Below are 121896 nucleotides of genomic sequence, written 5' to 3' on the forward strand. Positions count from 1 at the left end.
CTGGAATTTGAGTACTTAAACTTGGTCTTTGCACTGAAGAAATTGGTGGAAACTATGCTAAGGAACAGAGTTAATTGCATGAGTAAATATGTGAAAATGTCACCACTGATCCTTTAGAGATCTCTGAAGGATTCACTGTGTGTATGGCTAAAGGATGATCTAGCTGGTATTTTTTTAAATGTTTGTTTTTGAAAGAAAAACATTCAATAATAATAATAAAATAAACATGATCAACAAACAATCATAGAATTTTCTATCTACACAAAATTCATCGACCTCAACATCACTGACAATCTTTGTTAAAACAATGAATTTTCAGTGGGAGCCTGCAGGAACCTCAGAGTTTAGGATCAGGGTTATTACTACTTTTTTCAAGGTATAGAATTCCCTCATTAGGTGCATTGAAAACTAGAGCTCCTTCGCAAAGGATTAATGCTTCACATAACTATTACTAAGCTTTCACTGCTGCGGTTCAGGATAGCCGCAAAGTGCTAGTATCAATCTTCCCCGCGCAGCTCTGCCCATCTGCAGCATTTGGCACAAATTCTCAAGTTCGGCAGACTCGAGCTTTCCAGGGAGCAGCCGCCGCTCCTGTGTTCCCTCTGCAGTGACTACTGGAAGCCAAAAGCATTTAAGCAAAGCTAGATAAAATCAGCAGTGCCCAATATGGGTTCTTTCTGGTTTCCTGCAAGTAAACAGACATGTTTACAAGGGGCTGTACATTCACATCAATCATAAGGTGACTTTGTTTACAGTAGAGGAATTTCCTGCAGGCTTTTGCTGTCCTGGTTTCTTTCTCTTTGTATTTACTTTTGTTCAAATGCAATTTAAAAAAAAAGCCATAGGTACTCCAGCTCAATTCAAAACGTGACACACTGAAATCTGAAGCAGGCTATAATTCATGCCCAGATTTAGTTGTTCTTTTTCTTGTTTGTTTGTTTAAGCTAACACATGCCTCTGCATTAAAAAGCCACTTTTCTCTACCCATCCAATTCATCTACACCTGGCAAGAGAGCAGCTCTGATTTGTTTCCCCATAAAGAGTTGCTTTTCTCATCAAGCCCATAAAACAGCAGAAGCCCACCTGACATAGAGATTGAGCTTTTACTTCAGGCATCTAAGAGACAGATCCCTCAGAGGAATTAAAGTAAAAATGTTTTGGAATGCAACTGAAAGTCTGGCATTAATATCAGCTGAGCAGCCAGGATTAAGGAGTTCTGCTGCCATGAATCAGAGTCAATCATTTCTCCACCCCTTGACTGAATAAAAATTCACTTCACTCCAGCCTTCACTGCCTCATAAGCTGTTAGTTCTCCATTCTGCTGCACGACGTGGCCATGCACAAGGTCACTCTGGTTTATTATACCTGAGCATTAACACGGTCAGAGGAAGTGCCAGGCAAAGGCTCTTCTTTAACACACAAACTTTAGAAGGCAAGGCACACATAACCCACAAAGGCTACAAAAGACAGAAGAACAAGAATGGGAAGTGCAGAGCTAGAGATCTGCCAAGAGGAAAGTAGATCACTTTTTCTGAATGCCCTTCCAGGTAAGAAAGGCTCAGCTGCAGAAACAGGAGCAGGGCCCATATGATATAACACTTCAGGAGTTTTCTTCCGGTAATTTCCAATGCACAAGCCATGACTCAGTGTGAAAGTCAGCCTAGTACAGGCTCTCTTTGTTAGCATCTGTTATCAAGAATGTCAGCTAATCAATACATATTTATTGCCAGATACCTACAGGGCTCAAAGAGACACTATTTCTGACATTATATTCCATGTTCTTCTTACAACTCATATTCCTGGAAGCAGTTTTCTTTCACCTTGTGTGGCATTGTTACTCATCTTCACTGATGCTTATCTAGCTCCATAAATCTGCAAATGCCCGTCCAAAGAGCCGTGTCCCCCTGGACACTATCAGGCTCAAGCAGCTAACCCCCACCTCCCCATTGCTTCATTCTGCCAGAGAGGCACCACAGCTGGGTTGGGATTCAGCACTTCACGGTGGCGAGCACCCCCATAGTTGACTTGCACTGTCCCCACAGAGCAGTTTCCCCGCTGGAGGCAATGAGAGGGAACAGCTGGGACTTGGCAATACACAACAAACAAATGTTCCCAATCCTGTAATCCAATTTACAAAGCAGCACTTCGTACCATATTTGTGCATCACAGGTGAATAGAGCCATAAGCCATATCTGTTAGCAGCCCTTGCTGCAATCACAGACTTCTACAGCGCTATTTGGCACACTGGAGAATACAGGTCAGCAAGCCTGGAACTGCCTCTTGGAAAATTCCCAGCCTCTCTTCTTGCTTTTGCAGAGAGACACTTCTTCTCCCTTCCCAGGTATCTGTGTGTTTTTCTCTCCCATACACTGGCCAAGCCCTCGGTTCCTCAGTGCTTTGTGCTTTTGAGGAATCCCAGCTGCATACACACAGGGTAGAGATTAACCAGCAAGTGGTGCTAAGACCCAGGTGCTTTTCTGTGCTGCTTCCCAGGAGGATGTGTAGCACAGAGAACCAACTGGGAAGCCTTGTAGTATCCTCCTACCCTTGACCTCTTTGCCTTTGGCAAGTCTCTCATCTCTCAGAATCCTGTCCTGCACCTTAGCTATTGACTGTCTGAAACAGCATGGTTAAGGCATAAACTCCAAGCTTATGTCTCAGCTTTTCTTTTCAGTTCCTTTGAGATTATGGCCAAGTCACAGTCTTTGTGAACCTGTGTCTCAGCCTGAACGTGGCAGTTCCACCTTCTGCATAGAAAAACATATAGTGTCGTGACACCACAGTGGGAACAGGAGGAGGCAGCCCCAAAATTTTTTCAAAGATGTCCATCCCCAGTATACAAGCTACAGAAAGCAAGGTCTGTTTCATCCCACATGCTAGTAAAACCAAGCCCACACTGAGCTGTGCCACTTTTCATTAATGCACTGCACTCAATAAATGACAATGTATTGGTGTATGGGCCAGGGTGAATCCAAACTTGCAAAACATATGCAGCAGAATAAGTACCAAGTATATCCAGGTTACTGTTTGAAGAGAATGAAATGAAGGTAAAATTCATCTACTCTCATTTCCAATCAACTGAATAAGGCAATAACAATTAAAGGCGGGGACACACTGCCAACAGTACCACGCACACTTTGGGAAACACATCGATATAAACAGTATCTTGGAATAACATGTTTAAGAGAATTAATTTAATTCTGAATACTGTCTTGCCTCAGGACCAGTTTCTATTTGTCCCAAGACATGTTGAAACAATAAAGAACATTTTCTTACCAAGCCCCTGCAAAAAAATTTCTCTTAAGGCTTTAAAAAACTGGCAAAAAGCCTTCTGCAACAAAAATGGAAATCTTGTCGCATAATCATCACACTGCCTCAAAAAGTACATATGGATACCAGTAACTTAGAAAAACGTACATGTTTAAACTGAGATCCTTTTCTGGTAAAGACAAGATGTCCCTTTAGCTTTAGAAAGGGACAACACCAAGCAAAACTTCTCAGAGTAAAGAGCAAACAGATTATTTCTGTAAGTACTTAGACACTATACATTGATATAGCATGTGCTGTACTTGACAGGTACGTTGTGATATGTTTATTTAGCTGCAGGACAATGAGATTCTGGGGCTTCTAGGTGCTAATACAACCTGAAAGATCATCAGGTATTTTGAAGGTTTAGAAATAACCAGGGCATTACAATAAGCACACAAAGTTTGGCATTTGCCTTGCATTAAACGACCTAACAGGTCATCTAAATATACCTGAATGTACATAAAACTCAGGTGAGCTGTTCAAAATGGGGAGGCTGGTCAAAATGAGGAGCTACTTTGAATCACAGATGGCTGCAGCTTTGAATTCTTTGAAGGAAAGTGGTTGAAGTATAAGAGCCACACTTCTTCTATGAATCTCTTCAGAGCAGTGTCTTCCATACAGAAGACACTAAAAGAGGAGAAACACATCCCTAGTAGCCCATATGTCCTGATATTCTGGATGGAAGCACTAGGTGGTAACCTGACATTCATCAGACTTCAGAAGGAAAAATGTGAGCTTGAACAAGTTCTTTTTTAAACGACTGTTTTTCTGTGGAGGAGACCATAAAAGCTGTTTAGCAATATACAGGGACATTATAGAACAGCATAGGATAAAAGGACTTGCAATTAATCTCTTTGCTAGCGTCTGCCACAGCTAGCTCAGGGCCAGCCAGCACTAGGAGGAAGAGGAGGAGGAGGAGGAGGAAAGGGAATTTCAGTGTATCCAACAAAGACCCTGGAATTATCACCATCCTGAGGCATCACTGGTGCAGACTAGGCTCACTGCAGGAAAAAAAGCAGTAGGAAATAACTCATCTTCATCAGGTACACAAGTCCTGCACTAAAAGCACAGCAAAAGGACCTCATTTGAAGCCTCCTGCAGGCACCCTGCATGCAAAGAGGAGGTAGTTTATCTATCCTATAGACATGTACAGTGTGCACTAGGGATTGGGGTAACAGGGAAGAAAAATGACCGAACCCAGAGCAATGTAGTCACTGGGGAATGGCTTCCTCATCTTTGCACCCCATGTGAGGATAAATGAAGTCTGTTCCTCCTTTTATGAATAAGTGACCTAGTGAGCTTTGGTTACTTATTTCATCAGAAAAGGCACAACCAGGGCCAGGAAAATAAATGAGCTACAGCTGGGCATGTTCTTCATGTCCAAAGCACAGTGGGCAGCAGTAGACACCTAAGTGCTTGATCTTTCTCATCCCTGTAAAAAAAGGGTTTCTACAACTTTTTAAGAAAAGCAGAAGAATCCTCAGTGTTCTGGTTCCTTGGTGTTGTTCACGGTGAATATTTGCGTAGCAAATCCTGCATACCTGAAATTTCCTTACCCAGCCTGTGTGCACGCTCACACCTGACAGCAGTTGTGCTGTATTTGCTGCCACAGAGATTGCTTGGCAAACATCAGAGATCCAGCAGCAAACTCAGCTATCATTCTGTTGTGAGGAAACTAATCGATTCACCTTTTTTTTCCCTTAAACTAATGCAAAAATTATTCAAATGTATTTCCTTTCCCCACCCTGCTAGTGATTTAAGGTTCTGACAAGCTTCACAGATTTCCCATCCCTGCCCATCCAGTAAAACCATTAGTCTAATGCACTGATGCATGTGGTACAACTATTTGTGCCATCTTTCTGCATGAAATCAGAAGAGTGTTTCAGTATGTGATTAAGGCCCTGTGAGCAAAATGCCAAAGCTAAGCACATGCCCAAGCATACTGCTGAGCTGGCTGTGCCAGTGAAACAAGATTTTCACCTGTCAGACTTTGAATGAGGATCTTTACTCCCTGCACCAATGGGCAAAGTCTTTGGCTTTGGAGTCTGATGACTGTTGCACCATTAATCTATTGGTAACTCCTAAGGGCTGGTGTGCCCCTGTCTCAAGGCACTAGGGCAGAGCAGTGCTGATGAACATAAAAGAGTAGCTGAGCAGCTAGGGACAAAACTCAAAGGTTCAAGCCACAGGATGAAACATTACTCATGCACTGTGCTGCCAACTGCTCCTGAGATCCCCTCCAAAGCTCTGCTTACCCTGTATGACTAAGCAAGTCTGGGATTGGAACTGATGTCTCTGGGCCTCACATGCAATTCTCTAGGTGTCCAGGTGGCATGCCCTAGGGAGAGCACATACCTGCAAATACACTGTCCTGGGTGCAAACCAAACCAGAAAGTGGATCTCCACTAGAAAGTGAAAAACATCCTGATGTTAAACAGTGCCTTAAAAAAGGTTCTCTTCATGCAAAGCCATGTGCCATCCAAAATCAACCCAACTGTCTTTCATTTTGATCTTTACCAGGAATTATTAACACCTCTCCAGGAGAAAATCCACCTCCTGTATTCTGTTTCCAGCTGGCTCCAATTCAATCATGTTCTGAATGTCTCACTAGATTCTTCTAACATTTTATAAGGTGGCAGTTTAAATTCCTGTAATCTATGGCCCCAACTATGGCTATTAAAATACAGCATGAAAAACAAGATTTGGGGGCAGGGGAGCCAAACTTTGAAAAAACAGCCTCTAAATATGACTGCAGCTTCAGAAATGAGAGTTTGCAAATGTCCAGGGTTTGGGCTGCTCTCGTGTAAACCAGATCACTTAGACACCGAAACTCCTGATCTGGTCACACCTTTTGAACTTTGAAAGAGGTAGGGAGAAGCAAAACATGTAGAGCTGTGCAAAGCCTCCATTTGCAACACTGCCAGTGTACATTTATCTTGAATATGTCTCAAGCAGGAGAAAATCTAATGGAACGCCCTCCTGCATCTGCTCTGCTCAGAAAATGGTAAAAAGTAGCACAACTTCTCTTTATAAATACAAACTAAAAAGGCTTTTGCCCCGAGAAAATATAGGATTCTTCACTCTGTAAATGCTGGTTTCTAATAGTAATTAGTCAGCTAAAGGATGAGGGTCTGATGCAAGAATCATTAGATGAAATCTGGTGCTCTTTTTTATGTAGGTGGTGGCCAAGATGACCAGCTGGCTGGTGACTTACCTCTCCTCTCCTCTTCCTAAGCATCTCAACAAATGGGTTTTTAAACAGCTCTAGGTTTATAAATTAACAAACCTTGTCTCAGTTCATAATCTCTAGAAGCTGGAGAGAAGTGAGAAGAGGGGGAAAGTTTAAGTCTGGATGAAGACCCAAGTATTACGTACTGAGTGTAATACAACAGAACTGAGTGAAGAAATAGATTAAGCTAATAATGAACTAATAATTAATAACAGATCTGTCATACCCTAAGCAACAACGTATTATCTACCAGCAATGTCAGTCTGAAATGTTATGTATACAAACCCCTTCAGCACATCAGAGTTTGATTTCTTCACTTGTTGTCATGTTCAAACACAGTTGTCCCTGAGACTATCTTGTCCCAAAGGAAACCACAATTTATAAGTGCAAGTCATTAATATCCTGATGGATATAATTATTCTCAGCAGCATTTGGCATTACAGCCAAGGTCATTTTTTCACTAGCTAGTAAGGGATCCTTAGTGACCTGTAAGTGCAAGTCTATTACAAACCCGCAGGTCTTACATGAGCTAACAGCACATATCATCTCCAACCTTTTAGGGTAAGTGTGAAGATGCCTCTTAGATCAGATCCTCAAGATAGCCTGGGGATACTGATGCATTCAGGTTTGAAATTCATGCCAAAACAACCCCAAATAAAAATGCTGTGAAAAAACCCAGTCTCAGGGTGTCTAGTTGGGAAATGAGAGCGTCAAAATAATTTGAGTTATTTTGTTGGGAATATAGCCTTCAGAAATCACAAGCTCATTTAAGGTATGCGTGTGGGACTCAACAGAACACTCTTAATTATCAAACAGTAGAGAACGGGCAAACGGTTCATGTAAGATGAACCTCAGAGCATATCTCCTTTTTTTTGTTGTTGTTGGGAGTAACATGATACAGTGGTCTTAAAGGACACATTTCCCATGAGTGTCTTGGATTGCACCTTCATACTCTAGTGCATGGCTATTGCATGAGTAGTATTGTATGTGCAGCTCTACCCATCTGGGTGCAAAATCTGCACTTGCTATATTTGGAGGCAGAGTAGAAAGCCAGTTGGTATCTCCTTTCCTTCTCTCCACAAGATGCCCCTTTATAGCCCAGCAACCACCAAGTATTAGACCATAGCTTTAACCACTCACTCATCTTGACTCAAGTGTTTGTAAGGCTTCCCATCAGTCCATTTTCCTGTATTTCACACCTCCAGCATTTGAGCTCCCATTAAACTGAACCAAGGAGACACTCAAACATTACAGATCATCTCAGGATACATTATATTTAGAAATCAGCCTCAGGCTACAACAGTTCTGGGGATTCTTATCTCCCTTCAGACCCAAGTGTATAACGTATCACCCACAAATCACTTCAATTACAAATTAATATTGCATAGTCCCCAAAAGCCACAGACAAGAACGGGGTTTCCACTGAGTCAAAAAAAACAAAACAAAACTCAGGAAACGGAAGATATGGCCGTAACCACATTTAAAATCCAATCACGAGTTGTTCTGGTCAGTGGAAAGCTGTTTTTACAAATAATTATTTTGCTCCCCCATACATTTTATGGTTGGTTACTAGCCTTTATTTCACAAAATACTTTTCTCATGCACTGGCTTCAAGGTTACCCTACTCCGGTCTAACATGAACTGGCAAAAGGTAAACGTGAGCTGCCTACAAGATAAATCTAGAGAGGAACACACTCCATTGCATCTGTTCACTTCATATGAACAACTGCTGCAATCCAGTATTTCTGTTCCAACATATTTATGTGTTTCATAGATCAGTGGTAAGCGATTAAGCAAAGCAGTTCCAACACTGCAAAGAGCTCACCAGCTGAACCGTGCGTGTGTGGGACGATCAGCTGCCAGTCTGAATCCACATGGATTTTGTTACCTGTTGCCCCTGTGCAACACAGTAATCAATATTAAGGGATTACCCTCTAAGAACATGAGTGGGGTTCAGTTTTCTCTAAGTGACCCAAGTACATGCTCAACGTGTTTGTATGAGGAGAACAAGTGAAAGATCCATTAGACAATAAAGCAGCACAAGCCCACGTTCCTGTGGGCTGAAGTCAAGGGCACATTTTCAAGCTCTGAGTAGGCTAAAGAAACCTGATGCTATCTGAAACAGTCCTCAGTCGCTGTGTGCCGTCTGGTTAGAAAATTCTCATTATCTTCTTATCCTGCTTCGTACCTTGCTGGGTTTTTGCAGTATCTCAATAATAAAAAAGCTAAGTAGCATCCCAGAAAGAGAAACTGAAGTGCCACACAATGTTTTCTTTATGAAACGCTTCACGTGAATGCCTCCAATAACTTTTTCATAGAAGTTAAGGATATTCATGGGGAGAGGCACAGCAGAATCAATCTGTGTCTGGAAAAGTTGATATGCTCCTTATTTTTTGTAACCTGAAGCCGTTGCCTTATTTTTTTTCTCCCCTTTCTTTTTTTTTTTAATTACTGGTACATGTTTGCGACCTGACCCAAAATGATGTTAGAAGGAATCCTGCTGTGGCTTTGCTGATTCTTTGAACAGGTCATTTGACAGCAATAAACACCTAAGCTGATAGCAGAGCATAGGGCAATTTCAAATCATAAAGCAGCAAAATCAGATGAGTGCTGAAAAAGAAATACCTAATGTAAGTGCATGTGGTGATCTACTACTGCAGTGCAACACCAGGTGCTCTGATAACTCCTTCTGGCCAAGGGGGTTAGAGTGCTTTGAAAACACTCATGAGCTAAACACTGCAGCAGCCCGTGGAAGCAGAGAGGTGCCGTTCATTCCACTCTGCAGCCAAGTAGAGCCGACACTGCTCCCACCCCTGTGGGGCTGGGGACTCTGATCCCAGCAGGACCACAGGATGCTCAGCCAGGAAGACACTGACAGCACTGGGACTGAACCCACAACTCCCAGCCCTTTCCCCAACCAGGAACACAGTCCTTCCTCCAAGATGGAAGAAGAAAATAGACAAAGGTATGCTGACAGGCTGATCTGAAGGCAAATGCCATGCTAAATTTTCACGTTAGACAGTGGTGATAAAGACAACTATTCCTGTATTGAATGCATGAGAAGATTAAAAACGCATTTTCTTTTAATAAGTATTTAAAGCATAGCAACTTAATGCCAAACACAAGCACTCAATTTTATGATTTAGTCCCAAAACCCACAAGATTAGTATTAAGATAGCATAACTTGGTAGGTTGTTGTTTTCTTTTAAATTTCTGAGCCTTGAGTCCTGTTTTCCAGGTTTTTTTTTTCTATGACAAAGAGGACTAGAAACTGCCTTGGTTTTTGAAAACTAAGATTCTCCTTTAATTACATCCATGGTTTTAGGAAATACACCAAATAGCATATAACTTGGCATTCTTGCCATATTTTATGTTCAAAGCACTTTTCAAACCTCAGTTAATGAATCCTGCAAGCACTGGTATATATGGAGGCAGTCAAAAACTATTGCTTTGAGCAGCACTTGGGACCCTGACAAGGCTTATTGGAGGATCAGGCCCTAAAGCAAGCTGTCTCAGGGTCATTGAAGGACTCATAACTAGAATCATAGCTTTGGATTCCTCCTGTCCTGAAAGCACACTTCTTATTAGAGATATTAGCACTGAAACTCATTGACTCTAGAGCATCTGTTTATATAGCCTAGGTAGTTTTTCCTTTTTTTATGTTTCTCTATGATTCTATGATCTAGCCAACCCTGCAATAATAAAGCAGCATACATCAATAAAAACAATGGAAAAAAAAAAAAAGGTTTTAAAATTGAAACAACACACACCTCTGTAAGACCTGGAAAGCAGCAAAGCACAAAATGGCAGCTCATGTTTCCACACTTGCCTTTTTCCCCCATCCACTCACCCAAAATTTTAACAGGAGTGTTTATCTGGAAAAAGAAAAATGTAAAGCTAATGGATAAGAGATGCACACTGGGGATTCAGAGGGTTCTGGTCTGGGGACAGGGAAGGTCTCATTGCACCTGGAGAGCCCTTTTTCCTTTCACTGCTAAATCCCACTCTTGGGTGTCCCTTCTGGAAGGCTTTCTGAGGTTGGCAGTGTTTGCACTGCTTTGAAATGCAAGTCTCCCCCGCTTTGTTTGTTTTTGAAATGCTTTGAAAAGGAGGAGCAGACGTCCTTGGCTACTAAAGCTGAGCTTTCCCAAAACACAAGCTGCTGCTCTTTGTTTGCTTCTCGTTAATTAGCTGTGTGTCTAATTAGTGACAGGTTCCCTTTGGCTTTCCTGAAACCAAAGCCGCTCCATGTCAGGAGAGGTCCATCAGGGGACTTGTCAGTGCCCGAATGGTTTCCAGCTGCTCGGCGCCCCTCCGCACAAGCACACGTGCACGCACGCTGACACTTACCCACTTCAGCCGACTGACTGGTGATAGCCCTGCCAATGGAGATACAAGTCACTTGATCTGCACTGACCCCCGATTTCAGCCAGATCCCATCTGTAATATCCTAATTCACATTGCATCCTAATTCACCATAGAGACAGATCCACAGCAGACTAGAAAACAGAGTCTTGGCTTCTAATCCTCGGCTCTAGTCCACTTTCTCTTCCCAGTGTTTTGCTCTGACACCTTGGTCCAGATTCACCTCTGAGTTACTGTAGCCCAATAACACTAATTTCACCCAAGAGTGAAAACTACTTTTCAGCTGCACAGAGCATCGCTCAGCTTTCATGGCACTCACCACAGGATACTGTTATTGCAGTTTGTTTATTTAAACCAAGGTGAGCTTAGCCTGTTACCAGCTTTAAATTCACCTTTTTGGGGACTCAGTGAAAAATCCCTTCAGCTGTACATGCTGGTGTGTAAAGAGGAAGGACACAGACTTGCACAGTCCCAGGGGACTGCTGAGACTCTTCCTCCCCCATGCACACGCTTCCTGGTCTTCTCTGCTCACTTCCCCCCTATGGGTTTCCATCAGCAGGTCCCTAAAGAGAGAGGAGCTTATTTAATTCCCTACTGATGTCAGATCCTGTTGGTGCCAGAATGATTGATGGGCAAGTCCCATGACTGACGGGAAGATGCGCTTTCAATTAGCGGTGTGGGCTGTTTCCCTCTCTCTGCCCTCGCTCCTCACAGTCCCTTTGGGGCAGTGCTCTCATTGCAGGGTTTCTCTTTGTACCGGAGTTCTGTATTCCCCACCATCTCTTATATCAGCAGCGCCACTAAAAAACAACAACCAACCAAACAAGAAAAAAATGGCTTATTTTAAACTGTGTAAAGCTGAACATGGAACTATCTGTCTTGGCCATAAAACAACCCCAAACCCCATCAACCTTGTCCCACCAGAGAAGACATTTATCCCAAGAAAGCCACAAGGTTCACAGCATTTGATTCAAAACATTTCTGAAGCCCAGGGCCTGCGGCACCTGGCAGATCACAGCTACAGGGAGACACAGAACCAGGAGAAAAAGCATAATCCTTACATGGTTTTGGCTCCTATTTTGCAGTAAATGCTGTAAGACTGGACTACACACACAAATTAAATGCCAAATCAAAACACCTAAACTAAAAAGCTTTTGCAACACCAATAAAATCAAGACAACTTCCAGCATTTAAAATGGTGATGGTTAAACAAAAGCACCCTTTTACTTTTCTATACAGTCCTGTGTTAAACTGTGATTAAAAAATTCACTCACAGGATCCCGGTGTAGAGCGTTAAACCATGTATTAGTGAATCCATGAAGTCTCTTCCACAGCCAGCATCCAAAGGACAATCTCCTTTGACAGTATCACATCCTGGGAAGTATTTATCTTGTAAAAGGCACTTTCTATAGCAGAATCCGACACTCAGGAGTGAAACACAATTTTCACAAAGGTAATATGCTAATTTTTCTTTCCAGGTTGCACTAGAAGTAATACCGTTTCCTGGAAATATTTTCCTGCACCAAGATTTTCCATGAAGAAGAAACAGTACAATCTAAACATTGACTACAGCCCAGAAGACTGAAACCACTTTCCTGTGTCAGAGTTTTAGCAATAGCCAGATGTGAATGAGCAGCAGGTGCCAACAGAAAACATCAGCTCTGAGCTCACATGCTCTTCACCGGCCAAATCCAAAGCATGAAGCTCAGTTATTTAACTTTCCACAGTACAGGCAATCTAGTCAATGACAACTATGTGGAGATGAAAGAAATCAGGGCAGTAATGAAGAACTGGACCATTCTGGGACAATCAACTCCAGAAACAAAACCAGCAAGCTAAGAGTTGAAGAGACACATAGACAGACTTTGCTAGTGGCATACTGAAGATATGAATACATAAGACCTGCTCTCCTGATCAAACAAAGCTGTTTTGAGGAACATATATGAAATGAAATCATGGCCAGAGAAACCTACCTTAATGTAAATCACCTGTGATTCATTCTCTGTGCCTCATCCCTTCATCCAAACACATTCTTGGTTTGATCCACAACCAGTAGATCTATATAGACCACATTACAGAACTCACTACTCCTAACCCACCAGCTTTATACATTTCCAGAAGCAATGTTGCCTTCTGGAGTATATGAAAGCATCTTCAATTCAGTTTTGGAAAAGCACACCTAGAGATGCCCAGCATTTATATATAATCAATGAATTTAAGATAAACATTTATGTACTGGCTGGTACAAAGATTATTTACACAAATTAAATAGTGTTCCAGTATCAATAGCAATTCAATACAGTTACAAATTTGTCTGTCATTTCCAACACTGAGCCAAACCTTCCTTGTTTTAATCAGCCACATAACTCAAAGTCAGTTACATTATACTTCTATGGTTTGAGGAATAACACTCTAGAACACTGGAAAGAAATAGCTTCTAATAGAGATCCTTTCCCACATTTCCATGTAGAAAAAGAAACCTCCAAGGAATGGCTCTGTTGTAGCCTTCCAGCCTCTTTTACTTTTCTAGTTCAAGCTAGAAAATGCCACAGTACATAGAAATGAATGAAAAAGAAATCAAACACCTGACAGATTTGGTTTGGGATTTAGGTGACATGCATGAGCAGATGCGTAAGACTTTCCTGTATGACTCATTGCTCATCCTTGATCATCCACAATTAAGAAAGCAACAGATGGAATTAAAATGGAACAGAAATCCACAAAAGAACAAAAGCTGGGACATCAGTCAGCCTGACCCCAACCTCAGTTACAACACATGAACCTGGAATAAGTCTGCTAAAATCAGTGCCATTCTTCCAGAATTACATACATGAAACTGAGATTAGATGGTACTTCTGACAATAAATCAGGAGGCGTGCAATATCATCACTAGTTTCACTGCAGCTGGTGTACTGAAACACATGCCTCTCTGACAGGGAGGTGCTATAAAACAACTGAAGCCTGACAGTCAGAACTGGTTTGGACTCCGAAGGTTGGACTGCTTCATTTAGATCACACACGGAGGGATGGCAAGGTTGTCTATACACCGCCTGCTGAGCAATTTGAAATGAAAAGGGAATATGGCTTCACTCTCCACTGTTCATCTGTTGGGAAAATAATTTGCAGAAAAAAAGAAAATGTATTTCTTTTCAGCTTTCTATCAAATTCCCCTGCAACTACACATGCTTTAAATCTAGTGTAAAGATGAGACCAGGGAGAAGGGAAATAAGGTTATCTTTGCAGAAGCAGCTTAATTATGTTTAACTTGGAGCCAGAGCCTACATTAAAAAGGTCATATAACAAGAAGTTCAGCAGGCCATGAGGGAAGTAGGAGCTTCAGATGTAACAAAACCAAGGAAAAAGGTATGTCTTTTCAGATGCCACATGCTTTTAAAACCACGGCAAAAAGCTACAAGGAATGCCATTAGTGCCAGTCAGTGCAGCATGTCTGGCTTCAAAGCTGCCAGTGCAGGACAGCGTGTGTTTTTCCCCTTGTGTCTGTAGACAAGAGCAGTAAACAGTCCTAGCAGAGCTGTGATGGTCAGATTTGAGGCAGAGTTTGAAAAAGCCAAGTGAAGGTTAAGTAGGAAGTGCTCATACAGCCAGTGGTAACTCTTAAGTTGGCTCTCCTGATCTAATGGAAATTCACACACAAAAATGCAGAAGAGCTGCACCCTGATCTGGGAACGTGTTCTCTGTAAAACACCTCCAGACTACCTGAAGTACTGAGCAAAGGAAAAGCAGAAGGTTCTGATCCAGGCACTGACTCTGTCAACATTTGCTTAGGCCACCAGCAGCAGAGATGAGCAGGGGACAGTCGTGTCTGTGTGTTCGAGCCCTGTGGGCAGGCGATGAGAGTCAAAGAATCCTTTCGTGGGAACAGCCCCTGGAGCCATCACCCCAGGCTGGCCGGAGTGAGCAAGCGGAGGGAAGATCCAGCTGGAGGAGGTTTCTATCCGAACTGCACAGAAACCTGCCCCAGAGCAGGACGTTCCTTTTTTCCCCTCTGCTCGCCGGTGGAAGCAGCAGAGCAAGCGCATCCCGAGGCCTCTCTCCGGGTGGCTGGTGCCCTCTGCCGACCAGCGGGACACACCTGACGGGAGCGAGCAGGGGAGAGAAAAAGACCCCGGGCATCTGCCAGCCTGTGTCGGAAGGACTCAAACACAATGCACAGCTCAGCCGTGGCGTAGGAAACTCCTTCCCCCTCCCTAGTCTGACCAGGTACCCCATGCAGCCACACATCTGCAAAGGGACGATGAAATCATGCACACCGGATGACTGTGAGTGCCATTCTGAACCTCAGCATCCCTGCCACTCCCAGCCTCTCTCCAGTCACCAAGGGCACGTCTCAGCCACAGGCATTTTGAAAATCACCAGCATCTGTGGGTTTGTTTTCAATGAACAGCCCCTTCAGCACTTACCGGGGTGTATCAGCCCCTATATTCTTGCACTACAATGGGGCAGGGGAAGAGCAGCACAGCCCAGGAGCACTCTGTTTGTTCGGAGTGAAAGAGGGGATTATCTGACTGGGACTAAACAAGTGCCCTGAAAGTTCAAGTGATGTCCAGAGACAGATGAAAACAAGCTATACTGCGGCCACTCTGATGACATGAGATAAAGAGGCTGATGGCTTAAAGAAAAGGGCTCATTGCACAGGATAAATGAAGGGTAAATTGCTCTTTTTATTTCCTGTTCATGTCAGCTGGTGATGAATTAGGAATACAGATCCCTGCTGAAGAACTCCAGTGAGCTGGCCAGCAGGCTGAGAGTTCGGGAGGTTCAGCTCCGCAGGGACCCATTGGGCTGCCTTGTCCAGCAGCATCTTGCTGCTGCTGAAGGGGATGAAGAGAGCAGAAGTGGGGCTCTTTGCTAAAGGTGTGCCAGCCTTTGAACTCCAGACCTTTCCTCTGCTTGCTCTGGCCTGGCTGACCTCAACATTTCTTTTCACCATTCAGACAAAATTTAAGTTACAAAATTGGTTCTCATTTCCAACAAGGCCCCTTTCTAAAGGGGCTCATGCAAAAAGCAACATAAAGTAGTTCAAACCAGACAAACAGACAAGGCACAACTTTATCATGGGGCTGCAGTACAAATACTAGGCGCAAAGGGTATGAGGCACTTGCAAGATGTGCCTTCCTTCGGGACAGAACTTCCCAAAACAAAGGGGGTTTGATCTACAGTGCTCAGTACCAGTCTTGTGCAAGACAAATAAAGAAATCCCCAAACTATTCCTCTGAGGCCCAGAAATGAGATCACACATCCTACAGACGGAAAAGCTTACTGAGATTATACTCAGATTTTAAGACGGGTTCATGCATCCAAAGCTTTTCTGCTTTTCCTGGCTGTATCAGCTTATCTGAAAAAGGATATTGCCTCTCCCTAGAAACCCAGCCTTTCTTGCCAAGCTTTAGGATAGCATTATGTAGAAGGAGAGAGATGGGCTAGCTGATCCGTTTTAGTGCCACTGGGATGCGAGGACATTGGGATATTTATCACTCAACAAGTTCACTTTCATTTCCATACATGTGACACATGACTGCTGCATCCTGTTCAGTTGGGATTTACTGAACTAGCCATGCAAGGAGTGACTGAGTGCTAGGTATGATTTCATGGTACCTGCTCCATGCAAGCCTGGGAAGGAAAGGAAGCTTTGCAGTTCATCTGACAGCATCTTTAGACCCTTTGCCCTCCCTGGTACAAACCAGGCTAAAGAGGCCTTCCCAGAGCAAGGAAGGGTCTCCCTGTGAAGGGCATAGTGGCTGCATGGTACTATTTATGATACACGCATGCTGTAAATAGCTGAAAGGAAAGAGAGTGGCATTTGTGTTTGTGGGAGAGCCAGCCTAGCAAGAGAAGTTGCTGTAACGTTACACTGGGCCTATCAGGGATTTTATAGGATAGAAACACTGCACTCTAAGCACAGCTTCAGTGGGGACAGCACATGGACTTCACACCCCACCAGCTCAGAACAACAAGCAGAGCTGCTGGCATCCTTTCAGCTCCAGCTTGTCCCCATACCCAACAGCTCAGGAGCAGCCAGAGCAGGCTCAGGGCACCTGCACTAGGAGGTTGTACAAAATGTCACAGCCACAACACTGTTTCTCACACAGAAAAGGGTGAACCAGCCCCTCCAGGTTGATCTGCCACTCCCCAGCTTACAACAGGTTTAGTCCTTGGCCACCCACAGCAATGTTATCTCTTCTTCATTTGTTAGGGTAGCACTGGGCTGAAGAAGCCCTTTCCCAGACCTGTCTTGGAGCCAGCTGATCTGGGTAAGAGCCCTCCATCCTTGCCTGACTCAGTGCACGCACTCTGCACATCAACATGCATCTTTCACTGCATCCCACACATCAGATGCCAAAGAGGAGAGCTGGCCTTGGCATTTTCTCTGCAGGCCCAGGAGGTGCACACTGCAAAGCAACTGCTTTCAGGCTATGGGAACAACCCTATCAGGTCTCCATTAGAGAAGGCGATGACAGTCGCACTTATACAGGTGACTAGGTTTCACCCACAAGAGTCAGGCAGGAGGATGCTTTAATGAAGGGCACACCATGAAAAAGCACCTTCTCTTGGTTAACCTCTGCCCCCTGGTCCTTGCCACCCACAGTGAGCTAAGGATGCTCCTTCAGCCAGAGCAACCAGTTCTGGTGGCAAGAGCTTAGCTTGCTGTCACAGAGCAAGGGCCAGAGCTTGCAACAAATTATGCTTCATACAAGCGCTTTCCTGAGGGTTTTCCCTTTAGTGGCACTGCAGCACCTCCCCTTCCCAGGTGCCCTCTCCTGAATTGGACCTCAATTAACTCACAGCCTCAGGCTATAAATCAAGTCAATAAAAAGGGCTGTAAAACAAACACGAACAGGTCTTCCCCTTTCCATTCAAAGGTACTGATGTGGCAAAGCCTTTTTCCAAGCAGAGCTTAGACACCCTGTGCTTCAGTGGCCTCACAAGAGGGGATCCAATGTGCTCAGGTATTAATACAGGTGACCTGGTCACTGGGATGCAGGTAACACTAAGAAGCGCCCCTGGCTTGGAGGTCAGCCTCAGGTTACTTCTCCAGAGTTTCCGTGGGGTGGACAGGTCTAATTTCCAGCTCACAAGAGCTGGAATTGAAAATTTTAGAGATGGAGGTTAAATAAGCAATGTTGGTTTTTTTTATTATAAGGTCTGGCCTACCAGAACATGAAGGCATAAATTTCACCCAGCAGAACCACCTGACACCTCAAATAAGGAAGAAAAGTAGAACTTCAGCCTCTGAGCCAAAATCTGCTCTAAGGGATGCCCATGGGGTCAGCAAAGTTGGCTGTGTGACACTGTCAACACAAAGGACTAAATTCTGCTGTCAAAGCAGCAGCCATGAGAACTGTGACCTTTTCTAAAAACTTTCAGAGGAAGAGAACAGAGGGCCTATAAACCATTGTTCTTTGTAGAGTCTGTAGCTTCTAGCAGAAAATAGGGCCACAGCATGCTAGGTGCTGTAAGCTGAAGTGAGAGAAACACCCTGCTCTGAAGCAGTGAAATCTCTGTAGGCAAGGGGAAAAAAAGATAAAGCGAGAAGAGCAGAGCTTTAGCCTAGTTCTTCTGGTCCACTCATGGCCCTGTATTCTCCCACTGGCAATGGAGCAGAATACTCCCTCCAAAAGCTGTCAGGAACAATCTTTCAAAGATGACCCAACTCAGGGAAAGTTCTGCCTCCACCTCCTGCAGAGTTCAACCAGCTCTCCACGCTGCCCAGCAGCGCAGCATCCTCACTCATCCGGTCTACAGAAAAGAAACCAGCTTTACTACCCCAAACCACTGTAATTTCCCTCCATGGTCCAGAGCTCACATCAAACTTTTTTATAGCCTTTAGAGCTATATGGAACCTTGAAATATATTGTCTACCTTCCTGGGTCAATAACACCAAAACATCAGTAACTCCTGAAATCACTGTACTACCTCACCCTTCGGACATCTTCCATCTCCCTTGTAGCTCAAAATCCAGCCCTATGGAGCATCTAGCTCATAAGCAGACCATTTACTAGAAGCTGGATACCCAGCATATTATCATGAAGGAATAGATGAGGCAACTGCAGCCCGTTTTCATTAGCAGAGGGTCCAAAGCCTTTTCAGCAGAACTGAGCAGCTCCTTGCACTAAGGAGTGAGCACATGTGCACACATCTGTAGTGGAACAAGAAGGGTTAAAGACCTTGGGTCTATCCTTTTGTGGCCACTCCTTCCGTGTTGATTGTAGGTTTGCAAATAAACGCTCATTCAGAGAAGCAGGTGAGACATCTTTAGAGTCATGAGATGGATCAGAAGATATTGAAAAAAAGAGTTCAAGAGAGGACGGAAAAAGCTGAAAGGGACTGAAATCTTCCTTCAAGTCTTTGTGCCTTCTCTGTAAATGGGGAGCTACGACAATGCTCCTGTAGTTTGTCTAGTTAATTATAGAACAATACAAGGAGGAGGGCTGTGATGGATTGGTGATTTACAAGATAGGGGTGTGAGAGCCAGAGAATGGTAATTACACGAGCGCTTCCACACTGCCTATACAACTGACTGTTTGACTAACCGAAAGAATCCCTCCTATCTGCCTTCCCCTTGCCGATAAGAGCCGAATGCCACACAGGCCGGGGTAAACAGCACAGCTTGGCTTTACTCAATCTCGAGGGGATGCTTGTTGTCCTTCCCCCGTCCCGGTCCTAGGGAGGCACCTACGGAGAAGGTGAAGCACTAGCAACTGCTCACCTTGGCTGCAGGGAGTGGATGCCCAGGGCAGAGATAAGAATCACTGAAGCAAGGCCACAGGCGAGGGGACAATAGTGAGGCTTGGGCCACAGAGACATCCATCATATAGGAAACAAAGCTGTTGTCAGCAGGAACGGCTGCATCCTCCAGGCATGTCAGTTGTCGAGTGAGTAGGATGACAGGCTCATCAAGGACTGACGAAGCCTCCAGGGAGATGCCAAGAGAAGAAAGACCATACAGCCACTCTACTCCACACCAGTGCCAGGAAAGACCATGCTGCTGCATTGATTCCTTCCAGGTAAAGAAAGTGGAAATCTCTTGATATCAATGTTGTTTTTTTCTTAATTGAAAGATTTCTTCAGAAGATGAGGATGCAGGACTTCTTGGCACAAGGGAGTACCATAGCTGTACAAATTAAAGCCTTTTATATATCCTGACCAAAAATCCAAGCTCAAAGTATTCAGGGATTTTTTTTTCCCCTTTTTTTCTCAGTGGTGTGAGCCTTTTCCTAATTAGAGTGTTGTAATGCTGAGCACATACAAGAAATCCCACCTGCCTTACAGCCCATCCTATCTCTTCCAGCACTGTGACCGGCAGCTAAGTGATACAAGCTTTGCTCCAGCTACCCTATTACAAAATGGAAGAACATAGCAGGACAGACTGTTTGACAGAAAGGTGGCAAGAAAAGAGAACTATAAGGTGGTACCCATGCTAGTCTTCACTCTCCTTCACAATTTATGCACGTCTCAAACCATTACTTAAGGCTTACCTCAGAAATAGCTTTTTTAAAAAGCCCCTTCAGTGGCTACTCTTATTTCAGACTAACATAGCTCAGGCTGACGCCTTGGCCCCCTGAAGTCTAATTGCCCCATATAGACAAGCCATCACATTAGTAGCTTCTTATATGTGTAGTTCCACCAAATCATCCACCTTGAAGGAACAAGCAAATTTTCCATAGGTCTGCCTTTCCGAGTTCCATACTGACCAGAAAACAGGAATGAAACACATGATTCTGATCATTTCAGAAGCTCCAAAAGCAGTTTGATTCAGAGAATGGGCAAGAATTGGAAGGGGAAGAAGGGAAACATGTCCTGTTTGAAGTGTAAGGTCTCGTTTTTTTTATTAAGCCATCTTAGCCACTCTTAACACATGCATGTGAAATGTCAGGCCAGGGCAATGTGCAAAGTAGTTCATAATGTAGATATTAGAAGTTAAGGCATCCCAGAGCTTGGAAAATGCTGAATCTAGCAACATGGTCTGAGCTCATTATAAAGAAAGGTTAAACTGGGGATGAGTGTCTGAACTCAAGACTCACAAATACCAGGGCTTACAGTGGGGTACATCTTGAATTACAAGCTGCTCTCTCTCCATTCTTTCTTCTCATTGCAGCTCCTGGGACTTTCCTTCTCTGTATCATGTTTGGTGACTTTTTGCTTATTTTTCTGCAGTTGGGAGAGATGCCACAAACCTGGAGCTGGGCCCTTCCACCCATTAATCAAAAGCTACAAGTGCTCTGCAGGGAGACAAAACCTCTATGTGTTTTCTCTGATATTTCTAGAGCACGGCATGGAGGGCAGGGGGGCTGGGCCAAGGACCCCTAGTTAGATTAACATTTTATTCAGAGACCTATTAATCAAAGTCAGAAGTGGCGTGAAGCGGCACCAAGGGAGAAAAATAGCTGGACAATCAAGGCTCTTTCAAAAAAAAAAAAAACAACCAACCAACACACCACCCCTCTCAGCTTGTCCCGATTTACTACAACTCACTCACAGTACTAGATGGGAGAGGGGGGATTTGCAGCCTCTATGCAAACAGGAGTGGACCATACAGGTAAATTCTGGCTTTCTTCACATTAAGCAAACAACTCTCTGTATCCTGCCCTGAGCACCAGTCAAAAAGGTCCCTATCTTTCTTTCTCCAGAGCATAACATGCTTTCATGCAAGCTTATACTTTTTAATTATTATTTTTGGAAGACAGCACAATTAGATTTCTTTTTCTTACAAGGAAAGACAGGCTCAGTTAACGGGAACGGGTCTGGCCAGCGTTCTGCTTGATTAAGGCCTTTTGGAAGGGAGTATTTTGCCCCACAGAGGAGGCAATAAATGGCCTTATACAACATGATACTGAAGGGAGTCAGGCATTTATGCATCAGGAGACTGAACAACTCAGTGTTTGTTCCCTCCGGCACCAGCACTAACCCATCATGAGATGAAGCACAGTGACACAGGTGGTATGAGCCTGGAAACACACAGATGCACTGGGCACAGTGCAAAAGGGGTATTTTGTTCTGAGATAAAGATCAGCCAGGAAAGAATTCAACAATTGTCTCTACAGTTTGCCCCAAGAACTCAGCCGCTGAAGCCCAGCATGTTTCAGTGAGAGTTCAGTCAATGTTTGAGCTTCATCTCCACAGGCTCTTTGGAGAAGGGTATCTCCAGGACCTCTGAAACCTCAAGGTACAGAAGGGAATTGGGTCCCATGGCCCAAAAAGGTAACAGCATTGAAAACATTTTTCTGCGGGGGTTTCACCAGTAATACCACATAAATTAAACAGAGCCCAGAGCAAAAGCTTGTGCTTTCCTCTGAAAGTGGGACAAACCTACTGGAAGAAAGAGGACAAGGGCTAAGCAGGAGAGCAATGCTATGACCAGTCACACCAAGCAGTTCCTAGGACAATGGCAGCTGCCTTGTACAAAGTCAGTTTTGCTGCAAGGAAGGAAAGACTTGGCCCTTTCTCAGAAGAGATCGGGGAAAACTGCATGTGTGCAACTTCTGCCCAGGAAGAGCTGAAGGATCTCCAGTGGCTCTGGGTTGGTTTTCTCCCATGGTAAGTTCCTGGCAGCTGTTGACAGCAGGAAGACTGGGGTGAACCTTCTCTCTTCCCCAGGCATCCACATCCTCCAATCCCAAAATGCAAGTATATGGAGGAATAAACATATTTTTCCTGTACAGGTACATGAGATGCCAGGCAAAGAGGGGCTTGTGGAATGCACAGCTCAATGGATCTGGTTTCCCAGAAAGACCGGCCTGGCCTTAGCAGAAGGTTAATTAACTCTGGCAGCTCAGGGCTGGAAAATGTCCATTTCATGCACTGGAGTGCCTGTCCACGGGTGAAGAGGGGGCCAAGCAAACCATAGGGGCAAAGGTCCATCTGCAGACATCTATGAAAAGCTTGGCTGGGCTTGTGCCTGGGTCCTGTGGGAGGAACACAAGAAAAATTTAGCCAATTGCTACAGCCAGAGCAGGGTCTTGCGGGTGCAAGGGGAGAACAACAAAACCACAAAAGAGCTAGAAAAATACAGCCATGCCAGGCGTAGGTGGAGATGCTTTATCTTATGGGACAGGCGTGCACTCTGCCTGCCCTTCTCTGAGCATCGCAAGTGCCTTTGTATCTCAGCCTCCAGGAAAAATAACTGAGGCTTTGAAGGGTCTTGAAGACACATCCCTCAGTGAGCGTTGTGGTTCACAAGCAGGGGAGCTAAGAAAATCACTGTGGCATAACAGAGAGAAATCAAGTGACTCCAAGGCCATGCAGATCTGAGGAAAGCAGGATTTGGCCTTTCTTATACAATGAGAGAAGACATTGTCCTATATTTCTGTGCACACTTGAGTAAAGTGTGTTTGGGACCGGAGACAGCTGTTCCTACCGCTAGTTCTGCACATTGCCAGACTGTGGGATGCATATCATGCTCAACAAGACCTAAGGTAGAGAGATCTCTTTCCAGTGCAGCAACTCCCAGCTGCACCATGCTCCAAAAAATGCCCTTGTTCTCTGCCATTCCTGTAACACCCACAATTCGAATATTTTGAGAAGACTGATGGCAACATTTTACAAGACTTCTGTGAGGTGGCAGCAGTTGCTCACCTAAGCAGAGGGCCAGCAGACAGACACTGACCCCAAGACCCTGGTGTCAGCCTGTAACGCCAGCTCTTCCAGCCTCAGACTTACTGAAACCTACAGCAAACTTGATTAACTTAACCATGAAGAACAGGGGAACATGGTCCCTCTTCTGCAGTGTGAAAACTGAGATGAAAATAAGAGCTACATGCAGGACAGCCACCTTGGGCTGCACACGCTTCCCTACCACTTCTCAGGAAGCTGGTGTGAGACGCAGGGGTGTTCAATCTCAGCTTTGCTCTGTGAGAGCGAGCATGTCCCAAAAATGCTTCAGTTTCTCCATCTTTGCAATGGGTGTAGCAATTAGTGTCCAGCTTAGAAAAGCCCTCTGAAATTTGTTGATAAGAAATATCTATGAGACAAATGTTTTTATTTTGCTAAGTATGTTCTCTGCGCTTCCTAAAACAGCAGGTTTACCACAAGGTAGGTAAAATGTTGACCGGTGACTGGAGCTATTTTAAAGTGCCCCATCATCCAAGAGGTAACAGACCAAATCCTCTATGCTGTGTTAAGATGGAATAAACAGCAGCTGGGGAACTTACAAATCTGCTCAGGGAAGCCTCTGTGCAACAAAAGGAGGTTGAGACATTAACACAGCATATCTGTGATTCCTTGGCTTGCTGCTCAAGATTAGTATCGTAGCCTTAAATATTTGAGGGAAATACTAAACCTAAGCAAAGTAAAGTAAGGTTTGAACAAAATTGTTTGCAAAGAATAGGGAGGAAAAAGAGAAGGAATAGAGGCCACTGGGCATTGGACAAGCCAAGAAAAATATTTTGAGAGCGCCATGCCACTTAGTGTAATCAAATGTATTTCAAAAGCAAAGAAATAGTTTTTCGGAAGTTATTGCACAGCCAAGCTGTAGGCAGGAGGTATATCCTTGTCCCTGCTTTGAACCACAGATACATCCTCTCTTGCCCAGCATTTTTCACTTACTAATGTCAAAGCACTTACAGATGTTCAAACTTAGCATACTTCTGAGATTAACTTTCTAGATTAAATTTCTTGATAACTCTACTCAATAAAACAGACTTCAGCTTTTTTCTTCTGTTCACAAAGTCCCAGCAAAAGTTGCTTTGCTGTGAAGCTACAGGATTCCTCACGGCAGTCCACAAGTTCTACTGTTTTCCTTTCCATTGCAAGCATAAGTGCAGCAGGTCTAATATATTTAATGTTTTATTTTATGTAGAGCTTGGCACACACTGTCATGGCTGCAGCAACTCCAACAGAAGAGCCTCCCTTTCCTGCTGTGTTGGACTCTGAACCAGGCTAGATTAGCCAGAAAGGTAGGAGGGCAGGGCAGGAGGAGCAAAAAGCCATCATCAAGACAGGCAAATCCTGGCATTCCTCTCTGAGCCTGTAACCAGATCCTCCCTCCTCTGTTATTCTTGCCACTCATTCTCCATCTGCAGGAATTGCTGAGGATACAAGTAGACCAGCTTAGTAGGCAACAACTGCTTCAGCATATGTAAATAGTCAGTGATCAGCCCAGATCGAGCTCCTTCTTGCCAGGAAACTGCCCATCAGGTCTAGCCCATTTTTCTGCCCACTCCTGGTTGGTTTTCTTGGTCGTGTGCATAGACTTCATCCTGAGGGATGTCTGCGGTCAGCTTGCTTTGAGCATCAGTAGCACTGATGCTGAACTCCGCAGTGAGGTAGTGTTTTCCAGGCAGCTCACAACAGTGAGTGAACAGCCAGCTCCCACACACCTGCAAGGGACCTCTCCAACCTCTCTATCTGCCACCCTGGGCAGCTAGTGAGGACACCCCAGCCATGTTGCTCTTCTGCAGCCCTGGTGAACTCCCTGTCACATCAGTCCAACCCTGCAACTGCCAGGTGGAGAACAGCCCATCTCATTCAATATGGGGAACACTGCCAATGAATCCACTCATGGCCCAAGGATTCAGAAGTTCTCCAGAGAAGGGTACAAATTAGTGCCCATGCTGTAGTAAGTTCTCATTTACAACATGTAGTCATTAAAGCCACAGCACAGTTTACACAAGGCTCCTGCTGGCTCTAACAGCAGGAAAGAGAGCATTTCCACACAATGTCTTGGCTTTACATACTTCTTGTCTTGGGCACAGGCATCCATCTCTGTACCAGCCTACCTCAGTACTGAGTTACCTTACACCCTGCTGGTGCCAATGTTGGCGGATGCAGGGACCTGGCAGGATGCAGCTGTTAACTGTGCAGCACCCGAGCTCAGCATCCCATTCCACCCACTTCCCCAACCAGCCATGACAGCACAGTCCAAGGAGATGTCAGCCCAGCATCTCTGGGGCTGCAGGCTGCTCGCAGTGGGCAGGGGACCCAAGGCCTCTGACTTCCCTAATGCCAGGACATCCTCGTGCTGGATCAGCCATCGGGATCCCCACTTGCTCCCTTCCTTTCCATGCAAGAGGCTGCCTCCTGCCCTACCCTCCTACCCCAGCAAAAACTCCTGTTTTATATGCACTCCAGCTGCTTCCCGCCAGAGGAGATGTTCCCTTTCTGACTGACATTTCCTTTGAAATAAGAGGAACACAGCAGGCGCTGGACACCCAGTGTGTCAACACATGTAGCTCAACACCTCCAGGGGTCCTGGGACCCCTTCCAAGTTCTGCTGGATCGCTGTCATTAATAAACTCTCAGCCTCTGAGCAACAAAAGTCTTCTTCCTTTCAGGGGAGAAACCCCAAAAGCTGTCAGTGCTGCTCCGCTTCCATCAGCTGGATCCACTTGCACAGCAAAGGAAAAACAAAGCTGTAATTTTGGCAGGATCCATCCCCTTGCAGGAAAATTTGTACCACAGAAGCTTGGCTCCAGATAGGACCAACCTCCTTAACAGCAGCAGCCCACTAGGCCATGAAGTCACTGGGAGCCCTACTAACAAAGATCATTTACCCATCCTCCTCTTTTTGTTCCTCTGCTGTCTCACCACACACAAGGAAAGACACTCCAGCAAACAGACCCACTTCACTCTGCAAGATACAAAGTAAGTGGAAACCATTCTGTGAATTATTATTTTATTATGAAACCTCCAACTTGGCAAGACCAAGGAACAGTGGGTATAAGTATTTATTTTTAAAACATGGATTTTTTAAAAAAAGTATATATATAAGTCAGTGGACTTGTTCAGATGTGTGTTTTCCAGTCCACAAATACTGAAGGTCCAATTTTTGGATTAGAGGCATTTTTCATTTAGAAAGTGAAGCGGGTTGCTAGTAGGAAGGATGATGAGCATGAAGATGAACCAAGTTGTATGCCTTGGGTTTCAGCTGAATCATTTCCAAGATAGACTCTTTTCCCCCTACCTAAGATGGGAAATTTCTGAGATAATTTCCCATCCCACATGGATTTCACAATTTCCCATCCCTGGGAATGCAGAGTGCCTAGCACACGGGGCCCCACAGACATCTACAGATAAAGGCAAGGCAAGGTAGGAATGCTGGAAACTTACAGACAGGGATTGAAATTACATGCTAATTTCTCCACAGCTAATTAACCACTGGAACAAGTTTAGGGGATACAGTGCCCAACTTTCCCCCCAATTTCCTCTCATTCTAACAGGACTTAGGTACTTGTGGTGGTTTTAGAAATACTTGCCTTACTTTACCTAACTAATGTCACACTACCAAGGCATGCACCGTCAAGTGCCCTTGCCCCACAGCTGTGCCTTCCTGCAGTGGATCTCATCAAATAAGAGATTCATCTTGGCAGTTTGTGTGCACAGCCTAGCACATTTCTACACACTCCCAAGGCTTCTTCAGTGAACCCTGGCTTTATGAAGTCAAAGGCAGAACACAGCAGAGCTAGGATTTCACTCCTTGTTTCCATTGCCTTCAAGTTACAAGTTTTCAGCGGTTGCATCTCCACATCATTTTTCCCCCCGCACGTCTAGAAAAGAAACTAGGGCACCAGTTTATTGCAACACACAGCCATGCACCCAAAGGGTGACTTGTCCCAGAGTGTGAACACCACCACATAGTTCAAACCACACTGCACTTAATGCAGAGCTTTCAGATGCACACACGAAAATATATCTTGTTATATATTTTCAAATTACAGACAACACATGTTTCTTTTTCTCCATCCTTGCCTTATGTGAGCACATCTCGTTTTCTTCTATCTGCCTCACACTGTCACATGGAAACAGATAATATTACAGTCCTTTCTTTGCTTAGGCCAAGAACCAGCAATGGATAGCTATAAACCACTCTACCTGAAACACTGTAGAAAATTGCAGGGGAATTTGCATGCTGAATTTCAGGCACAGCACTTCATTTAGGGGTAGGCACCGCAGAAATGACAGCATTGCTTCTTGTACTTTTGCAAATCTCAGACAAGGGGGAAAAGCAGCAAAAGAATCATTAACAACACCATTCTTGACAGATAGTGGCAGTGGGGGTGAGAGTAGAGGAAGTGATTGAGAACAACAACATCTTGATGAAAGCCTGCACTGGATTGTCAAATTAATCAGGTTGATGGTTTTGGTGCAGCTTGGCTGGCAAAGAACCAAGCATGGGAAAGTAACAAGCTATATTTTATGTACAACTTGAGAAATGCTGACAGCACTGGGAAGGGTGGGAAAGAGCAGGTACCAACAGAATAGGCAGCAGCTGACAGCAGAGCCGAGGATGAGGCAAGAAGGATGATGCCAGCTTTGGTTTGAAGTGAACAGCCAGCCCAGGGTGGAGACTTTGGACTGGACCTGGCGAGAAGCATTACAAGGCAGAAAAGCATGTAGAGCTGCACAAGGAAGCTGCCCTCCGCTTCGTAGGTGTAATGTCAACAATCCTGCCACAGCACATAGGGATTTATGGAGACTAAATACAAAGCCCCACTGTCATTTTGTCTCATGTCCCTACGGAACAAAGATTTTATACTTTACCTCCCTTCTCTCTCCCTGCAGGAATCCAGGCAGCTGATCTAATATGAAGATTCACCTGAGAAAGGTACAAAACAGCCTGGGGAAAAGCCTTCATTTCACCAGCAGGTTCATTCACAGAGAGCACAACACAGCACATAAGGGGGCCATTGTTTCTGGAATAAAATCTGCATTTGAGCTCTCTTCTTTGGCCATGATCAATGGGAGCGAATTAAAGTCTCATCCTGGGAAAAAAAATAGCTTGCTAACACTATGTTGAAAGATCAGGTAATGGAGATGCTGAGCAAGTGTGGGCACCTGCACCATCTCTTGGTGAGCTTGAGAATGTCGGAGGTAAAAGCCCCTGGTGGAAAAAGCTTGCCAAACACAGGCACAGCCCTTATGTTACCCCATGAGAGACAATCAAGTTAAGGGCTGTGATTCCTAACAAGAGATGCTGCTGTTTCACAGTACTTCAATACAGATTTTGGCTCCCCACAGCTCCTGCCCAGTGCAGGGGTATTTAAGTTCCCTGGGTGCTTACATGCTTGCCTGTTCAGCCTCTGAATTTTCCAACCCACAGATGCACAGTGATGATGGGCAAGCTCTTCCCCCACCTGCCAAGGGGTGGATTTCAGGCCTCCAAAGCTCATCGGTCTAAACACCCCACAGAGAACTAATACTATTCCCATTATAGCCGTAGCAACATTTTGCCCAGCTTCCCCTCCTCTCAGTTTCAGCCTGATGTTTTGGAACACCAACAACAAAAGGACTAGTTAAACTAGTAGTTATAGGTTCAAAAAGCCACATCTGCTGCTTGGCCAACTAAGTTTGAAGCACCATTGTCAGTCTCTCTGGGCACACACACATAACACTTGCCTTCATTCTCTCTCAGGCCCACATGGCACGTCTATTTCACTAGTCAAAGCAAACAGGAGATTAAAAGCTATTTGCTGCCCTCTTCCGAGCAAACCCAGTTCCCTGTCAGTATGGGTAACAGCTCTGGAGACAGACTTCAATGAGCAGAGCTGCGTTTCCATGCAAAATTGATGACTCGTACGGCATCAAACAGCTGTGACAGGACAGGCTAGAAATGATCATCAGTTATTACAGATGAGGGTGTCAGATCAGTGCTACAGAGCCTGAATCATTTTGCATACATAGAGAGCATTCTTGGCATTTTGGTTTCGTAACTCTCAGGTTAATGCTGCTGTGTGGGAATATAAATAAATACCTCCCAACATATTTTGATAAACTAGGAGATGCCACACTTTTGCAGGACTTTCCTCCATATAATCTCCAAATGTTGCATAGAATTGGCCTGTCTCAGTGATCAAGCCCTACAGTGGATCAGAACAAGGTGTTCTTTATGTGATATTTTCATCCCGCATATGAGGGTGCAGAAACTATGAAAGCCTATTTAAACCAACAGAGGTAAATTCCCAGGTATCACATGTAAACAAGCACCTGCAGCTTCCCGCTTTGAAGCCACTGTGCAGCCTTGGACAGCCCTCCGCTTCAGAAAGAAAACCAGTTCTCTCTTCAGCAGCACAACAGAGCAGGAAAGCATCCGAGTCGTGCAGCTTTCTGAGCCAGGAGAAGCCAAGACATGCAGGCTCTAGATTTATGGATTAGACATGCTGCCGTGGCATACAAATCACTCTGCGCAATTCATTATCACATTGCTATGGCTGGTCACATTCTCCACAGGTGCAAATGATGCCAAAAAGGCTTTTTACCTTTCATGTGCTAAGACTTAATGATGCAGAGTCAGGACCCCTCCTGCCTCCCCAGGGAAGTGAAACCAGAGTCAGCAGTTGTTGTGTGTTTGTGGGCACACCGAGTCCTGAAGGTTTTCCAGCAGCCCCCAGCAGTGCTGACAGGCAGGCAGCTGAGCCATCACAGGCTTGGGATCTTGCCTACTCCCAGCCCAGCCCTTCCCAGCAGCCGAGCCTGCGCCTGTCGCACTGTCAGTACCTGCCCATGTGCACTATCAACATCCTCCAACCCAGCTAAATTCAGCTAAAAATCTGCAGGCAAAACCAGGGATTCATTCTGCCACACTAGCACACTTTGAAATAGCATTGGGGGAGCAAAGGGCCTTTCACATCCTTTGCATGTATCAGTAAAGGAAATGGACTTCAACAACAGGCATAAACCAGGTAAAACAACAGTATAATTGATCTAAAGAAGTGAGAAGGAAGGGGTGAAGGGAAGACAGTAGGTTGAGCTACTTCCTTAGACATCTGCAACTTGATTTGGGGAAAAGGACACTGGGGGAGAAAAATCCAGAAAACAGGCTTTGTATTCCTATGGAAAGCTTGTTCCTTAGGGAAAAAAGAAACAAAGAAACAAAAACCGCCCAAACAAAAACCCAACCAAACCAAAAAGCCCCAGTACTTCAAATACAGGGATTTGAAGTGTCAGGTGTCCTCATGGAGCGTTAGTCTTTGCATCCCCACAGAGCAGGCTCCTCTGGAGAAGCCCCTTGGAGGCCACGACCACTGGTGATACCGCAGGGATATCGCAGCCCCTGCTCAGAGGTGCATCAGCTCAAATTCGGGTCATTGTTGGAGGGACATGGGGCAGAGACGGCAGAGGGAGGAAAGAGCCCCCTGAGGCAGAGCCAGGTCTCACTTACCTCCCTTCAGGCTGGCCCAGGCACATGCAGCACGGCGAGTGAACTGAAGCCTTCGACGCCATCGGCCACAGCGCACGTCGGCGCTCCCTCAGCACAGCGCAGGACCTCACCTTCCCGCCTCGGCCTCCATCTGCACAACCTCCACCCAGGCACCAGGGGCTTATTCCACTGCAGCACGTCACACTTTTTGGGCAGCAGGGAATGCTGAGGTGAAGCAATCTGAGGCAGAGAAGCCCCAGGACCCGCTTTTTCTGCTCAGGCAGCCCCTGAACACCCCTCCCGGCCTTGGCCACCAGGCGGGGGCTCGTCTTGCGGATAAGCTCAGCTTTTATGTGGAGAACTTGAACCTCCGTGCACTGGGGCTGAGGGCACAGGGGCCGTTCACCTGCAGCCAGCAGGGCCGTTGCCCCACAGGTGTGCTTGCAACAGGAAACACCCTTTGCTTTCCAGCCCGCATCATATAAAATAAGCAGCAGCTGAGGAGAACAACAAGGAACTCCACATTCAGACTGACCCACTGTGGCAGCTGCGAACTGTCAAGTTTAACCCTATGGAGCACTTCTGGTAACACATCCATTTGCCTTCAGTATTCATTCTGCTTATCTCTAAGCTCAAGCATCAGGGAGGGTGACAGAGTGCGAGACACCTAGTGCAGAATTGAAAAACAAGCCTTTTACATCATCATGCATCATTATTTTATTTCAATTTTGCTTCATTCAAAAAATAATTAAGAGACATAACCAACAGTAGGCACATCGGTGGGTATTGCAGTTTGAGTCTCTCTTGTGCCAGGTGCTGTACAAGCATCGCCAGAAAGAGCCTCTGGTCTCAACAACTCTTGGCTTCAGGGTGAATTTCTCATGAACATTCAAGGCCCCAGGTTGACTCAGGACATGCTGAAGTCAGTATTAAAACTACCAGTAGATTAAAAGGAATGAAGATAGGGTAAGTGGGTAGGTTTTCAAACATCCTTCTCCCCCTACCAGAAGAACATTGGAAATGATCCATCAGGCAACAAGAAACATCCTTTCCCTTACCCTGATAAGAAACTGAGTCAGGAGAAGATTAAGTCACTTGTTCAAGTGTTACTAAGGCAACCTGTGGTAGCATTAAGGAAACTGTATTTGTCCATTGTCCTAGTCCAGTACCTGAACTGTTCACTGCCTGTCTCTGCCCTCACCTGACCCAATGCAACCAGAAGCATCATGGAAAGTACGGCTGAAACACTCGAGCATAGAAGGGATCAAGCACTGTAGCCCCTATGAGTTTATAAGCTGTTTGAGTCAGTTCTGATTGCTGTAGTTTATGGTTTCCTTAGTCTACCAAACCAGAACCATGCCCAGCTCAGCAAAGCAATAGAAGTTTAAAGCAATAAAAAACACAAGGATCAGGTCTTTGGAAATACAGCAAGTGTCTGATCAGTTCAAGTTCTGCTTTGGACTGCAGTCAGGATCAGATGCTGCACTAAATTGCCCCCTCTGGATATCACAAACCACATATCCTTGGCACAGCATCACCCACGGGGAAGGAGGGTCTTCAGTCTTGTGACGTTAATCACTGTTGTAGGGACTTCTTGAAGAAGATACCCAAGTGTCTGCTTGCAGGTCTAGATCTCGGGTGGCACTGCGGACTTCAGCAGTCATTCTCCGAAATTTCTGCAAGTAGACAATGATGAAGATAACCAAGATACCCTGGAGGAAAAGGAGGATGAAGAGGCATAACTGAGAGAGGAGAGCCAGGTTGCAATACCAGTACTGGCATGTGGAGATGATCTCATCTTCTGTCAGGTAGGCAATGACCCGGTCCTGCAGGTGAGCTGGGGAGCTGCATCTCACATCCCTGTATAAGGTTCGGTTCTGCTGCCACTGGAGCCACGAGCGCAAGTAGAGGATGTCACAGTTGCATTCCCAAGGGTTGCCTTGCAGGTAGACTACCTGGAGGCTCTTCAGGTTGTCAAAGAGCCCACTGGGAATAGAGGTGAGCCTGTTGTAACCAAGGTGGATAATTTCAGCTGAAGGACGGAAAGCAGCTGGTAGTTTTGCTACAGTTAGGCCTTTTGACGTGCAGTCGATAATACTGGTGGCACACTTGCATGGCACAGGGCATGTGGGTATCACAAGTGGGAGGAAGCCAAGGAGGGACAAGAAGAGAATTCCACTCTTCATCTTGAGCAGCAAACACCCCCCTGGTGAAACTGGATAAGGTGGAGTTCAGGCAAGTAGACACCACGCACTCTAGGACTGACACCACAGCCCAGGTCTTTTGTTGGCTTGTTCTGAGGATGAGTTTCCAAAGCTGGGTAAATTCGGTGTCCTACAAGAGCTCTGAAAAAAACAGAGTTAAGAGAGGTGTGCAAATTCTTGATCTCTCATTACAGGAGAAGGAATGTCCCTGGTCTGCCAACCCTGGATTTGAGGAAGGATATGAACAGATGGCTACTGGGAGGCTCAGATGCAGCCATCAAATTTTCACTAGTACTCAGAAGTATGCAAGAGCTGCTTGAATTTTCAGCATTACTGGAGGCACATTATTAGGGTAGCTAAGAAAATTTATGTAAAGGAATCAAAAATTAGAATATGAAACTGCTCGTGCCTTATCATAGCTGTGAATTACATCTGTAAACAAAGCTTTGTTTGTGCAAACTGCAAGAGGAGATTCAGAAATAAACTTACTGTTACCACAAGTAAAAAATAGCCTTTCTAGTTTTGAAAACAAGTGATAAACAGTCCTTGGCCAACCCTTGGGGGTTGCTGACCACCAGGGTTGTAGGTCAGCAGAGTTTTCCACACTAGACATAGTTCCAGAAGGTGAATAATCATCAGGTGAATAATTTCCTTCTGGAGCTGTGATCATGCTGGGAGACTTGAGTCAATGAGCTGACTTTGTACTTCAGTCTCATACCACTGCTGAACATGAGCTGCTAGAACTTCTTTAGAACAAATACACACATCTATAACAAGGCAGTGCTTTTCTGCGCAATCCATCAGCCAAATAAAAATAAAAATTAAAAAAACAAAAACCACCACAACAACAAAAAAAACCCAAATCAACAAACAACAACAACAAAACAAACAACCAAACCAAACAACCAAACCCAGAAGGTAGCTTTGTTGACTTACCAGAGTAGTTCAATCCTTGATTTCTTGCTGGCTTTACAAGAGACCTTACAGGCAGTCCAGCCAGTGCAGGAGTGTTTGCAGCTGCATAGCTGAGCTCCCGGATAATCCCCTTGCAGCTGGCTGCCAAGATAAGGGTCAAGCTCATCCCAGGGACACCTCCCACATGAGGCCTTCCTGTAAGTTTGCTGCATGTCACTGGAAGATGAGGCTTCATTGAGCAAGTCTTCCAAGAAATGGGAGCTGACACTGCTCACAAGAACATGTTTGCTGGGAGAGATGCTGACAGTACTGGTAACTGTGATTCTGGGCCACCATGCTCAGTCCAACAGAAACACTGCAAAGTCTCAGTTGCAAAGTAGTAACTCAAAACGCATTTCAACCTGGAAGGTGATGTTACTGCTTTGTACTGCACTCCCTGAGCACTTTGGCCTTTGGTTTCCCATCTCACCAGGAAGATTCTCTTTTGGTACAGTAGTGAGAGCTCACACTTTGCAGCGTGCTGACCCTGACGTTTCCCTTGAAACAGTAAAAAAATCTACTCCTAATTAGCAGTGGAAGATCTGCTGAAAGAAATGGACTTGCAGTGACCACACTGGTGTCAACAGCTGAGCCAAGGAGAAAGATGTTCCATGCACTTGCATCCTCCCATGGTTGTTATAGAGGTAAAATATAACTCTTGGTGTTTCACTGTCTACATCAAAATAAACTAGTTAGATTCACAGGAAGGATGACAAACTGGGAAAGACAGTGTTCTGAGGGATCGCTCTTTTAATAGCTAAGTGAGCTGGCAGCTCTTAACAAGTGCTACTTGCAGTTACTGAGAAAGACTGACCACATCCTGTATTCAGAAGTCGCATTACATGAACACTTGAACAGATAAGTCCAAGGGTCAAAACTACATTTAGGTGGAATCTTGTCTTCTCAAGGCCATTGCGCCTTCACAGACATTTTTCTGCCATCAGCCTGACCCAAGGCATTGGCTACGTTTCTTAGGGTAAGGCCACCAGAATTCCATTGCAAAACTGTTGCCCCATTGGGCCCAACTCTCCATTACCCTAGTACTGAGCACATTGTACCGAGCAGAAATCATGAGCACCCTGAATGTGCTGATGTTAACATAATTTAGGGTGTAAACAACAGTAGAAATAGGCCCTAAGCAAGGGAAAATCTCTAATGCTCTAAATGAATCAATTAAGCTCTAAGTTTCTAGTAAACTGGAGATCATTCCACTTGTTTCACTGTCGCAGGGAGGCAAAGTGGGAAAGAGATCTTAGGCTAACAAATGAACACAGTTTTTCCTGCAGCACCTGCACTTGGGAGCAGCTTGGTTATTGCAGGGTAAGTTTGCTCAGCAAACTTACCTTGTTTCATGCATCTGCTGCTACATTTATTGCCAGGCAGGTGCTCAGGTCAGGTGTGGCATGGAGCTGATCTAGAGCCAGACCCAACCTGGCTTTGCATGAAGCACGGACTCTGCAATGCTGCTTTAACCACTCACAAAATGGATTTCCTGGGACTGGATCCTGCCCAGCTGTCCATTGCTGGTTCAGACACCGCTCCTAGGGGAAGCTTAACGATAGAAGATCATCTCATCCAGCTTCTGACATAAACACAGGCCAGAAATCCCATGCAAGAAGCCCTGACTGGAGCCCGCTTTGATGGAATTGGATAAAAAGAGAAACAGTCAGTTTTGCTATCCCGTGCCCATATCACCAACGCTGCTCAAGGGGACTGAAAATTAAACAGAAAGAGGTTGCTTTTTTTGAATGTATTTATTTCACTGATCAATTCAGGTAGTAAACATTATTAATAATAATAACAATAATCATTTAATAAAATGGATATGTTTTTAAAGGTTTCAGTTTTCTTTGTTCACAATGACAAAATGTTCAAACAGAAATTTACAAAAAAATATATATTGTAAGAACCCAACAGATGGACAGGAAACAAAGAGCCTAGGAATGGAGCAGGGGGTGAGGAAGTCACATGGCAGGAGCAAGCCAGCATTAAAGCACGGGGGGGCGGGTTGTGAGGAGGAGCAGGGAACGCCATTGCAGAGCACGAAGAATAGTGGGACTCCCTCCTTCTCTGGGAGAAGCATGCAGGGAGGCAGCAAGGACTGCACGGGCAGGACCAGCACAGCAGCGGGACACAAGGAGTCCATGCCACAGCTCCCTCCCCAGTCAGGTACAAGGTCCCAGACACGATACCAACAGCCCCAGCTGCAGCCTGGGACAGCTCTGCAGAATGGGAGCCACCCCTGCAGTGACTCAGAGGGGCAAAGCTTGGCAGTGGTGTGGGAATGTGCCTGAGGGCGCAGGGGTCGCATGTGAGGCTGTGGAGGGTTGTGTGAGGGGGGGGTGTTAAATTACTTTCCTACCCACACTTCTCACTGCCCGAGCAAAACAGCCAAGCTACACTTGTTCAGGAGTCTCTGCCTACTGTGCAGCTCAATGCAGCAGTACAAAACATTCCTATGTTAATAAACAGATGCCACTTTCCAGGACAGAGTCTGAATCCATGGTGTCCCCCAAAGCCAACCTCTAATCCCTTTCCAGGCAGCCCCTAAACTCTGTTGCTCTGAGCAGCAAACCTTCTACACAGGAATCTGATTTCAGCAGTACCACTGTCCCTCAGTAGAAGCTGTCTCTAGTGCCTCCTGTGCATTTTTTTCCCAAGTGCAACTTGAACCATCTTTGCCAGCTGGCAGCCGAAGGCTTCAGCCCTCTGTAGAGTACAGACTTGTGACTATTGACTTGATGTGGGAGCCATGTGTGCTGAGCTGATGGAGACTTCCTCACCCAGAGGGACAGGGGCAGAGTCACCCTCGGCAATCCCACCTGCCTGTGACCAGAGTACCCTGTGCTCTCACCTTCACACAGCCCAGGATAAAAGCTGTCAGCTCCTCCGTGGCCATGCTAAAGGGTAAGGGCCTCCTTTATCTTCTATAAATGAACGTGTTTGAAAGAGGGACACCTCTACCTAGAAAGGGCTCATTCGCCATAGAACGTCCTCCTCACAGACAAGTGTAAGAAAAGAGAGAGGACAGGTTCTGCAAGCTGTTTCCCATTATGCTAGCACGGATAAAGCTGAGAACTCAGCAGTCCTCCTGCTTCAGACAGCAGCAAACCAGCTCCAGAGAACCAGGAGGAAGCTCCTGTTTCAGGCTACTCCACTGCTCATATAAGCACATTGCACAAAAAAAGGTTCTATTTCCTCCTTGGTCCTGCATGTTATTGAAGATGAGCTGAACCCTTTCCCTCTCCTAGGCTGGCACTGCCACTGTCACTCATAAACCCAACACAGGAGAGAATGAAAGAAGAAAACCAAAGCATTGTTGGACATGGCTCTTGCCCAGCTTGCATATTTCTGCAAGGGGCTTCCACCCTCGCTTTGTCCTTCCGCACCACCAGTGTCTCTCCCCTGCCCCTTGCAGCCCATTTTCTGGCTAAGCAGAGGCTCTGTACAGTGAATAACCGAAACCAGCCAACCTATTTACCACTTGGACAAGCTCTGATCAGGAATCTAAAGCCCCACCAGGGGAATCAGACAAACACAGCACCTAATAACAGAATAAAGGGCTTGGCTATTCCTGGCCAACACTGCTTCCTACCCAGGGAGCTCTACTGGGGAGAGCCACAGATGGAGGAGAAGATACAAAGGGGGAAAGGGGACAGAGGAATTGGGCCAGGAGCCAGAGGAGCAGAAGGGACCAGCCCATGGCAACACTCCCTGGATCGGAGAGAAGAGACAATTGTCTCTCCCTCCAACAGCCCTGATTCCCCGTGAGCGCGGCAGTGTTGCTGGTGAGGCCCGCCCTGCCAGGCATCACAACCCGCGGCTCTGCTCTGGCTGGACTAAAGTTAAAAATACCGCAGGAAGCAAGAACAGGACAGAAGCTGCTGCCCAGAGTGCTCTTATCTCCACCCAGCAGATCCACCAGTCTTCCCAGCATTGAGACAGGAAAAGCCTCGGACGGGGGAAGGGGGAGAAGGGCTGAGTCCCAAGGGAAGGGCAGGGGAGCAAGTGCCAAATCTGCTGTCCATGCAGGGACAATCCTGCACCTGCCAGGCTGAGCCAACACCTGCCTAGACAGGCAGCTGCACATCTCCAGTACAGGCCTACAAAAACTGCCCCTTTCCCCAGGAGAAGCTCAGAGCCAGCAAAGCAGTTGTGGGACCGCAAAGTCTGGGGGTAGGGCAAAGCTCTGCATTTGGGGTTGGATTTCAGCCCTCAGGTTTTTACTCCCTCCAAAGCAGTCCCAGCCAAGCACTCTGGCTGCCATGGTGCTTTTCAGAGCAGACACTGGAGACACTGCAACTGGATGATCAGAGCTAAACCATGAGATACCCTCACTCAGCTACTGCAAGGCCCTGGGGTTCTCCTACCAACACCTCCAGCCTGCTGTGGGAGGAAAGCATGGCTGTGAAGGTGCTCACTCCCATCATCTCCTTGCAGGCAACAGTCGGCAACTCATGCTTTCTGCCAGAAAGACATAACTGAGAGCATTAAAAGCCGTCTTCTTCCAGCTGACCTCAAGAGACTCAGTCCCTTGCTGTTCAGTGTAAATATCCTGGAGTTTCTTGACAGAAAAAAAAAACCCCAACCAATTAAATAAAAGCACTTCAGAAAAACTCAAGCAGGAAACCAGGCAACCATCAGGACCCCTGAGCAGGTCAGTGCACAGAGAAAGCCGCAGCGCCAGCTCTCTGTGCCAGAGCTGGCCCCAGGCTGAGGAGCCCGAGCAGCACAGGTCACGCTCACCGGAGGGTACGGCTGCCTTTACAACACTGGTGCTGGTCCCAGACAAGGGGAACGGCGAGGGGAGCACAGCACTTCAGTTGGGAGTAAACAGTTACGTGCATTGACACAGATAGTCTTCAAGTTCGTACATCAGAGAAACCAGGACTTTAAATACCAGAGCATTCCCTAACAACAGATTAGTACATGGGAAAGGGAGATCTTTTTCTTTTCTGTTTTTCTTTTCTAGGATGCCTTAGAGACTTCCCAGGCTATTTTCTTTTAAAAAAAAAAAAAAAAAAGAAAAAAGAAAAGAAAGAATAATTAATAAAAAAGAAATACACATCAGTAAACTGTTAAGTGAACAGCCTCCTCCACAATCCAGCTGACCGCAAAGCCAGCATTGCTGCTAATAAATTAGAGGGTGCGGGTGCAGCTCTTGCCCACAAGTCTCTATACAACAGGAAACCTTTTCTAAACGTCCACAGCTCTTGCCAGGCCTCAGATGGTCACTGGGGAATTCCCTCTGCCCTCCGAGTACCTTCCTCTCACTGATCCTGCATCTGCTGCTGCATCTTCTGCAGCATCTCTTGCATCCGCCGTAACTGCATGAGACAGAGAAGAAATAGTCAAAAAAGTGATCCGTGTGTCCTCCCCACCAGCAGCCTGTGATGGTGGGAGGCAGGAGCGGGAAGCCCCAGGACAGCCTCTATGGGGCCATCTGGGAGAAACTCCTCAGATTCCAGCTCTAACACCAAGGAGGCCCAGGCAGAAAAGGGGTCTCACCTCCTCATCCTTCATTTTGATCAGCTTCTCTGTCTCAGTGTCTGGTGTTGGGAGAGGCAGGATGGGAATCGGGCTTTCTATCCTGTTGTCCTGAGTCAGCTTGCTGGAGAGACAGAGAGGGAAGAAGTGCAGTCAGTTGTGGTTCAGGCTGGCTGGCTTTAGTGTCACCATGGCTGTCACTCACGATAGCAGACCTGTCAGCAAGATGGCATCATGCACCCAGCCAGGTGGAGGGGCTGTGGGGCAATCTAGCCCAGAGGTGTGGGATGCGCTTGCATACAGAATGAAACAGAAGTCAGTAAAAGTTTTCAAAAGAGAAGCCTGTGGTTAGCTAACAGAGAAAACCCAAAGCAGGCTTGCAAATGTTTCTGCCCACCTTTTGTAACTGCAATGGCAAGCTTAGCAGACACATGTACAGGCAATTTATCCAGTCTACTTCGGCTCACCTGTCCATATGCTTACATATATACACAGCATCAACACAAACTATCAGCATCCCTAAGGTACCACACGCTCACCATGGTTCTTTTTTTTTCCAGGAAGATAAAACCCAGGGAGCACTTCAATTGCTGCAAGTCTGATGACTAAGCCGGCCCTCATAGTCAGGAGGTGAGAGACATTTGACACAACAGGCACAGCAGCATTGCAGTGAGGACTGGAGGTGCACATAAGTGCAGGCAGGGGACAGAGAAAAGAGGTGACTTTCTTCCAAAAGTCAGAGCTCTTCATAGGTGAGAAGGTGGTGGTAGCGGTATCCAAAGTCACCTGGGCTGAAACTGGGAATTCAAGATGCCACTTGCAGTTATTCACCACTTGGAGTCACCACTGGCTTGTTATTGAGTCAATTCCAGCCCTGGAGCTTGGGATCTCCTCCCAAAACATCTCTCTAGACAACGACCCTTATCCCATTGCGAGAAGTGGCCACAGCGTTTTCTGAGACTTGTTCACTGGAGTTAGCCATGGTATGAGAAATGGTACCAAACTTCAGCTTTGCTTAAGCTGAACAATTGCTTTTTCATCGTGTTCTTCTTTTAATAGATACATAGCCTACCTAAAGAGCAGCTGTGACACTTCTCACAGATCTCTAGCATTTCACATAGTTATTTTGGGACTCCATATCCTCGCTGTTGAAAAAGACAGGCTCGTCTGCTATGCAAAAGTACTCAGATACATGTGTGAACAGAATGTGCCACACACTGCACACACGCAGGACCGCTCCCTGGTAAAGTACAGCCACTTCTGCTCTGCAACGTGGCAGCACAGTGCTACCCAGCCAGCCCAGGGGAGGGTTTACAGCAGATGAGCCAAGACCTACTTAAACCTACAATTTTTCACCAGTATTTCAGTCATGGAAGGGACAATGGAAAAAATAAAAGGTTCCAAATGAGAAACCCATGAGCATTCTTCTGTTTTCTGATAATTGTGACTAAAACCACAGAGAATCAGATGCAATGGGAAGACAATGCAGAGAAATCTTTGGAGATGTATTAAGAGCCTTGCTAATTGCCTGAGCTCTGTTGTTTGAGAAACAGCAGCATCCCAAGGGTCGTGCTGTCATTTGGACAGAACTGCAGGCTGCAGAATGCCTTCCTCTTTGCAATGCACACAGCTACTACCCACCACAGAAAGGGTTTATCCTTGGCTTCATGAAGGCTGGATATATTTCACCCAGTGCTAGGAACAGCAATTCAAAAGAATTTCCAGGCCTATTTCCCAAGACCTGCATGGGGAATGCTCAGACAGGAGGATGGATTCTCAGAAGCAACCCCTCCATGCGTTCAGACTGTAGGAGACATGCTTGGATTTGCTATTTTACTTCCCAGTGCCATTCCACAGGCTGCAGCCCAGCATGTCCCCAGCAGACACACAGCCTCCTGACTGATGAGCCATTCTGACAGCAACCTCCCATTCACAGAGATAAAGACATTCCTGCTGCCTCTGGTTAAAACAGTGGGGACCCACCTGGTCATTTGCTGGATGCACTGAGCTCGGTAGTTCTCATAGTGGACATCACAAGTGACATCCTTCAGGTCATGCATGTGTGTCCGGATCAGCATGTTCCGCAGCTTCACAAAGTCGCAGTGTGCCTGGTTTTCCACTGTGGAAGCAACAACAGGAGAGTACCTGGATGCCACATCTCACCAGCCCTGTCCAGGAAGCCCCTTTCCCACCTTCAGGCTAGACTAAAATATGCCACAGGTCTCCTTCCTCATCCTCCTCTCGCTCCCTCCCACCACTGCCTGGGGGTCACCCCTGGCCCTGGCCTTGCTGATGCTCCATGCTTCTAGACACTGAGGCCAGGCTGCTGAAGTCACTGTGTTCACAGGACTTTTTCTGAGAAAGAGGATTAATTAAGCATGTGCAGCAGAGTCTTGAAAGAGGATGCTGCTCTGGGGTACATGGGATGTCATTGCTATAACCACAGTGAGTATAGCCAGTGCTGGAGGCAAACTGCTCATGTCCTCAGAACTTAGGACTGATCGAAAGGCCCCTGAAGGCAAAATCAGACCCTAAGGGGCAAAGCTGGGAGCTTTGGAGAGCTGAAAAAGCTGCTGTTAGCACGGGGAACCAGGCTCCAGACAGCACAGTAGGACCCTGCGTGGAAGGGCTGTGCTCAGTAGCAGTGTGCTTGCCATGGTGATCTCCGTTTACCTTTCTGCAGGGCTGGGGAAAGCTGGCTGTGTCAGCCCCAGGGTTTCACAAAGTTGATCCCACTGCCAAATGCCAGCACCCCGACAGGCACAGCCTCCTCCAGAGCCAGCTAGAGGGCAGAGCCAGCAGCTGGGCAGCCCCAAGCAGCCGGTACCAGCCGATGGATGCACACACAGGCATTGGAGATCTAAAGCCGCAACACCTTAAAGCAATGTGCCAGCATGAGGGAGTCAGCAACAGCAGCAAAAGCCATTCCAGGGTTATTCTGCTTATGGGCTTTATGAAATTTCTCCCTTTAGAAAGGAAGATAGAGACAAACACATTGTGCATCAGGATAGGCTCCAGCACGTACAGGAGCAGCAGCAGAGAAAGAGGGAGTGCAGGAGGGTTTAAGATTCAGTTTAGCTGAAGGCCCCTTGCTCACAGTGCCTGTTCTCAGGCACTGCGCTTACCTTCCACAATGCCCCAGGGGTAGAGCCGTCCACGGACACGCTGGCCTTTCGCCTCCACCACAGTGTTACTGCCGATGACGGCAAAGGGAGCGCTCTCCTGGAATGAGAGGCATTGCTGAGTCCAGCTCAGCCTGGGGCTGCCCTCGGATCCCTCCTCCAAGGGCCAAGCTCAAGTGGAACAGAGCAGGAGGAGGAAGGTGCTGGTAGGAAAGGCACGGGGGCATCCACGTGTGCCACAGCACACCACAACACAGTTGCAGAGAAAAGCCTAAGGCATGGGATCTGCCAGCAGCCTAATTCCCAGCCTGACCTTCTGAGCTGTCCTGAGGGAGGCTGTGTCTCTGCAGGTGCCTGCATCCCTTCTTTGAGGGGAAGCTCTACAAGGAAGCCAGAGCAGAGAGGCTGAGACACCAAGCAAATGAGACGATGTTGAGGCAGGGATGTACAGGCTGTGCTCCTCTCCGCTCAGAGTGGAGTCAAAGCCCATTGCATGTCTCTGACAGGAGAAACAAGGCCATACTGCATGCATACACAGGGCTGGCTCTGCTTGAGAGAGGGTCAAGCCTGGCCTGCTGGGGTCTCCAGCCAGGTCTGTATGATCATGTTGTCTCCCTCCATGCAACTAATGTATCACAGTTGTGCCTCATCACTCGCAAAGTGCTCCTCCTTGCTGATGGCATCACTCAGAAATAGGTGCTTACAAATGCTGTACAACCCAGACTCCATCTTAAACATACAGGCTGCAGTAGACTGAGGAAAGACTGACACTGCCTGGTGAGAGAGCAGACATGCCATGTCTTTATGCCACACTTGACTTCATGGCACCAGCAAGGACAGCAGCACCTTCTCCAGGCCATCTACCATGTGAGCCAACATAGGCTGTCCCCTGGGTATCAGCAGCACAGGCCTTTGGCACACACAGGGCAGCTCTGGCTCCTGAAGCAACTGCCAAATCCATGAGCTCAATTTGCCAGTCCCCTGCTGAGCAGGTTCCTTACCTTCAGCTCTCTGTCTTGCTGCTTGAACTCCTCATCTTCATCAGAGTCGCACTCAGGAAATTGGTACACTTTAATGCCAAATTTGTCGATCTCTTCCCGGATCTGTGTCCATGCAAGACAAACACAAAAGAATGCCACACTGAACAATACAGAAATGCTGGGTTTATTCCATGTTCGTGCTACCACGGGTTTGCTATAGCCTATGGACAGTGAAAGGATTTGATGATTCTTCTAGAGCTGGCCTCTCTGCAGACACCACCTCCTCGCTCACAGTAGAGCACTGCTGCAGTTATATTTGCAGGTAATGTGAAGATACATATATACACACATACATGCTATATACCTATATATATATATATTTAACATATATATCCCCTCCCTCCTCAGCCCAACCCTGCCAGCACATCAGGGATACTCCTGTAGAGAAAGAGCATCTCACCCTCTCTTTTAGCTTCCGGATCTCAGAGGGGATCAGACAGTCAGCTTTGGCAATCAGGGGCACAATGTTGACCTTCTCATGCAGAGCCTTCATGAACTCAACATCCACTGGCCTGAGCCTGCAGCAGAGACATGGAGGTACATGGTTAGCAAGGACAAACTGGGCAGATCCCCCACCAACCCAGCACGAAGGGAAAAGGACAGCACTGTCACAAGAGCATGGGGCAGCACTGGGACAGCCCTCAACCGGGGCTGTGTCTTCAGGAAACCTGTCTCAGATTTTAGCTGCTGAATGTCTCACACAGGCACACGGTATTTGCTCCCTCCAGCTGCCCTGTGCTGCAGGCAGACAACACGATCCCCCCGCTGCTCCAGGTGAGGCTGGCACATGAGCCAGCAAGGGGCACAGACAGAGGACAGCTTAAAACTCCCTTTCCTACCCATCAGTCAGGCTTAGCTAGATAGAAGATATAAATCTATGTGGCATTATTTCTCCTGAATTCCAAAACAGGCTGCAGGCCTGAGGGAGAACAGCTCTGCCCTATCACAGACAGTGTCACACCAGAGAGGGAGGTGGTATGATGCTCAGCTGAGGGAGAGCATCCAGACAGAACTTCTCATGTGCCAACAGCCCTACCATGCCCTGGCCCCAGAGCGGGGACTCTCACCCATGCCCGAAGGGCGAGATGAAGTAGAGGCAGCAATGCACTCGGTTGTCCTGGATGTTCTTACGGTTCAGGCCACTCTCATCACGAAAATACTGCTCAAACTGCTGGTCAATGTAGTCGGTGATGGGCTTCCAGCTGGGAAGGGTAATTCAATCAAAACAAGATCACACGTTTAACAGGTCAGTGTCTCCTAGGGACTATGAAGCAGCATCATCCCATTCCCACTGCCAGATCCCCTTCCTGTGAAGCATCCACAGAAAACAGACGTGGCCAAGGACTGGGAAGAAGGCAGCAGTGGCCTGCTCACCACTCAGTGTTGTTAACAGCATCTCCAAAGCCTGGTGTGTCCACTATGGTCAGCTTCAGCTTGACACCCTTCTCCTCAATGTCCACCGTGTGCTTCACAATCTCCACAGTCTGGCTGATTCTCTCTTTGAACAAGAACACATGAGTTAAAGCTAGGCAGTAAAGCTGGGGATTCCTGCTCACATCCATCACAAGCTGGCTCCCTCCTTATCACTGAGCACAGGGAGTAACATGTTTTTCAAAAAACCCTGATTACCCTCTAAGGAGCCTCAAGGCAGTGGTACTGTGGGAGGACACCAGCAGGCAGACTCAAGAAGATACACAGACCTCTGAAGTGCTTGTAGCCCTGAACATTTTCTCCACTCATTTGGTAAGAGGAATCACTTCCACACTACAGCACTCAAGAGCAAAAGACAAATCTCAGCATCTCAACCCAACAAGATAGCATTGCTCTGCAGCCTCATCTTCCCTTCACAGGACAGAAGAGCCCCACAGCCAAAGCCTTCTTGCTCAAATACTAGTACCTCTGCAGCCAAAGGAGAGCAGAGCAACAAACAGGGCTGGAACGTGGCCAAGCTCGTAGCTGCTGCTGAAGCAAGGAACCAAAGTACTAGTCCCTAGGACAGTCTAGATCCACAGGCACAAGAACTGTTCACTCCCCTTTATCCCCAACTTACCCTCTGCATTGAGGAGCTTTCTGTCTTTGTAGAGGTCTGTCAGGAACAGGCTATTGACCAGCGTGGATTTGCCCAGACCCGACTCTCCTGATTGACAGAATGCAAAGGAGAGGAGGAAAAAGCAAGCAACATGACCCACTAATTGACTTACAAATGAAACTCTGAACAAGGCTTTGAATCCTGAGTCAGAGGAAATGAGAGAGATGAGCTGTCAGATGCTGTTTATGGGCATCATATTTTTCCAGCAGTGGGAGGACTTTTGCTGTAAGATGTCTCAATCCTTACATAAATGTGATCTCCCAGCTCCTCCACCCTCCTTCCCCTTTCTTTCCCTGGCTGGCCCTGCCTTCACCATGCAGACCAGCTGCCCTGTTGGAGGAGAAGCTACACTTGGTGCTGGCTTGAGAGGGCTACAAGTGGTCAGGGATGGCCCGTTTCTCCTGAGGGAACTGTCTGACTTAAGGGAAGTGAGGAGAGCTGGTCCCCTACACCCACCCACTATATGGCCCAGCCACCTGCATCCATGGGCAGTCTCACCTGCGACCATCAGGGTGAAGTCGAAACCTTTCTTGACGGATTTCCGGTGGACCTGGTTGGGCAGAGTGGCAAAGCCCACGTACTGCTTCTCATGGTCCTGCAGGGCAGAGGTGGATGGGAGCAGGTCAGGGTATGCCAGCCCTCCTGCTTGAGCCCCACACAGTGACACAGAGTTGACTCAAGAAGCCCCTAAGGCAGAGCCAGGGGGTGGAGGAGAGGCTGGTCCCTGCCCTGGCAGTGCTGTAGGGCAGGGCACACCGTTCCTTGAGGCTCAGGGACTTCTGCCCTTCCCGCAGGTGGGCATGGAGGCCACGTCCTCCCAGCCACAGCCCTGCTCGGCTGCTCCCACCAGCCTCCCAGCATGGAGAGCACAAGGGAAAAGGCACATCCCACCACTCCCACCAGAGAGCACATCTGGGGCTGCTACTGATACACAACCTTCCTCACTCTGCTTCTCCTGCACTGTTGCAGGGTCCCTTCACAGCAGAGTCACCAAATGTCACCTGTCCCCTGGTCTTTCAGACCAATTTCTGCATCCCTCCCTCCAGAGGCACGTGTGGTACGTGATGGCCAGCTCTCCGTAACCAACACGCCTGGGTTTATGGTGTCCCAAGCCATGTCTAGAGGAAGGCACGGTGGCTTGGCTTCTGTTTGACCTCAGACAGGATTATTTCCTGCTGTGTCACAGCCACTCCTGGCTAAGCAAGAGGAAATCCTGAGTAATCTCTAGTGTTATTCTGAAGAGACAGAAGTTCAAGGAGCACAGGAAGCGGGAAGATGCAAAAGAATTGAGAACACAGGCGAGATGCTTTTGGTGAGGGTTTACATATGGTATTGCTGGATGCTTGTGCAGGGTACATCCCAAAAGGCAAACATGGTTCATAACTGTGTGCCACACAGCTGACTCGCTCCATCCATCCACCCATTGAGCACCCCAGGCCTTCACAGCCCACACCCCCACAGCAGCACATCCCCTCGCCAGGCCCCATCACAGAGGGAGTGTGGGCATGGACCCTGGTAAACAACTCCCTTCTCACATACTCTTCAAGCTAGACCCAAGGGGAAGCAGCCGTTCACAAATGCCTGAGCTAGAGACATCATAAGACTCATCTTTCCAACATTACTTAAAATAAACATACCCCTGGGATTCACACCACAGGCAAATCCAGAGAGGCAGGAGTTTGTCAAAACCAGCCCCAGCTCCCACCCAGCCACAGATGCCTTCAGCTATATGGCTGTCCTCACCCCACAGCTCTCTGGCACTGGTTCTCCAGGCACAGCACAGAAAACCTGTGTTCCTAAGTTTAACTATCTCCATTCCTGAGGCACACGCTCAAAGAAAAGTTCAGTGTGTCAAGCTTAGGGCAATGCTGACTTGCACCTATTTCCACGCTGCAGGTGGGCCATGCAGCTCCTAAGCAGCCTCTGGCTGCATGTCCACCCATGTGAGCATCTTTGGGCATCCTCAGCCACAGTGCAAGGACCAGTGTTGCTCAGTGAGGGGCACAAATATACAACATCCTTCCCCTTGCACTTCTCATACAGCCAAGTTGTGTGTCAGAGCAGGAAAAGACCCACCTGGATCTTCACCAGACTGGAAAGACAACGAGCACCTGCTCTCTCAGCTGAATTGATATGCAAAATAGTACTAGTAATGTGCTAATAAAACCATACCTGAGGCTCAGGGCGTGTTTCTCTTACATTCTTTGGTTTTTAACCTAGATGACTAAAGGCTGACAATGAAGACACTAGGGAACTGAGCTCTGGTGCAACTCCACTTACTTCAGCCAGGTGTAACTGGCTAAACCTGATCTCTCGTTTCTGCTCAGCCCAACCAAGAAACCTCTGGTACCTTTGGTTACCTCTGCATAGCCCGGTGGAATCGTAACATTTAAAATTAGCAATTCCCAGCTGGCGCAGGACACTGCCCTTTACCCAAGAATCATGGAGTCATTTCCCTTGCACTAAGGGAGGTCAGAGCTGAGCGCGATACCAAGAGCAGAGCTTCCCTCGCAGTGGGACGCAGCCAGAGGCACGGGGAAAAGCTCTGTCCCCAGCCATGCCTCCCTCCAATGGGCCACAGATGCTATCTACAGAGTGACTGTGTACAGGATGGGGGGCGCTGAAGAGGGTGTAGAGGACTGCAAGGGCTACTAAGGGATGCAGGTGGCTTTCTGGGTTGTGAAAAGCTAAAATCCATTATTTAGATGAGAGACTTGGACCGAGGGAATTCCTGGAGGCACCACAGCCCCCTCCTATGTGCTCCTGACCCTTGTGAGCCAGCTCCCATCAAGCTGACACAGGCTGGGACAGCCTGTCGCTGCACTTTGCTTCCCTGGCCAGCCCCAGCTGTCAGGAACGGGCCCCGGGCAGCAGAGCCAGCGGCACTCCGGCGTGAGGAGCCCTTCTCCCCGTCGCCTCCTCCACGTGACGCCTTTGTTGCCCCCAGCATTCCACTCACACGTGCCTGGGAACGCGCCCACACATGGCAGCAGAGGACACCAACAGATGTGGCCGATCTTTGGGGCCCTGTTACAAGCCAAAGCACTCCATGCCAAGCAAAACATGTCTGACTTCTCCCTCAGCACACGCTCGCTGGTTCACTGGACATCACAGCAACACATCATGACCTCACATGCTTCACCACCCAGCCGAGGTGGCCAAGGCCCCCTGGCAGGCAGTGCTCTCCCTGGGAGTTCAAGCCAACGAACAAAGCACTGGTGGATTCACATCCTCTTCCTGTTGGGGGCAGAAACATTTGGGATCTGTTGCACAGGGGAGAAGCCATCCCTGGTATGGAGGTGTCCGCAGGGCTGTCTGCACCTCCAAGCCAAGGTACACAGCATGGCCTTCATCGTTCCTGCCATCCCTCCCTCCCTCCTCACCTGCTTGGTGGACACACTGTTTAAACCAATACAGACCCTGTGTGAATTCACCCTTCAGCCTGAGGATAAATGGAGCCTTGCTGGGTATATTCCAAAGGGCTAAAATCAAGCACCATGGGACCACAGAAAATTTGAAGAATAGCCTCTACCCCAGGTCTGGAGCAAATCCCAGAAATTCTCGACCTTCTGCTGGGATCTTGGTGCCTCCAGTTCTTTGCGGGGGGCTCTCTTGGTGTTGCTGCCTCCAGGGCAGCCCTTCCTCCAGTCGCTCCCCTCTGGCCAGGCACAGCCGCCACATCTGCGTCCGCACGAACGAGCACAGCCCAGCCCCAGAGGAGAAGCAGACCCTTTGCTTCCTTTCATTGCCAGGAAGCTGCATAAATTCATAACGCAAGCAGCCCCTGGGGCATCTCCCATGTACATCTGTTTCCTCAGGCCTGGTGCTGAGCATGGGAGTCTCAGCAAAACCACTAGCCCACCAGCATTTGCTGCTGCAGAAAGAAAAGAGGCTGGTGAGAGACAGTGTTAACATGATAACACAAACCAGACTGCGTCTGAGCACATACGCAGCTCTTACTCCTGCCCCGAGCCCCCCCACGGACACACACGCCATTCAGTCGGGAATCACTGCATCAAATAACCGCACAAAAATATGTCGTGCATCTCCCAGCTGTCCATCGTGCCCCTTGGCTCTGCTCCTGCAGGGGCTGCTCCCCTCCTCCTGTCCCCATCCTCTCTCCCTTACCAGTGTCTTTCCACTCCTCTGCTCCTCAGAGGTCTCATCTTGTGCTGCACACGTCTGCTCGGGCACCATCCTCCCCCTCCTGTCCCCGCTGCTCCCCGGCTTGCACAGCGCTATAAATACATCCCCGTACCTTCAGCTTGGCCGGGTGGCTTCGCTGTGCCTGCGTTCGGGGAGAAAGCAGCCGCTCCACTAACCGCTCCTGAATAATGATTGAATCCATAACCGCGACCGGCAGGACGGACAGCCACCGCGGGCCAAGAAAAAAAAACCCAACCCATGTGTTCCCTCCCAGCCTTCGCTAAATCCATGCGGCAGCCCCCCCGCCTACGCATGCACACACACGCAGGGCTGGCTCAGCTCGCCTCGCAGCCCGGCAAGGCAAGGAGAGAGGTGAGGAGAGCGGAGAGGCGATGGCTCCCACGGCAGCTGCCCGGGATTTCCTGCCTGCACTCGTGCCGTGCCGCGGGAGGAGCCTGCCGGCAAGGACAGCACAAAAGCCACCGCGGCTGCGGGCCAGGGGACATGTCTCTTGTCTCTCACTCTGCCAGCATCCCGCGGAGAGGCTGCGCACGTACCGGATGCTGTCCCAGCCATGAGTCTGACTCCTTTTGTCAGATGGGCTTATTCAGCTGGAGGGTTTCTTAGACATCCTGACTGATGCAGCCAAGACAAAGGTTTGCTGCAAGGAAATCTGCTCTCAGCAAAAACGTGCTGCTTCTGGTCGTGCATGCGAAGGTCTAAAGGGTCTGAAAAACACCCCAAAAGCCGAGTCCAAACTTAAGCCCCAGATCCTAGCCCTGGTTGACGTGGATCTGCCTCCACGTGGTGCAGGTCCATCTGTTGTCTAGTCCAGGCGATACTGCAGCCTCATCTCTGAATCCAATTGGAATAGCAGCTGATGTATTCTGGACCATACAGCAACCTTTTCAGCTTTGAAGACATTTCAAAATAAATAAGTGTAATACGTGTATTTGTTAAGCACAAGTACCCAGCCCAGCAACGGCCTAGCATGCACAGAAAAATCATTTAAATCTCAAGGTTGGATTCTGAACCTACATATAAGACCTGCTTTCCCGCTTTTCTGTGCTGCCATAGAAACTGAACAGGAATTTATTTGAAACAGACAAAAGCTGATAATCTCTTATAATCATATGATTCCAGAAACTAGGGGGTTAATATCACACCGCCTATAATAAAGTCACACAAGATGGCAACACTGGTGGTGCTGGAGGAACCTGCCACTTGCCACACAGGTTCCCGAGCAGCTTTCTGCTCACAAACAGGGAAGGACGCAGACTGCAGCCACACTCCCACCTCACCCCCAGCCAGAGCTCCTGCTGCTTTTCTGGGAACCACAGGTCTCTGGCAGCAGCTCCAGACAGCACCTGATATGCAAGGTCTGCCCTGGTCACCTCAGGCCACCACCCAGGGCCTCCACCATGCACCCCAAGCATGGCTGACACCAGGTTCTGTTATAAGGTACCAAGTTACTGCAAGGGTTCCAGTGGCCTATTGGTGGCAGCTGTGAGACTGGAAAGATCTTAGAAACACACCACATGCTGATAAAAAAAGGAAAGAAGAAGGAAAAAGAACAGTGTTCTACCTATGCTGCCATCCTGCAGGCTGAGGGAAGGCGATCTCAGGAGTTGCAAGCACAAGGTCCTAAAGGCTGAGAAAAATAAATGGAGGAGAGCTGGGAAACAATCCCAGAGCAGGAAAACTCCTGCCATATTACATGCACAAAGCCTTTTTCCAAACCACCCTGCTCTGCCAGCAGCATCCTTAAATTACACCCCCTGGGTTTTGTTCCCAATCGTCTCTGCCTGTAACAGTCAAGCAGAGGGTCTGGACTGAGCCCCAGGTGTGACAAGAATTGGCAACTCTCAGAACACATCCCTGTTTGGCAGCTCTGCCCCTGCTTTGCAGTGTTGCTCCATTCCTCAGGGAGACAATAATCCTATAACATCCTCCCAGCCCATCAGCAGGTCAAGCCATGCTCATGACACTGGTTTTTTTTTCCTCTGAGATTCACAATCCCTAATCCCTGCTTTCCCCACTGGAGGACTTCACCACTGTGGTCTGCAGCTTGTGCATGACCAAGGAGCAATGAAGGTACCACACTGTCTGCACTGGGCAGCCCAAAGATGCATCCAAACTTACTTGGGATAACACAGAGGTTTCACCAGTCCTTCCACACCATAAACCACAATCGCTGCAAGCAAATCCTGTCCAATCTCCATGAATACTCATGGCTTAGTAAATCCTTGACTGGGGACCACAGGCCACATGGCCAACAACCACAAGCATCTTCAATGGGTACATAGAGACATGCTGTGTCCCCACAAGCCCACTGTACCAAATCAGAGCATTCTTCCGAACTTGGATCACAGATGAAGTCAACAATGGTTTGGTCGCAACAAAACCACAGTGTTGATCATGGCCCCAAGAGCAGTGCTGACAGTGCAGAGAGGAACAAGGAGCCGCTGTCTCCTGAGCGCCTTGAGCTCTCACACATCACACTCGCTCTCAGGACTGGCAGCCAGGGAGGAACTCCAGTCAGGAGGCCATGCCTGGGAATGCAGAGAGTGGTTTAAGAAAAGAAACCCAGAAGAGCAGGTCTTGGCTACAGAGAGCATCTTAAGACTGCCTGGACAACTCTATAGCTCTCAAAGTGTTGAAGGAGGGTCAACTGGTCCTATACTTCGCTTCCTCTGCCTCTCCTACAGTTGCTCATCTTGGCTCCTCTCCTACCCAGAATCATCAAACCAGAAATGACAGGCCACAGAGAGGACACATTTGTGTCCAGCAGATGTGCCACATGACACACCCAGAGCCACTGGCTCAGGTTGGTCTGTGTGCAAACTTTCCAAAGACAGCCACGCCAACCTTATTTTGCCCCTGTCCTTCCTGATTGTCCCGCTCCCTTTCCACGCAGTCCCTGGAAATGCCTAGAGTAAACCCCAGCCTCTATGACACCCTTGAAAGAGGAAAAATAGCACACAGGACATCTCACATCTGGTGTGCAGCAGAGCAATGCACATCTTTGCCCTTTCAAGACCTAGAATGAAACCAAAGTGTTTCTTCCCCTGGCTTGTGAACCACAGGCAGCTCTAACCTCCTCTCCAGGCAGGCGGCAGCAGCAGCTCGGGGTGAAGCTGGCAGCAGAATGCAGAGCTCTGACTGCCAGAGAGGAGCGCTGCTCGGTCCCCACCGGCTGATCACTCAGCTAGGGAAAGGTAGGCTCGGGGTGCACCAAGCCAACTCCACCGCAAAGACCAGCCCTTCTTGTCAAACTGTGACAGCAGAAGAGGAGGACAAAAAAAATAATCAATGACCACTGTCTGGCACAGCCCGGTCCCTCTGTGTTAAGCACTTGCTTACTAACAATGGAGCCAGGGCAGAGCCAAACTGCACACCCATCCTTCTGCAATGTCCCTCTCCTTTGGCTTGTAAAAGCCAGCGTGGGGCGACCACAGCCTCAAGGGCTGCTCCTGGCAGCGACGCAGCACGTGTGGGAAGAGCTGTGGCTGTGCACTAGCAGTGATGGAGCAATGTCCTACTTCTTTTGTTAGAGGGAACTTCTAGCCTGCAGCACTGAAGATGGGCTCTGGGAAGAGGAGAGAAAACACATTATTTCAGGTATTTAGATGTAATCTCACAGAACATGAAATTCAGCACTGGGCAGCTGGCTGAAGCGTAGAAATGCTCCTCAAGAGTAGCCCATCAGCCTTGTAAGAGCAGGCAGGGGTGAACCCCCACACTGCACTCCACACCGCCAGCCCAGGGAACACAGAACAAGGAGCCAGGCTTCACCAACAGCACTAACTGAAGGCAGACACAGGGCTGTGCTATTGCACAGTCATCGGATGTGGAAGTGATACACCCATTTAAAAAAAAAAAACATAGAGTGCTCAGGACGTGGCAGGAAAATCTTCAGCCTGGTCCTGACAGACACTCTCGAGCAGCACAGAGCCAGGCAATAGGGTCCTGTCAGGGAGGCACCCGGCTGGCCTGACCTGCGTAGAGGGTGGTGAAACTTGGTACATCCATGCCTCAGCAAGGTCAGTACAGTCACGTCATGACAACATTTATGTTTTTTCCTCTGAAGTGGACAAAGCTATTTTCGGAATTCCCGATAGAAGGGAAATTCGGTTCCTGGCTGTTTTCTACCAGGACAGGAGGAGCAGTTCCAGAGGTGCTTGTTCAAGTCAAACAGCAGCAGCAGCAGGCAGCAAACCTGGCACGGGGCAGGAGGCCCGGCCCCAGCTTGGACCAGGGCAGCGGAGGCTGAGGAGCACCCCTGCGGGTGTGCAGCTGGGAACCTCCATGGCTCAGTTCCCACCTTCTCCTCCTGCTGCCTCTGCTCCCACTGCATGGGAACTCAGTGTTGACTCCAGACATGTGAATCTCATGGGTGTCACAAGGTTTGGACTCTGCTGCTCTGTCACCAGGAGAGCTACACATTCACCCTGAGGCTCCTGCTGACTTGACCCAAGAGAAAATGCCTTGCTAAATTCTCGTGATTAATTTAGCCTTGAACTGTTACACAAGGCTCTAGGTAAGTGGTTACTGTGAGCATCAGAGCCCTGGCACTTCAGTCAGGCTTCATCCTTTGATACTCAGAGAAAAGCAAGAAACCATACCAGCACTGCAGGAGTCCCAAAGCACAGGATTAATCTCCTGTACATACAGTGCCACAAGCACAATCAGCACAGCAACCAGATGTCTTGCCTTTTCTTTTACCTACCCCACAGGTCAAGTTTCAATTTCCGCTCAAGGATCACTGCTGCTTTGCCACATAATCCCTCCAGAAATCAATCAAATTCCGTTTTAAAGGTATTTGTGTCCCCTGCTTCCACGTGAAGTGCCTCACGCTTCCCAAGAGGCGCCATGTGACGCACCCGATGCCTCCACTTACAGCTCTGAAAAAGGATCAACGGCCATAAATTGCCTCCCACTTGTTTAAACTCGTGACTGCCTCTGGAGCAAGTTCACAGCTCTTGTCACACCCAGCTCCTCTGCCTATCATTTAGGATAATCTGCAAAACGTAACAAATAGGGCAGATGTAGAACTGGCTGGAACTTTTCCATTAGACGCTTGGCTGCTCTCCTCTCTGCAGATGCACAGGAGGAGCCACTTCCAGCCAGACCCTCTCGGTGCGGTACCGACGAGTTCCACGCGAGGGAGAAGCCGTGCCGCAGAAGAGCAGGTCCTGTGGGGCACAGGGCTCAGCTCTGAACTGTGAGCTCCCACCCCAGCTCCCCTGAGCAGGGACAGACAGAAATAAATTTGCAGATCAAACATGCAACACTCATTGCTTCCGCCACATGTAGGGTCATAGGCACTGACATCTCTAACTGCAAACATGTTCAAAACATTAGCGAGCAAGAGGTTTCCAAATTTAGCCTGTTCAGGAGAAACCAGGTGGTGCAGGAAGGCCTGTAGAAGTCTCTCAGCGCTACTGCTACTCATCTTTCCCTCTGCTTCATCCTCCAGTTCTGCAGCACAAATCAGGCTTAAATTGATTCCCTCCCTGTCATCTCAAAGCCACAGCTGGGAAAAGCAGAGAGAGGCAGAGCATAGCCCTGCCAGCCTCAGGAAGCCGGGAACAGCAACGCTTCGGAGTTGAACATGTACACATTGCTTCATGGCATGGAAGCTGGCTGGACTGGGAGGTGTTCGGATGGAGAGGATGGAAAATAATGGAGATTTAACCTCAGAAATGGAAGGGCCCTGCTTCTCCAGCTTTCAGGTTCTCCATCCAAATGACAAGAGCATCAGCAGTTTTGGAAGCTATTGATGCACATTAACTTCCGTGAACAGCAAAAGGCTGGGGACAGGATCCTACAGAAGGTCCACTTTAAAGTTACAGGTAGTGGTCCCAATCCTGCGATCCTTACTCACCGAGTAGTCCCATGAAATAGAGACGACTGCTCACGTGAGTAAGGGATGCAGGATCAGGCCTGTCTACCAAAGAGGCTGGATCCTGACCTGAAGAGGACATCATGGCCTCTGAGCAGCCTGAGACACTCACACCTGGTCCAGCAGGGCTAATCCAAGGGCATCGCTGGGGAAGACAGTCCAGGCTGGGGCACCACACCTGCAAACAGCGCACCGAGCGGGGACCACGGAGAGCAAGGCAGTGGACAAATAAGGCTGGAAAAGGGATGCTCCACCCAAGCAGGGATGCTCCTGGTTCACCCCCAGTACACCCATCTCATGGATAGTCCCAGCTGTGCAAGGAGGTTTTTCTTAATCCTGCTGTCCTCCCAGCAGGCTCCTGAAAACAATAGTGGGAGAACACGAGCCAACTGTCTTGGGGCTGCTCCCGACCTCTGTTTGGGTCTCTGAGCTACAATTAACATAACTTTAGGAGTAGCTGATGCCCACAAGAGAGGAGAATGAGCCCACTCTTAGCTCAGTAGATCATTTTTAATTCCATTAGTTAAGGAGAAAAAAAGGCAGCTCTCTAAAGCAACCTTCAGCCCTGGGAGGCACGCAAGGAGAGCAAAGCCAGCCCCAGCCCGGGTGATGAATAACCCCAAAGAGCTCTGCAGACTGCACCCCTCAAGGACAGACAGACTGCTGCTTTTCATGACTAGGAGGATGAGGCATCTTCTCCTTTCCAGGGGGTCTCCTCCAGGTCTCCCCACAGAGCTCAGACCCCCAGGCTCCATTCTCTCACCCTCCCTCCCTGTCCCTGTGCAGACACTCTGCAGTAACACTGAGCACAGCCCTGGAGCACGCTCGCTGAGACGGCAGAGGCTCGCAGGGGCCTCCACCTTCCTTCCCTCACCCTCAGGATTGCACCACCAGCCCAGCTGACGGAGAAGAGCCTGCTGGAAGGTACCAGGCATTTACCCTCCTCCCTGTGCATCTGCATGGCTCTACTCACCCTCCTCTTCCACCGAGAGGAGATGCAGCCATACCCGGCTGCAAAGTGCCACCCCTCAGAGCCTGGCAGTATCAAACACAGCTATATGGCTTCCAGTCTCACCCACCTCCCCATGACGTGTGCTCAACCATCTGCCACCCCAGAGGGGACCCCCGGGAGCCCATTTCCCAGCCCCACCATACAACCAGTCTGCGCAAACCTCTCTGCCCACATCAGCCCGCCCAGGGCTGGGCCCTGCATCATGACTAGTGTCTGTCTTTGCAGATGGATAATTAGATTCCCTTTCCATTTCCTTTTTCCTCCTGATGGTTCCTCCGGCTGGCAGTTCCCCCGCAGCTCTGTACGATCCAGCAGCATTAGTCAGAGGGAAATTCTGCTCCTTTCCTCCCTTGGATGTTGCTCTTGGTTCAATACAAACAGCAGAATGAGCTGCACAACAGTTTGAGTATTTCGCTGCAGAAGCATTTGTCCTTTTCAGTCTGGCAAACACGGCTCTCCCTCCCACACCTGCACCCTGCCCCTTCTCCCCAAATGACACAGAAAATGTGTGTGATGAAAATTAATGTGATGTTGTTGCCAATTGGAAGCAATTAGCTAATCAGCACACCTCAATTTATGAGCTGTGGTGCAAAACACTCCTTTCAGGTAGTGCCTAAAAAAGCACACCCGATTATCAGCAACGGTGAGAGATGCTCTCAGAAAAAGATCATAACACTCTCCTGCAGGAAACCTGAGGAAGAAATGGAAGAACAATGAAACTGGAGTAAATCAACACAAAAGCTGCATCACAGGAGCATATGCTCACATGAAGTATCTGCAGAGATGCTCACTGAGCCTGTAGGATATCTGTCCTTCTCCCCTGCCACCAAGCAGTGGCTCTCTGGGAAGCAGTGCTGATCCCTGAAGCCATGATGGTTGCAAAAGCATCCCCAGGACCTGCAGAGATGCAGACACACCATTTCCACCTGACAGAGGACAGTAGAGGAGGAGTTGGTCCTGCTGGGCCACCAACATGGCTGTGGCACTGGCCATGCAGATGTAAAGCCTGGCAGTTTGCTGCACGAAAGAAGAAAAAGTAAGGACTGCAAGGCAGCAAAGGGCAGGGGCAGTCCCACACACTTCAAAGGCTATCAATGTGTTTTACAGCCCAAGGCTGGTGCAGCTGAGGTTAACGGAGAGAAGCTGGGGACCAGGATTATTCCCCAGTTCCCTGTGGCTGTGCAGCCATCCAGTGTCCACACCAGCTCCTTGCACCCTGCCAGTGCAGACACCAAAGCCATGTCTGGGAGGATGCTGTCAGAATAATAAAGAAGGGAATAAAGAGATGCTCTCCAACACCTTTCTCTTCCCTTCTCCCCCATTTATTTGCTCCAGCAAACACCAAGCCTGGTTGCACCTTTGCTGCGCAAGTCACCACTTCTCTGTGCCCTGCAGCACAACTGGAGACCCACATTTTTATTAAATGCTATGATGATGAGAGAAAACTTCAAGTCACTGAATATCTAAATCAAATTGTGCTGTCAAAGGGAATGCAAACAAAGCTTCTTTCAAGCTTAAGAATAGTCAGTAACTGCTGAGCGTTGCTTCTCCTCATCAGAAATGCTGACCTGTAGAGAAATAGAGCAAAAGACCCTTTTGGATGGAGAAGTATCTGGCTCAGAGTCTTAGCAGAGATCGTCCTGAATACGAGAGCTACCCATGCCCTTCCATAATGCAGGTGTGAGGTCCAGAGCTCACAATAAGGACGCCCATAAGGATTATTTACCAAGACTGACGGACTCTGATATGTCCTGATGGCTCTGTGGTACCCAGAGGAACACTCTGTCTGAAGCTGTTACAGGAAACACTGCAGCTCACTGGGCTGGGAGGCTGCTCAGCAATCCCACTGCTCTGCAACAGAGAGGGGCTAACTGGCACCCCAGCACAGAGCCAGGAGCCAGCGTGCCCCATCAGCACAGCAGCCTCGGTGTTCTTCAGTGCGGCCCCAAACTTCATTAGCAGTTTTCCAACAGCGAGATATTCCTACTAACCGCTGAGATGACGCCATCTGTTTCCACTTACGTGCTGGCTTGCAGGAGCAGCTACAGAGCAAAGAACTCCAGAGAGATTTTGCTGTCCTGAGCACAGAGGGACTAAACTGTAACCAATTGGGACAGACACATAGTCTGAATTCACTCTCCCCAGAGCAACCCAGTACTCCCTTCTGTGCAAAGTACACACCTGGGAGGCACAGCAGCCCTCCCACTTGGGTTGTGCTACCAAGCTCCATCATACACCCACCCACAGGCCATTTCCCTGAGGCACAGAGAGCTCCCAGCAGACAGCACAGCTGCACTTACTGCTCTGCATGGCACCACAGCAGCAAAGGGTTGACTAAGCTGTTCCCCCATCTCTTGGTCTGCCCTCTACCAAGTCAAAAAGCATCTGCCACTGATAAGCCAGGATCCCAGAATTAACAGCTACCAGGCCCTCTTTCTTTCCATATCAGGGTCCCACGGAGATCACGCTGGGCAAAGCAATCCTTACCTAGGCTCCTTTTTCATGTATGCATTTGTATGTATGCGCTGCTTGAAGCAACCATGTACCCACCTCCCCCAAAACTGGGCAGGATGTGCCAGCAGTCCAAGCCCACACAAAAGCATGGAGCAGACAACAGGGATAGAAACTGTAGTGTGTGGTATGGGAGTGACTAGTCGGCTTCTGAAAACAGAAGCAGGAGGAGGGAAGGGAGGAAAACGGGGGACACCCTGTGCAGGGAGGGCTAAGGAAGTATTTGCCCTGTCTGTCAGCTGAACTGCAGGACTCTGCTGCCTTGTTTTACCAGTCACACCTGTCTCAGGAGGGTAAATGGTTCTCTTGCTCAACAGGAGATTTCATGCTTTGAAACAGGTTGCTTAATTCTTAGAAATTTGAGTTCAGCAACTACCCTTTTCCTGTGGTTGCTGCTTCCTCTCTGAGTACACAGTGTTTTTCAGAGCCAGAAGAGACGTCATGCTCATCCCAACCTGTCCCCAGGCCCTGCAATGCCCCTTAGCACCCCCCACCTTTGGAAGAGCTGGTGTCTGGTGCATTTGCAACTGTGGCAGAACATGCACTGAACTCTCCTTTCCTTCTCAACGAATCTTTGTAGTCTTGCTTGGAGAGAGCTGAACGGAGCTTTCCATGGAGAACAGTGCTCTTGGGTCAGAAAGGATGAAATACCAGGACATACCATGAATAAAATGCCGCAGCAGCACACTTCCTGTGACACTGAAGTAGCAGCAACCAGATGGACAAAACTGCCACAAAATCAAAAGCCTAGAGCACCCTACACAACTTCATGCAGGCGATCCTTCCCAATACAATCTTGTCCTACTGCCCCAACCCTGTCACCAGCTTCTCAGCCCGTCTGTGGTTTCGCATACCCCACCACCAACCACACCGCTCTGGAGAGGGTGGCACTCCAACACCCAGCAGGCACAGCCGCCCTCAGCTCCGCACCAATACTGCACCCAGAGGTGGGAGAGGAACCCCAGGGGACAGACCTCAAGCAGTCCCACTCAGCCCTGAACTCTTCCAAGATATACTTCTCAAAGCCCCAGACACAGTGATGTTGCCATCCTGATCCATTACAGCCCTGTCCCAGTCACCCTGAAGCCATTCCTGGGGACTTGCCGCATCGCAAGGCACACACAGAGCCCGCACGCATGCAGAGCTCATGGCTGCTGGACACCAGCACTTGAGAGGTCGGGGAGTCCTGTCTCCTGCAGCTATTCAGCACACCGTGGCAAGCAGGACCTGCTGCAGAGACCTCCCACAGCGAAGGGAGAACTGGTGAGTGTGCCGCCAGCTGCCGGTTAGCCCTGAACCAGCGGCAGGGCTGGGCACAGAGCCCTGCATTAGCATCCCATCTCCCAAGCTGACAAATCTCCTGCTGAAGGCAGCGCCTGGTACAAAGGCTCATTTGTTCCCGACACACGAGCCCATTCCAGGCTGCTGCTCGGACACATCTTCTTTATTGTGCCCTCCTGACTTGGGCAGCAGGCTCAATGGCCCCTTTCTGGGGTGCTGCAGGGGGCTGCCAAGGACCTGAGCCCTGCCAAGCCACGAGCACTGGCACTGCGTGTCCTTCACGGCTGGCAGCAGCACAAGGCTCCCTTGGGTTCCGCTGACCCAAACCCCTCCTCACAGACATGGCAGAGCTCCTCTGTCACCCAGCCAGCCACAGTCACCTGCCACTGCACTCTAGTGTCATGCACACAGCTGTGGGATGCCCAGCAGAGGGAACAAAAGGGACATTTTTGGAGCAAAATTCCTGCTTTTGGATTGTTCCATCACATACAGGCATGGAGACAACTCTGAGGCAGGAAGGAGGAAAATGGGACCATAAACTCTTGTCCTCACCATGATAAAGTCATGATGGGATCTGTTTCCAGTCCATGCTTCCAGTGCAACAGGGAAGGGGGGCAGGAGGGCTGGGGGACATCTCTTTGTAGATCCTATGAATGATTAAAATCTCCCTATTTAACAGTGGTGGGAGGGGATTTATCTCCAAGCAAGAGTCTTGATACCATCTGGGATGAGGCCAACGGAAAAGTGAATTCCCCCTGTGAACTTATCCCCCCTCCAATACTGCCAACCCAGCTTCAGGGAGTTTCCTCCACAGACACAGGGACATGAGAAAATACTGCTTTTATTTTCCCACTCATAGCCCGCCACAGCCCAGCATCTCTTCAGCTTGAGCTCGAGCCAGAAGACAACGAGGCTCAAGGGGAAGTGGCTGGACTCCCCCACACAGCTTGTGACACGGCACTTGGAAGCTGTCCTTCTGTCCTTACTGGAGCACACAGTCATTTACTGAAGTTCAGAGCTGCGCCTGGTAGCCCAGCTCCAGTAGTCAGGGTGGAGCTGAGCTTGCTGGACACCGGCAAAGTCCCAGGACTCCAGGCTCTAACTGTGCAAGAGAAAATCTTGGCCATCTCAGAGCAGCAGACATCAAGGCAGGAGGAAGAAGGGCCCTTTGCCATGTCAGGAAGGAGAATTTTCTGGTAGTTTCTGCAATCAGCTTCTGCCTGCGCTCTCCTGAGCTCCCCACCACTACCGAGGACCTGGAGCTGACACCCCAGCTGGCTCCCAGCCCACGCTCCAGATCCTCAGCGCTCCCACTGACATCTCCACTCCTAGAAAGCAAAGCCTCCAGGAGGGCTCTGATCCCCTTTTCCCCGATCCACAGGGCCCTCAGAAAAATCCCAGCAGAGACTCTTCCACCCACAGCAGACATCAGACATCACCAAGCAGCCTTAAATTTTGGTAACTCGGGTGAGATGCCAGGACCTCACAGGAGGCCTCAGGGTGACATCTCACCACCCATACACGCCAAGAGCACTCTGCTGAGCCGCAGGCACAGACAGGGCTTTCCCAGAGCCTCAGCCCCTCGCCTGCATCATTCAACGAGTGGCGTAAGCTGTAGCCGTGGCTCCAAATGCTGCTCCACCTCGGAGCTGGAGACAGATGAGGTCACCTCCAGTCTGAAATCACTTCCGTTCTCAAGCTGCTCTCAAGACTGTGCCACAGACTGAAAAGAGTGGGATGGGTGGGGAGGGAAACCTAAATCAACAGAGCATGTTCCTCATTAAGAGCTCAACACTTCATTAATCTCTACCTCCCCATTGGCTGCCATCTGAACCCTCCACCCTCCCTCCTTCCCCTACAAGAACTGCTTTGAATTAAGAACAGCATATGGCACAAGCTTCACAGGACTATGCCCCAACCTCCAGCTCCCCCACTCCAACCCAAGCAGAGCACTGGGGAGAAACCACAGCTTGTGCTGCCAGACCAGCTCAGCCGCGTCGCTCTGCCTCGTGCCCGGCTCCAGCCGCTGGCCCACCAGCACCTGCACTGCAGCAGCACAGCTCTTTCTCCCCATGCACAAGGTGTTGGAAATGGTTTGTGCTGGCAACTGATGCTATCCATGCAGCACTGAGCACCAACAAAACAACCCTGTGGCCTCTCCAGCACAGCCACACAGTCCACTGTCCAGGTGACCACACTGGCCAAAGCAGCAGCAGCATTCTCCTACTTAGATCAGGTGGTACTTAATCAAACACCTGAGGAACCAGGCTGAGCAAGGAGGATGGAAATTCAGGTCACCAGCACAGGGCCACCCTAAGGAAAAGAGACTTGCAACGGCCACACTTGGTGAGGAGAAAACGGACAAGTTTAGCGGCATCATTTTAAAAACACATTGACCACAGATGAATCAGCGTCTCATTCTTGGAAGCACTAAACTGACCACAGTATCCAACAGCGCCTCAAGCAGTAACGGCCAAGACACATCACTGTCACACAGTTCCCTCCTACACGGTTGTGGTTTTTTCCTCTCACTCCAGACTTTGCTTTACACAGGAAAGCTTATGGGTCTGTTTCAGAATTCCCAGTCTCATTGCAATGGCAGCTATTGGATGGGGCCATTTTGTCAGCAAATACGGCTACTGCAACTCATATGCTGTTTGGACGCAGTTCAACTGCAGCCCATGTACATGGCCTTGGCCTCATGTGTGCCACAGCAACCCTGGGCATGACACCTTCCCTCACACCTGTAACTTGGTAAGATGCCAGCAGAAGTCATCAGCATAGTGATGACCCAGTGGGGAAGCCGATGTCCAACAGACAGGTTGCCTTGTTGGGAAGATGAGGAGCAGCACCTGCCAGCTCCCAACAGGAAAGCTCCAACAGCCAGGAGCTGAGCAGGGTGTTGTCACACCCCAGCGCCCCGAGGAGCACCACAAGGAAGGAGCAGGTCTGAAGTCGAACATTTGGACTAAGGGGACTCCTGAGGCTCCATCACCCCTGGGAAGCTTCATTTGTGGTGTGAGTGACTCACAGAGGAGTGAAGCCACTTCTTCAAAGTAGCTCTTGCATATCCGTAAAAATCATGGCCTCCAGACAGAAATGTAGAGGGGTTATGTTGTGGGCTAGATTCTGCCACCCCCAAAACAGCAGTGGTGAGAACATCACTACGAACACCCCTGGCTGGGCCAGCAATGCCTGCCAGCCCCTCGAGGATCCTGGGCTGGAGGGCATTCAGAAAGGGTTGTGCTCTTCACCCTGCACCCAGACACCCTGCATAGCTTTGAGCCATGTTCTCCCTCCCAAGGAAAATGCCACCAATGCTGTTTGCAGGAGACTCCTGCTTGCTATAAGCTTCACACTTTCCCAGTGCTCAGCTGCTCCCTGTGTGCAGGAATGGACAGCCATTGTGCCTGCAAACAATGAATAATCCTGCAAGTGAGAGCAGCCATGCACTAATGCTCCTACAGAGTTTTCCTACATATTGTTGTTTTTCTGGGTTTTTGTTTGCTTTTCATTTTTAAATTGCTCAATTTACAGGTAAAAGCCATTCAGACTGAAAGCAAAGGCTTCACTTGAGTGCAGCTTAATAAGAATTAGACTGTACTGTACTTGAGGAACTAACAGATGCAAAACCACATCCTATATTTTCCAAAGCTATAGGCTGGAAAGATGTACTGAGGGACTGTTGAATATTGTAGACAGCAAGATCTGAGGATATTAAAGAGATGCTGTGAAATCAGTAGAATATTAAGAGCAACAGAAAGTAACCTAATTGAAGAAAAAAACCAAACACCACTCTTCCCAGGCAAACCGGCTTCCTCTATGCAACGGAATTCCACAGACGTAAGGACATCAATGCCCTGGCAGAATTAGAGATGACGAAGGTTGTATTTTCCTATTCCAGTAATACTTCGATTTAACTATATAAACTGTTCCTGTGGGAGCAGATCCTATTTCACTGCTTACACAAGAGCCTTAGAAATGGATTTTAAAAGGGAAAGCACCCACTTCAAACTGCAGGGAGCCCAGTCAATACCCATGTTCTTGCTATAGCAAGTAAAGAAGAGGATATAGAGGACAACTTTCAAAAGAAATAAGGTAGGATGACATGTTAAGACCACTAACCCACAATGGAGCATCTTTGCCAAACAAAGTCCCTAAAAAGAAGCAGCATTGTAAAAGTTTCAGTTCCAATAAAGAAACCTAGATTTTAGATGGGTCTATCACTCCTGAGCGTGGCCATGATTCTTTTAGAGCCATTTTCACAGAGCTACTGCTCTTACTGATTTTTTGAGACAAAGATGAAAGGGCCATTCAGAGCAGCCTGAAGCCTACCTCCTGCAGTATTTTTCCAGTTATTTTCCTTCGCCAACCCCTTTCCTGGACCTAATCCGTGGACCGCAGCACATGAAAGGCAGCTCTAACCCTAACACCAGGTGTGTAAATTCCTCTGCAGCATCCTGCGCACAGGACAGCGCAAAAGCTCATGCTACAGAGCAACTGAAATCAGAGAGAGCGATGGTGGGGGGGGAGAACAGTGGCAAAGCTGCTCACCAGAGCCAAATGTATGAAAATATAGGAGGTGCCCAGCTCCTCTCAGTTTCAAAGGACTCGGGCACTTTTCATCCATATTTAAAACAAACTGGCTCTTGGTTTGGATTATTGCAAACTGCTTTAAAAACATGCCTTTAAAAATAACTATATTGTACAATGGCCCTGTGGAAAAGCTGATGTTTCATCCTATTGCCTTTTATCCCCACACCACCAACCCTGACCAGAGGAACGTGTCAGCTCCTGAGTTAGTCCAGAACATGCCGACAATCTCAGAGGAGCTGCAAATTGGATCGTCTAATTTGGGGCAGGGGCAGCGCACAGCTCTGGGCTGGCACAATGCAAAACTGCAGGGCCAAGAGAAGATTTCACAGATACCACCACCATGCACACACCCAGTATCCCCACCATTCTGCCATGTGGCCCCATTGAGCTTCGCACTAGGAACAAGAACATCAGAGCAGCTGTTATGATCTTCCAAAGAAGGTACAGGGGGTTTTACAACCCAGCTCTGCCATTCGGCAAATTTCACCAGTGATAATTAATATAAGATACTGTGGCCAGACCAGGCAACCCAGTTTGACCAGGACAGAGCCAGGATGGAATTTTCTACCCAATTTGAGAGAAGCATTTCCACTCTCATAAAAAAAATCACAGCCTTAGGAACAAATGTTAGCATCCAACTGGATTGCAGGAGACAAGAGAACAAAGCCCTAAATCTCACAGAGGGTCATGAAGGCCACACATTTGGAATCATATTGTTCCACTGCTCCTCAAATCCTTTGCACCTTAAGGTAACAATTTCCCTCCCCTCAAAAACTGAGTGAGGAAGCAGTCACAAGACGTTAGTGCCCCAAGCTGAAAAGCTAATGTCACTGCATCAGGGACACAGCCCAATCACAGAGAACAAACTGTGTTCTTGATAACATCTGTTCTCTGCAGGTAACTTTGCTGTGACACTGGTCTTGCTGCTATTTCAGTCTTGATTTCCACTATAAAGTTCATCTCAGAGTCATCAATATGATCCCTACTTGCCCTCCAGCAAAACTGTCAACAGCAACTCATTAATAAAGTTCTGATCTGAAGGAACAGATAATTGTAAATTCCTCACTCTTGTGGATTTTTGTAATGGTTTTGCTGATTCAACCGACTTCTTTCTGGGCTCCACCTGAAAATAATAAAAATGGTAAAGTGTGCAAGATATAAGATGGGAAATGCTAACACAGCAGGTGCTGGATGAGCAGAGTTCATGAAAATGTCACCTTTGAAATGATTATAATGGATTTCTGGCAGTCAGAGAAAGGAAGCTGGACTAAAGAAGATATTAGACAAGACAGAAAGTCATTTGACTGTAAACACTGTGGTTGTTGGACACACAAGGCACAGCAATACCCAATGTTAGAAAGAACTCGGAAGCAATGGAGTGGAAAAATTGCATTTGCTGGATTGTGCTTCCCCACAAGGCAACCCAGAGGAAACGGAAACAGCCATGTAGGTAAGAAGGGAGAGCGGCGCAGGACAAGGAACGCTCAGCTCAGTCGGTAGGTTAGCGCAGAGCCAGCACCCCCGTGCAACGTCAGCACAAGTGACAGCCACAGCCGGCCCGGAGTGACTTGTCATTCACAGCCCTTTAAGGAGAACGGGGTGCAAAATCAGGTTAGGTACCCACAGGAGGCTCTTGGGACCCGCAGCACAGCATGAAGCCAAACCGTTATATTTTTTAAGAATTCAAGGGTAGCCATCTCCAAGCAAATCCCAGAACCGATGTCACATGCAGAACAAGGAGGAATTTTCTTCAGCTTGCCAGGTCACATCTCTTGAGATTTATTTTCTGGGATTTATTCTCTGGTCATGTTTTGCTGTGGGATTTCCCCTCACTGCACCTCGCAGGTCTGTCAGGAACATGCCGTCAGGAACATGCCATCCTCTCACAGCCATGCTCCATGTCACACCGTTCTGTCCAGACTCGGCAGCCCTACTCCAAGTCACCAACCCAAACAAAAGCAGCCTAACCCAGAGACGAGGCTCTGCCCCCAACACAGCCGTCTGCCTGGCTCACAATTGCCTCACATGCCCTCTGACTACGGAAAATCAAGGGGTTTTTCCCTTATCTCCAGCCTCAGGGGAAAAAAAGAACTGTAATGTGAAGATTTGTAACCTGCAGTGCCAGGGACGGGGCAAGGATGGAGGAAGCCTGGTTTAATAATGTGCACAAAGGGAACGTGCTCCCTCACCCGCACACCTCTGGAATGGACTATTCCCACTCTACCTGATCAAATCAACAGCATCAGGCCAAATTCATGTCCAAGCTATAAGAAATTTTGATGTGACTCTTTCCTGATGTAATTTTGCCATAGGTGGGGAAATCAGTTTTCAGGCTCATTTTGAAACCATTGCCTTGCGAATACAAAGCAAGAACTGCTTTCCTCCACCAGAGAAAACACACGCTGGTGTAGTACTGCAGGGTGCTAGCCAAAAGGTGGGTGGATGCCCTAATTATTTTATTTTTTAAAAAATAAGAAAGAAAAATTGTTATTTGTCATAAAGGGAAAGCCTTAATCCCCTAGGGGACAGGTTCTGGGTGCCCAATACACACAGATTCACTGGAGCCACAAATTATTATAGCTCAGCCCTCAGGCATACGGTGTCTGAAGAGGCAAGAGCAGAGGTCTCACCTAGACATTTCCTAGACATCCATTGTCATTAATGTCATCACAGATGAGATCTGAGCCCTCCAAGTCACCCACATCTGTGCTGTGAGCTCTGCCTCGCAGGGACACACGTCAGTACCAAACATACCTGAGTGCAAGATGAGCAGAGGAACAGCACACATGAAGGAGCATCCACACACTTTGCAAAGAAACAGAAGATGGCTCATTAAGCTTTCAGACTAACAAGCCCCATGATACGCCTCGTTAGCAACCCCATGCACATACTGCACTGCTGCTACATGAAGGGCAGCTCCAATAACACCATCACTTGTTTACCAAGAGAACAATTCTACTATTGACTGACACCTGCCTGTGACAGTGTGACCACGGGAGGAGCAGGGAGATGTTCAGATGACACTGGCCGTTCAATCAAGGCAGCAAAACGCCTGGCACTGGCCGGAGCCTCCGAGCAGCTGCTAAGGACCAGCCCTACCACCTCAAACAGAAAGGCTTTCACTGACATTAATGAGGGCTGCTGAAAATAATGCCATCACACAGCTACGAGATGGCATGCAGCCTTTCTGTTCAAGGACCAGCAGGCTGAACAGAGCAGGCACTGAGGAGAAGGAACGCTGGGCTCCATCCAGTCACTTCTGGTTTATTTAAATTGCTGTGAAGTCAAATGCCGTGAACCTGGTGTGAGCTGAGTGTGGTGGGGCAGGACAGATGAGGCTTATCCGAGTGAAAAAAGGACACTCCTGCTGCACGGTGATGGTCGGAGCATCCCAAACAGATCAACGTGACAGTACTGGAGCACACACAGAAAACATGTCTCTAGTCTCTGTGGGCCTAGTCTGAGCTGCTGAAGTGCCAGCCCTGGGGCTGCCAGCAGACTAGAAGAGATCCAGAGCATTTGGGTGCTCAGTGGACCTGGAGTCCTTCCCAAGCATGTGCCTGGATTAAACACCAAGTCCTGTTAAATAACTGTCCTGTCTGATATCCGCTTGCTTCAAAAATACATGCACTGTCAAGGGCTCCTTCTAAGGGAAGGAGAGCTCTTTAAAGTAGGTGGAGGAGCAACAAAGGTATTAATCTCAGGAGCGAGACACGAGCGGTTTCCCTTGTGTGTGCTCCAGCTCAGGGATCCAGAGCGCTGCTCCGGCTGCGTCGCAGAAATCTATGCAGAGTCAAGACGGTAAGTGCAGCTGCTGGGAGATGCGAGATCATCTCAGACAGCATCTCTCTTGCTGTCGCGATGACACACTCTTGCTCATCTCGGCACTGTGCAATCACAGCAGCAAGGCTTTGCTGCAGGCCAGCTGCATCGTTTGCAGTTTAACCCCACTGCCTTGATTCAGCCCACCGCCTCCAAAACTGGGTAAACACACACCAGCTCCTGAAGGCTGTGATGCTTCTTCCATCGCTGTCTGATCCCAGCTGGCACCAGCTCCTCTGAGCAGCAGGATCCTCTGAGAATTTGTAGAATCCTAAAAGTCATAAACAGCCCTGACATTTTTTACAGCAGACCTTGGGCAGAGGGAAATTACTATTGGTCCAGCTGGACATTTCCAATACTGCTAATCAACATTTCCAGGACTTCATATCACCTAATACCCAAGGCAGAGACTGAGGAGAGCTTTAAAATAAAAAGAAAGCCCAGCCGCGGTGACCGTGTATATAGGACTGGCAGACAGCAGATGTCTTTGTGACTCATACTTCACCTGAATATATAATTAATGTAGCATGTAATTTATTTGAAAAGTGGATGTAAGACTGCAGAATCTAAAGAGATTTCATGTGTGTACGTATCACAGCAAGAATGAGCTCAGTGCAGCAGGCAGGATTAGAATAGTTCCCACACTAAGGAAATAGCCAGGAGACATTACAAAAGGCTAAAAGCAAAGCGACTTGCCTGGGAAGTCATCTTAAAAATAATTGCAATACAAAGCAAAGCAGTAAAAGGGCTGGCCCGTGCTCTCATGTGTGTTCACACAGCTCCAAGCACCAGGGGTCTGCGAGGAAAAATGAAACATCATCACTGGAGCCCAGACCACATCTGTACCACCACGGGCTTTGCCTCGCAGAAAGCAGAAGGAAGACGTTAAGCCCTCAGAGCCTCTTTTCCCACAAGCTGAGTGGATTTTTTTCCCCTCCCTTGCTTCTGCACTGAGAATGTCCAGAGGCCAGCGGGACAGGCTTGGTCCCCATGGCCAGTGTCCAGGAGCTAGCACTCAGGATCCCGCGGTTTATTTGCTCAGCCTGCACTCCCTGCTCCTGGTTTTCCCTGCCAGGAGTCACTCTGGGAGAACAGCACCAGCTGCCCCGGGCGAGGTCCGGCAGAGACAGGCCATCCCAGCTCCACATACACACACCCTGCACACGCTTGATAACGCGCTTCAAAACAGACGGGGCACTCCCAGTGTTCCCAGGAAGAGCAAAGAGCTGAGCTGAACAAAGCTGGCAAGTAAAGACCTCAGCTCCGCTGCTCCTTGGCTCCGAGCAGTCGCACGCTACGGCCACCGCAGTGGCACACGGGGACAGGGCAGCCACGGCGCGGCTCCTCCCTCCCCATCAGCCAACACTTGGGTCCTGATGGCCAAAACTGCTGTCAGCTGCTGCCACCGCGCAGAAAATCAGGACAAAGTGACACGGTGAGTAAAGAACTGGAGTTAACTTCTACTAAGGGCTTCCCACCTCTGGCTGACTTAACACTACACTGGCTGCCACCCCAGAGAGGCCCAAGCTGGTGTGAAGCACAGCCCGAGATGCTCGAGCTCACTGCACTTCTCAGGGTCAGCCTGAGCATCCCTGAGCCCTCCCTGCCACGGCACAGGGCTGGTGCAATCTGAAGGCTGTGCATCTGCATCCAGAGACGTTTGTGCTCTCTCGAGCATCCCCTGCACACACTGCTAGAGCCCTCTTTGAGAGCTGAACTGCAGCCTCAGCTTCTCTTTTTTTTGACTTTGGGAGCGGACGTTTTGTACTAAAGCCAGAAACTAAACCCTCCTCGTCCTCTTGGCATCACACCCTTGCAGATGCCTGTGCAGGGTTTCACTTCCTCTTCAGCTCTTGGCCAACACTTGGCCAAGTTTTGCTCATCAGCAAGCCAGTCCCTGCAGCCTTCCAGCATGTTCTTCTCCAAGCCACATCCAGCACATGGCTGCCATGACACTGCTGGGGGTACCAGCCCCATGGGTAAAGTCTGGGAATGACAGACCATGGGACAGCACAGCAGTTTAGAGCTGAATGTTAACAGGCCATAATAGATGTCAATTAATGCACTGGAAATACACAGACAATAGAGAAGGAATTAAGAACATTAACCCATTCAGCCCTTAAAACAGAAAGGACTCCTACTTGAGTTGGGAGCAACAGATCTCTTCCACTCTCTGCAGCCCAGCCCCTGTAGCATTGCACATACAAACACTTCCTCTTCCCGTGCTTTGTGCCACCTTCCTCTACTCATTTTCAACAGTGTTTCTGGGATACCAAGTGGTGGACGAACAACAGCACACACAATGGATGAGAAACACGTGTTCTGGGATCTGACTCCAGCTTTTCTGATGCACCACACACAAATCCAGCTCCCGAACACCCTTGTGGGAACAAGACGACTGCAAACCTCTTCACAGCTCCAGGGACAGTTCTCTGGGAGAAAAGGAATGTGTAACAGCAGACAAACATTTTTCCCTGCGCTTCGAGGCTAACCACACTGTAGACATACACACGCGCACACACACAGACAAAATCCAGCCCATGTGGGAATTGTTCCAGCATGCTATGAAACAACATGCACAGGCTTCACAAAAATCTGAAGTCACATAGTTTATTAGAGATGCCATATGTTTCTTTCATCAATATTAGAGTGTGGTTTCTCTGTCTCTGGGAAATCTTTGCCTTGAGCAAGAAGGTGACAAAGGCTTAGTGTTGGTCAGGCAAGAAAGCTGTGCAGGTAAGCAAAGAAGGTGCCCTCCAGTTTGTGCTCTGCTATCCAGGAAAAAAGTAACACAGAAGCCATTTGAACTGGAAGAGGAAAAGTGGGAGAGGAACTCTCTTGGCCAAGCAAGAGTGTTCTCTCAGCAAGAAATGCTTCAAGTATGAAGGATGGAGCAGAGCTCTCCAGGCTTGCTTTCAGCACACGTGAGCAGCAGCTGCAGCGCGGGCAGAGGAGCCGCCGCTGCGAGCAGTGGGGTGTCCCAGAACTGTCAGGGAAAGCCCTTGGACTCAACGCTTAAAATGAATTTAGCAAAGCTCTGAGGATACAGAGCAGGGACTCAGCCTGGCCTGGCACGGGAAGCAACCAGCTGGCTGAAGGTGCAATTTCCCCTGGATGTCCAATATGTCTATTTTATTGGGTATTTAATGAACAGCAACTGAGACTGGAACTGAGGGTGGACAATAAGGGTTCCAGAAGACACTGAACTCCACCAGCTGTTTCTCCCTCTAGACTTGCCTTTCTTCAGCTTTTGCAGGGAACTGCCATAGCATTTATTGCTAGAACAATCAAACAAAGAACAGCATCACTGTGAAGCCAGTATCATTTTTGAGATTATTAAGCAGATGTGAGAAACTCCTTGACTTCGCAGACTAAAGGTATCCAGGGGCTGGGTTTGTCCTTCATTCAGACGGCAGCAACATTTTCAGCTCTGCAGCTGTGAGCTCTTTTGTAATGCCCCAGCAGCTGAGCAAGTGTCACAAGCACCTCTTAGGGTTAAATGAAGGTTGCTCCTACTTCCTCAGCATCAGCAAGGATCAGGCCACAACATCTGTCACTCTTACACATTTGGCTAACACGCCCACAACGGTCCTGCGCAATTCACACGAGAGCAGCAGAATTTTGGACTCATACACGAGTAGCGGAGCAGTTTGTGGAAATTCAAGTGACAAAAATCCCCATGCAGGAAACACTTCTCCTTTTCATAAACTGCAGATTGCTGCTTGCACTGAGAGGGCCCAACCTCTTCCCCTGCCCTGCACTAACGACCATTTTATCCATTTGGAGCATAAATAATTGAAGAGAGACATCAGCAGCAGCAGACAGCAGATTCTGTGCCCAGCTCTCCAGCAGTTGTTTCACCATGCAGCCCATGTGCTGACCTCCTTTTACAGCCCTTTTCCAAGGCGGCAAGCAGGAAAAAATGGGAGGAAAAAGAAAAAAGGCAAAGTACCCAGGATGGACTTCCCTCCCCAGCCCAGAACAGCCCGTCTGTGCGACACAGGGACCTCCTGCCGCAGGACTGTTTGCACAGATGCAGAGCACAAGGACAGGCAGGGCTGAACCTCCTGACCTGCTGCAGTTCCACCCAGCTCCTGACACTGTTCTGAGCAATGAGCCCTTGCCCAGCTTAGAGGGCAAGGGACCAGGGTTGTCTTTTGAAATGGGCCAAAAAAAATGAATGAACTACAGAGAGCTTTTTACAGAGAAGTAAAAGCTTCCACTCCTATGATACGTCTGGCCAAGATACACTAGGACATCAGAAAAACAAGCAGAGATGTGCTGCTTCAAGAGTGTTTCCAGTATTTACCTCCAGATGCTGTGACTAATTCGCTACTCCCTTTCTGGCAGACGCATCTTGGTAGCCAGGATGCAAGACCAGGGTTGGAAAACACAGAGGTTGGAAGAAACATTAACGTGGGGAGTCAAAGAGAAACAGCCTCACCCAGGGTGATCTATGACACAGTGAGAGACTATCCAGCTGTGGTGAAATATCCCACTCGCCAGCTGCAAATACAATTTTGCTTTCCCCTAGTGAAAAAAAACCTCACCACAACCACCCTGTCTGAATTGATACAGAGCACAACAGACAGCACGGGAGCACAGATCCATCCTGCCACTGCCAGTGACTCAAAGAACCAGGACTATAAAGTAATTGGTTTAACTCTGAGTGGTACTCTGTTTGCCTTCCAAGTTTCATGCTTTTCTGCACAAGCATAAGCGCAAGAAAGAACTTTCCCCTAGTCACAACATTACAAGAAGTGTTAACCTAAGGAAAATAGATGAAAGAAGGCAACACTATCAACATTTAACGCAGGTATGAATCCTCCAAGCTGCTCCAGCACACTTTGAGGGGATTCTGTAAGGACCTGATCTTTGTTGTACAGTTTGCAAGGGAACCTGTTTATACTTTTCATCACATATTTCACAAAACAATCTATTTTCATCACATAGGTGTCTACACAGAAATCATGGGTCACACTAAGGTCATCCTCAACCAGCTCAAGACACAGGAATCCCCACTCCTTCCTCCTCTTAATCTGCTCTTTGTCATCAGGAGTCATCATCAGTGTGTCAAGGGCAGCATCTAGAAATACCTCGGGTACCTCTGCACCATGCATAGCACAGCCTTTTCAGTGGGTTAAACATTTCTCTTTAGTCCATCTGGGCTTATCTCTCCACATGCACAGGATGGAAGACATCTCTGCTCTTGTCATATCTACTGTTCCAGGAAATATCTGCTTCTTTCTTTTTTTTCTAAGAAGGAAGCAAAGGAGTTTCAATTGAGTTTTTAAGATATAAACCCCAGATTCTCAAAAAGCAAGACACAAATGTAATGAATTCAGGAGTTCTCCATACCTAGAATCATGCTGAAACCATTCCCCCAGCCAAACTACCTTTCGCACAGCATCTTCTCTACACACAGTACCCCCCCATTTCTATTTTTACTGACAAGCAGACCACCTCAAAACGTGCTTACATAGAAAAAAGGACCAAGCTTAATGCAAAAGGCACAGCCCTGTAATTTCAAACCCACTGAAAGAACTGGATCCACCAGGTAGTCTCTGCTCCCACACCCAAACAGCTTTGCAAGTTGATTGGGCGGGGAGAGATCAACTTGGGATGGAGAGGTTCCCATCCTCTCGATTTAAAAAGAAACGATGACTTCAAAGAACATTAGAGACACGGGCCTGAGCGAGCAGGAGCCAGCTTCAGAGCCACGGCATGTAACACCCCAAACAAACACATGCCAACAACAGGAGCTAGGAGGCATGTTCTGCAGGAGTGTGCCAGGAGACTCCAGTTTAACCAGGTATCTGGGAGGTTTCACCTGTACTCCTCCCACAGCAACACCTCAGGCTTTGGCAGAGCATCCATCTGCCGCACTTGCCCTGTTTGGTTCTCAAGTCAATACTCTTTTGACAAATTGCTCTGTTTTCCTTACACAGGGCACACTCTTCCGTACATGGGACATTAGTCATTGCTTCTTTTGCCTACTGAGCTTCACCACGAGAATCCCTCTCAGCCCTCCAGTGGTATATACATTGCCAGGAGAGAAACCATCCCTCTTTGAGAGGTGCTGAACCAAGGTATAATGAGACTAAGGAGCTTTGTCTAACCAGGTGACCTGCTGCAGAGCATCAAACAAGAAACTGGTTCCCCCAGTCCGGGGTCTTAAACCACAGCCCTTCACATTGTAAAGCTGGATGCTCTGCACACAGACACTGGTATCAAACCTTCACTGACTTCAACGGGGCACGAGTTCCACACCAAATACACCAAGTAGATCATTCCTTGGAAATCAGAGACGTGGAGAATCTACCGTTATTTTTTCTTCATAAATGGTGCCAATTAGGAGTTCAACCTGCAAATCAGAGTTTCCTGGACCCAGACAGTGCATCAGCCCTGACTAGGCTATACGGGTAGATGAAGACATTCTTTGAAACTACATTGTTCCATTTTTTGGCCTCCACAAGCCACCAATATTATTAAGATTTTAGTGAAGGCTACTCTACCTACATGCAATCTATTGTAGTGCCCTCTTAGAAGCTCATTTCATTTCTCAATTATTCATAAAACATAGCTTTTACGATAAATTTTGAAAAATTGGTTCAAGCAAGAATTAAAGCTTTAGTAAACCTTTTAAATTGTTACCTGCTGCCAGATGAGGGTGGATTGGAATAAGGCAGCACGGGAGGAAAATCCCCGATCTCAAAGGATGCTAAAGAAAGACCATTTGTGTTTTTGTATATTCACTTTCATTTTAACAGATTGCTTTGTATTCACAGCTTGGTTTCCCTCCACCATCCACAAGTAGCATGGCTGGCACAAATTCATAATGAACCGTGCTCTGTCATGCAAGACCCACTCTACACTCTCAGCATAAGATCCACGGACACACACACATTGCCAAAGACCCTCCTTTGCCCCAGCAGAGCATTACGCTCTCCTGCTGACACGAGCTCTTTGGGGCACAGACTCCAGCCCACTTTTGCCTATGAGGTGTGACAAGGGCCTTTGGGAATTATGGTAATATCTACAACAGACTACTCTGATCTTCACCTTGCTTCTTCCCTTGGGGAATGAGCAGAAACAAGCCTTATACGTAACATGCTTCCCACTTTATTTTAAAACAAATTAACTAAAGAACAGCATGTTTTCAGGGTGTTCACAGCTAACACTGAGTTTTCTACAGTTTCAGAACACTTTCTGGATTGTTTCCCTCCAGAAATAAAACAAAAATTAACATCAATACTCACAAATAACTACAAAATGCTAGCAAAACTAAGTAGCTTAGGAAAAATGCACCTAAAGACCCCATTATCTTATTACTCCTGGATTTACTTTGTTCCTTTCATCACTGCAATTAGCGGCTAAAAAAATTGCACAGGTGTCTTTTCACAGTGCCCAAGTCTGCACTACAGAAGGAAACACCTTCTCCTGCACTGACCAGGTGAATGCTCCAGCTGCTACAAAATTAGTTTGCTTGTCTGTGGTCCAGAACAGCTGTGCAGTACCACTGTCTACGCTAGTAAGGTGTTTCCTGCCTAAGGAATTACAGCCCCAAACAGAGAAAGACTGGACCCAAAGGCAAGCGTTGTGAATGGGTGCACTATCTCCCGCTGCAGGGACCCATTGCACTGCCTTGCTGTGTTAACCATCGCCTCATCCCCACCTTTGTGAGACAGAAGACCTCCTCCATATACAGCAGACATTGCCTACATCATGATGATGGGTGCTAAGGAACACATGAAATCCTGCTGGTAACATCTTACCTAGACATTCAAGCTCAGCAGGGGAGGATTCCTCTTCTTGTCAAACACCCTAAATCCCTCTAAATACCAAAAGCGAACAAAAAAGCCTGTCGATGTCATCCGATTGCATCACACCCCCCCCACCTCCAGGACTGAAAGGCACATCTCTAAATAGCTATTAGCTTTGCAAAGCAAAACAGACGTTCCCCAACGCCCAAATGCTGGCGGCTGGCGAGGTGCTGACCTGCCACAGCAGCCAGGGACCGGGGCTGTGCCTGCGCATCTGTGCTGCGGAGGGAAGGGCGAGCGATGGGAGACGTGCTCCTCATACTGAAATGCCTTCGCCAGCCCCTGCGCTGCCTTTCTCCACCCGAACCTACTCGACACACCCAAAGGCACCGAAAAAAGGAGAAAGCCAACCCAAAACCCATGGACGCGAAGCAACCAAAATGCCTATTTCCCGGGTGGATCCAGTCTAAAAAGGGGCCAGCACGCCAACCCCCAGGCTGAAACGCCGCTGTGCCCAGGTAGCAGGACACCCCTCACTGCCGCAGCACCACGGGAAAGCACAGAGCCAGCAGGGCCGGGGCTGCAGCGGCCGCAGACCCACCTACCTGCTTCTCGTCTGCAGGGCGGATCGGCGAGGGCGGGATGCCCGCGGCAGGAGCCGGCAGCGAGGAGAGAAAAGAAGAGAGAGTGAGGGGTGCGCGGTGCGCTGGGCCGCGGGGCGGAGCGGCCGCGCGTCCCCGCAGCCTCACCTGGGTTGACCAGCTTGCTCTTGTACCGCATGCCGGTGCTCATGGTGCCGGCGGCGGCCCGGCCCTCCCGGGAGCGACAACGGCGCCGTGTGCGAGTGTGAGTGTGTGAGCGTGTGTGCGGCGAGGGCCGCCCGGCGCCGCCAATCCCGGGAGCCCGCCCCGCCCCGGCCCCGCCCTCCCTGCCCGCCGGGCGACAGCCGGGCCGGGGGCGGCAGCGCCGACCCCCCGCTACCGCAGCGCCCGCCGGCCGGAGCGGCCCCGCTGCGCCGCCCGGACCGCACGGCCAGGGCCCGGGGGACGGACACGGCAGCTCCCCGAATCGCGGCTGTGTCCACCCACCTGGAAACACCGCACTAGGAAGCACTCCCTGCTCTGGGATAGAAACACAACACCCAGAAGAAGGAATACACCGTTTAAAAAAAATAAAGCAAACACAAACGGAATAAATAGGAAATGTGTTTCCAGATTTAGCATCTCAAAATACAGTGGGAAGCCCTGAATCATACTGCAACTGTACTGTGCAAAGAAGGCATGTGTGCTCCCATTTCCATTAAAGCATTTTAAAGATGTGATACAGAAAGTTATTTTAGGTAAAAGCTGTCAGTACAACTGCGTAAGGAAAGGCAGCAGAGAACTCAAATGAATTCTAAACACTCCAAAAACAGTATAGCACATGATTTAAGCACAGCTTATAGGAACCTCAGCTCAACAGTCAGGGAGCAAGCAGAGGGGCATGTGAAGCGTCAGGATACCCAGCACCTTCCACAGCTGCAGGGAGGGGGTCATGTCTTCTACATTTCAAGGACAGGTAAATTATCAGACTTGAAACTCTCCTGAACACAGGACAGGATAAGCCTGGCATGGTGACAGGTGCACAAATGCCAGGACAACCCCCTGCCTTGGCACAAAACTGACACTGATGCCACAGTACTAATTTTTCAAATTATTGTAGTCACCACAGCACTTATCTTGCCATTTCTTCCACCATCTCATTCAAAACATGCCTCATACTAAAACGAGAAGACACTTCCAAAACCACAGGTTGGCAATCCCAGGCACGTGTGTTTTAAAAAACCCATTAACTCATCCTGAGTTCACTTTTAGCCATTGATTCAAAGCATCAGAAAAGATATAAATCAGGTAACTGTCAGCATATTTGCTTGTTTTTAAATGCTAGAGCACCACAGACCATTACAGACTACACCATAATTAAAGGCACCAACAAGCAAATCATGAGCTGTTTTATCACCTGCTACAGTGTTTTAAATCTCATGCTCCTGATCCTGTAGAATTGTCATTAAAATAGTTACATGTGGGCACCTCGGCCCAGTGCAGGGAAGTGTGAGCCTTGAGAAGTCTGGGATGGGATCCAGAGAAAGGACTTGTCTTCCATGGCCCCAGTACCGCTGAATGACAGGCACGGAAATGCAACATCAGAAATGAGACTCCAGCCAGGCTCCTCTATCAGTAGCTTCACAGTAGCAAAGACTTGGCTTAACAACTATATGTTCCCCCATTAAGCTGTCAAGTATTTTAACAAAACCGAGTTCAAACGTAACTGAAGATTATAATAACATCAAACAACAAAGAAGTGGTAGAAGGCATAAAAATGAAGCGTACGTTGAAAGGAAAGCACTCAGTATCAGCAGTACTGCAAGCCCTCCTTGGACAATTATTAAAATAGATCTCAGGTTTTGAGGCAAAGTGCTCCAGCTGGAATCCACAAGCCCAAAGAAGGCAGAGACAATCAATAATCAGTATCTGCTAGTAAAAATCTGCTCACCGAGGCTTCATACACAAGAATTGTGACAGTGACTTCAGGTGCTCTGCTTTGAAAAGAGGGAGAGGGAAAAAAAGCTCTGATTTTAATAAAATTAAAAACTAGGTGCTTTTGAAAGCCTGCTTCCCCATTGTCCTGGTTTGCTCCGAAAGATGAACCTTTCATGTTACCTTTGTTCACAGAGCTAATCCAGCATGTACTAATGAATGTACCCAAGTCCTGGTTCTCAGGAGGGGTGTGGCTGTCCTGACTTTCACAAGCACTAAAGGACAGCACATCATTTTCAGAAGGTTACAAAATATGATGGAAAATTCTGGAAGAAACACAACAAGGAAGGTGCACACAATGGCACACAATCCATGAGAAAATGTTTATGGTTAAATCTCTCACCTCAGCCCTCTTGACAGACATCCTTACAATTAAAACCTTCATAAAACTTGAAGATACTTTGGATGAACACAAATCTGTCACTTCATTTCTTCTTTCAACTTCATTACAGCCGCCACTGAGATAACAATGTCATGTCCATTTGATGCAGTTCAACTCCAAACACAAGCCAAATATGCACCCCTGTGATGCACATTGTTTGTTAATCCTACAAATTTGGGGTAATCATTCCACGAAAGACACCCTAACTTAATACAGAAGACTAAGTGTCTCAATCCCATATTTGCAAAATAATTTAAGCTTATGCATATATAATACATGCAAGACTACAAAAGCATGCAGAAGAGAGCTATGCACTCGGTAATAACATAAAGGAAACAGCAACATTCATGAATTTATAAACTAAGATATGCAATCAGATTTTCAAAGGTATTTACACATGTAAAAGATGTTGGTAGGCGCCTAATGAACTCTACAAAACAAAAAAATAAGTGAATGCAAAGTCTTGCTACATAACTTCCCGTTAAAACACTTTCAAAGTTGTTTTGATATGAAATCAAAGCAGTTTGTATGTAGCCGAATTCTAGAAAACACCTTCATTCCTGAGGGTAAATGTCAAAATTCCTTTGAATATGCACTGTGCATGATGTCATTACAACATTTCATAGATTAGCTTAAAATAGCCAAAATCCCAGAAAACAACAAAAACTACCCCAAAATTCAACATTTTCCACATTCGTACAATTTATTACAAAACTTCAATGAAAATTAGTGTTGTGGTATATAAAAAGTTCAGTACATGCCATCGCTCAGCTGACAGATAAAAATGCCTGTGACAGAAATTCTTGCAATCAATACTCGAGACCTGAAGACAAATCTTCAGAGCATCCACAGAAGTTGTTGGCGTGCGTAGTGTTTATGATACGTTAAGGCACGATGATTTAGAAAAGTCAGCTTTCTTGCATCACTGGTGAATCATCAGTGGTTTGTACATTGTCTCATACATCACACAAATATACATCACCAGAGATGAAGCTTCAAAAGCAACCAAAGCACAGAGAAAGTTATGAAAAACTCATACGATACACAATGATTTAAAATGGCAAGTGAAAGTTATGATACTGTGCAAACACACGTATGTTTACTGTAAACAGGCCACAATGTCTTTTACTATTAATTATGAAACTGTTCAGAATAACGTAGCAGATACATGATTAACTCCTTAAACCCACCACAATTACTAGTCCAAACAGTGTACTCTATCAGTTCTGGTATAAAAGGTATAGGAAGGATAATAAAACCACATTTATAAGTATGAAGACAGTGTTACCAAAAGAATCAAAAAAGATACATTAGAACTTGATTAACATTGAAGATATAAAACGAGCCGTTTTACAACACGATCTTCAGACTTTGTTTTAACGCAGGTCTTGATCTGCGGCATCCAGCTTTTGCATTTGAACGTTACCATGCGGTCAAAGAAAACAGAGCACCCATCCACTTAGAGAACCGTATACTGCTGCGAACAGAAGTGGAAAACAGAGAGCATTAGAAAGGACAAACTCTCAGCAGTGTCAGAGCGTTTGGGGCGGCCTGAGCCCCTCTGAGCAAAGCAGCATCATCCAGAAACAGCATTTCAGGGACCTCCACTAGATTGGCTGAGTCAGAGGCAGTTTGGCCCCAAATATTTACCACGAATGTCTAATACAAGCACATAAATTAGAATCTATTTTTACCTATGTAATTTCTGAAACATCCACAGCCCCCTCCATCTGCAAGGATACAAGAAATGTGTTACAGCTCATCTCAACACTAACACATGCAAAAAACCAACCTCAGTCAGCCTGTTACTGCTGGTGAGGAAGCCGAAAACTGCTTATCTACATTGAGCTAAAAGCAAGCAGGGAGTTTGATGTTGTGCACGAACACACTTATGACATTGCTTAGGTAAAACAGAAAAGCAAATAGATTTTTTCCAAGCATTTTTACAGCAGCATTCATATGGTCAAAAGAAGGGATACCAGTCTGTAATTCCAAAATAAGTACCAGTTTTGGATGTCTCTGTTTGCCATTCGAACAGGCTGCTACACAGAAAGCAGAACTCCAGCTTTCCCTGGAAAATGGACCCTGCTTAAGCAGCTGTGTCAGATTTGGAACTTGGGAGACGCCTTGAATTCTCCAGTCCCAAAACTACTCATTCCCAATAGGAAAAAATAGCTTAATCTAAACATTCATCTGGATGGAAAAGATAAATATCCTAGAAAACACTGTCGTGTCAACTCACTTGTCAAGTCCAGTGAAGCACTCAGATTACAGCTGCTGATTACAGGGGGGATAAGGAGCAGGGAAAGCTGACAACAGGGTCCTTTGCTCTGCATCATCCTCACAGCTGCTCAATACACAATTACTTAACATTTTAAGGAGGCCATCAAGTCCCATAACAAGCAAGCCAGCATTAAGGCTTTAAAGCCAGAGTCCATACATTGCTAACCAAATTGTGCTATACTGCTACTTCTGAGTACAAAAAAACCCTAAATGTCTGCCATTGCCTGCCTAACTGAGAGAAGATCCCTCAAGAGAAAAGCATATCCAATGTTTCAGACCCACAAAAAGACTGGAATTTCCAATAAACACAAAGATTTGGGTTTATAAGCACAGCTGTGCGCTGATGTTACCAATATTAGCAACACAATATCCACATTTTATATGCTCAGTGAACACACTTGGGCAAATACATCTGTGCATTTCAATGTGGATTCATTCCACTACTCTTTCTTCCTAATCTCCTTATGAGACAATATCTTCTATTAGGTTGATACCATTCTTTACAAATTTGATCTCCAGTTTTATTAGACTAACATTAGTCCCCTATACTCCTTTCACCAATACACAGCTTTAATAAGCCCCTCAAACTACAATGTGAATTCATACCATCATTTAAGAAACACAATACATTTCTCCAGCTTGTCATTAAAACAAAACTTTCTCAGTAAGTGGCATAACCAGCACCACATGCATGTGGTCACACAGCTCAGCATCCCACATTTGTGAGAGTTTCAAAAGCCACCAATGTTTGCTGAACCTGGAGACCAATGGTGGGTGGTCTTCTCCCCCAGTTTCTAGCCAGAGAAACATCCCCTGGCAGTGCCAAGCAGTTGTTCCAAATACTACAAATTTGCCCAAGCTTCATATTCTCTAGACTCAATTTTGGCTGCCAAAAACTACAACATAATCTTCCCTAAATGACATTTCTCATCAGATCAATTCACCAGCATGGTTTTAGAAGGCTGGTTGCTATGACAACCCTTTGTGTTGTTCTGTTAAATGATGTCAATTCATTGGTATAAAGAACTAGTTGTTTGGTGCCTTTAATACTGTTCTTATCAAGAATCAGAACAGCGTTAGTGAGCTCAGGAGGCTTTAAAATACTTGTGGAGATCATGAGCTATACTAGAAGAATTTTCAACATCCTACAGATATTTTAAGTGCAAGATGCTCTCCTTTCTTTTTCTGAACACATTTCCCTAACCGTAACTACATTTCCAGCTGGCTATATCTGTTTTCCATAGTCTGGCTTCTGTTATTGGTTTGTCCCAGTATGATCTTCAAGCAGAGTGGAAGACAGACAATCCAGATTTGTAAGAATAACAAGAGGAAAACAGATTGCAAAGAGATACATTTCCAGAAACAGAGAGGGAAAAGGAAGAAACACCCATCAATAACCATTTCACTTGAAAAAATAAGTCCAGCTTTTCGTAATAATTGCTCATCTGAGGTGGATGAGTTCAGAAACTAGTAAATATGCTGTTGGAATTACTGCAGGCGTATTTCAAAAGCATTTGTTATCGGAGTATCCAAACAAACCTAAATCTGTTATTGCTTTGGTAACTTATTCCACTCCTCCCTGTCCTTCCTCTCTAATCCTTCAATTTGAACCTTCAGATATAAGAGAAATAAGCTCCTATACTTTATAGCACTGTGCTTAGAAGCACTTCCACACACATTGTTCGTACACAGAAGCTATTAAATGTTTAGAGGAAACAGACAAGTGTAGGTTACCATATCTCGTTAGGGCCAGAGTAAGTCTGTACTCACAGGCTTTTGTCAAAAACTGCAGCTGGCACACTGGTCCCTACTGTTTCCAAAATCATCGTCTTCCTTTCCTACTTCTAAGCCCATCTCCACCAGTGCCCTTTTTCACCCCCGTTGGGTTTCCATTTCTCTACAGCAAGAAATCAGTTCATCCTCTTTGGAAACTTTGAACATTTTCTGTGTATAATCTTTGCCTTTGTCATTCCCATTATGCTTCTCTTACTTTAGCCTTGAAAGTAAAGGAAACTGCTTGAAGTAAATTCTCCCTTTGCTCTTTCCATAAAGCCTTTAAAGATGCCCCTACTCAAAAATGAACAGGCAAAACAGACCTTCCAGTCATCCCATCTGTGTAGCACTTTATGGTAATACAGATTCATTAGTCTTTTTGGCAAGGATTTGAGTTTAGCACTTCTTAATCATTATGCAATGCCAGACTCTTCCCAGAAAACCCTAAAGCTTTCAGCAATCTTCTCCCCACCCTGAAATACATCTGAAAACAGGAGTATTTCACATATTTGGATATTACCACATTTCATTATCCTGCTATTCACTCTCCAGGTCTTATCTATTAAGGTATTTACACCATACTTCTCTTTTCCCAAAATATCTGAAAACATCCTTTTATCTGTGCTTTATGAAGTGGAAATTGTTTTTAAGGGACTTTTGAAGAAAATCAGTAAGTGCGTATTTAAAATAAAAAGAGTGAAAATGTTGATTTCTACATAAACTATCTGTAAAGTTACATATTTTTCTCAAGAGAAAGATAAGTAAAGGTGCAAAAGAGCAGTTGGAGGAGAAACTGTGCTTTCAGTAGCAGAGCTGATCCTTTAAATTCTTGTAAAACTAGAGCCTGAGATGTACTCAAGATAAGCTGTGATAAAACAAAAAGATTGATATCAAGTATATTTAAATTTGTTAGCAGTTTGGTTCTGTTGGCCACTGTGTTCATTAGAAGTTTCTTGCTTTCTCTGGAAATAGTGAGTTCAATAAAATACAGCAAATAAATCTGATGGGAATGCTGGAGGCTGAAATCACCATTCCTCCTAAACTGCAAAGTCAGTTAATGTGCACGAGAGAAACTCCCCTAAGGCCAAGTTCTAGGTGAGGAGTCACTTCAACATGCTGACAGGTTCATACAGCAACACTCTGGTTCAGCAGGGTTGCAGTTACAGATCTGACTGTGTGTATTAGACTTTTAGCATAATTTGTTGGCTATCTATCAATATCTCAAGGGTAAAAAAGGTTCAAGAGTCTTTCCTGAAAGCAAGCTGTTGAACAATACGATTTCCATAGCAGCTGTAGAAATATTGTTTAGCAGATTCCAAAAAAACAACAGCAGGACCTCCACTCATTCAAATCCTTCTCAAATTTGTTCACATTCAATATTTCAGACCAATTAATTTTCTCAAGAGTTAGTTGAAACTAAATCACAACAAGACCATGCGGACACTTAGCTAAATCTGCAAAGCTCTCCTGCTTAACACATTTAGTGGTCCGAGATGTATTCCAGATTAGCAATGTAAAGTATCTATAAAATAACATTTCACTTGGATGCACATGAGGACGCTCAGAACTCTGTTTACTTATGTATCCATGGCTGCAAATTCAGCCTGGGACAAACCATGCTTCAATTCATTTTTATAAATACCATGCCCGGTATTGCCAGAAGCTGTGAAACACAGGGAACCTGGTGCCATTCCTGGCTAACCATTAGTGGGAATCCTGCACACCATCAGCTCTCAGATGCTGATTTCACAGCAAATATAGGATGTAGGAACTGAAGAAAGAGCTCTGAATATATTTGTATCATTTGCCATCCCGTGCTCTGCAAGCAACAGCTACAGACAAGCCTGTTAGATTTAGGGGGGGCAGTCCTTACAGAGTATCCATTTAAAGGATGCTATGTGATCAAACGTGATTTGTAAGCCACAGAAAGAATTGAGCTCCTTTGCAAAAAAAAAAACCAGCAATATAATTTACATTCTGTAAGTTTCCTGCATCAAACAGCCATTTTCACATGTGGTCAGAGTTTGGCCACAGGATAACAAAGCCACCATGCAAACCTGGGACCTTCAGTTCAGAGTCAAATATTTAACAGACTTCTTAATGACCAGCTCCTGTCTGAGAAAGCGAGAGCTTTATGTCAGAAACCACTATTGCATATACTGCATGGTGAGCCACAAAATTACCCTCAGTGTTTACATTTCCAGCTCTAGGACAATACATCTTAGTATGGAAGTTGGAAGACACGATGTGAAGGCTCCTCTATCTGCAAGACTTGGAACTGTGACAGTAAGAAACCTGAGTCTGAATTACTTTTTTCCCCTTAACTACTTAACTCACAGAGCACAGTGCACATACCAGCAAAACCATCAACTTCTGTTTAAATAAGAATCCAGTGAATAAGTTTATTTCTTAGGAGACTTTTTTTCTTCTCTTATTTTACTTTATATAAACAGGAAGACCGAAGGTTCAAATAAAGGCAACAAAAAAATCTCCTTATTTTAGGCTTGGAATGTTGGCAGCTGCCACAGGGTCATAAGGGATAATATAATCCATTTTATTCAAGCTTTACATTCCAGAAGACCAGCAATCACAACTGGAGAATTAAACTGAAGTATTAAGCAACAAGATTCCTCATATCCCTCTGTGTTTTTATTCTTGCATTTAAAAAGAAAAATTCTACCAGAAGAGCTGCATTCTGAAGCAAGCATGAATATTTGCTACAATCATTTGTTTCTTCACTCACTTGGATCCCACCTAATATATGATATATAACATCAAGGAAGTCTCTATTCAGTACACTTAACCAGTTTATCTAAACTTTCATTTGGCTCTTTGAAAGAACTGCTAAAAATTCAGCAGCCTATATGGCCCCAAACACCCTAACTTTTGTTTATATATAGCCAAATTAATTTTCCGAGCAGCTTGTGCTAACAGAAACAAAGACAGATGATCCAAAAATAAGGCACTGAAGAGGAGCATTTACAGGTCTTAAAAACAGCTACATAGGTAACATGTGCATAGACATTTTTTTCTAGTCTACCCAGATCATCACTCAATTTTTTTTCTATAAGTACTTTAGAAGTCTAAAGTGAAAAATTAGCAATAATCATTGTGAAAACCTTACGTAAGAGGAGTAAACGAGTCAGAAAAGTAATACCTGATGCATCCAGATGTCAAGCATCTTAATCATCACCAGGCTTCATCCTCATTTGGGCTTGCATCTGTGCAATCATCTCCTGCATGCGGCGCAGCTGGAAGAGAAAAACACCCACATGTTTAGAACAATTTCACGAGGAGTTCAAAATCCAGGAATCTGTACGTCTTTTTCTCCCATGGTAGAATGCAGATCCTGTTTTCCTCTTTATAAGTTGGAAATGGCAAATTAAATTGCATAATTGAATACTTAGGTTTTTTCAGTCTCAGATTCTTTAGAGTATTACATCTAAATTTCACAAAAGATTTGTAAGATACTTATAACAACAATTAAGCAAGAAAAACCAAATCTTTTGGAGCGAGCTATATTTGCACACGTGTGAATCAACATTCAATCTACAATAAAGACAATACGCCATTTAGGTGTGTACAGAGACCCACTGCTTGAGTGAGCTGAAGCAGTTTTGTTCTGATACAAGTGCTCAAAGCATAATATTATGTATGAATACTCATCTTGTGGCTAACCAGGACATTCTGCAAAGCTTTAGCAACAGTAACAGCCGAACATGCAGACAGAATTTTAAAGCTACTTCAAAAGGAAAACAGAAAGATGTTTACAAAATTGGGAAAGACAGACTAAACATATTAAGCACCAATATTTTTACATCTAAACAACTACTTTTCCTGGAAATAATTGTTTTCCTAAGGCATTTTCTTATGACACTTATAAGCTAATTTCCATCTCATATAATTCATTTTTTTCCCCCAAAATAACAATTTCAATAAATGTTCCTAAGAAAGAATACGAGACATACAGATTTTCAAAATGTATATTCAAATACCTCTGATTTGGTTTACAAATAACTAGGTAGCTCCTTCCAGATGCAGGTGGGGAAGCTCCACATACACAACTGCCAAGTGCCCTATCTTACTAACCGGAAAAGAAATAGGCTGCTATTTCCATGCACACTGTATGAAATAAGAGTCTGTTTCACGTAATAATCTGAGGCTTGCATAGCAAGTTTTCATTATTCTAAGAATCATTGTATCATTTTATAATATATCCAGCCTTTCTTCCCTTTAGAAAAAAGTAATTACAGAATTGCTTTCATTTATTTTCAGAGACGGGGAGGGGAGAAAAACTCTTCAACTCAAAAAAGCACTATATGTTTAAACAATTAAACTGTATTTTCACCCAGTCAACCACATTAGCTATTGTGATACTAGTTACTTCATGAGATTCAACACAAAAGGATATGCAATAAATGCTTGACTACATGTATGTGGTGTTGAGGTGTTAAAGTTCGAAGAAAAACAAACCAAAAACTAACACAACCAAACCCAAAACAAAACGCTGAAAATTAACCAAAGCCAGAAAGTCCACGGCAAAACTAACTGCAGATGCCTTTATTAGGTTTTCTTGCCTGGTCTCAGGTACACATTTGGGAAAGAGTAAGAAACTGAAGAGTAAAGAATATGGAAAAAAGAGAGATTGCAGAGTAACCAGAGGTTACAGAGGCTGCTTAAAACCAGCAGGATTATAAACTGCTGCTGCAGCAGCACAGGTTTAACAGAGGCTAATTCAGGTTCCTGTGACTGCTGCATAGATACATGGACAAAAGGAGAATCACACAAGAACAGCAGGAGATACAGCTGGTAGTGATGGTTATATACCTACCTACATCTTTCTGCTAAACACTTTAAGCAAAAAGCCTCTAATCAAAAACATAGCATAGTGCTGCAGGAAGGAGGACAAAAAAGCAGGAAATCTCAGAAATGAGAGTTGCATTGATTCCATGGCCCAAGAAAAACGTTTCAAAGATCAGCTTGTAGAACTGGAAGACACCTGGTCTGTTCAACTGCATCTCTGCAGATCTACCATCAGAATAAAACCAGCTTTTTGAAAGCTCGCCTACTTGAGCCTTCCCAAGAGCACTCCAAGCTGAGCCATGAAACATCCCCAAAATAGAAACCATTCAGTAATCACAGGGGAAGATACTGCTGCACATGTATTACAGTGATTGCTCAAACACACAATTCTGCTAATAGCTAACGTCATATTTTTAGACTTAAATACAGCACAGTCTCATGTTTTCTTAACCTTAATTGATAAAAATATGCCCACACCATGAGAGAAAACAGATGCTGTGCGACTCAAATGTAAGGTAGGACAAAAGCACTACGAGACCTCCTCTGCTCTAGCGTTCAGATGGTAAGATTTTCCTTCTTCATGTGGTGTTTTTGGGGTCTGCTGGATATGTGTTAGTCTCATCCATTAGCTAAAAAATGGCAAGTTTCTGAAGTGATTGTAGCATAATTCAGTAGAAAAATTTTGAGGCATAAAGCCTGTTAAAAAAACTACTCATGTTGTTGTATCCTATGGCCACTAGTAGGTAAGTCCTGTGAATTCCCAGACATCAAGAGAGTAAACTTAAGTAAACTAGGTGGAGTTTATACCTGGGTTATGTCAGGACTAAAATTTAGTTCAAACTATTATGTAACTACTGGGTAATGACTACACATAACTACCATAGCAATACACAAGGAAACAAACATTTAAAATGAGAGTCAAGGTTACAGAGTTAAAAGTGAACCCTACAGCTTCTTAACAGTTCCCATGTCACTAATAGAAAGCACAGATCCACAGCCCCGCTTTACCTCCAGGATTTCATCTATCCTACTGTGCTTTGCTCAGGATACCAACTACTCCTGTCTGAATAAGGTGAGCGGCTTTTTGGTGACAATCCTACAGATATCACAGGAAAATAAATGTTAGAAACCAAACAATACTGCTTCCCACTGACCTGCTTCCCCTCCCCACACCAAGTATGATTCTTTCAGCCCATGCCTTTACAGAAGGAAGTTCGTAAGGGAAGAGGCTGCAAGAACAGGGTGAGATGGAAAACTGCACAGTGCATTTTCTATTAAAATCGAGATGTTCCCATGATAGTTGCCATTGGTTAAAAATACTTCCAATACTAAAGAGTACAATTAATCTCATTAACTGAAGACAAGAGAAATATTCCTGACAAATTTACTATGATATATTGGAAAAGGGGCTACAATCAAGATAAATGTATTTCATAAAACATATCGACGTTATTTATAATAGAAGTCACTATGGCCACAGCCATCACACCCCGCAGGCAGCACACATTGTTCCTTCAAAGAACAACTCAAAAGGACAGAAAGAAAGCAGTTACTCCATAAAAAAGAAAAAATTGGTCTTCATTCCGGTCCCCAAGGGATTATCATTGTTAATTGCTTATCAAGGGTTTTCTTCTCATTATGTTCTCCCAGAACTAAGACTACGTCACCTTATGGAGGAAGTCTGAAGCATTTTGCTCCCCTGAATTGGGCAACAACATCCCGCAAAACAAACGAAACTTCAGCGCGGTTTGTATTTCCCCGAGGTCTGCAGGCCTGCACCAGCAGTCATGCTGTCTCTCCATATCTAAGTTCTCACCTTGTCTTTCCAGAAGACACAAATACCTGCAACACCAGGTGGTTCCCCACATGCAATCACATCCTCACCTACCCCAAAGCTGCTGCTGTGCCGCAGCCCAGCAGCCCCCCCGCTGTTCCCTACAGACCCCTGTACCAAACCAGGGTTCTTCAGCTCAGCTGATGAAGGGTTAAACACAGCCTAAAAGTGCAAAGACATTAAAAAAACATTCTGACATAGCAATTAATTCTACTACATTCAGCCTATTGCTGACCAGCTTCACTGAAGACAGTAGAGAGAAGGGATTTGCCCAAAGCCTTGGGGCAGCTCATGGAGGAAAACAAATCAACCAACCAACCCACTCACCAACAGAGGAAGTTTGTTCCTTGTTAGAACCATGATTACGTGAAATGACATTTTTCTTGGAAGTACTGCCTCTCAAAACTTTGAAATGCTTTTATTATGAGATATTTACAGAGTAGGAAGAGTACGGCACAATACTACAAGCTTTCTTAAGTTTGTGCCCATTTGCACCACAACATCCAAATAATCTGAACTGCCGTATATTTACAGTTGGGAACATGGGTGCTTTGCTTCTTATTTTCACATCCCAGCTCAGAAAAACAGGTCACCACTTGCAAATGAGCAAAAATCACAACCAGACTGAGCAATAAATTCCAAATTGCTGAACTGGGGACCACATCCTTTGGCATAATAAAAGATCATTTAGCAAAAGTGATGCCTTTATAAAGATGATCCTGGCATTAGCCCAAACATTCATTCCTTCCAAGGTTATATAAACCTCACAAAACTGTAAATAGAACGTCAAGCACCGTTACTGATGGGAATGCAAAACAGGAGGGGAAATGGATATTTGTTTTCTCTGCAAAGGCCATGGAATGCGAGCCCATTTCCTCTGTGCCTCTCTCCTCCCCAGACTTTTCCCAGTCTGAACCTGAGGGATGATACGGAGATGAAGGGATTTCATACCGGCTTATCTACAGAAGATTCAGCAAAGCCTCTTGATCTCTTTGGGACAATAGAAAGCAGAAGTTAAAAATCTATTTGTTTTTTCAAATTCTAACCTAATCTTCTGCAACTTCAGCAGCAGTTATTCAGAGATGATTATTCCCAGAGGAAACTTGCAGAGACTGTCCTTCAAGAAATTAAAGACTTCACCCCTTTAGCCATGTTATATTAAAAAAATACATTACATACATATATATACACATTCACACAGAGTGGTCAGAATAGACCAGTATTAATAATGTGCCTGCAATATCAACAGTTTCCAGTGGAAACTGTTACAGGAGAATCTTTTCAGACATAAACCTTAAGACAAATAGTTCTACGAGGATACTCTAGTTTCTCCTTAACTACTAGACACATACAATTTACATAGTTCAAGTAACAGGAGAAACAGTTATGACTTAAATTCTCTAAGCCCAGAATCCTGCAAGCATTAAGAACAAAAGAAGAAAAGCCACACACACACCACAAAACCTTTTCAAAAAATACCTCTGACGTTTTCAAAGCATCCCATATCCCTGGCTATCAGCTGCTGGTCTACTCTTGTTTTACACACACATCAGTAAATGGGAGACAGTTAATTTGTGCACAGAACACTTGCAGAAGTTCCACCGTCATAACTGCATGGCCATCAAGTGCACTTACATCACTGAAATGAAGTTATACACTGATAAAGATGCAGTTAATTTAATCTCCAGTAATTCTTACTATTAACTACACGTTACGGTGATAATCAGCTGCTTTTGCATTTCCTTTTAGGAAAATTTTTTACTATTTAAGTCAACATACCAGGGTTAGCTATTTTTAAATGTGGATGCTATAAAGGAAAAAGGAAATGCACAGATTGAAGTAACTATATTTCAAAAATTTCCATGTATGGGAGCCTGAGTCTTTCACCTCAGAAACAGACAAAACTGCTTGTAGTTTTTTACTGCTTCATCCAAATCACTCCATATATGTGTTTATATTTTAAATCATGTTTTCCTGCATTTATGGACTTGGATCCAAGCTGAATTGGACAAAAGAATGGTAAACAGAACAAACACTGTCTTCCGACTGGCAGCAGGTCTTAAGTTTTCACAATGCAAGCAGTCATAAGCATTGGCAGTGCACTGCTTGAATTTAAATACTGCGCTAAATATCTCTAAATCTTCAGAATTTTACCATAAAAATGTTAAGCTGAAAGGCCTAGTAATAATTTGAAACTTGAGTAAGAAATCAGATAGAAAACACCCAATCCATAAGTAGACTGGTACAATAGAAATACTATGAATTTTGCTGCATGTCGAGATTAAAAAAAACATACATATTAGTGATATCATGGGATTCTTAAGATTCAACAACATTTTTCTACTCCAGAGCCACAAGACATAAGAAGAAATGTACTGGTAACGTGACTGTCTATTAGACTATCAGTCTACCCCAACATATTATGTCTATAGCAATATATATAGCTGAAAAACAAATTGACCTTAACACTTAAAAAATAGCAACTATCCTTATGGAAAATTAGCACAACTGGAAGTGATAAATACCCTGCCTACAACCAAGGATCCACGTGCTACCTACCATCTGCAGTACGCAAGTGACTATAACCAAAACACTTTGTATGGGCAACCTGTATGTTCAGATAAGGTCTGTCATTTTTCACAACTCCAGTCCTACCCTCCATAGGCAGTTGACATAGAACACTGAAATTGAAATATAGCATGTTATATTAAAGAACAACAGGTTTAGAATCTTCCTCTTACCTCAGCCTCTTTCTGCTGGAGGATTCTGTCCTTATCTACCACTTCTTCTTCAACAGGCCTATTGAACAAGAGAACACATTGATGTGTGTAGGATACAGAAGCAAAACTCTCCAAGAACAGATTCAAGGTTCATATTTCAGTTAATATAACTACAACAAAAAGTCTACATGCTTCCGTACAAGGGAAATTAGGATATTTTTAAACCCATGCTTCCCTTTTGTAAAACACCATCTTTACCTCACACTCCTGTTATTCACTCCCCATTTCTTAAAATTTTATTTATTCACTGCTATAGTGATTTTTTTAGCTATTTAATCAAGAGATTCCCTCCATTATGTATCCATGGTACAAAAATCAAGCATCAAAAAGCAGTGTAGGCTATTTCCTTTCTTCTTTAAGATCAAAATGTTTGGCTGAATACTTAAAGAACAAGTGAAGTGGACATAAGAATAAGTTGCTATCAAAAAAGATGCAGCACAGGTACGTGCAGATTTTTTGCATGAAGTTGCCAAGGACAGAAACCTTACCAAGAAATAAAAAAACAAAACAAATCAAAAACACAAAAACCCACCACAAACATTACCAAAAATGATTGTTTGGTCTGAACTTCTCTCTCTAGCTATATATGAACAAGCAAGCCCTGCAATAACTGGAGAAACAATATCCTGCCTGATCAGATAGGATGGGGCCTATTTAAATGTGCCCACTAGAATTTTTTTTTCAAAGTAGACACCGTTCAATAAAAAACTACCTTGCCTGCAGCCCACAGCTTCTTTATGTACATTCCAATTAAAAGCATAGAGAAAAAGGAATGGATACAAAAGCAAGAACGGCTGTTTGTAAGCACCGCACTTTGCTAATATTACTGTTCTTCAGGGAGAACATTTAATATAAATTTCGGCAACTCCATAGATTGAAATCTCAAGAGAAATAATTAGTTACAGGTGAGATGAGTTAGATGAACAAGTTCAATGGCACAGAGGAAAAAGAAGAGACCCACGAGCAGTAATGCCCAAAGGCGCACACACGCACTTACTTGCCGGTTCGCTTTAGCCTCTCCGAACGGAAGTTTTCATAGTGCAAGTCTTGGGTCACCTCCTGCAGGTCCTGCATGTGTGTTCTAGAACATGCAAAGGGCTATTGAACACTTTGTCCTTCTTGTCAAAGGAAGAAAAACACCCTTTTATCTTCTTTTTTTTTTTCTATAATGGATGCATTTACTGGAAAAATAATCCTTACAGATCAAGGCTGACGTAAAGCTAGCCAGAACACTGCTTTCATGTTTATTGCTCTTTAATTCACACTTAAGCGCCCTCCCACCAATATTCTTCAAAGACCCAAAGTATGTCATCACCCTCTTGTTTACTACTGAGTCTACAGGAGTTGTTCATACCTGTCTTTACAGTTTTGAGAACATTGAGAAGGCAGTTATTCAGAAAGATACTTGAATTCCTGAAGTATTTTTTGCCTCTTAAGTGCTATTAGGTGTAATTTGTAACAGAGAACTAGGTGGAGCTCCTTGGCTCACATAGCAGCTGACATTGTCAGGAAAGAAGTGCCCACTATGAGTGACCAGCAGAGGGCGATCCCTGCCCAGCAAAGACTGAAACCAGGAATGCACAACAGAATTCAATTTCCAGCAACAGGGAGAGGTCGTAAAAACACACACACACCAAAGCCCACCAAACCCACCATACCCACAACACTTAAAACCATCTACACAGGCACAATATATCCGTATCAACTAAAATCATAAAGGGGGGGTATCCTGTTTAAAACAGGATTTCCTAGACTGCCAAGAAACCTGAGCTTTCCCTTTAGAACACTCTTCACATTTTAATCAATCACTTCTGGTAATATTTTAAAAGCCTCTCTGCCTCACCCACTGCACTATAAGAAAACATCAACGTATATGTAAAGCCATCAGTTCACATAAGACATGTAAACTGTCACATATAACTGTCAATGTAAAACACCGAAAATCTTTTCTGAAGTCAGAGATCAGAGGATTACAGCAGCAAAATGAGCTGCAGCGGGCTAAAAGTACCTGCCATTAGAGTTTGTTTTGAATTCAGGAGTTCATGTTCTTGTACCTCTCTAGTCATTGTAACAGTTACATCACCACCGGAGATGGGATAATTTTACCATTACTCACACCAGCATTGTGCGCAGTTTAAGGAAATCATTGTGCTCTGGATTTTCAACTTCAACAACTCCCCACGGATACAGACGGCCTCTGATTTTCTTGCCTTTCACCTCAATAAGTTGATTGGATCCAATAACAGCAAAGGGAATGCTGGCCTAAGTTGAGATAGAGTAAAACAAATTTCTGGTTTGATTTCTGACTGGTTACTTTTGCATGTTTTGTTTCTCTTTGAAAGAAAGCAAAAAGACTTAAGTAACAGACAGGAGGAGGGAAAAGAAATGCTGACAAATGTACTCTACTATAATCCTTCCACATGAGAAAACCACAAAATCCTATTCTAGGTAATGCAACCTCTCATTGTTAACACCTGCAGTTGTGTTAGGATCAGTTTGTCTTCAAACACAAGGCACAAAAGGAAATGACGCTTTGCTTTAGGAACACTTGATTGTTGTTGAAGTACAGTTTGGGCAAAATGTGTCATCTGACATAACATCATGCATGGAAAACAGCCAACAGAAACATTCTTCAGATACAGATTGAAGTAGCTAGACATAGAATTTCAGATACATTCTTCAAGCACCTTTGCTAATATCACAGCACTAAGAGGAAATTACTTAAAACATGTATTATCTGCTCTAACAAGAGGGAAGTTGTTAATTAGTATAGTAACCATAACACATGCACATTCTCTTTGCTTGCATGTAAAGGGTTTGAGTCAGAAAACAGACTGCAAATCACAGTCCTTGCTGAACAGTTGCTTACATTTAAAAGAGAAAGGAAAGTCATGACACGCTACATTTAGAATTCTGATGAAGCAGAAACTGGAATAAAAAGGATTATAATTCAGAGGAGTTAACATCCGAAGAAAAGTCGAATTTTCAACACGTTATAAAGGAATAAAGTACCTTTAAGCATCCTGTAGGCTTGAAGAAGTACTGCAACAAAATAACAAATTAGGAGTGAAACTTGCCTTTAAAACTCTGGTTTGTTCTTTAAACTCCTCATCTTCGTCAGAATCCGCATCAGGGAGTTGATAAATCCTAATGCCATGCTCGGAAATCTCATCCAGAACCTGAAGTTTACAAAAATGAAAGAATAACAAGTTCTTATTTCATTGAAGATGTATTAAATTAAAAATATATACAACTGATTTACTCATCTGCCACATCTAGAAAAATCAGAATGCTCTTCTGCTTAGAAAAAAAATCATTAGCAGAAATTGCCATTACTTATGCTTTGAGTGTATGTACTACCAAATCAGTGTGTGTCCAACAGGACTATCTGACACAGCATTCATTTTATTCTACCTATGAAGAAAAAAACCCAGCATTTTTCCTTCATTTAAAAGAGACTTCAAGTCCACAAATATCCTGTAAACATACCAACTAAATAATTTTTTAAAAAACCTGAAGATTTACATGGAGCATAATACAGACGCAGAAAAAAACAAAGTGAAGTTAATAAGAAAAAACAAGTAAAAGCAATGAATTTGGAGAAGGGATTCATTAGTTACAGCATCAAAACCATGCAGCCCATGCCAAAGTATATTTTTGGGTATTTGATAGACACAAATATCTAGAAGACAGTGCCTATTGTCTCTTGATTCAAAAAGACAAAAGCTATTCAAAATCCACTAAGAGAAAAACCATCCCTAGACAGTTTTCTCTATTGTCACTAATGTCTGAGATTAATATATAAAAATATCCTATCTGTATTCCTTTGCGCATTCTTTCCCTAATGAAATCACTGCAGGGTAAGCAGCTAGCACAACGCCAGGCCTTAGGCAGTTTCATAAGGTGCTACAAGTCAATGCTTGCTTCAAAACTGAAGGGAATAATACTTCTACTGCCATACTGTTCAAAATCTTTAAGTCAGAAATCCCATCAAATGCACTGACAAGATTTTCTTTCACTAAGGGGTGGTGGTATGAGGAAAGCATGAAGAACACTGAGACTGCACAGTAACTCTCTTCAAAGGCATCTTGGATATCTCAGCAGAAAAGGTTATATCTGCAAGCTTCCCAGATTAGTATTCCCCAATGATTTGCATGTGTTAACCCCACAACCAGCACCAGAACCAAGCAGCAGCACCACTGCAGTAATAAACTCCAGCAGCAAAGCTGGGGTAAAACCAGAGGCAGTTTTGAGGTAACCATAAAAAACAGTCAGAAAAGCCTACGCCAGGCTGTTCATATAACTTGATAACACAATTACAACCAGACTTCAAACAGACGAGACGCCTTAATGAGCCTTCTCATAGTATTGTTGTATAAATAAAACTGATCCAACCAGAGCTTGATTAAAAACAGCTGTTTAAAATAAAGCAATCCTTCAGACCATTAGAAGAGGAATGACCATGTATGAGCCACAGCTATTCCCAGGACAACGTTTCCCTGCCAGGTATATAAACATCCCCCGCACTCACACACGCGCACACACTGAATAAAATATTATGAGCCCCCACCTACACAGAGAGCAATATTTTTAAAAGAAAAAAGTTTGGGAATAAGTGCTGCCAACAAGCAATTAACAGTTACATTCACACAACTAAATGTAAACCAATGCATGTTGTTACTGTTTTGCAAAATGGAAGATAACTAACTTGTCACCAAATGATACTAAAAGATGCACAGCTGGAACAGGTGGGGCAGCACTACAGTGCAATGTCTTGGAGTAGCTGCATAAAACAAGAAAGCACATTTAACCTGGCTGAGATCTTCAAGATAAAATGCAAGCGAAACAATAACGGGAAGGCCAACAACAGGGGTGCTAGAATAATATATTACAGCTGTTAAACCTAGTGCTTTCCTGAAAGGAAAAAGAATTGCAATAAAAACAAACTGTATTTTATGGTCCTAACAATGAAACAGCATTTTGCTTCTTCAAATCTGAATTTTATTGGCCTCAGAGGATTCTGTGTTCCTAAAGATTAGCCTTCCCATGGGAAATTAAAAAAAAAAAAGTCAAAATATTAGTTCCCCTCTCATGAAGTCATTCTTTTGAGCAGGTTTCCTTCGCAGCCTTGCATGGCACAGCTTGTGAAACTGCCTTGCATTTCTTCCCACTCCAGACTTCTAAAAAATAACTTTGAATTCCAGAAAGACCAAACAGGAATTACTCCAAGCTGGGTTTCCTTTTCAAGCCCCACAAGCTGATCTTGCTGCTTAGTCCAAAGCGGCAAAACAAAAACATCACACTTCAGATTGATGGCCAAATGGCAGAAACATCTAAAAAAAAATAGGACTTCAAGCTGCGTCAGCAAAGTAGGATTTTGATTCTTACTCCTGATTAGAGATTCTGTGAGCCGAGATGCTTTGAGTTAGAACAATATACAGTAACTAGACTTTCAAAGCTTTGGAACCACATTATACACTTGACTTAGTATAAACTCAGTTTGTAGAGTGACCTTTGCCAGCAGCACAAAAATAATGAAGACTTGTTTACCTGTTTCCTAACCACTTCCTCAGACTACAGCTTCAGTGCCATACATCTCGTTACATTTAGGCAATGCATAAATGTGGTGTCCATATATGTAAGTCAAGATTGTTTTAAAGTCTAGAAATAACTACATAAGGATTAGCACTGAACATGGTCAAGAGAAGTTGCCTTTAAATTAATCTGCTCATCACAGGGTATGTAAACTGGGATTCATCTCCATCTTCTACAATAAATGTACATCATTAACCCTCAATCTAACAACCCTTACAAAACTGCACTGACAAATAAGCAATTCCAAATTCATATTGGGAAACATGTTCGTTTATGCTACTGCCACGTTTCAGCTGAACTCCGGTGTTAACAACACACAGAAGCGAACATCAAACAACACGTGCACTGTGGTGTGCTTGACCCTAGGAAAGGCCACCAAGCAGCAGATAAAAGGAGCACACAGGAGTCCCAAAACAATTACCGCAAGTATTGAAAGCTGGAAAGAGCATGTTCCTCTTCATTTCACCCAAGAGCTGCTTCTTGTGAAAGATGACTGTAGCTAACTTGTATCAGTTTATTTTATATACTTGAACTGACAAAGCAGAACATTCAGATTCCCAGTGAATTATATTGTAAAATGATTACCGTTCCACTTAAATGCCTGCTTCAAATCTTTCAACATCATTCTGCTAACAAATGCTGAACCAAAAAAAAGTACCTCTGAAAACCGAGCCTGAAGTACGCTGCTGAAAGATCAAATACAGATTCTTTATAAACAGTAGCAGCTCCACAAGCACTGCCTACTATCAGACAAAAATCTTTAACCAAGTCAGTACAGCTACAGAAGAAGAGAAGCAGTGAAGCCAGCAGCCACATCTGGCTTTGTTTTGCCCACAGTACCTGTCACCTCTTCATAGCATTTGTGGAGGAATAAAAAAATATCTGTTATGCTTAACAAGTGAATGAACTGATTTTGCAAACTTTTCTCAGGTTCTATTGACCCAATCTCAATAAATTTTACTGAGCCATCTTCCAACATAATATAATCTCACCACCTACCCGTTCCTTTCTTTGTGTGGTGCATGAAGCCAGTCTGAATCAAAGAGGATAAACCAGGAAATATTAAATATTTACATTTTTTGGGCAGATTGTTCTATTATGAGATTAAATGGAAATTAGATCTAAGGTGAAAGAGTTTTACAACCACAAATAAGTACTTCATTCCTGTAGAATTCACTACCATGTCGTATTTGGCAGAGGCTGGCCTGTTTTAGGTTTGGCAAAATATATTAAAGACAGCCAGTAAATCTTCCAACACAAAAAGACTTTTTCCAATGCAATCCTGAGTACATCCTGGTATTTCGCATGAACAGATAACCTAGTAGGAAAAAATGTATACAAAACAACATACATTTTTCCATAACAATGGAGCTACCAAAAGCATCTGGATCATACATCAGTCCAACTGTCCTGCCTCTATATGAGCATGTTAATTTGTATCATGGGTGCACTTATTAAGCAAGTTTCCAATCACCCTGATTTAGCCACATTTCCCTACAAACCACATGGCACAGCTAGAGTATGCAAGCAAGTTTGTTTTGGACGAAACTAAACAAAGACTCTCGAAACACATTTAATGCTCTCCCACCACCAATAGGCTTTAAGTCCACTGGACTAGACAAGAGCTAGTCTGAAACATCTACACTACATGCACTGCAGGATGATTTGAGCCCTCATTACAAACCGTTTTGCTCAAAATCTGCTCCAGAGGGGTGCGCTGCTTGCTACAGCAGATGAAGCAATAATGGCCAATTCTCAGCAAACGTAAATGGTAAAGCACATCAGACCCCAGTGAAGATTTCCCACCTCACACCTCCTGAAGATTAGGTCTTTGGCCACTATCATTCACCCCTCTCCAGTTTTAATTTACTTTATATTTGGCTTTAACATTGTAGGAGTTGCATTGTTCTCATGATCAAGTGTTAGACCTACTCTTCTCTTCAGCCTTTCTCTCTCCTTCAGCGTCAGTGTGTCAGCCTTGGCGATCACAGGGACAATGTTGACTTTTCCATGAAGAGCCTTCATGAACTCTACATCTAATGGTTTCAGCCTGCCAACAAGAAAAAAAAACACAATAACAATAAAAAGGTGAGTTTTTCATTTGTTTGTGAGGGGGTTTGGGTGGGTTTTTTCATGGTTTTTGTTTGTTTGTTTTTTAAACAGACCAAATGTATTAGGAGTTATTTATTTCTGGCATCTACATAAACAGTATTTTCAGAATAAATGAAGTCAGAGCACTTGCTTACCAGCTTGGTTGTGTAGAGTCTAAATTGAAATTAAAATTGTCACTATAAAATAAATTCGATGTTATAAGCTCTTCTGTTTCTGGGTGATAAACAATGCAATACTGACTGCTTCAAAACAATATTAGAAGCCAAAAAGCGGACAAAGCAGAGTAGAGCATTAATCCCCAAGGACCATTTTAATTGCATTGGCTAAGTGACAGTGTGGGAAGTAACTCAAAATTAAGTTTCCAGTTCAAGTAATGAACAGACTTATGAACAAGATATAACGCTCTAAAAGACAAGAGCCCAAGAGCTTTTACTTACCCATGCCCAAAGGGAGAGATGAAGTAAAAACAGCAATGGACTCTGTTGTCTATAATGTGGCGCCTGTTTAGACCGCTCTCATCATGAAGGTATCGTTCAAACTGGTTGTCAATGTACTGGATAATTGTTTTGAAGCTGTGATATGAGGGGGAAGAGAGGTATCTTAGATCAGTTTTAAAATAATAAAGAGAGTTACGCAAAGATAAAAACAGAAGGAGAATCATACTTGTCTCAAGAACATTTCTGTTACAAAAATTCAACTTGCTAGCATTGAATTTACTACTGAGGAAAAGTATTTTGATAATGTAAAAAGATATTTTCATAGCAACCACCAAGTGTCCATGCCTGAGCTACTTTTTTAACTTGGTCCACTGGATAAAAAGTTCGAGTGTGAGCTTAGAGAAAAGCACTGAGACAGTGCTGAGACAACACAGACAGGAACACAAGACTGAGGATTTTTCTGCTTTTCTTCTGGAGGTACAGGGTGAAGATTTGTTTTTAAACCAGCTGACAAATGACATATCCCGGATTTCCTCTTGATTTACAACCCTGACCTTAGAACCATGTTTCTATAGATACCTATGAAGATCTGGGTATTCTAGTCTGTTTGAATTAAGTACAAATAGATTTGCAAGTTACACACTAAAGCATCGCATGATTTATGAAGCTATTTTTGTTACCTTACAGAATCCTTCTCTGTTGGCAAAGAAAAAAATAATTCCTACTTAATTCAAGGTATTTTAAAATATATCCTTCAAAGAAGTAAAGGAACACAAAATTTCATCACATAGATCAACCAGATACAAAGAGCAGCGACTAGAGAAAGAAAACACAATGCATTACTAAGAAGATTGTTTTAAAAATTCCAGACCATGTAGCCACCTGTAAACAACATTAATATAAAAGGACACTTTATATTAAGTACTGCAGAGGAAAGGGAAACGAACACACTGATGAAGATAAGATTAGGCAGATGACTGCGCATCATGAATATATCTTAAACTACTTGGAGAAAAACTGAGGAGAAAGCTGAACTTGAAAAATAGTATTTCTGTTGTTGGGAAAATTTGACTAGAGAAATTTATGGAGGAAACAGACCAGAGAATTCAAAAAAATAATTAGTAATCTAGAAAATGAACCCATAAAATGATGGTAAATACTGTGACAGGCAGCAAAGTTCAACCCTGGGCTGCATGCTTGAAATGAAGGTAATGAAAGAAAGTTACAAGAATGATTGAAGAGATCCTGGAAGGAATTTTGTTTTCCAAAGCTGAGTAAGCTTTTGGGTCTAGGAGTAATAAATCCATACTAGAACATATATATACACACATGTTTATGTCTTTGCAAGATTTGCACTGTTCTAGCTCATTCTACAGACGAAGACAGAGCAACACATGGAATTTATTCCATTTTGACCTTAGTGCTGCTCAAGTCCTTAAGAACTAATATCTTAATACTTACACGTGGAAAAGGACATGGATTACATTCCTGTTAATCTTAGATAGTCTCCTTCTAGTTGGTGAAAGGTAATGAGACTGAAGACGTAAAACGTTAGGACAGAAACCAAGCACAAACAATGGGAAAGCAACTATCGCACATTTCTCTGGCAATGTAATTAGTTTACGTGCAGTTTTCTAGCTCTAACAGCTATAATTTTCCCTATAAATATGGTGTCAGTGTCCTGTACCTCCTGGACTTCCGGGAAACACCTGCCCTGCAGCGCTGTGCTGACCATGACTGAGGAGATAGCACATCCTGCACTGTAACAGCAAACACAAGTGTTGCATTTAAGCCCACCAGGGGAAAATTAACACTATTACCAAGGTGCCAAAAAAACACAAAATACAACTTAACATGAGCCAGTAAAAAATGAAACTTAGCAGCAGCAAGAAAGCAGTTACCAAAGAGTGACCTGCGACACTGCAACTAAGTGAAACAAGGCATATGTTTAGCAATATCCAACAAGTTCAGCTGTAGACTGTTTTTGTCAATCATCATTTTGAGGTCAGATTTGATTCCAAACCTGTGCATGAAGCAATTTTTTTTCCTCCTCTCCTTACATCATTTCTCTGTCTAATGAAAGCTGTTACTCCAAGGACATGCTGCTCTCACAATCCCAATGACCTTATGCATGGAAGAGCTCTATGCTTCAAACTTCCCACTGTAAAGAATTTTTCTGTTCTCCAAACACACACCTAAACAGATGCCAAGAGCATTCCTGGGTGTAGTTTGATTCTAGAATACACAACTCCAGCCAGCACTAAAGCTCCATACGGAATCTAAAAAATTATCACTCTGGTTAACTGTGGTTAGCATCTACCTTTTCTTACAGGCTGTTTTAAGTACAACAGCATTTGGAAAACAAAAAAATAATCACTTTAGATATGTTGTACTAAATTTATAATAACTCATTTCCCAATCCAACATTGTTGTTCTTCCAATCCAGGAGACCTCCTGGACAAATTTGGGACAACACATAGTCCTTCCTAGCACTTATTCTATGATGGAAAATACATAAAAATTGACACCACTGCACATCCTTGAAAGTCAAACTCTAAAATTAAGCCCTTTCATCAGTGCAAAGACAGAAACAAAAAGCCATTAGGAAACCTACTCTGGAAAAAGATATTTGAAACACTATCAACAACTGCTGTCTCCTAGGGACATCACGCCAGCTTGATTTACCTCTGTTCAGAAATAACCTTAGTAAAATTCATCACCCTGAAAAACAGGCAGTGTGCATAAACTGCAGCTTTCCCAAAAAAGTGCTTTATAAAATTTGGATTAAAATCAGCACCATCTACTGGTTAACTATAATTGCAGTAAGTGCTCCTGAACACAAACATAAGTTCAAGAACACGAACCTGCTGCTCCCTCTGAGCGGACAAGGAAGGAAGGTTGTTGCCCGGGGTTAGTCTTGACTACAGTTTGAAACAAAGAGTCCATCCATCCACGTCCCTGTGACATCCTGTAAAGACTAAGAGCTTTTGTCAAAATGACACTCATCACAGCTGAAACAAAGTCTTTTCATGTGGCATAAGAAAACGGGACTCGAGAGAGAGACAATTAAAATTAACTGCATCTTTTTATTTTGTAGTATCCAAGTACTATTTGTTCTCGTAACGTATTTTGACGTTTAAGATTTGTCACAGACAACTAAGTATAAGCCTGTAAGTTGTGCTACTGGGTCTGAATCATCATGGAACAACTCTATTTAGCAAGCCTTCAGAAAGAGAGGGGAAAAACCTGAACACGTAGGTCTCTAAGAAACATCTTAGCAGAATAAACAAAGGGCATTAGCACACAATCAACAGGAAGGGCTCTGTGTAACACAATACAGGCTGCAGAGCTCCTCGCTCCAGCGGAAGGAAGCTCTAGTCAGTGCACAAAATAAGTAAGACCACGTTGCAGCCCAGAAAGATGCCTCAGTGCTATTCTAAAAGTGCATTTTTTTCAACTTAATAAAGTAGGAAAAGTGAGAGGAAAATTTAAAATCCCACTACAGCTTCTCTTTGAAATTTTCATTTAGTATATTATACAAATTCACTGCCTTTATTTACACAACAGAAAGAAAAACTATGTCCGATAACAATGTTCTTCAGAATGCTCCAGATAACACAGCATTCTATCAAGAAATGATTACAAAACATTCTATTGGCATTATAGATGTCTATTTTATCAGCTATTTTCCTCCTTCCTGATCTTTAATTTATACTGAAGAATTCAAATCAACCAGTATTAGCTTTATGCTCCCGTTCTCTGCACAGTGACAGTGCTTGTCTTCGTATTACCCACCTCAAAACCCAACATCAATGAAATTTAATGGCTAAGTAAAAATACTGTTAGCATTTCTTAAAAGACAACCACATGGAAATTGAAAGTTGAGCTTCTAGTTGCACTGGAATAATTCAGGCATCCTAGTGAGCACATTAATATATCTCATCTTTATTTGAAAAAAGTTATTATAAGATCAGTTTTCCACAGTTAAAGAAAAGTGCACAATGATGACAATTTGGAAATTCTTTCTTCACAATCTTTATGCTAAGGCAATTATGTATGTTGTCCTGTGTATCTGTAGACAATTATTTCAGCCATGAAAGATTATCAGCAGTATTGAGGAAAGAGAGAGCTAAGTAGTAAAAAACAAAAAGCAGTTCTATCCAAATTGCTAGTAGTACATATAAAGGACAGGGAATGAAAAATGAAAAGTACTGTCTTAAATTCACAGAAACTGGATGGGCCGCAGACACAGAAAGGAAAAGACAAAATAAGTTCCCTCCACCAAAATTCTGCCCTATTAGAACAGCCATGAAGACAAAAAAGTTGACCGCAGTTGTCAGAGAGAACCTAGAGGAAAGGAAATTCATCTTGAAGGAGAATCACAGCCCAGAGCACACTAACCAAACCTTGCAATAAGAAAAGGTTACAAAATTGAAACAATTTTACTAGAATGTGCATTTTAAACAACAACAACAAAAAAGGAGAAATTTGATTTCAAAGCTCACACAAACTAAATGCTCATGTCACTGATGATATGAAGATGAGCACCCAGAACACAGAAGTGCTTAGAAGACTGTGTTTAACTGCAAGGGCTCAGAAAAGACCCACTATGAATTAACGATAACACCCCATCAATGTTAAGAATAATTAACTTGTTACTTCCTTTCAGTAGGAGTTTTCCAAAGATCACCAGCTCAATCAATTACGTTCAGAGAGACACAGGTGCCAGAGTAGCATTTGTGTAAGATACAAACTATCAAGCAAAGCAGCATTTACACACATACCAGTCCTGGCTGTTAATGGCATCTCCATATCCTGGTGTGTCAACTACTGTCAAACGCAGTTTCACTCCTCGCTCCTCTATCTCTACCGTAGAAGCTTCGATTTGAACAGTTCTCTCTATTTTCTCTAAAATGAAGGAACATTTTGATTGTTAGTATGCCTATCAACTGCTGCAGAAATCCCTGCAGGAAAGAGCAACACAGGATGAGATGCAATCTGAAGTGCATTGTAACCTACGTTACATAAAATGTTTTAAAGAAACAAAACAAGCTAGCTAGTCAAAATTTAACATTTTTGTAAATAAACAAGAAGCAATGAACTGAAAAAGGGGATTTACTCATGACAAAAATGCAAAAATAAAATTTTAATACTCAGAAGCATGCTAGATCCTTTGTCAAAAGGCATTTACACCTCTAAACAAGATTTAAGGTATTATAGGCAAAAAAACATTAGAGAAAAGAGGGATCAGACCAAACCACATTTAGGTATATTGACACCTAAAAGGTTTGAGGGATTAGTCTCTTTAATAACAATTGATGAAGAAACAACAAAAGCTGAACCTTTGAAAGAAAATATAAATGAGAAAATAACAGCTCAACAAAATATAATTTGGAGGATTAAAATACAGCTAGACAGCATGAAGAGAGGGTCTCATGGGGGAAGTTATCATCAGAATGTTAACTGGAAGAACATGAAATTTCATATGGTATGGGCTAAAAGAACCACAAAATCACATTTACCGGCAGCTCCAGGAATATAACGTTCTGGATAAAGATCAGTCAGGAACAGACTGTTAATTAAAGTGGATTTTCCCAAGCCAGACTCACCTACAAACAAAATAATTCAGATTATTAAGCACATGCACTTTTACTGCAGGCTTTTAAAAGCACCTTTTCCCAAGCCCACAGTATGGAAGAAAAATTTGTTCATCAGGATCCACCCTAGTTCTTGAGACAAAACATCAAAGGTCCAGCTAAGCACTTTAAAAACACAGGAAAAACAAGCCTCTAGTGTTTTTATAAGTGTTACATGAAAATGCTAGGTTTACTGTAATAGATTTCATAATAAAAGCTGAAAGGTCATACAGCACTTTGACTACAGATCTAGAGATAGGCCACTTCAGGGGAAATAAAAGCTTTTTTTCATATCAACTTACAAAATCAGGAGCTGTAACTCTCCTGTTGAGAATTTCCGAGAGCTTTAAGGCTTTCCTAAGCTAGAAATTGAACCTGGCACACTGTTAGGACGGAGAATGAATAAAGCAATCCCAAACTAGCAGTGGAGCTTCGCACCCTTATGGTACAGCTACATAGGTCCTAGGATATATGAAACAGAAAATTATGCAAAATTCACCTGCAAAGTTCCACAATTCTAGAACTTCAGGTCATACAAATTTTGTTCTACAAAGTAATAAAGTGAAACCTGTAACTGTAATTACTAATCTGAATTTCAGAAAGTCACGTTTTTCCTAGACCAAGGAATCAAAGGAGTCAGCACTTAGAACAATCAGCCATGTTACTTTGGATGCTACTAACCTAAGAGACGGAGAAGTTATCTGTATTTATTAGCACTAACTACATGGAATTAGAAAACTCTACACTTATCACAAGTTACCATTCAGCAATGTCTGTGAAATAAATAGGTCTGTCACCAAATAATCCCAAATGGTACTATAGAGCATGGAAAATAAGAAGGAAGTGTTACACCTCTCTTCTCATTTTCATTTTTCAATAACATGTCATTCCAAAGTAACTACTGCAAAAAGGTGTATAACATATTCCCTTTGCACTTGTATAACATTAAACTGATGCAATGCAAGTATAATTTAACACGATGCTTAAAACAGCTTTGTGCCTAAAACACTTTCTAAAGACTCCTACAGGTGCTCATTCACAGAACTGACAAATTAAAGGTTTATTTGTAATACCAGAGTGAGTCAGTATAGAACAGCAGAAAACACATGAATAGCATCACCATTTCAACAGCAAGATATTCATCATGGGCATTCATGCCTTCAGCTGGGAAAATGGGAGTCAAACAAAGATTAAGCAACTATCCCAACCACCTGATGATGAGTCAGGAATGCAAGAATGTCCTGTTGGCTCAAACTCATCATCTTTATCACTAGAAATACTTCTTCCTACTCAACATGAAAAGATAGTATGAGATTTAATTAGAGAGCATATAGAGGTTCAAAGTTTTTTCTTCTGTATAACAGTCATTTGCTAAGTAGGAAGATACATATATATCTATGTGGGAAAAAAAAGAAAAATCTGTTGTTGTTTAACAGTCAAAACCACTTAAACAAGTCACTTACCAACCACCATCAGTGTGAATTCAAAGCCTTTCTTCACAGATTTCCTGTGAACCTGGTTGGGCAGATTAGCGAACCCCACATAGCCTGCCGAGTCAGAAAACTGACAAGAAAACAACAGTTGAGTATAAATGAGATCCCCTTCCCCCTAAAAAGTTGAAACAGAGTTCTGTTGACTCTATACAGTAAAGTGCAGAGGTATATGAAGCGCAGGGAAAAATAGAGAATGAAACAACTTTGCTGCTATAAAGACAGACCTTGAAACAGGCCAATTTACCAAGCAGTCTGATCTAAATAGAAATCTGTTTAGCAACTTGGGCTACACATAAACAAAAGTCTCTCCTTCGACTTAAAAAAATACCTGCAAGCTCGCAAAAACACGCTATTATTAATCCTAAGGTGTAAACATATGTAAAAATCAAAGACTTTAAGCTGGATGTCAAAAATATCTGTTAAAATTTGGTATCTGCCAAATATACCAAAAAGAAATAATGCATACATTCACATGTAGAAAAAACAAGAGCATTGTATAGTAACACAGAGATTACCAAGATAGGTGAACAGCTTAACAAGCAGAAGATTTCTGTGTGATTCTATCTTCATAATGTTTAATTTCTAACACAAAAGCAGGAAAAAGAAATGTGCCTGAAAAACTTATCAGAGAAATTTGGGCTATAAAAAGTAAAGTCTGTTTCACCATCTGTTATCAACTGACTGAAAACCAAATAGGAGCCTAAACAAGAACTGCAGATACCCGACCTAGGGACAGATGAGTTTATAATGAGAAAGGTTTTTATCTAAAGCCATACTTCCAGTGGGTGGGGGATATGGGGGAAATCACTTCCAAAGCAATTAGTTATTTGCTAATGATCCTTTTAAACCCACCCAGATGGGCAAAAACATTGCACGTTAAGGTTTGTCAAATGAAATTTCCTTAGGTAAAGGCACAATTTTAAACGCGTACATGACACTGAACAACTAGCAGACATCCGAAAGCATATCACTAGAAGCACATGCAAGTTGTGTTTCTACTAAACAGCTCCTTTTAAGAAGCACATCTGAAGCAATAAGGCATCATTTATTCACTATTTTATCACTCCAATAAAACCACAAGTATCTTCAGAAGTTGAAGAGATTCTAAACAAAATTTTGTCTGTGCAGCCACCTCTTTACCTTTACTTTTTCACCTGACTGAGACATGGTTGGTCACTCCAAGCTTCAGACACTGGAAAATAAAATCCATAATGCATATTAGCTGACTTGAAGATCATATTCATTTTAATTTTGAACTGATCAATTGCATATAATAATCACATTTTATTCTAGTGGGACAAAGAGTCACGTACTCAAAGATTACCTGAACAAGCCATCATCAAAATAGTGGCTTCTGTGAATCTATTCCGCAGAAAAGAAATTGCACAGACTTTCACAAACTTAAATGTTTTAAAATAGAAAGATTCCTTTAAAACTTAAAATAGTAAAACTCAGTATCCCTAAAGATCTCTTATACATCCTGTCTTCAAAGAAAGAATATCTACTGAAAGGTAATGCTGATATATACATGGTACTCCTGATGTGATTTTTCTTTTAAGTTATGACTCTGTAATTAGCTAACAAAACCTGAAATTCAAATATTCTGTTCCCAACCCCCTATGTAGAACAGCATAAGGAGGTCCCTTTCCTTCCATTGTCACCCTTCCCACTTATGAACTACATGTTTCTTTAAGAGGGTTTACGAACAGGTGTTTTCCAAAAAACTATATTTGAGAATTATGATCACATACAAAAAATTCACACGAGAACAGGACACCTATGGGATTTCCAAGTAAAGGTTATAACATTTTCAGTCACTTCAAAGTCCTGTCGAATAGGAACACTGCAGAACCTTGGCACTTGGCTAACCCACACTGGACACAAACATCCACCCTGATCTGAAGGACTATCAAACAGATTTGTTCTTTAGTGTCGGACACCCAGAACAGCTGGGCTTTGGCAAGCCCTTATCTTCTTCTCAAGGATGTTAGTTGTGCTATAGATTAGTTATCACGGCAATAGCGAGGCCCTTTTATTTAAAGCGGCCGCAGAGCTCTGGCAGGAAACGCAGAAGTTCCCCACTTCACAGCCCGGGTTGTTGTCAGCGCAGCCCTTGTCCTGGGCCGGGAAGTGACCTCCACAGGCACCTGCGTGTTCCACAGAAACGCTTTCCTGTCAGGAGCAGGAGTCCTGCTGGCAAGAGACAGGCCAGTTGCTGACACCGGCAGCTTGACAGTCGCATCCTAGCACTGAAACGCCGAGCTTTGGACTAAAGCTGAAGTTGGCGTAACTGCAACTCGGGGTTTTAAAGAAAACTTGTCTTCAGCTCACACGGCATTTCATTTGCCATTTCAAATCCTGGCAGCTGTGCAGACACCAGCCACCCTGTAAGCAAGAGAAGTTGTGTTTTCTCCAACTGCTTTTCCCCCCATACCCAGTTCATTTGCTTGCTAATGAAAGCCTAATACACCAATCAACTGGAAAACAGGGAGGTCTTGATCCTAATCATCTTCTGACAGTCTCTAATTGGCTATTCCTCAACACAGCCTGGGAAATATCCTTTAAGAATGGTTTTGAAAAAACAAAGCCTATTTTTCTTTGACCAATTTGCAAGGGCTCTTTCCAGCCTCCAGCCAGCATCACAGATCCCTACAGAGTCACAGACAGATGTAACTCATTGCTCTGTCCACATCTTGCTCCTATGTTTGGAAATCTCTATTGTCACCTTTCTCTATAAAATCAGTAACATAACTCAGATGTTTAGAAAAACTTGTAACTTGAACACTAACATAGACTTTCAGGCCCATTTCTCACAGTAATGCCAGATGAGAAGCCACACAGAGCAGCTGCCTACAGTTAAAGGTGAAAGTGGGAACAATTAACAATTAAATACATATGGTAAATTCTCTAATTACTTCTGCTTTAAACTGACAGTACAGTCACATCCATTGTACCATTATCCAAGCTACTTGATTAACAAGCTGAAGAGTCAAAGTTGTCAAATGATTATGACTCAACTGGCTCCAAAATGACTCTGTCATCTCATCAAAAGTTAAATTTACAATAAATCACTCCACAAACATAACTTACAAAGCCTGTTTCCTACTGGGCAAACCACATTCACTTTGTGTCACAACCTGACCAAAAAGGTGCTGTAGCCAAAGCTGTAGGACAGCTGCTCTGATCACATCATGACTGCAGCATATGCTTAAATGTCTGTGTGCAACAAGCATCCCATTAGATATCTCCCACCATATTTTAGTTAGAATATTTTTATTCTAACAAAAGTTAGCTGGGAAAAAAAAAATAGAGATAAAACTACTGTTCCACAACACGTAACTAAGGCACTGAGGTTCAAACGATTCCTCAATTATTCAACCTCAACACATTTTGCAATTCGTAATGCTGCCCTCATGAGGTTGCCTAGAAAATTCAACCAGCCTCCCCAGATGACCATGAGCTGCCTTCTGAAAGCTTTACCATTCAATTACCTTACAATTCAAACCCTTAGCATTAGCAAAATACCATATGTTACATCTTACAGCACCAAATAACCACAGCACTTGCAGCATTGCTTACAAGTGATAAGCTGTCAATGGACCAGACTGCACATCAGTGACTGCTGAAATCCTGAAGTCTGTCTCCATTCAACCGAGTCAAACACTAAAATAATGTGAAGTTGAGTGTCTGACAACACTCTAGATAGCCCCATATCTATTGTTCATAATGAAATTTTTTAAAACAAGTCAAAAGAGAGCAAGCACACAGCTGTTCTGTATTCTTTAGATTTTCAAAGGACTGTTTCAATCATTATACGATAAACGAAGGAGGACATGCAAAGTATTTATAGAGAAAGTAATAGCTAAGATACAATTGCATTAACTTGCAAAAAGCAGTGAAACTTTTATTTGTAAATAACCACAGGCCCCATTTAGCAGGTCTAGCAGAAAAAAAAGGGACACTATACTACAGCATAGTTATGTTCAAATCAGTTTTTTGAACAGTGGATAATGTAATAAAGTTTCATTTCATATCCCAACAAATTCTTATCCTAAAACAATGTGCTGTTCGGCAATCAAAGAGAACCAATTACCACCAAATTCAGTTACAGCTGCATCCTTTACAAATACAGAGGCCTGAAACGTGCTATCCCTCTGCCTTCTGCTAAGAAAAGTATTCCAGTGAGAGAGAAAGAGAGGGGAAGGAAAATGGGTCATTTCCTTTGTTCCTGTCAGGATGCAAGAAGTAAACTGTTACGGAACAGGCGGTCTGGGAGCTTCTTAATAGGAACCAGCACAAAGAAAATGCTATGAAAAATGTACAGAGTGCTTCCATATAAGGATACTAAACAACACTTTAAAATAATCACTTTAGGGTGACCTTAACAATCTTCTTTACAGGCAGAATAGCCCTCCTGATGTATCAAATGAGGCCTCTTTCTTTCCATCTGAGATTATATAACTCTTGACACTTTAAAAAAAGTATTTAATAGTCTAACAAGGAACCACAGAAAGCAGAAAAGACTTAAGTAGGTTTCTAAGTGCTGGAAATGGTATCAACACCACCAACATTCTTGAGTCACCGTTTCAAACTTGAAACAGACAAACACTGAGAGCATCTCAGTAAAATACCAATTAAAAGAACTACAAAAGCCCATAAAGACATGTCAGAGTCAAGTACTAAGGCATATAAGCAAACAAAAGATTCAGAACTTTTCCAATCATCTGGCATGCAAAGAAACAAGGAAGTTATACGAAAATTAAAAAACGTTCTCACTGTATTCCCAAACTGAATATAGAGGTATTCAGATACAAAGCAATTCACTTCCCCCCCTCTTTTTTTTTTTGTAGCTTATGCTATCAAAGTTGCATGAATCACCCAATTCTATCTAACAGCAGCACCTATTCTGTGTGTTATGCTTTGTCTGCAGCACATCCCCAGCTCTATGCTCAGAATCCTGCTCCCAGGGAGAAGCATCACTCCTTCTCTATCACCAACCCCAGGTGATTCCATTTCCCTCATTAGAAACAGATGTCACCAATTGAAGGAAGCCCCTTTTACACATTAACAACTGAATACGTTTCTGCATTACTCTTCAGGAAAATGACTCTCACTTCCAGAGAATTTAACAGTAAATGCAACAACAGCCAAATCAGCTGTAGCACCTGCAGGCAGACCAAGCCAAGTACACACCACTGCATTATCTTGGAGTCGGTATTCAGTGTTCTAAGTTTTACAGACTTAGTTTTGATCACGTGTTTGAACCAACGACACACAATACAGGTTATTCCTGAGAATGCATTGCTGCTCATCAAAACTAGTCTCACTTTTATGTCTTTAATAGTCCTTCTGTGTCTTAGCAGCTCATATGCAAGACAAGGAGGAAGCATGTAAGAGAGAAAAACCTTGTATAAGTACTGTTCTTAAAAGGAAAAGATCTAGAAAAAACAATGCATTAATCTCTAATCCTAAACATTTTATTTAAGGTTCCATTTCAATGTTAATATATTACTCTAGACGAGTTTTTCATTGTTATTTCAATTAATACAGTCACTTGAAAAGCACAAAGAAGGCAGTAATATTGCTCACAGTAAGTTTTAGTTATTATGCACTTCCTACGCAAGTAATTTTTGACAGTATGTTCTCAGTGTTACCGTATCAGAGAAAAATACAGCTGAACCTGTCCTGTAAATGTGAAAAGTAGAGGCTTTTATTAAATTGAAAAGCTAAACACAGGAGCCATGACCACTCATCAGAAAATAGGCAGCTCTGCCTCACACCCCCAGAGATTAACTATAATTGTATATATACTGGTACTGCATATCAAACAGTGATAATTTGGTCTTTTAAATCCCTTCCAAATCATGCTTATGTCCCACGATACCACACCATCTCTAACCTACATGTGAAAAATAATTTATGACCTAAAAAATAAGTTTAAAAAAGGGGGGTAAAGCACTCGTTCTGGCGGTTCCCAGACCAGGTCCGTGCCGCCCCCCTTCCCCACAGCATCCCCGGCTCCATGTGGCAACTGGAGAAACATCCGAGGAATGTCTCATGGAGACAGAACTTCCTGCCCCGTCCTCGCCCCGTATCTCCGGCTACACGACGCCGGGCAGACCCCGGCAGCACAGGGGCCTTGCCCAGGAACGCGGGCCTTGCTTTAAAAACAAATAAACGTGTGCCTAAAACAGCCCGCGGCCCGACTGCGGGGTTTGGGAGGTTCTGCCCCGATACGCGTCCCCTCTCTTCATACATCAGCTTCAGAATCCTCGCCCAGGCAGAGAAGGAGGCCGGAGCCGGAGCGCTGGGCCTGCTCATGGAGCTCCGGGGAGCGGGCCGGGCCCGCAGCGCTGCCCCGCTGGCGGCAGGGCAGGGCCCGCTGCGGGGCGCGGGCACCGGGCAGGGGGGCGGTGTGCGGGGCGGAGGCGCCCACCTGCCGGCCGCGGGGTGCGGCCCGGCCCGCCAGCGCTTACCTGAGCCTCCAGCCGCGACACAACACCTCCCGCGTCGGAGCCCTCCTGCATCCCACACGCCACCGCGGCTACGCGCCTGCCTACCTACCTTCAGCGCGACTCTATGGTCTAGGCCTCTTCCCAGGATAAGGCGCGGCTCCGGGACTAGAGAAAGGAGGGATAGAGCGTCTCCCCCGCCCCGCCCGCTTGCCTGAGTGGCAGCGGAAGCAGCCAGCCGTGCCGCGCGGGCGGGCGTTGCCATGGCGACGCGGCAGGCGGTGATGACTTTGAAATGACACAAGTCTGACCTGGTACCCAACTTCACATCCCCCAGCAGCGCCCTTGGGCGCCCTTGTACAAACAGCCTCGGCCCGGAGCCTCACACGGGAGTGAACCTTCAGGAATGAAACACAGTCAGAGCCAATTCTGCTTAAAATATCTCCTTCTCAAGTTTGATTCCTATTTCCTACCCAAATACCGCTGAGGTTTCAGATTGCCTCCACCTACAGCAGGTTTTAGTGATAGTCCCCGGCGTGGAAAAGCTTTTGGTGCAGTAGATGTGAGAGCCAGGGGGAAATCCAGCGTAAGCTTTGTGCTGCTGGGCTGTAATGGAGTGTGTAATATGAGCCTGTGTGGTTCAGCTGCTCGTCCACACATGAAGCAAGCAAATGTCTCTCCCAAATGTTGTGCAAAAAAACCCAACATACTCGTTTGACCTACACTATTGCTGTCTTCCCTCTCGTCATGGCATTCCCACCGGTGAAGTGAGGGCCACTGTGCCCAGGCCAGTGCCATCGCTGGGCGGTGAGCAGAATGCTCGACTGCGAGTTCTCTGAGGTATCAGGGACTCCAGCAGACACAAACCTAGAGTGTAAATGACACCTGCAGTCAGATTACAGAACCAGATCCCTTTCTCACGGTAACACAGCGTTACATAGCTCAAGCACTCAATAGAAGGCTGACAAGATTACAACAGAGTATCAACAGGAATTCAGGAAAGGTTCTTCCTTCCTCCAGCTGCAAGAACCAGGTTCAAGAAAGTTCCTAGTGATGCACCCAAACATTTTGCAGAGGGCAGTTTGTATGTACAATCTAGCAGCAAATCTCTTGCCTTACAATTCTAAATACCAAGAAGCACATTTCTGTTTTGTCTGTGTTTTCATCCACTAAGCAAACAGGCTTGCAGCTCACAACAGGAAAATGTGGAAGTGAAACAAATGCTGCTGAAGGCAGACTGGCATTATTTGTTAATTCACATTGTGCTCATATTATCAACCAAGCATTGATGTGATCTAAGTAAGAACAAGACAAAAGCCAATGAAAGCGCAACCAAGTTCCGTTTCCTAGGACAAAGTGTAATGTTATAACACAAAGTACTGTTATATGGTACCTTCTTGGAGGAGTTAAAAGATGGCATTTCAGACTTCTTTAGAAATTGTCTTATTTTAAATTATTCTGTGGATATCCATATAGATGTTTTGTACTATCACCAAATAAAAAACATTGGTGATTTCTCTTTCACTAAATTAGAACACCATGATGTATTTTACACACATAAACTGATATTACAAATAACTATTTAGCACTTGAAGAAATTACGAGAGATTAGTGTGGACAAGGCCGGACTGTTGACTTGCATCAATACAGAGTCTGGTGGAAGTTTGTACTTTCCCATGGTTGTCACTCCTTTCCTTTGGCAGGATTTAGTGCAATGGGTGCAACATTCTCCAGAAATTTCAAATGTCTCATTATTGAGGCATACCAGTAATTTTCTCAAGTCAAGGCTGAATCAGATGGATGACCGTCACATAGAGTGTTCAGGAAAGTCACAATCCTCCCAAACCAGTCCTGTTATGCCAGAAAGTAACATAAGGAAGGGCACTTTGGGTAAGCGCAAAGGTCAGTTCTAGGCAGTGCCCCAGCTCTGCAGTGCCCAGCAGCAGATGCTTATGAAAAGATAAAAGCAGCACCGTGTCTGTGTATCCTCCCGGCTTCCGACAATCTGGAGCTCAGCAGCTTCCTGAGCAGAAGCTTTATCTCGATAGTTTTCTCTTCCATGAATTTTTCTCATTGCTTTTTGAACTCGTCTCAACTTTTGGCATTAAGAGCATCCTGTGACAATGAGTTTTATAGCGTATTATGCACCCAGTGAAAATGTACTGTGGTTACTTTTGAAACTTGTTATGAAACTTCTTATGAAACTGCAGAATGCAGGACCACTTTGCAGCAGATCTGGGACTATTTGTTGCCTGTAACTGAGAAATGCTGCACTGTGAAAAGCTACAGAGAATGCATGGCCACAAAAGGCATACTGCATATTTGTTATTTTTTACACTGGTATTAGCACAGGTGTGAATGGAAGAAATCATTGCACTGAAGAACACTGTTCCTTCTAAATGGCTAAATAGTCTAGAAGTGTTAATGCAGTGAATGGCAGTATGACTGTGAATCACCCATTCCCATTATTATTATTTCTGAAAGAATTTTGTTTTAGTCTTCCCTTGGAAACTCAAATGCCTTTTATAAGAGTTCCTGATACATTTTGGTTTACATTCTCTAAAGCACAATTAAAGTCCTTCCTTGAATTCAAATCTGAACTTTGTGTGGAGTCACATCTTAGCAAGTTAGAAATACCTCATCCATTCAGCAAAAGATGTTATGTATCTTTCGTTCTGCTCCTTAACAGAGAAAATGGTATGACACTGATTACAATAAAACAAATACCACCATATAACTGAAAACTAAATTGAGATTTGATAGACAAAACAACCCAGTGTTCCTTGGCATTATTTCTATTAAATTAAAACAAAATAGAATATATGCTGCTTACGCAAAATAAAACTGTCTCTTTTTCGATTGTGAGATCCTTTTTAACTTGATTTTTTTTTCAATTCCGTCTGTTCCTCACATAGCTGAATATTTGGAATTTGACCCTAAAATTCTGTGTGATTGCTGCAATGGCTGCTCTAATAAGAGCAATTCATTGGGCCACTGCTGTAGAACACTGAGCATCTTGAACTCTCCCAACCTCCCCTGGAGTTAAAATTACTCAAGTCCTGATCAAACAACTTATTCTTAAGTATACACATAAATCTTTTTCATTTCCGTAAGATTTAAGTTTGTGTTTGATTCGGAATATTCAAGTATGCTTTGCTAAATTACCATTTTCAGTAACTTCACCATCACATCTTTACTAATTACTTTCAACATCTGCAATGATTATTCAAAACAATGGCATTTGTTCCTACTGACGCTGTTCTTTACAAAATGAGAAAGAGAAACAAGAAAGAGATCTACCTGGATCCTGGTACACCACAATCCATGGAAGGAGGCTAACTTTGGAGGAGGCCAAAATTAAACTACAGTTCTCCTGATAGGAAACATGATATAGAATGGACCATTAGGCATGAAACAATGCATATTTCCTATAGCTTTCCCCCCACTGCCTGTCTAAGCTTTAAGACATCCTCAAGAGCTGTTCATAGCACTAAAGAGAAGTATTTAAAGTGACATGGCTTCAGTGTGATCTCTTGGTGAATGGGATCATCAGGCTCTTTAAGGTGCTCATCTACCAATGGGACATTCTGAGCTTTGGGAAAGGGCCATCGGTCACCGTATTCCCTGCCCTGAGAGGCCGTTAACACAGGGTTATGGCTGCCCAGTGACATCGCTGTATCTTCTCAAAAGCCAAATTCAGAGAAAACGTGCCAAAGAGTGAAGTGCTCAGCAGGTCATCAGTGCAGCCCAGCTGGCCCTGACAACAGTGACTGGAAATGTTCCCGTCGGGGGGTGCTTTAGTAAGACACAGAGATGTGAAGATCATGAAGTTTCAAACACTGATCCAGAGGTTTGTGTGGAGAGGAATCTGAGCAGAGAGGTGTGGAACAATTGATTTCCTCATTACGTGAGGACTGGGCTCATAACATCATCTCAGTATTCCCAGCATGCGTAGCCCAGCCAGACCCCCTGCTCCTGGCTCCCCAGCAGTGCCAGTGGGTATGAGAAAAAGCCCAGGCAGAGGGTGTGTGTGAAGCACAGGGACTGATACAGGGCCAGGGTGCCTTTGTTTGGAAAGGGACATACAGCAGCAAATACATGAAGGCTGGAAGCAGATTTGTAACCTCATTCATTGTTCTTCCTACTACATATAACCGTTACATGAGTCTCGTCACATCACCACAGGGGGAGAAAAGTAGCGTGGGCATCGATTTCTCAATCCTGAAGGGCAGCAGCAACACTTGTACTAAAAAAAGCATTGAATTCTACATCATTAGCACCAGTCACAGGGCATCACTGGTCCTTCTTGCAAAATTCTGGTGCTGCTTTTAAATCATTCATTGCTTCTCTGTGTTCAAAAGATGAACTAAATGAGGAAGTGACAATTTTGTGTTAATCACCTCGGTTTGTTGCCAAAACCACTTCAGCTTATTTCCAAAAGAAATGACCTTGTGATAAATCCTATGGTGAAATGGTGCACTTTCATTTTGTAATAACCTGCTCATTTGACAAGACTCATTCCTGCGTGCCAGTCTTCTGATGTGTCACACTGGTCTGAAGACGTGTTGGCACTGCTGACATGCAGGGACTTCATGGAGGCCTGTCTTACTGTGGAAGAAAGTCTGTATGCTCAAGCTCCAACTAAATCACTTCTCTTGGGAAAAAACAGTTGTGTTTTAAAGGATGATTCAGAAAGGAGTGATCTTCATTGAGAAAAGTCAAGCTTTCTAAATAAAGAAGAGCCCCTGACTAACACCTCCATATTTATAAATCTCCTTGCCTTTATTTCAACACTAATTATGTGACAAAATATGGCACAAAAACTGGCTCTAATAGGATTCCTGATTCTTCACCTCTACTTATATCTGACCACTAGGCTTTTAATTCATCTTTTGATTCATTCTGTATCTTCTTCACACAAACAATACTAAGTTTGTGCATAAGCTTGCTACCAAATGTAATTTCCTCTCTGTCATCCACATGCTTAATGAGGAATAAGAAGGAGCAGAAGCATATAGGTAAGGGACACTCCAAAAGTTATAAACTGAGCATGCTCTGCAGACTCCATTTCAGGACCCGAAAGGCAGATCTATCTCAACATTGCTGGTGAGACGCTTTGGGGCTGAGCAAAGCCCTGCTGAGACTGGAAGGCTGGGCACAGCAGTTCTGTGTCGTGGCCCAGGGCTCACACAGCAGGACAAGCAACGCTGGTAGGAGCCTGGACCCCCCTTAGCAGACCTCCCGGTAGCTCTGCGCCTGGTATTTGTCCTGATTATGTCAGGAAAAGAGTGAAAACACAATCACCTCTAATCCCAAAGCCCCTCTTGCTGTAGCATGGCTTCTGTGCAATTGTTCTCAGTTTGAATACCTCTTCCGCCCATTTCCACAGGCTGCAAAGCCCCCCGTGTATCCCCCCTAGAATAATTTAACAAATACATAGCTGGAGCAGTAATAGATGTTATGACATTAATGGTCATTTGTTAACGTGTTACTTTGCTGAAAGAACATCATGCTTTTGAATTGAAAGGGATTCAGACTTTACCAGCAAGGATTTAATATATTAAGAAGTGGTTTCTTATCCCAAGAAAAGCATCATGCTGATTCATGTTTCCCTTTACAAAATATAACTTTTTCATTTCTGGGAGTTTAAATTAATTGCTGGTGTTGTAACATTAACACCATCAGAAGCCACAATGTACTGAAGTTGACAGGCTCCTCAGGCCCCCAGTACCTGTGTCAGTCAAGTTGCCAGTAAGTCAAGTAAGCAGACCAGTGAGAACCTTCCTCACTGTGCAACAAGTGCTCACTTTCAGGATCAGTGAATAGAGTAATTAAAAATGCAGGTTGTTGCCAGTGGCCAGGATAAAAGCTAATCTCTACAGTAAGGAAGAGAATCAAACAGATGAAGGTGAAGTACCAAGAATGAAAATGCCTCTAAGCAGAAAGGTTTGTTTACCCTGTGATTATTAAGCACGCATTTCCCCAGAGAAATAATTGTATTTGATTTAGTGATTTGTAGGAACCAGTTGCTCGGTAACAGGTAGCAAGAGAAGGTGGGGTGAGGGCTGCAGAGGTAACACAAGCCATGCACCAGTTTCCTTTTTCAGTCCGAAGCCCTGGGCAGCTGTGCAGGCCCTGTGGGTGCCTCCCAGCCCGCACAGGAGCACACACAGGCCATTTATCAGAGGAAATTCAGAGTTCCGTGCTCCCAGGCAAGTGGCAAGGGTGGGGCTTTCCTGTGCTTACAGGCTAAGATAACTGGCATTTCTCCCCCCTTTTTTAATTGTTCTTTTGTGCTGTTTTCTATATAATCATTATTATCATCATAAATACAGATGTTATTCAGTCTCAGCTTGTGTTCTGGGTTTCTTCCTGTTCACCTCTGAGATATCTCTGTCTCTGTGGCTGGTTCTTTTGCACATTCTCCTCTCCCCGACATCAGGGACTTTTCTGAGTGATAGTAAGCAGCCTCAGTTTGACGGACTGCACAGCCCCAGTCACACATTCCTCCTGGACTTGCACACTGGAATTTACAGTTTTAAATAATTGAAGTAAACTGCATGTAATTCATATACAGCTGGAAGAGGAGATAACTCCTCTTGACTCCATTTACCAGGCAGCCCCCGTTAGGAAGACATTTTCCATGCTAGAAATGTTTACAGCTTCTCAGGCAGAGATAATGAAGAGGAGGCTGCAGTCGCCATGTGTCAGTATGTCCACACTATGATGGTTCACAAGCTGGTGATGTTCTTCTGTTTCTTTTTCGGTTGTCTTGTGGCTGAAGTTTGTCTTCTGGTTGGAAAAAAAGAAGTG

The 121896-nt window shown here is 45.0% G+C and overlaps 3 protein-coding genes across 6 annotated transcripts; all 3 read right to left on the reverse strand.

Annotated features, from left to right (window-relative positions):
* Positions 1 to 31624: 31624 nt before the first annotated feature.
* GP1BB (glycoprotein Ib platelet subunit beta) lies at positions 31625 to 34230 on the reverse strand. Its single transcript, XM_080355335.1, has 2 exons — positions 34136 to 34230; positions 31625 to 33340 (listed from the first exon to the last, which is right to left on the reverse strand). Exon 2 carries the CDS (start codon positions 33179 to 33181, stop codon positions 32567 to 32569), a length of 615 nt encoding a protein of 204 aa, XP_080211461.1. The 5' UTR covers positions 33182 to 33340; positions 34136 to 34230; the 3' UTR covers positions 31625 to 32566.
* Positions 34231 to 38694: 4464 nt separating this feature from the next.
* SEPTIN5 (septin 5) lies at positions 38695 to 77719 on the reverse strand (the record flags this gene model as incomplete). 4 transcript variants are annotated; one of them, XM_080355406.1, is made up of 12 exons in its annotated part: positions 38695 to 39480; positions 39662 to 39764; positions 41624 to 41759; positions 42766 to 42862; positions 43764 to 43865; positions 44203 to 44320; positions 44870 to 45004; positions 45177 to 45300; positions 45853 to 45939; positions 46390 to 46486; positions 77533 to 77543; positions 77677 to 77719. In XM_080355406.1, the coding sequence occupies 12 exons, from the start codon at positions 77717 to 77719 to the stop codon at positions 39424 to 39426; spliced, it is 1110 nt and encodes a 369-aa protein (XP_080211532.1). In that variant the 3' UTR covers positions 38695 to 39423. The 4 variants fall into 4 exon arrangements, with proteins under 4 accessions (XP_080211532.1, XP_080211531.1, XP_080211529.1 ...); XM_080355405.1 differs by lacking the exon at positions 77533 to 77543 and having other exon boundaries at positions 77666 to 77719; XM_080355403.1 differs by lacking the exons at positions 77533 to 77543; positions 77677 to 77719 and adding an exon at positions 50150 to 50239.
* A 3447-nt stretch (positions 77720 to 81166) lies between these two features.
* On the reverse strand, positions 81167 to 109798 carry LOC308047189 (septin-2; the record flags this gene model as incomplete). The annotated part of the gene is made up of 12 exons (XM_080355496.1): positions 81167 to 81362; positions 87099 to 87192; positions 93320 to 93377; positions 94356 to 94439; positions 95475 to 95620; positions 96436 to 96537; positions 100886 to 101003; positions 101503 to 101637; positions 106287 to 106410; positions 107025 to 107111; positions 108602 to 108701; positions 109772 to 109798. 11 exons carry the CDS (start codon positions 109796 to 109798, stop codon positions 87124 to 87126), a joined length of 1050 nt encoding a protein of 349 aa, XP_080211622.1. The 3' UTR covers positions 81167 to 81362; positions 87099 to 87123.
* Positions 109799 to 121896: the final 12098 nt, after the last annotated feature.

The sequence above is a fragment of the Nesoenas mayeri genome (genome assembly GCF_963082525.1).
Source record: "Nesoenas mayeri genome assembly, chromosome: 17".
Taxonomy (NCBI): Eukaryota; Metazoa; Chordata; class Aves; order Columbiformes; family Columbidae; genus Nesoenas; species Nesoenas mayeri.

Excerpts from the sequence above, each read along its gene's own strand:
- GP1BB (XM_080355335.1), bottom strand. The coding sequence starts at position 33,181 with ATGAAGAGTGGAATTCTCTTCTTGTCCCTCCTTGGCTTCCTCCCACTT.